Consider the following 121,987-nt stretch of genomic DNA (forward strand, 5'->3'; position numbering starts at 1 on the left):
TGCTTATCTGTATTTTCTGGTTTTCTATTAATCTTAAATTCATAATTAAAGAATTTATTTACTGAAGAAAATTTTCTGGAATATATTAAAGTATACTCAAAAATAAATAAAAATCACCCAATATTCTCCACCCTGAGCTAAACATTGCTGGCACATTTCCTTTCCATTTTTGCTTTTTATGTCTTTTCAACAAAATTGGATTCATATATTTCTCACTTAACATTACACGATAAACATTTTCTTATTACATTACAGATACTTCTAAAATAGAATATTATTTACTTCTTGATATTCCATTAAATACACGGATATATGACCAGATTCTAAATTCTAACAAATCACTACTAAAACATACCAGCTTTTCATAACATTCATTTCAAGCAAGATTAATTTAAACTTTTTCAGAGAAATGCAACCACCATGAATGGTTTAAAACCAAAATGGAGTACAGGGATGTGATGTTAGAGAAGTATAGGAACCTGCTCTCTGTGGGTGAGGATACCTTCCTTCCAGAATTCCTTATCCAACCACAGGGTTTAGAGTCCTTCATTTGTAGAATGTCTCCTGGAATCTTCTGCTTCCTACAATAGGGTTTCAGTTTGCAACGTTTCAGGAAAGATTGGGAGTTGGTGGATATAATTTTTTTTTTTTTTGCCTCTCGCTGTTGTGGCTTCTCCCATTGCGGAGCACAGGCTCCGGACGCGCAGGCTTAGTGGCCATGGCTCACGGGACCAGCTGCTCCGCGGCATGTGGGATCTTCCCGGACCGGGGTACGAACCCGTGTCCGCTGTATTGGCAGGCGGACTCTCAACCACTGCACCACCAGGGAAGCCCCTTGTGGGTATAATTTATCTTATTCTTTTAAAATTGCAGCCTCCCTTTTAATATACTTGGTAACTGCTTGGGATGTGTCTATATGAACTGTGTACTATATGCTTCTGTTATAGTCCTTACAATATTTTATTGTCTTATTTTCTGTAACAATTTTCCATGGATTCTTTGGGCTTAAGGTACATTAAAAGGGAGACTGCGATTCTGGGACTTCCCTAGTTAAGAATTCGCCTGCCAAGGCAGGGGACACGGGTGCGATCCACGGTCCGGGAAGATCCCACGTGCCACGGAGCAACTAAGCCAATGGGCCACAATTACTGAGCCTGCAAGCCACAACTACTGAAGCCAGTGCGCCTTGAGCCCGTGCGCCATTTATTTTTCTGGAGAATAAAACCACCTCTGAGGGCTTCCCTGGTGGCGCAGTGGTTGAGAGTCCGCCTGCCGATGCAGGGGACACGGGTTTGTGCCCCGGTCCGGGAGGATCCCACATGCCGCGAAGCGGCTGGGCCCGTGAGCCATGGCCGCTGAGCCTACAAGTCCGAAGCCTGTGCTCCACAACGGGAGAGGCCACAACAGTGAGAGGCCCGCGTACCGCAAAAAAAAAACAAACAAACCAACCTCTGAGTGATTAAAATTTAGACCAGCTAGTCAAAATGCTTTATCACCTGTTCTTCTAAAACACTGATCAACGGAACAAGTTTTACTAGGGATAACAGTGTAATTGTATTCTGGAGTTCATATCGGCAATATGGTTTATGACCTTGATGCTGGATCACGACATGTCAATTGTATAACTGCTATTAATTGTCTGTTCAATGATTAAAGTATCACGTGATCTGAAAAAAAATGGGGACACGTAGCTGCTGTAATCTGATGTTTTTAGATAAATGGAAGAATCAAAAGAAAATAAATCCTCCTGTTTAGTAATAACAAAGAGCCAGTCTTTTTAAAAAGTAGAATTACACTTATTTTCATGATTTTAATATCTAAAAATTACTTATGGTAGTTTTTTTTTTAACTTTCTGTACTCGTTTATTATGTAAGAAATACTTGCCTTTGAGAGGGGAAAAAAATCAAATAATACAGAAGAATGTAAAAGTTTTCAAGTCAAAATTACCCTCACCCCAAGAAAGATTTCTGTAGGTCTCACTTTTTTAGGCATATGCAAACTTTATATCCTTTACCTCCCTACTCCTCCCCAACACAAACACACACAAATGGCATGGTGCTTCGCAACTTGCTTTTTTACACTTAGTGTATTTCAAAGATTTTTCTATACCATCACATACAGATACACTTCATGCTTTCAAATGATGGCATAGTATTTCATTGCATAGATGTAGTAGCATTTTTTTATTGAGCTCACTTAGGTTGTATATACAAGATTTGTTATTAAAAAACAATACAAAAATTTAGTCAAAATTGATCATAGGCCTAAAACAGAAAATTAAAACTATAAAATTTCTGTAAAATATGTGTGATTGTGGGCTAGCAAAGATGTCTTAGATACAACATCAAAAGTATGATTCATAAAAGAAAATACTGATAAATTGGAATGCATCAAAATTTAAAACTTCCACTCTTCAAAAGACACAGTTGAAAAGGAAAACACAGACCAAATATTGGGAGAAAATATTTGCAAAACACACAGCTGACAAAGGACTTACATCCCGAATATATAAAGAAGTATCAAGACTCAATAATAAGAAAGATTTGAGCAGACTCATCACCAAAGATGTATGGATGGCAAACTAGCACCAGAAGATGTTCAACATCATTAGTCATTGGAGAAATTTAAAACCACAATGAGATACTGCTACACATTCAAATGTGAAAATTATTTTTTTAAAAAACTAACAATACCAAGTGCTGACAAAGTTGGAGCAACTGGAACTTTCATATATTGCCGATGAGAATGCAAAATGGGACAGCCGTGTTGCAAAACTGCCTGGCACCTTCTTACAATGTAAACATACACTTACCATACGAGTCCATAATCTCACTCCTGGATATTCACCCAAGAAATGAACATTTATATTCACATAAAAACCTGTACGTATAGCAGCTACATTAATAACTGCCAAAAACTGGGAACAATCCAAATGTCTCTCAACTAGACAATGGATAAGCAACTGTGGTACATCTATACAATGGAATGTTACTCAGCAATATAAGGGAACAAATTACTGATACAAAACATAGACAAATCTCAACTGCATAATGCTAAGTTGAAAGAAGCCAGATTCAAAAGGCTCCATAGTATTTGTTTCCAATTATATGACTTCTAGAAGACAAAACTATAGGGACAGGAAACTGATGACCGTTACCAGGGCTGGGGGTAGGGAAGGGTTAACTACAAAAACAGTACTAGGGGATTTCAGGGGGAATGATGCAACTGTTCTGTATCCTGATTGTGATGGTAATTACATAACTGTATGCATCTGTCAAAGCTCATAGAACTGTAATATTAAAAGGGTAAATTTTACTGTATGTAAAGAATACCTCAATTTTAAGTTAACCTCTTTGTACAAATCTTTGCTTAGTTATGTTTATATGCCCAGAAGATAAATTAGAATTTCTAAGTGAAAAAAAATAGAGTTGCCATATGATCCAGCAATCCCACTGCTGGGCATATACCCAGACAAAACTATAATTCAAAAAGATACATGCACCTCTATGTTCATAGCAGCACTATTTACAATAGCCAAGACATGGAAACAACCTAGATGAATGGATAAAGAAGATGTGGTACATATATACAATGGAATACTACTCAGCCATTAAAAAGAATGAAATAATGCCATTTGCACCAACATGGATCGACCCAGAAATTATCTTACTAAGCGAAGTCAGAAAGAGAAAGACCATGTATCACCTACATGTGGAATCTAAAATACAACACAAAAGAACATATCTACAAAACAGAAAGAGACTCACAGACATAAAGAACAGACTTGCAGTTGCCAAATGGGAAGGGGAGATAGGGGAGGAAAGGAATGGGAGTTTGGCATTAACAGAGGCAAACTATTATACATAGGATGGATAAGCAACAATGTCCTACTGTATAGCACAGGGAACTATATTCGATATCCTGTGACAAACCATAATGGAAAAAAATACAGAAAAGAATATATATACGTATAACTGAGTCACTCTGCCGTGCAGAAGAAATTAACACAACACTGTAAATCAACTCTATTTCAATAAAATTTTTTTTTAATTGCTGAGTCAAAGAACACTGTCTTTCAAATTATGGTAGTCTGCCAACTGTCCTCCAAAAAGGTTGTACCAAACTATATTACTAACAACAGGGTACGCTGAGATGAAAGTGCCTGTTTCCCCACCCAGGCCAATCTGCTTATGTCAAAGCTTTTCATCTTTGTCAGTCTGAGAAGTGTCAAAAGGTATCTGTGAGTGTGATCTACATTTCTTTAATTATGAGAGAAGTTGAGTCTCTAGTCATATGTTTACTGCCCACCTTTTATTTTTTCTGTGAAATGCCTATTTGCATCCTTTGTCACTTAAATGACGGGTGATTAATTTGTAATACAAATTCTAGATCTTAGGGGCTAGAAGGGCAGTGAGAGTCCTTGGTACTTGGTCTTACGGTCAGGAACGTTTACCGCTGTGTCCAGGAAATCCTGGCGACACACAGCCTTCAAGGAGACGGAAGCCTCTCCGGGGTCAGACCGGCGTGTCTCTCCCAGGCCTGGCCAGCCTCCGCTGAGCCCGCCGCCCTGCTTGAGCCCGCCGCCCAGCTTGAGCCCGCCGCCCTCTTATTGGCCCTGCCCCCTCTCCGGGCCCAGCACCCTGACACGACTCCGCCCCGCCCTCTCATTGGCTTGTCGCGCGGCGATAGAGTTCGCTCCTAACCTGTGCGGTCCCTCACCTTCCGGACGGAAACTGGGGGCTAGTGTCCAGTCGTCAGAGCATTGACACTCTCAGCGTCACCTCACTGTCCCCCAAAGGGGAGGGATCTTTCCCGCCACCGCAGCTTCTCTGGAGGTGGAAGAAGCCGCGGGTCAGAAGCCCTCCTGCCTCCCAGAACGCCGTTCCCTTGGTAACCAGAAGCACGACGCTGCCAGTCTCGCGATAGGGGACAAGGGCTATACCATCCAGAAACGAGACGTGGGGGCCCAGGAGCGGCAGAGGACCCAGCACTGTCGGAAACCGGAGACCTCGGGCAACCCTGCTGTCTCCTCCGCCTTCCCGGCGGACGGTGGAGAGTGTGGAATGGTTTGTTCGTATTTAGGTTGAACTTGAAAAGAGGATGTCTGGATGCTTGTGTGGCTCTGTCCTTCACTATTAACACGATGCCCTGCAGGTCCGCTAATCCTCTCTGAACTCAGTTTCCTCCTCCGTAAAATGGGGTGATAACAATTGCTTCCTCACAACACTGTTGTGCAGCTCAAAACATAATGTTATGTGAAGTTCTTAGTAAATGCTGGGTGCCATGTAAATAAAAAAATAGTAGCTTTGCCCAGATAGGCCTACAGTCCAAAAAAGGTAATAATTGCTATTTGCGCTTTCTTTCTTTTGTGGTTTTTGTAATTCTCAGCACGTGAAGACTATTTCCCTGGGTCCCTGAATTGATTTTCTTCATCCCCAGTACCATCAACTGTCTGCTTCTTCCAGTTTGAACAGAACCTTACAGTTTACAAGGCATTTTCACGTACATGGACCCTGTAGCCTCATTGTTTTAGGTGGTAAGCTGTGTATTCTTTAAGTGTTTTTCAGCAGAGCAAATAGACAAAGGTTAAGTGAGTTGCTCAAAGAACCACAGCTACAATCTCGGTCAGTGGTGGGTGTAAAAACCTAGCTGTAAATGCCATCCATATACTGCTAAATCCTGCCTTTCTATCTCCAGCTCAGAACTCCACACTCTTTTATCTAACTGACTACGTGACATCTTCACTTAGACATCTCCACTTCAATGTAAGAAGCACCTTAAACTTAAGATGTAAAAAAACAAACTTCTCCACAGTCCCCCCTCCACCCCTCCTTCTTATCCATCTCAGTAAATGGTAACTGCATCCTGCCTGCCAGTCTCAGGCCAAAACCTTGAAGTCATCCTCAATTCCCTTCTTGTCACAGTTTACAATCAGCTTATTATAAATCCTATCAGCTTTACATTCAAAATATATCCAGAATCCAACCACTTCTCACCACCATCCGTGCTTCCATTAAGGTCTGCTCTGACATCATCTCTTGCCCAGATTTTTGCAATAATCTCCTAACTGTTGACTTCCTTGGCCCTACTACTTTCAATCAGCAACCTGAATGATGTTTTCAAAACCTAAGTCAAACAATGCCACTCCTCTGCTCAGGACTCTCCATGACTTCCCATTTCATGCAGAATCCTTACAATGCCCACAGGTCCTCGATAACCATACCCTCCATTTTCTTCCAGACCTGCAGTCCTACCACCCTCTCCCTGGCATACTTTGCTGCAGCCTCACTGTCCTCCTTGTGTTTCTATGCAGGAATTCTTCCCAGCATTTCTCAGGAAATGTACATGTTTTTCCAAATTTAGAAAAAAAAATCAGTTAAGAAATCAGGAAAATTGGAGAAAGTATTCTGATTCTCCTGTGAAAGTTAAACCATAGCAATCAACGTAGAGATGTAACTGAAGAAATCCACTGATGTCAAGATAAGTCGAGAGCAAGAGCAGGAAATGCTGACACTCTGAGTCAGAAGTTGAGATCAACATTCCAGGAACCAGGACAGGAGCACCTGGGAGAGAGGCGATCACAGTCTGATAGGTCAATCTTGCTTGGAGCTGGTGCCATGTTATAAGTGTGCATCCCCGGCCCAGTCTGCTGCTAACAGTGAGTCATTCTAGCAAGTAAAATAAGTATTAGTAAGTTGATACTCATTGTATACTTTACACAAATTCTATGAGTGATATTCCAAGGAGCAACAAGTTTTTATTCAGAATAAGCCCTTAAATTGGCAATTTCCAACCCATGATTCTGTGAAGGGCTGTTGGCCTTGCTTGGAGATTTGTATGTTACATTATTCAAATGGTACCCAGTAATGTTCTCTGTGTTCTCCAGTATTTGAATATTTGCTGTAGGCTACATCTCTTATAAATACTTCTAAATTTAATAGTCCTTATTTTTTAAACAAATGCTTCAGATAGCATGGTAATGAATAAAGAATATGAAGAAGGTTGGAAGTATTTTAAAAATAACAAGATTTAGGGGCTTCCCTGGTGGCACAGTGGTTGAGGGTCCGCCTGCCGATGCGGGGGACACAGGTTCGAGCCCCAGTCCAGGAAGATCCCACATGCCGTGGAGCGGCTGGGCCCGTGAGCCATGGCCACTGAGCCTGCGCGTCCGGAGCCTGTGCTCCACAACGGGAGAGGCCACAACAGTGAGAGGCCCACGTACCGCAAAAAATAAAAATAAGATTTGGAGAACTCCTGGCAGTTCTGATTTCTTGTTTCTGCATGCCAAAGATTAGTATCTGTTGGAAATTTGGAAACACTACTCCTTGTTCTTCTTCCAGTGTGAGTAAACACACACATACGCACACACATGCACACACACACACACACTGCCTGGAACACAGTTCCTCACCAATCCACATGGCTTGTTTCCTCTCTTCCCTCAGGTGTCTGCTTCCTCAGGTGGGTCTTTCCTGACCACCCAATATTAAATAATAATTCCCATCTCTGAACTCCCTACCCTGTTCCCTTGACTCTATTTTTTTTATGAGGAGAGATGCCACTGTTTGGATTCCGATACGAAATAGCTGGGTGACCTTGGGTAAATCCATAAACTTTTGTGGGCCATAATATCCTCATTTGAAAAATGAAGGTTGACTAGTTTTGCAGTTCTTAAACTCTACTGTATTAGGATAACCTGAGGAGATTAAAAAAAAATACTGATCCCAGACCTATATCTAAGATTAAATAAACCTGAAACTCTCCTCAAAATTTAATGTGCAGATAAATCACTGGAGGATCTTGTTAAAACGCTGATTCTATGTCAGGTGGGACCAAAGACTCTAACAGGCTCCCTGGTGATGTCAAAGCTTCTGGTCCACAGACTACTCTTTGAGTAGCTAGAGACTAGGTAATGTCCAAATGACTGCACAATTCTAATATTCCATGAATAAAGGCCATTCTTTCCATTTTAATTTTTGGCGAAAACTGATGCTCATTAAGAAAACAACACATTTCAGATTTCTTGGGGATGTGAGGGGAAAAAAATAACTAAGAAGTCAGGGCTGTGACAGGTGCCCGTGATTAACTGGTGTTCTCATTTTTTTTGAAACTTGCTTATACAACATAAGATACATATAAAGTGAAAAGAAAGTTCAGGTTCAATAGAAACTTAGTGTCTCTTTACTGTTTGTAACCTTTCCAGACTAAGTCCCTATTGATTACATTTTTCATGAAACTCACCTCATCTTGAATTATTTTCTGTCATTCTCATTTCGTTTATTTACCTTCTGCTGCTTCCGTTTTGCAAACTGCTGAGAGGCTGTATCTGCCTTGAGGGCAAATTTAATAAACTGTATTTGTTGCATGTTAGTACACAATAAATTGTGCCTTTGTTTTTAGTTCCTTAAATTCTTCTACGTCAGCTATTGCAATTACACCCTCAAAGCAATTCACATTCAGATATGTTGGAGAGCACCATATTTTTCTCTGCTGTGTTTTCTGAACTGCTGTGTTCAAACCCCCCCCAAAAATATTCTAGAAAGTATTATGCCTTTCAAAATAATTCATAAAGATTTCATCTAGAGTCAAGATATTTTAAGCTAAAATTTCCCTGGTCGCATTCCAGGTTGGTGACATATGGCAGCATTGGTTTCAAAGTTGGTTTTTGTTTTTGTTTTCAATCTCTCTCTGCTCTTGACGTTCTCCTTCTGAGTGGAGTCAGGTTTGAATGAATGAGAGAGCCCACGCTGTATGCCATCTGGGCTCCAACTATCATTCCAGCCTTGTTGCCGCAATTTCCCTTTTCTCACCATAAGCTTCAGCCAAATACAGCAACTTACTAGGAGAGGAAGCTCACTAAGCCTCGTATCACAGATGCTACAAACTAGATTAAATAGCCACTTCTTTTGAAGGGTAGTCAAAAGCGTGTGCTACTGGACAGTTCCCAACTCGTGTGAGTCTGTGGCTTAGAGTTATTAAAAAGTAACATTTACTGAGTGTTTAGGACATGCCTTAGGTGGCTCATTCCATGTCACTTCCTAACATCCTATGAAGTGACACTGTTATTACCCAGATTTGCAGTTGAGAAGCAGAGCATGGTAGGTTGAGTGGTTTTTCCGAGTTCATTCAGAAAATAAATGGTACTGGGATTCCAACCGAGTTCCACACCCTGTTTGTTCTGTTCACCTCCTCGCTGGACTCAATTCAGGAAAAGAGGTTATTTGTATCCACTAGATGGTGCTGATTGCCTTCTCTTCAAAACAAAACTATAAACCTGCTTTCAGCACCTCTCAATTTCCTTGGATTTTAGGTATGATCCAAGAAACCACTGAACTGAAATATCCTGTTTGTTTGAACTGTGCTTGGGTACATCTTTAAATAGCCATCCCAATAGGAAAAGTGAAAACTAGATCCCAAAAAAATCAGAGTGGATTTTTAAAAATATCTTAGTACATATTATAAGTATCTCATATCCAATAACCATTGGTAACTTTGAGTGACTAAGGTTCTCATACATTTGTAGTCCTATAAAATCTGCAGGCTATTTTTAAAAGTCCATGTTTTATTTCATATACCCCTTTTACCCTAACTATACTCCCTCCCGTGCCACCCGGTCCTGCTTGGCCACAGTGCTGCCATGTAATCAGGAGACATGACCAGGGAAGTAAATCAAGTCTTAAAAGAACAAAAAGCAAGTTCCGGAACAGGTAATCCTACTTTTTTTTTTTTTTTTTTCAGTACGCGGGCCTCTCACTGCTGTGGCCTCTCCCGTTGCGGAGCACAGGCTCCGTACGCGCAGGCTCAGCGGCCATGGCTCACGGGCCCAGCCGCCCCGCGGCACATGGGATCCTCCCGGACCGGGGCACGAACCCGTGTCCCCTGCATCAGCAGGCGGACTCCCAACCACAATCCTACTTTTATTCACAGTAAAATGCACTTTAAGTTTAGTATGTGTTTAGTTCTTTTTTAGTACAATCTTTAGTACTTAAAAGCTATTAACTAAATCTGCTAAAAATGGGTTCTCAGATTTTGTCGTTCATAAGGATCATTTCAGATGTTATTTATTTTAAATATTTTTTAATTTATTTATTTTATTTAGTTTTAGCTGCGTTGGGTCTTCGTTCCTGCACGTGGGCTTTCCCTAATTGTGGCGAGTGGGGGCCGCTCCTTGTTGCGGTGCACGGGTCTCCCATTGCGGGGGCTTCTCCCGTGGCAAAGCACGGGCTCCAGGCGCATGGGCCCAGTAGTTGTGGCACACACAGGCTCTAGAGCACAGGCTCCACAGCAGGTGGGATCTTCCTGGACCAAGGCTCAAACCCCTGTTCCCTGCATTGGCAGGCGGATTCTCAACCACTGCACCACCAGAGAAGCCCCTCAGGTGTTATTTAAAATGTTGACTTTAGTCCCTATTCCCTGATTTAGTAAGCCTGGGGTCCAGCCCAGGAATCTGCATTTTAACAAACACCCCGGTGATTTTGGTGCAGTACGACCAAGAGAATGCTTTGAAAAACACTGACTTCAAGTTTGCATTTGAAAGGGTAAATAGCACTGAGGTCGATGCTCGGAGAGGCACCATGGAGACGCCTGGAGCTGTGCAACCCAGGGGCTCTGAACAGAGAAGTCCAGTACTTCCTTTGTAAATAGTAAGCTAGAAAACTGAAAAATGTTCTCCCTTCCCACTTCCTTGATTCTGAACCCTTTTCTTCCTCTGCCTGTCTATTAGGGAGTGCTATAGAGAATCAAGTGTTAGTCAGAAGATATCCCCATTTTTTTTTCTTGCGGTACGCGGCCCTCTCACTGTTGTGGCCTCTCCCGTTGCGGAGCACAGGCTTCGGACGCGCAGGCTCAGCGGCCATGGCTCATGGGCCTAGCCGCTCCGCGGCCTGTGGGATCTTCCCAGACCTGGGCACGAACCCGTGTCCCCTGCATCGGCAGGCGGACTCTCAACCACTGCGCCACCAGGGAAGCCCGGATATCCCCATTTTAAAAATGGGTGGGGGGTGACGGGAAGCTTGCTATGTCACAGTATCTGGTAGCCCAAACACACGATACCCTTTGAATTTTTAAGTGAAAGGAGGTAGCCCAGGCATTGTCACGTGACCATGTTTAGCTTGTCCAAGTGATATGAGTGACAGCATGGGGGGAAAAACCTGTGCCAGGATATTGTGGCGATTCCTAAAAATCAACACACACACACTGTGCAGCTGTGCATGTATGGCCCAGAAAGCTAATAGAGGCTTGTTTTTTAAAAGGTAGTAAAATAAATCAAAGAGGATAAAGATACCTTCTGAAATACAGAATATTTTGGGGGGGGTGGAGGGGTGCATCTCAATTCTGCCCTCAAGAAATCAGCTCTGCTAAGTGAGTCATTCTCACCAGAAAGGGAGAAATCGGTTTCTCTTCTTTTCTTGGAGAATTCCCTCACAGTAACAGACTGTTTTACTCTCCGGTTATACTGCTGGCTCCACACATTTGTCGCCTGCGGCAGTTCTGTTACCTGTAAAGAATTATAGAGTAGCCAGAAGTTTCCCGAGGCCAGCTGCATTCTCCTTTGCTGGATGCCAGTTGAGATTACACGGTTTTGCTCTTGGCATTTGGCCCCTGCCAGGAAAATGAACGGGACACTGCTTGTGGGTTATGGCTAAAGAGAAGTTTAGTAATTTCACGGCAGCAAGTAATCCTGGGCAGAAACTCACTGTTTCAGAACACTGTCCATGCATTGAGTGTCATACTTCACGCTTGTCTGATTCCAAACCATAACTTTTGAGTTGAGCTAGGTCTCTGATCCCATAGGGTATTTTGTTTGTTTCTTCATTTTTTGTTTTAAATTGGGTCTCCTGATCTATATACTAAAATGCATTTTTAGAATAAAAATTATATAAATCTTTATTGTTATGGAAACCTTGCAATTTATTTTAACTTAAAGGAAGTTAAAAGAAATTCGCATAGCATATTTGAAATATATTCAGATCAAACTTTCAGGGTCTTAAGTAACAATGTAGAAAAATTATTTTCCTCAGAGTTAACATCTAAGAGATAAAGAAGAAGTAGGTAAACAACCAAAGGGGATGTTTAATAGTCAGCTGTCAGGCTGCCATTCTGGCTTTCTTAGCATCTCACTCCTTACATATATTTTTTCTTAGTTCAAATTCAAACTAATGTTTCTATCTGAACATACAATATGTTTATTAGACTAGAAGCTAGTCATCATTTTGATGACTGTAGGCTTTCTTGTGTAAATCTTTTTCTTATTTGATCATTCAATTCCTTATTTAACCAAGATTGGTTTATTTTCTCTTCATTTTATCATCACAGACAAATTGGAATTAATATACTAATTTGGCTCAAAATTTGTTATGTAACCCATACACTGACACACAAAACCATTTTAAATTACACATCCCTGGTTTCTCAGCCAGCATCTGCAAAGAGCTGACCTGGGCCTGGTCTCTTAACTTCTCTCAATCTGTTTCTTCATCTAGTAAAATAAGGGGCAGGATAAAGATTTCTAAGCTTACTTTCAGCTCTGAGACTCTGTGAATATCTGACCTAAGCAGACTTGGCCCTCTTTGGAAACCACTGCTCATGTGTTCCAGCCTGAACTGCGACAGTATTCACACCAGCATAAAAAACACGTGTTCAATAAGCAGGGCAGTAAGAATTGCCTGTTTAGAAACACCTGGGCAGTGGTAACAGCCATCGGTCTTGTCCTCGGCAATCCATAAAGAATTAAACAAAGCAAAACCACAATCAGTGCACCCTATTTTTACAGCACAACACAATACAGTGAATTGAAAAATGGTTTAGGTTTTGAGATTTGGGTTTACATCTCCCTCTGTTGTTGATTCTAGAAGGACAAGCTTCTTCACATTTCCAGGCTTCAGTTTACCAGCCCATCTATTAAATTTTGGAAAGTAAACTCCTGAATACTTTTGCTTACTTTGTAGAAATAGAGAAGTTAAATTGTTCTTAAGATTCTACACTGAATGTTTCACTGCAACTGTAAATAAAATGAGTACTTTTACTTCACATAAAAGCAGCCTTCTAATCTATGCTGAAGAATGAAAAAAGGTGAATTATCCGGTTCAATTCACACCTGTCATCCATTAAATGCTCATTTATCTTGTATGTTTTGTTACAGATGACTTGGTATTTTTGTGAAATCTGCCAACTATTTTTTTGTTATGAATCTAAAGATCATTACCTTGGTCCAAATTTATGGAAATTTTGTATTCAGGTGGCATACTTGCATTCATGCATCCATTTGTCTACCTTTTCTTGGTCACTTTCGCTGAGTCAAATCCTCTAGTGAGCTATTGCTGAGCAAGTAAGCTTTTCAGCCTTTCTCTAATCATACCTAATTGCTCAAAGATCCTGACAGAGGCAGGAGCTAGATGGTCATATTAATCCCCACCAACTCCTCACCACCACTGATTTTAGGTAGCAAGTGTCAGGAGTAAGGGGGATTTCTGAGTGCCAATATGTAGTAGTTACCTATCCGCGATAAGAGCAGGAAGAAAATGGAAGGCATTAGTCAGAGAAATATTTCCCCTTCTCAATGTCATGAAAAAGACATTTTAAAGCACTGGTTTCCCCTCCGCACATTTTGCTTATGGATTAGGCGTTTTTAAAAATCAGGACTTCTGGTCCGAGGTCTTGAAAAAAATCATTTAACCTCCTGGGCCTCCATTTCTTCTTATTAAATTATAGAGGTGGTATATAACTAGGCTAAGATCTTCCAAATTCTAAGTGCTATGACTATATGAAGTAAATGGTCATTTTATGGAGGAAGAAACTTCTCGGATTTAAAGAAAAATTTGCCATCCAACAAACAAAATCATTGAGGAAGATGCACACTCTCAGTGAAGGATAATTTTCACTTTCCCTCAGAACTTGTCAGCACGTGATCATTCATTGTTCTCTTGTCTCTTGTGGGGGGTTTTCTTTTCTTTCTCCCTTAAGCTGTCCAGAGAGCAGGGACCATATCTCGAACACTTTATACTCCATTATAATAGTGTGTATTAAATGCAATAATACTTACTGTTATGAATGAATGAATCTTGTTAACATTTCGTATATCTGCATGGAAGAGTACTCGCTCCTTGGGGGAGTGTGGGCAATGGATGAGAGTGATGTGAGGGCAATGACTCTTAAATTAAACTAAGGGTCAACTCGATGCAGAATTAACAGGGAAGACCTGAGGCAGAAGATGACGCCTGTGAGTACTCTCAGCTGAGCAATCTCAATCTTGGCCTTCTGCTAAGAGTTTAACATTTACTCTGAACTGAATGCCTCTGCCATGAAACAGGGAATCATGAAGCAGAAGGAACTTTAGGAAATAACATTGAGAAAAACAGCTGTCGGGCATGAAGTCTTTTAATACAGTCCCCAGTATAGTTTAATAACGTGTGCCGAGTGGGTATTCAAAATATAGTCATAAGGGCTTCCCTGGTGGCAGAGTGGTTGAGAGTCTGCCTGCCGATGCAGGGGACACGGGTTCGTGCCCTGTTCTGGGAAGATCCCACATGCCGCGGAGCGGCTGGGCCCGTGAGCCATGGCCGCTGAGCCTTCGCATCCGGAGCCTGTGCTCGGCAACGGGAGAGGCCACAACAGTGAGAGGCCCGCATACCGCAAAAAAAAAAAACAAAAAAAAGTCATAATAAGGAGAGATGATAATGATCATCAGTACTTTGGAGGGTGCAGTGGAAGAATTGGTCCTTAATGCCTTCTGTACTGTTTTTAGCTCTGTCTCTAACTTGTTTCATCTCTTAGGGCCATCTGTGCCTCTAGTTTCCCCATCTGCAAAAGAGAGATCATATCATTTCCTGCAGAAGTCTGTGGACTGTGCTTTAATATCCTCCAGTAAATCGTATATAAATACAAAGCAGGCAAAGAGAAGCCAAGTGCTACCAAGAGAATAAACTTTAAGGCAGAGAGTATTATAAATTAAAATCAATTAAGACCTTCTAAGTATTCTAACGATTTGAAGTAGTTAATGCAAAGGTAGTTGTTACATTCACTTTAGATTTTTTCTAAGTAAATGGGAACGTTGATTGTAAATAAATTCCAGGATAGTTTAATCTATTAAACTCTCTATTTTGTACATATTTATCTATAATATGATGAGGGTTTTAAATTAATTTCTGAAGCAAACTAGCATTATTTAAATTAAACTTACTCTTAAAAAGGAGCAATAGGGACTTCCCTGGTGGTGCAGTGGTTAAGACTCCGTGCTCCCCATGCAGGGGGCCCAGGTTCAATCCCTGGTCAGGGAACTAGATCCCACGTGCATGCTGCAACTAAGAGTTCACATGCCACAACTAAGGAGCCAGCCTGCCACAACTAAGACCAGGCACAACCAAATAAGTAAATAAAAATATTTTTTAAAAAGGAGCAGTAATTCTTAAAAGTGCTTTAATAAATACACCCCCCAAAAAAAGAAATATTTCTTCTTGTTTATTGAGACTATATAGGGAAAAAGTAAAATTCAGAACATCCTACAATTGCCTAGTTCATAAAGCCAAACTGAAGGAATTACCTGAGTAAATTGACACCCTTTGAGCATATCAGCAAAGAGCCGTTGGTCACTCTCACCCTGAAAGCCTAAATTGCCTTATTTTCTCAATTCCCTTTACTGATCCACGTGGTTTCTTGTTTTTTCTTTTGTTCAGTCAGGTGGTGCATTGCAAAATTCAGAAGCTTAATAGACTTTTGTAGGTCTCCTTTTTTAAAGTCAATATGTATCTTTATCTATACACATGGATTATTCTTAAATATAGCAAAAAAGTCTCCTCTAATCATTATCTCCCCTGGAGCTGGGATGGGGTCGACACTATGAGGAAGAAGGAAGGAAGGTGGATGTTTAGGAGGTGAGTAACGGCATCTGCTCCAGCTTATGAGGTGTACATGTGGATCACTCTAGTATGTTCAGAATTGTCTTCACAGGGACAGAATGGATTCACTTTTCTTTCTCAAAATCAACTTCCAGTAAACCACTGAAAGACTCAAACAAAATTTTAGGTACATTTTCCTTTTCAATGTGATTTCTATTTTCTTAGTTTCTCTAGATCTGCAGTCATTATTTCATCTATATTTAAAAGTGGCCAGAGTTCTAGTATTATCTTTCAAGAGTTGGGTTTGGAAAGAGAAGTATCCCTTGTATCATTTGCTTTTTAAATAATAATGGATTTAATTAAATGCTTCTCTCAGAGAAACAACCCAGAGACAGAAGGCCAGCGTTTAATTCTGTGTGGACCTTCGGGTAGTAGTATATAAAATCTGTTTACACCAAATTTCCTCCATGAAAATTACAAAGAAGGAAATGCAAAAGGGAATGAGAATTTTGGCCGAGGGAAGCCAAAATAAACTAGAAAAGATTTTTATAAGCATGTATTTGTATGTAGAATAATAGACTATAGAAACATAAAATTTCAGAGTTGAAAAGAAACTTAAAGTCTCATTTTCCCTTCAAGGTTGAAATACAAATTAATTGCTTCAGTCTCAAAAAAGTGTGGGACAATACATAATTTTCTTTATTGTTTTACTATAGCTTTATTTTCATCGTGAGATCCTGGGATAATAGATATAATCGCACATTCAAGGTTTCCTTCCCTCTCATGTGACACCATGGGCTCTGTGGAGTGTGAAACGACATCTGTCCCCTGTGTCATTGCCTACATGGTCATCCCTTGCCCCATTTGGTCTTGTGATCCATCCTTCCCGGCCACCTGCTCCTTTGGGCTTGAAGCTCTCTCTTTCTTTCAAGACACTTATGTAGATATCTGAGTGAGGCCCTGGCTCCTGGACTCACTACCAAACTCTCCACAGGGATCCACACCCTGGGGAGCAGGGCACACACTGGTTCCCTTTGCAATTGCCCAAATCTTTCTTTGTTTTGCTGTTTCTTTGTTTGCTTTCTTGGAGCTTTGCCTAGGAGGCAGCATTAGGCCCCTTATCCAGAAGGTACAGATGTCTACATTATCACTTACCCCTGACTTCTCTTCTCTACTATCCTCACGTCCAGGGAAGCTTTTTCCACTGAGGGGGGATGGTTCCCCTTCCTCAAACCATCTCAAACCTTTGGCTAACCCAGTGTTTCTCAGTGCGTGGCTAACCCAAGATTTCTCAACATTGGCATTATTGGTATTTTGGACCAGATATGTCTTTGTTGTATGGGCTGTCCTGTGCTTTATAGGGCGTTTAGCAGCATCCCTGGCCTTGACTCACTAGGTGCCAGTTGCATCCCCCAATTCTTGAAAATCATTACCAAATATCCAGTGGGCTCATGCCAAGAGTCCCTTCTGTTCTCCTAAAACCTAGGCTTTGATACACAAAAACTGGAAAGAGACTCACAGTCTATTTGCTTTCCTTTGAGGCAGTGAACGCCTTCCCCGCACCTTCCCAGAGGCAATACATGTGAATGTATCAAGCAAGGAAAAGGAGGGAAGAGAAATTAGATGCATCAGGTAATATGGTTAATATCTCAAAAGCGTTATCCCATCTGTGCTGTACTTTCTCACCTGTTGCCTTAAAAGGTACACCACATGTCATTCTAGCACCTCCTTTGTGTGTGTATTACCTTTTGTATATGGACTGCAGTGAATACGCATATAAAAAGAAACTTAAGAGGGGGCAGAAACGATTTAACCACTAAATTCTGATCAATACAGCTGACAAAAGGATTATTGTTCACGCCCAACACATACGCCTAGAGCTGTGCTTCTCCGTATTGAACTTCCCTTCCAGATTTAGAACTTACACTCCCTCTAGTGAATTACAGAGAGGCTTGGGTGATGAAGAGAGCAGTAGATCAAAGACCTTGCATTTGATGCCTTTAACCCTTGTATGAGTCATTCCAAGGAGACTGATGAGAACCAGCAATAACTCTCCTGACAGCAAATCTTACCCCAGCTCGTCCTCAATAGAGATTTAGCCACGTCTCCAGACGCCATATCTCTTATTTACTCATTCATTTATCATTCACTCATTTAAGTTTGGAAATAAGGGCTCCTAAGTCCCCAGGACATAAACAGCCATCAGAGGTTCACAGAAAACAATGCTGGAGATTAGTCTGAGGTCTATGAAGGTCTCCAGGCCTTTATTCTGCCTATTAACTAACTTATCTCCTTGGCACAAATGGGGATAAACACTGGTTGAACCTGAGGCTAACAGGCAAGATATTTTAGCTTCTAAAACCTCATATAATGGAGAATCTTAGATCATTTCAATTTATTTTAAAAGCCTTGCACTCACACAAAAAGGCTTTTGATGCTACCCTGGGCATTAGTATTGATTTCAATTCCTGTTTTATTCACATACTCTCAGGTCATTAACCATGATTCATTTTTCTTTTGACTACAGAACTCTAATATAGCAGCAATTGGTCGTGATATAAACCTGCTAAATGTTTACAACTATTTGGGGAAGTTAATCACTTTGCTATAAACTTAGTTACATCGTATATTGCTACATTGGTAGACTACAATATAAAAGCACTAATCCTTCCCCTCCACAGAAATTCAGCCTAAAATAAGCTCTTTTTCCCTGAGCATCTCAGATCTGGTATGCGGCAGCCGCTGTGAGCCACCCAACCCCGTCAGGGCTGCCAAGAGCACAGCAACGCCCAGAGCTGGCCTGGAGCTGCAGCTTTTCTCTCCAGCCCAATCAGACTTGTGCTTGAACTCCAATATTAGCTTAACACACCACGTGACTGCCTTAATAGTTCCTTTTCAACGGCTGAGTCCACTTTGGGTTTGTCTATCTTCCCTTAGTTACCTACATATTCTGCTGTACTCTGCATCAGTATATTATGCTCATTCTTTTTTTTTTAACATCTATTGGAGTATAATTGCTTTACAATGTTGTGTTAGTTTCTGCTGTATAACAAAGTGAATCAGCTCTACGTATACATATATCCCCATAACCCCTTCCTCTCGCGTCTCCCTCCCACCCTCCCTATCCCACCCCTCTAGGTGGTCACAAAGCACCGAGCTGATCTCCCTGTGCTATGCGGCTGCTTCCCACTATATGCTCTTTCTTATTCAGGATCTGGCTTATAGATTTACAGCAAAGTCAAACATTCTTTCAACATCCCTTTTTTTTTTGAACCTGAGAATTGTTTGGTGAAGAACGATTCCAGCTTACACAGTTATTTTTTTCTTCAGGGATTCAAACAGTACTTTGGCACTGTGTACTGCCTCAAAGTATCATCATTATGAATACTAATAATTGTTGGGGTAACTGGTAAAAACATCAATTTAATATTGTTTTCTGAATAACATTGCAAAAATGCCTCCACGACTTTTTTTTTTAATGTAGCATGTAAGCACTAATATGGATATAGTTTTACTGTTTGCCACACTTTGTGTTAAACAGACCATGCCATTTAATCCTCACAACTGCCTCATGAGGTATACTATTGTCTCACTTGGATTCCCCTGAAAACAGAGCTCGAGACAAGGGCTTTGTGCAGTTGGTTTTGGGGAGGTGATCCTTGAGGGCATGAATGAGGGTAGAGAAAGCCAGACAGGGAAGGAGGAAGAAGAGTCAATAAAAGGATGCAGTATTTGGACAACGTGGTGGGCAACAGGGACTCAATTTGCTGGACTTCCTGAGAAGTGGAAAGATGCCTCCCACAATTGTCCAGCAGAAGGACAGGGGCATTTATCCACTGGTTCCCATGTCCCACTGATCCAGGGTTACCCCCCAGAGTGAGGGAGCTCTCCCAGGGCAGACAGCAGAGAAACTAGGCCTTGATGGCTCTCAGGGAAGTGAGTAGATGCAGCCAACAATGGCCCACTGCAGACATGGCTAAAATCAGAGGTGAAACATGTGAGTCAGGGCAACAGAAGCCTCTGACAGTTATTACCTCCCCATTTTATAGAGAGGAAACCAAGATACATGGAGATTACCTCACATGCTCAAGGTCACAAGGTGGGTCAGTGGTAGAGTCAGGACTCAAACATGGGCCATCTGACCTCAAGGCCATGGCCCCAACCATAAGGGGTAATGACGGCTGCACTACACTCTTCCCCGTGTAGCTCCACCTACAGGTTTGAACAGACCATCCACCGATTCCATTTGGAACCCAGGTTTGGGACATTTATTCAAACATTGCAGTTTCTTCTTTGGGAATTCATTTTTCAAGTTGCCACAACATAAGAAAATGCTATTAGAATGCTGCATCTGCATGTTGGGAGGAAAATAAACACCTTTCTTTTGAGATCACACAGGAGGAGAGAGGTTCAGATAGTATACCACTTGAGAGGGGGGAAAAAAGAAAACAAACAAACAAAAAAATCACTCAGACAACCATTTTTGAGTTCAGAAACTGCTTTTCAGTTTTTTATTAAAACATAATTCTTCAAAGAGTATAGAAATACACCTGGCCATGACCTGTTAGAAGTCAACCAACTGCTTCAAACATACATAAGTAACATCTATCAAATTCCGGCTCACCAGAATTTATTAAGTTGTACATATATGTTATCAGAATGACACCAACATGGCTACATTTGACCGATTCTTCTAAAGTGGACACAAGTTTCTGACAGGTTATGTTTCCCCTTGATGAACGCTGTAACAACTGTGACGGTTTGAAAGATACGCTTGAAGGGCCACAACGGGAAGCATGAGGGCAAGGAGCTCCAGAGCGCACACAGGGGCCCCGGGAGAGGGGGTGGTGGGCCCCTGTTTCCGCTGTGAACACACAATGCTTCAAAGAAACGAACACAGAGGAGGAACAAGAGGAAGGCACTCCCTCCTCTGGACAAGGGTCTTTGGGTTCACATTCGGGAATCACAAGACAGCACACCCAGGAAAGGACAGGAAAAGGAAACTCCCTACACATAGTCTGACCTTCCTACGAGGGACAAGGGCCTGTGTGGTTCAAGGAGAAGATCCGTGAGGACCCCTTCCGTTGGGATGTGTTCTTTGCCGCTGAGGATGCCCCCTCCCCTGAGGCTTGCTCAAGGCACTGGATTGGCTCCCTTCCATACTATGAACAAGAACAAAACGCCCTCCAGAGAAGAGCAGACCTGGCACTTGATTTGCTCTCCTTAAGAGTGAAGTTTCCTTTGTGGTTTGAATTCAACCTGGTGAAGCCCACCCCAACGTAGACTCGAATTGCTGTGAGAGCCCCCAGGCGGCTGATCAATTGAGGAGACTGTCCTCCCTCTTCTGTCCTGTCTGGCTCCTGCTACAACTTCACTGGGAAGGAGTAAGTGGAGAGCTCACCTGGGCTAGGTATTGCCTTGGCATTGTACAGTGATGAATTCCTTCTCCATGTTCTGTTCCTCCTTCGTGCCCAAAATGAAGGGAGAACCACAGTCGTACAAACAGACTGAAAATGAGACTGGCGATGCATGGGGTCTGCAGTCCTCCTTGGAAGGGAACCAACTTTTCCCACTCTTTTGGGCAGACTCACTTTTCCTAATCAAGTATTTTTAGCTTGACGTTTCCAGAGGACCCCGTTTACCCTAACTTTGCCTTTTTAAATGACCTTTAATTCCAGAAGTTGGCACAAACCTTTTTCAATACACTTTACCCCTGCTGATTGCTGCATAAAATCTTTCACATGAGACCATGTGGGAAGAGAAAACTCTACAGAGTGTGGATATTTCTCAGTCTTTCTTCTCCACTTCTAAGCTTCTCTCTCATTTGTTGACAAAAACAGCTTAAGGGGGAAAGACATGATTAAAGCTTGCAGTGTTTTCCAATCAACACTGCGGACTTCTCTTTCTGAGGCCTTAGTGATGCCCGGAGATGGTCAGGATAATCAAGGACAGAATATCTTCCTAATCCCTGGGCACATCTATTGCCATGTCTGTCAGATGGGGCTGCAATATTCATTCATCCCTCACCTACATCCCAGCAAAGGAGATGAAGGGCATCGGGAGAAACTGTGAGTCATGTGATCAGGCTGTCCAGAAAAAAGGTATCAAATGCCAAGGTTCTATCTTCCCTAAAGATACAGATCAATATAAACCATTTTGAATATTTGTCATTTTAAAATCGATCAAATAGGCATTTTCTTGTGGCCGCACGGTTCCATAATTATCTTGGGCTTCTCTTAGAGTGCCCCTGCTTCCTTTGAACTCACAGACATTCTTCTCTCCGTGTATTCTTTGCAGGGCCCGGAACTGAGATATCCCCAGAAAATGCACACAGAGAACCCACCCAAGACCTGTTTCCCGCTACCCAGCTTTCGTCTCCACAGAGAGAAATGTGGACTTTACTGAGGATCACTGAGATAAATATATATATATGTATAAATATATATATACGCCCTCAATAAAGAGGACATCCGATTTTATATAGATTTCCCTCTCATTCAAAAGCATCTGGCCCATAGAGGAGGAATCAACCCATACTGGGTTGCAAGGAGATCAGACAAATCACAGGCCCAGTGAAGGGAGGGCAGGAATGTGGAAGGTCTGTTGCTTCCAGGGATTTACAAGACTTGCTAGGAATCCACCTTTGGGAAGATGCTCACTTTATTGTTTCTGCTCATCTTCCGTTCCACCCTGCCTACCTTGGGCATCTTTGTCTGGATCAGCTCTTCCGGGGTGTTGCCCAAGGGGGGAAGCAGCCTCTTCTTGCTATTTCGGGTCTCCGAGAGCCACTGTGGAGGCAACTCAAATGGCCCAAAGCCGAATTGCAGGGAGTACCTGTCAGGGAATGTCTCAGGTTCCACAGGGACTGCTGGTGCCACCTGGGATATAGAGTCCACGGTGCCCGGGGGTGGTGCAGGGGTAGCAAACCGCGGCCCCTGCTCTGCCTCCAGGCAGGTGGGAAGTAGCTCCCTGGCCTGGAGGTCAGCTGAGCCGGCATACTTGGCTTCACTCTCTTCCTCGTCATCTGTGGGCTTAAAGATCTGCTGCTGCCCAATGTGGAACATCTCCAGGAGCTGGCTGCCCGAGCGCATGCTGGGCTCCAGGCTGGCATCGGCCACCCCGCTCCCTGTGCCCACCACATTCCGGCGACTGTAGCGGTGGTGCAGTTGTACCAAGGTCCCTACCAAGCACTTGCGGATAGATTTGTTCACAGTAAGAAAGAGCACAGGGTTCGCCAGCAGAGAGACTTTGGGCAGCCAAATGGCCGTGAGCAACAAGAAGACAGAAGTGTTGGGAACATTGAGCACAGTCTGGTAGACGACCAGTGTGGCATAGGGCACGCTGCATAAGATGAAGACCATCACCATGGACAGCAGGGTGGCGTGCAGCTCGGCCTCCCGCTGGGAGGCATAGGGGATAGAGATGGTGTTCTGCGGGGTCCGCAGCGCTGCTATGATGACCTTCTTCTTCTGGCTGGCACTCAGGGCCCGGCGGATCAGTATCAAGAAGAGGAATACCACGGCCACAGGCACGATGACCGTGGTGATGTTGTAGACCAGAACGTACACCAGGTGGCCCAACGAGTTGCTCCAGACTTCCGTGCAGGTGGACATGGCATAGATGTCAGCCACGTTGGTCACCGCAAACACAGGGACGCTGGCCACCACGGCATGGGCCCAGATGTATATCACTAGTTCTCGGGACTTTGCATCAGATATTTTTCTCTCCAGAGGATAGAGGACTGAGTAGTACCTGCCAAACGCACAGCAAAATTCGTTTCACAGAAGATACACTTTAATTAGGGGAATCTATATTACTAACAGTAGGAGAGAGGAAAGAAAGGGTCACTTTCTTCTATTCTGCCTAACACAGAGGAAACCACTGGGGGAATTAGGAAGCTAGACCTTAAGTTTTGAGGATTTTGCTGTACAATTCACAGTTAGCTTTATAATTATTGCCACCAGGACTAAATCCAAAAGAGTGCCCTCAATATAAAGGATATCTCCCTCTGCTGGAAAGACACCTCTTTTTCAATTTAAGGGTGAAGGGTAATTTGTAAAAAAATTTTTTACCTGGGCTAGAGGAGCTTGAGGGCAATTTTCAAAGCCACTAAGAGAAAGGAAATGTGTCTGCACACAAATCCAAAGGAGACTCGTGCCACAGTGGATATGCACGGATATCACTAGCATTTACAGCCACCTGGGGCAGAAGAAGCCAGTGTGAGGGAGGGACTCTGACAAAATCCTTCCACAAGATCAACCTGACTGAAAACAATCATGCCTGCTCCATCGCCATTGTTCCCATGATAATCGCTCAGTACCCCTAAGAGCAATTAATAGACTTAAAATGCCTGCATGATTAGATTTTTGTTAAAATCAGGGAAGACTTTTTTCCTTCAAGCTTGACTTGATTATTCTATAACCACCTAATCAGAATTCCAAATGCACCTTGTTTCAATATCACCTTGTTTCAATATCACCTATGACTGGGGGAAACGGAGTAATGTGTTAGACTCTAGAACCACATCTGTCATGAAAGGGCAGCCAGCAGCCCTCAGAGATATGGCGAGTTTCTTCACCTTAGCTCGGCCCACGTCTGTGCAGTCAGCTAATGCTGGAGTCGACCTTCCAACCCTATTAACATGCATTCCCTCATGGGGCCAGCTGAGCAGGCGTGCCTTCTGTCACAAGGATTTCTGAGCACTACCTATCTGCTAGGTATTGTGCCAGGCACTAGAGTGCAAAGATGGAAGGACGCACGGGAATGTTTCTTAACTAAATGGGGAAAGGCGGCATGTAAACAAACAATTATAACCGAGCAGATGATGGCTCTACTGGAGGGACGCACAAAGGAGGTGGGGAAAGGGAGCACCTGGGAAAATGTCAAGAGCAAGCAGCCCTGTGGTGGAGTCTGGCAGGGGACAAGCTGTGGGAGAGACGATGCAAACACAACACAACCACGGATGACCAGAGATGGATGGAGTGCAGTAAAATGTGTTCTAGATCACCTTCTGGGAAGGGAAAAAAAAAGAGAAAGAAATGTATAAGTTATGCACGCTCTCAGTTGTTTTTCTCTGAACACGGAGAAGCTTTTCTAACCACCGCTCAGTAAATCCAGTGTGGTGGCCCCACGCCCACGCATGAATACATGTCCACTGTCTCTGATTCCCATTTGCTAAGTGACAGGTGACAAACCCAGGCTTCCCGTCATTTTTGATTCCATTCTAGGTTGGGAAATAGACCGCAGCACAAGCACACAGGCTCACTATACATCATTTTGTTAGTATGTGCGTCTCTAGAGGATGATGCAGGAAGTGTAGGTGGCCTCCCAATTCACTTGCTGACTTGGTGCCACGAAACAAATATCTGGGCAAGAAGTGAGAGAAAGAACTGTTTTCCCTTTGTCTTCGTGCACAACAAACCTATACTTTCCAGTAATCTGCATCTCTGAATAATGAAATAGGAATTTACCAAACTTGCTTTTCTACTAAAAGAACTTATCTTTTTTAAAAAATTAGGAATTTTGGATTAATACAATATATAAAATAGATAAAATAGATAAACAACAAGGACCTACTGTGTAGCACAGGGAACTATATTCAATATCTTATAATAATCTATAATGGAAAAGAATCTAAAAAAGAATATACACACACACACACACACACACACACACACACACACACATATATAACTGAATCACTTCGCTGTACACCTGAAACATTGTAAATCAACTATACTTCAATTAAAAAAAATAAGAATAAAAGACACACTGAAAAAAATGATGGCAAAAATACAGTAGATTTTTTGCTGGAAAGAAAATAAGGATTTCTTATTATTTGCATATTTTCTTGCCTAAAACCAAAGGCTCAAAATAACCCACAGGGATTATTGCATTGCTTCCAGGTAGTATAGCAACCTGTCCAGAATAATGTGTTCCCACTCTTGTTGAATCCTATTCTTAAAAAACCTTCAGGATTCATAGCAGCATTATTTATAATAGCCAAAAAGTGGAAACAACCCAAATGTCCATCAACTAGTAAATGGATAAACAAAATGCGGTATATGCATACAATGGGAATATTATTCGGCAATAAAAAGGAATGAAGTAAGTTAAGAGAGTAGATCATGAGTTCTCATTACAAGGAAAATAAACATTTTTTGGTATCTATATGAGATGATGGATGTTAACTAAATTTACAGTGAATCATTTCACAATATGTGTAAGAGAAGTCATTATGCCATATACCTTAAACTTGTACAGTGCTGTATGTCAACTATAACTCAATAAAGCTGGAAAGAGAAAAAAAGAAGCACTGATACCTGCTATAACATGGATGAACCTTGAAAACATTATGCTGAGTAAAAGAAGCCAGGCACAAAAGAACACATATTGTATGATTCCACTTATATGAAATGTCCCCCCATACAGAGACAGAAAGTAGATTAGTGGTGGCCTCGGTCTGGGGGTGGGAATGGGGAATAACTGTAAATGAACACAAGGTTTCTTTTTAGGGTGACAGAAATATTCTAAAGTTCAATTGTGGTCATGGCTGCACAACTGTACATATACTAAAATTCATTGACTTGTACATTTTAAATGAATTTTATGATATGTAAATTATATCTCAATAAAACTATTAAAAAAAAAAAACCTTCAGGAAAGAAAAGCCCACCATGTGGACTGCAGACATAAGACCTCACCAAGCAGGTAATAAGGGGCCTCCAGAAAGACACACCTGCCGTGAACACAGAATGGATCAACACAAAAAGCATTAGGAGGGGCTTCCCTGGTGGCGCAGTGGTTGAGAGTCCGCCTGCCGATGCAGGGGACACGGGTTCGTGCCCCAGTCCAGGAGGATCCCGCACGCCGTGGAGCGGCTGGGCCCCTGAGCCATGGCCGCTGGGCCTGCGCGTCCGGAGCCTGTGCTCCGCAACGGGAAGGATGGGAAGAGAAAACAAACACCATCACAATATAAAACCTTGGAAGTAAATGCTCCAAAGGAATTCTGGTGCTATCTGGCCAGGTCCAACAGGACTGTCTAATCATTTGTTAAATAGCCACTGAATTGTTCTCTTGTTCTTCCAGAAATGTTTTCATCCTGCATCAAAAGGCCCTAATTGCAGAGTTAGCAATCTGATGAGCAATCTACTGCAAATTGCAATGCAAATACCACTAATTCCAACCAAGCTGAAACTATATCATGATCCAGCTCTGCCCCAGCATCGTCATGATGTAACCTCCCCAATGCTGTCTTCTGTGAGGCATCTGTTTCAGCAATCGATTCTCTTTCTGTTGACAACAAGCAGACAAAAAAGCAGTATTTGGAACACTGACTATTCACTATTTGCTTCGTGATGCTAATTTTTCAATACACTTAAAAAAAAAAAAAAAAGTTGCACCCCTGGCTACCTGATCTTACCTGTCCAAGGCAATGGCAGGGAAGCTGAGGATAGTCACAGAGCAGAAGACTTTGTGCAAAAACTTAACGACCTTGCAGAAGAGCATGGTATAGATCCACCAGCAACAGTGAGGACTGGTACTGAGGATGATGTCGAAGGGCACGCAGACCAGGCTGGCACAAATCCCCGAGCAGGCCAGGTTTTTAATGAACCTGTTGGTGACAGATTTGAACACGGTTGTGCGGCAAGTCGACCATAACACCATGAAGTTTCCTGGCCAGATAGGCAAAAATAAAAACAAGCAAAAAAAATGTTTAAATAAAAAGAAAGAAGACAAAAAAGAAAGAAAGAAAATACAGGTTAAAAAAAAGATTGAAAAACCATAGTTAAGAGATCATTTCAAAGAACTTTAAAGGCATAGGATATTGTCAATTTATGTGAAATTATTAAATCACTTTCATAAGTATCAAAAAGTCTAGAAGAATTTTTTAGCCATGAGTTTTATTTAATTTTAGGCATAATCGTATTATGATGATGATTCTGTCTCACCTGAGTATAAACAGTCAGCTAGGGATTACTTAACCTCAGCCAGTCTACTCTAACCAAGTTTGCAAATGACCTCGCCTTACCAAACTCTGTAACAGAAACAGGACGAAAGCCACACATGTGGCTTAAAATTTCCTAGTAGTGATATTTTTAAAAAGTAAAAAGAAGCAGGTGAAATTTTAATAGCGTATATTATTGAACCCAATCTATACCAAACATTATCATTTCAAAGTCATCATTACTTTAAAAAGTATTAAAGTAATATATTCATTCTTATTTTTGTGCTACATCTTTGAAATGTGGCGTGCGTTTTTTTTGTTGTTGTTGTTATTTATTTATTTATTTTTGGCTACGCTGGGTCTTCATTGCTGCGCTCGGACTTTCTCCAGTTGCAGTGAGTGGGGGCTACTCTTCGTTGTGGTGCACGGGCTTCTCATTGCAGTGGCTTCTCTTGTTGCGGACCACAGGCTCTAGAGTGCAGGCTCAGTAGTTGTGGCGCACGGGCCTAGTTGCTCCGCGGTACGTGGGATCTTCCTGGACCAGGGATCGAACCCATGTGCCCTGCATTGGCAGGCAGATTCTCAACCACTGCACCACCAGGGAAGCCCCTGGTGTGCGCTTTTTAAATTGAAATATAATTAATATATAACAGTGTATTCTTTTTAGGTGTGCATGATGTATGTTTTATTTTACACTTACAACACATTTTCAGTTCACATTCGTCACATTTCAAGGGCTCCATAGCCACATGAAGCTGGCGGCCACTGGACAGGCCTGCACTGTTCTAGACCTTTAGTGTCAATAACACACTTGCCTGTCCGTCTCTGAGCATCTTCCTCCTGTGGCTTCCACAGGCCTACAGCCTCCTGGTGTTCCTCCCACCTCTCCCAGGCCCTGGCTGCCCCAAGTCTTCTTCACCAGGTCCTTCCCCATCCTCTCTCTCCAGCTTCTCCCTAGGTTAAATCACCCATTCAGGTGGTTCTCCACTGAAATGCTGGTGACTCCCACATTCATGGCCCAGACTAGGCCTCTCCTCTCAACTCCGGACTCCTGTCCCACTGAACATCTGATTCTCCACCCCTTCTCGGTCTGCTCTGCCCACCCATTGTCCTCCAGAGCCTACACAATCCAGGGCCTACCTGCCTAATCTCACGCCACGCTGCCCCTGGCTTGAAGGGCACTGGCTACGCTGCCCTTTTTTTCTGTTCTTGAAACACAACGAGGCTGATCCGGTCTCCACGCCTGTGCACAAATTTTTTATACTGCCTAGCATGGTCCTCGTGTGTCGGATTCCTTTTAATCCAGGTCTTAGTATAATTGCTGCCTCCTCAAAGAGGCCTCCGCAAACCATATTTTTATTTTAAATACTCACTGCTCCTCCCTCCAGCATACTCTCTTATAATATCCTCTTGTGGCCTTCTTAGCTCTTATCATAATTATTAATTTGTTTACTCATTTTCCCTTCAGTTCATGAGGATAAAAAAAATGTCAATCTTGTTCACTATTATAACTCCACTGCCTAGTTCAGTATCTGGCACAGAACAAGCATTCAGTAACTATTTAGATGAATGAATTTGAAAGAGGACAAACAGTAATCAAAAGTCCCTGCAGCAAGATAACCCGTTTCGTAGTAGGAATGTCATGAGAGGCTATTCTGAGTCAATAGTTCCCAAACCTCACTATGCATCAGAAGTACTATACCAGACATCCTGAATCATAGTTATAGGTATAGAACTGGGAACCTGCATTTGTAACAAGCACTTAAGATAGAGTTGGCTCCCAGACTGAAGTTACAGAAATGCCACATCTAGACAGAGACTGTAGCCTTTCATCTCCAGAGTCTCACAGGGCCCAAGTCGTCAGGTATGCCGGGCAGCCTACGTTACCAGGGGAGATTTTACCTGGTGAAAGATCCAGGTCCACATGGCCAGTCAGTCATGACCCAAGGACACTGCTCTCTCCTGGGCACAGGCACACAGAATGCCCTCTAATGACTGAGGCAACAGCTCAGCCTCATGCAGAAGGACAGCATGGTGCCAGGGGAGGGGAGCACAGGGCTCAGGGCTGCAGCCGAAGCCACTACCAGGAGCTGCCTCGCTGCCTCAGATGCTGACATAACTTACTGTCAAGAGTCTCTTTGCAGACACAGTAGTCTACAGCTACTTCTTATCTGCCAGAAAAAAAATGGGCACTGCATTTAGGTAAGTAGGCCAGCTGCCTCCAGGAAATTCTCTACCAAACTTTCCTTACATAAATATGCTGACTCAGTGAGATGAAATTCACAGTGTGAATATATACACACGTTTGTTCAATAGAAAAGCTGTTTATACTAATGTTACCACCTCAGGCCCCCTCAAGCTTTCCTGTCACCAAGGTTACAGACAGCAATAATGATATATTTGAAGCTCCATCTATATGGGGATTTTTTTTTCCTGGCCTTTCCCACTGAAATACAGATTAGGATCTGGCTGAAGCATCTTTCCTCACTTAAGTTTTACAGATAGGACTGAAAATCTGGTAACCATCTAATAATGAAATTGTCCACTTAAAGAAATCTGCCATAGGGCTTCCCTGGTGGTGCAGTGGTTAAGAATCTGCCTGCCAATGCAAGGGACACGGGTTCAAGCCCTGACCCGGGAAGATCCCACATGCCGTGGAGCAGCTAAGCCCGTGCACCACAACTACTGAGCCTGCACTCTAGAGCCCACAAGCCACAACTACTGAGCCCACATGCCACAACTACTGAAGCCTGAGCGCCTAGAGCCCGTGCTCCGCAACAAGAGAAGCCACGACGATGAGAAGCCCGCGCACCGCAACAAAGAGTAGCCCCCGTTCACCACAACTAGAGAAAGCCCGCGCACAGCAACGAAGACCCAACACAGCCATACATAAATAAATAAATAAATAAATTTTTTTTAAAAAAAGAAACCTGCCGTGAGGAGAGTGTCATAGTATCTTCAGTTGTTAATATCGGGGCTGTCTCCAGTCCACTAGGGGACTTCCTATAAAGACCATCCTTCTGCTTTATAAAACAAGACCCACAGGATTTTATATTTCTCTATCACTGTTAATCTTTGTCGCTTGGTAGGTTACACTGAATAAAACATTTTGTATAACAAACAGGAAAATTCATTGCAAAGGAGAGGACAGGCTGTGTGCCAAGGTCTCTCATGCATACAGCAGATTTCTTTGAAACTAATGTCCATCATTACCCTCATAGTCTAACTCTCTTATCTTTCTCTCTCCCTCCCAATTATGTCAGGCACACTTTTTTATTGTTTTTTTCTTAAATCATACATTTTATTAGTATGTCCATGCTTGCGAATGAGGAAACTTGTTTTCAATGAGTTATTACTGAAAAACCCGAGATGGCTATAATCACATTGTATCTCCACTTACTTATAAAACTCTACGAGGCATCTGAAGCCTAATCCCTTTTCCTAAGAACCTGAAGCTAAAGAAGCCTCTACGTTCTTTCCCTTCTTTAAACCACCTCTCTCTGTCTTCACTTAAAAACTGACTCATTTGGCTCTAAGAACCCAAATTAGAAAAAAGTATCAGAAGAGGAGCACCCACACTCAAGATCTGACTGGCCACACATTAAAAAGAAAAGTGTGTGTGTGTACACATGTGTGTGTGTGTATACACACAACAAAATAATTACAGACTTGATCATTTAATCTCATGAGCACTTTAGATTCTTCTTAGCTTTACAAGGTACATCAAGGATAACTCAGCATATATTTTAAATAACACAGTATTCAACCTTGAGATACTTTTTAGTTTAGACATCATGGTCTAAATCACCCAACCCCCTTTAGAAATGATTCAAGTTCTGTACCCATTCTTCCTCCCTACATATTCCCATGACATTTTCTAATGCTGGATTCCATGACAACATTCAGTGCCAGGGCTGTGGGCACAGCAACACAATTAGTACACACTCACAGCACACACAACCAAAAGGGGAAGAAGAAGTAGAGCATGATGGCGCTGGTAATACAAACCTACTCTCCCTGGGACTGCTATTACTCTATCATTACTCCTCATCTAAAATACAAATCAAGGTTTCTCTTTACACAGTATAATCTGATATCAGACAATGCATAAAAGGACAAAAAAGAAAGTAAAAATTACCCACCCAGTGATAACTAATTGTAAACTTTAAGTATTTATCCTTCCAAACTTCTTTTTATATATACGGACTTTTTGATTATGCCAGTGGGACCAACTACTCACACTGCTTTTTTAGATCTTTTTCCGTAACAACCACCTTTCTATACAATAAATAAAAATAGATCTATATCATCATTTTAGCAGCTTCATAAAAGCAATAGTGCTTCTCTGGTTATACCCTAATGTATTTTGTCTATTGCACATTGATGATTTTTTTTTAAAGCTGTTTTCAATACATCTCTATTATACAATGTTGAGATCAACATCCTTATATATTTAAGTTCGGAGGAAGTAAACTGATTATTTACTGAAGATAAATTTCTAGAAGCAGAAGTTCCGGGTCAAAGAGCTTACACATTTTTTATATATATTGCAAAATGACCCTCCACAAAAGTCATATGAGAGAGGTGGTTTCCCCATATGCTAAAAGTTCTGCTGTCTCACTAAAATATTTGGAATTTTGCATACTTCCTCAATCCTACGATTCATATTTTCCTTATTTCCAGAAAAATTTCATCCATTGCCTCTGAATCTTGCCCTATCCTTTCTCCTTATTATCTTCTTCTGGAATTCTTATTAGATTTACGTTAGACCTCATTCTAGTCTCTTAACCTCTCATTCATATTTTCCATTTTCCATCAATTTATTGTCTTCTGCAAACTGAATGCTATTTCTCATGTCTTCCTTCCATTTTATCAATTCTCAATTCATCTGGAAGTAATCAAACCATCATTCTTTCTTTCTTTCTTTCTTTTAGCTTCTTGGGTAGTAAACTTTTGGAAATTTGTATTTGGGTCCACTTCAAACTGCTTACTCTTTATTCCTAGTGTCTAGTTATTTTACTATGGCTCTTTTCCTTCTTTAATCTGTAATCACGTTTGTTTTTTGGCTGTGTTGGCTCTTTGTTGCTGCGCGCGGCTTTCTCTAGTTGGTGGTGAGCGGGGGCTACTCTTCGTTGCGGTGCGCAGGCTTCTCACTGTGGTGGCTTCTCTTGCTGCGGAGCACGGGCTCTAGGGTGCCCAGGCTTCAGTAGCTGTAGCTCATGGGCTGTAGAGCGCAGGCTCAGTAGTTGTGGCACACGGGCTTAGCTGCTCCATGGCATGTGGGATCTTCCTGGACCAGGGCTAGAACTGGTGTCCCCTGCATTGGCAGGCAGATTCTTAACCACTGTGCCACCAGGGAAGCCCCTATAATCATGTTTTTTAAATGCTTGTACTTTCTTTTAGATTATTCTATTGTTTCTAGTTCTAGATGTGTTAATTTTGCCATTTGTTGATTCTCCTGGCCCTCCTTTTATGGTTTTCCTCACATGGTTTTTAATGTTCAGTTATGAGCTCATAGTATATGGGGGTTGTTTTTCTGTGGCAGGCTACAGACCCTGGTTGTGGAAATGTTTCAAGTGGCTAGCCAAGCACATACTAGTACTTTGTTGCACTTTCATGTGCAAATCAAAGATAATGCAGTTGAAAGATCATTCTGAGAAAGGTTTAGTGTGTGGGGAAATTTTTACCCTAGGGAGACGCAGGATATTTTAATGACTAAGAGCACAGACCCTGAAGCCTTACTCCCAGATTCAAGTCCCAGCTCCACCACTTACTAGCTGTGTGATCATGGGTGAATTAACTTCTCTGTGCCTCAGTTTCACCATCTGTAAAGTGGACATAATAACAATGCCTATGTCCCAGGGGCATTGTGAGGATTTAATGAGCCCATACAAGTAATATAAGCACAGCACTTAGAACAGCTTCTTGTGCCTAATACATGCTACGTAAGTAGATATGTCACTGTTATTATTAGTTGCAAAAGTTTCCAAGGAAAGGTCTGACAGAGAGAGAAACAGTGAGAGGCTGGGCCAGAGGAAATGAAACCTGGAGCTGTATATAGAGAAGATAGAAGAGGACAGGTCCCTAGAAGGACTTGGAAGCAATCAGGAAGAAGAGACAAGGTAGGACTGACTGGCCTGCAGGTTCCACATGGAACACTGGGGTCTGACAAGGAAGAAACTCCTAGGTTTACCCTGCGGAGGTCCCTTGGGTGGTGCTGGCAAACTCACAGCAGACTGTCCCATGGGGTCATGATGGGTGCCTGGGACTATCGTGTTTGAGTAGTTGTGACAACTTCAGAGCTCCGTCCTCAGGCCTGTGGCACACACACAACTTGTCTCTCTCCCTCTCACTGTTGTCTGGATTCAGTGACTTCACTAAAGCCTTGTCTCCCTGGCAGGGGGGGCAGGGGCCGTTGCAAGATCTGCTCCCTCCTAGAATGTCCAGCCTCCATTTGAATTGCACGTGACAGGTCTCAGACCAAGGACATCTCTTCTCCAGATGGAGTCCTGCTCCTAGAATCCATCAAGCCTATCATAAGATATTCCAAACACCTTACAAGAATCTTGCAGCAGCACACAAACATGATACACCTTAATAAAGCCCCAGAGTGAATTAAAAACCCAAAGGGTCAAAAAAAAATCAAAAAAGGAATCAATGATCTTGACATCGTTTCATTAAGAAAAATGAAAAATCTCAAAGTGATGATGACTTCCTAATGTTTTCAATTCAATAATCTAAACAGCTTGAAACCATCAAGAGATTATTTGTATCATTACGGGAAAAGTTTTAAAAATGCTATCTGGCCAACGATAATGGTACAAGTAATGAAACAATGATTATAACTATACTTTATCATTTGCTTTAAAAACTTTTTAAAACATTAATAATTACCCACCATCTTCCCAATAGGTAGCCACTAAGCACTCTTGTGCATTTAGACACACAGGTTGAGCAATTAAGAATTTTAATCAGAATTTAAATTTTGAAAAAGTCTATTCAAAATTATTTGAAAAAAAAAAACTTCAATTGGCCCTTGAACAAAGCATGGGTTGATCTGCATATAACTTATAGTCAGCCCTCCACAGTTCCTCCACATCCACGGATTCAACCAACCATGGAATGTGTAGTACTGTAGTAAATATTTACTATTGAAAAATATCTGCATATAAGTGGACCCACGCAGTTCAAACCCATGTTGTTCAAGGGTCAGCTGTATTCAGTTTCTTACCACCTTTCTAGAAAGTAAAGGTGTCCCTGAATATCTGAGGGCATTTCTCCATTTTATTTAGGTATGGTTCAGAGGTAGTTTCATTATGACACTGATTTTTGCAAAGAGTTAGTTTTAAGAGAATGCCAGGGCTTCTCTGGTGGCGCAGTGGTTAAGAATCTGCCTGCCAATGCAGGGGACATGGGTTTGAGCCCTGGTCCGGGAAGATCCTACATGCTGTGCAGCAGCTAAGCCTGTGCACCACAGCTACTGAGCTCTAGAGCCCGCAAGCCACAACTACTGAGCCTGCATGCCACAACTACTGAAGCCCACATGCTGCATCTACTGAAGCCTGCGTGCCTAGAGCCTGTGCTCTACAACAAGAGAAGCCACTGCAATGAGAAGCCCGTGCACCACAACGAAGAGTAGCCCCCGCTCGCCGCAACTAGAGAAAGCCCGCACGCAGCAACGAAGACCCAGGGCAGCCAAAAATAAATAAATAAATTTATTAAAAAAAAGGCCAGAGGGCGAAAAATGCGAGATTGACTAATTAAACCCATTTTGAAGAAGAGCAGAGGTACAACAGTAACTTGATTAATATTACCAAAGCATTCAGTAGTTTCCTACTGCCACTAGGAAAAAAACAAATGCAAACTTCTCAACATCATATAATACCCTTTAAGATACGACCCCTGGCTGCTCCCAAGCTTACTACCCAAAGTTACAGCATTATGATAGAATGAAATAACCCTGGAAATCTAAAGGGCAAATCCACATTTTTCTCTGAACCCTTAAACCTGCTGCCTAAGCAAAACCCTCAAAGGAAACTCCCTTTCATTAGCAAGAGTGCGAGAGAGAGAGAGAGAGAGAGAGAGAGAGAGAGAGAGAGAGAAAGAGAGAGAGAAAGAGAGAGAGAGAGAGAGAGAGAGAGAGAGAGAGAGAGAGAGAAAGCAAAGGTAAGACAAGATAGGAATAAAGAACTCCTCAGTGTAGAGAAGGCAAATGGTACCTGACAAGTTCAAAAAAAAAAAGACACTGTTAAGCTCTGTGAACCTGGGGACACAAATATTCAAACTGAGTTACAAAGTTCACACTTTCAAAGGAAAGCTTAAATAGTTCTAAAAATGATTCTATTTTATTCTGATTTTTAAAAAATCTTTCTCCCGTTAATCTATGTGGGTAAATTTCCCAGCTACCCAGAGAGTCAGCACTGGCAAGGTGATAAGTAGCTTTTTGCCACTGGTATTATTATGAATTATGGCCGCAGCAAGAACGGGGAGGAAAACAAGCTTGTAGCCAGAGCACTGTGCCTGGTGGTTTTCAATACAATTTGCTCTTCCTCTGAGTCTAAAGGTTTGAGCCTTTCCCTCACTAATGAAGTGTCAATTTGCTGTAACTTGTGATTAAACTATCTAATATCTGCCCAACTCTTTTTAAACTGATCATTATTAGCGTGAGAAAACTGTTACTTTAGTTACAATTAATCTGATTCCAGAGGTTGTTCTGAAATGACACAGAAGGTTCCAATTAAGCAGGAATTGGATTAGCAGGAAGAAGCTATGTAGTAAGCTTATTAAAATTCATGGTGAATTTCAAATAATTGCTTTGAATGAAAAACATCTTATGAAATACATATCCCCAATCTAACCTTGGATGGTTTCCCCTTAGACTATGTGTTCCCAATGAATAATTCAGATAAAATATTAACAGGATTCAGTTTTGTAATACATAAGAATATAGAAAGAGACTCCAACAATAGCCTCTTCCACTCAGCTCCTGTGAGGTTGCACAAAGAATTTTAGGTGAGTCTGCAACAAATGTGCATATGTTTTAGCAACAATGGTATCCCCAAAGGTAAGACAGACCATATAACTCAATCAAGACAAAGAGATCCCAGTGACCATAGCCACTGGGCTTCTCTCATAGAAGTCGCAATGCCCCTGAAACTAGCTCAATCTCTCACATCTCTCAACACACAGCAAGATACACACAGATCTAAAAGGTAAGAAGAAAGACTCACAAAATCTTAAGTTGATAACTGTCCCTTTCTTTTTCTTTTTCTTTCTTTCTTTTTTTTTTTTTTTGTGGTACGCGGGCCTCTCACTGCTGTGGCCTCTCCCGTTGCGGAGCACAGGCTCCGGACGCGCAGGCTCAGCGGCCATGGCTCACGGGCCCAGCCGCTCCGCGGCATGTGGGATCTTTCCGGACCGGGGCGCGAACCTGTGTCCCCTGCATCGGCAGGCGGACCCTCAACCACTGCGCCACCAGGGAAGCCCCTGTCCCTTTCTTTGACTACTGAAATTTTTTCCATATAAACTAACCAGAAAATTTTCATAACTTCACAGGATTCCTTGCTCTCCGATCTCTCACATTAAATAGGTTAACCTCCCTGAAAGGTATATTATTCCCTGAAAAAAAAATATGGCAAGAGTCTCAGTATCATTGGCCCCATCTAACTGTGACAGCTTCGAACCTTTAATAACCACAAGCTCCATTTCCCCTTCAGTAGGTGTATAGAGAAAGCTTCCAGGGAAAAGGAGGAAACCAGTTATCAAACTCTCTCTCTCTTTACACAAGCTCCCCCTGGATCTGCATGCTAACAAGATATTCCTGATTAAGTGGAGGTGAAGTAGTTCACTGCTTTAAATGTCTACGCCACAGGCCATCCTACTAAGAGGTTCTTGTCTATATTAAATTGCTTATGTAGTCTTTGAAGGCAGGGTCTGCATCTTCTGCAGCATTCATATAGCATTAGCCTAGAGGGGTTATTTCTCCCATAAAATAGTGTGAGATTACGAAGCCTGAGAAGAACCTTATCTGGAAATTCTGTTGACCCTCATGAGCACAACCCACGGTTTTGTATCTAGGAGTTGCTTCATAAATACCCAGATAAATGAATGAATAAAAGCTTGAAGTTCAATGTGACTCTATCAGAATTATCAGAATGTTTTTTCTGTGTACTCAGTTTTTCAGGTACATCTATTGATGTCAACTGCCTCTGATCAACAAGCTGAATGTTTACTATCTCCCGATCGCCAGCACACAGTGTCAGATCAGCTTGAGAGTGATGTATTCAACGATATATCACACTATACTATAATTAGTCTAGTGAACGTGCACAGAATACACATGCATTCTATTCTCCTACGCCCTCAGTTCCAGTAACTACAATTATGCAGTCTGAAAGGGAAAATTATGTTGGAACTATTTCCGAAGAACACAAGGGTAAGATAATTAGAGGGCTAAGAAAGGAAAGTGAGCCCAATCCTGCTTCAGTCCACGGGGACCCAGCGTGGCTGATGTGAGGTGGAGGAATAAGATTTTGGAAATGAGCATCCCTTATGATCTGGCACAATCTGACAATGGCATTAATTCAGAGTTGAAAGCTCCATTGCTTTTTTTTTTTTTAGCTGAGTTTGGAAGGAGAAGGGGAGAGGCTGGAGGGTGAGGGGCAAGAAATGGCAATTCTAAACCTTCCCCTAACAGATTTCGGGCCACTCCCTCACTAGTGGGGAGGTTCCATCTGCTCTAGAATAGACTTTCCCATGCCTCCTTCACCACTTTCTCCAATTCCTGCAAGGAAAGAGGAGGCCAGCAGCAGAGGGGTGTTTGTAGAGTGAGGAGCTGGGATCAGGAGAGCCAGAGCAGCAGATGGTATAAGATCTGGAGGAAGCCAGACCCAGGCCAGGGCCAGAGACACATGGTCAAGGCAGGGAAGGCTCTGGAAGGAAGTGATGGATCTGAAAGTCAGAGCTCGGTGGGGAATAGAACACAAGAGACATTGAAAAGATGACTTACAGCACACAGCCCATCAAGGCCCACCAACAACATAAGAAAATGAAATAAATGTTCAGATAAAATACTAGGAGCCAAGAGCTCTGTAAGAAGCGGGGATTGGCACATGGGTAACATGGAAGGAGCTTGATAAGTGAGACAGCCTCAGTCTAGACTCTGAACTTGGATATGACTCTTTGTGAGGCAAGAACTGAACCAATAAGATGTATTTAGGGGCCTTGCAGGTGTAACACGATTTTGGAAATACCTGTAATGAAGGGCACGTGGATGGGCAGCAATAACACCTTTCAGAAAGCAGATTCTTAACATTTCTCTTTCTCTCTTTTCCCCTTTTTCTCCTTCAAGTAGTAGCAGAGGATGGAGAGAGAAGAGAAGATGACAAAAATTGAGAGCAAAATAATAGGGAGAATAATTGCAATTCCATTTATCTCCACGCCAAGACCTAGCTTGTACGTGCATTTCCCAGTGACTATTTAAGGCAACCAAGGCCTTCTGTGCCTGAATATTCATTAGTCACATTGCTGAAAACTGGACAAAAGGTTTCTTTTCTTTGTATCACGTTCCAAGAATCCAGGATTCATGATTATGGTAACCACAGTGATACAGATAAACAGAGAAGGAGAATTCTCCTTTAGCATTTCATGAATAAGCAGCTTCCAATTCCTGTATTTTTCCTCTAATATTTGCTGATTTGAATAACACTGAGTCATTTACCATGTAATTTTCCTGCTGGTTCAAAATAAAATCAGCATGAAATACTATTAGCTTGTGTAAAGCACTAAGATCAATGAAGAGATGTGACCTCTTAATTCCCCATTATGAAACAAAAGGCCAGGGGAAGCATTTCTTTTTTTTCGCGGTATGCGGGCCTCTCACTGTTGTGGCCTCTCCCGTTGCGGAGCACAGGCTCCGGGGCCATGGCCCACGGGCCCAGCCGCCCCGCGGCACGTGGGATCCTCCCGGACCGGGGCACGAACCCGTGTCCCATGCATCGGCAGGTGGACTCCCAACCACTGCGCCACCAGGGAAGCCCCAGGGGAAGCATTTTTTATCTTGTGAGATACTGATTTTCCTCTTTGTGTGTTTGTAAATTACTGGCTTTCAGAGTGTAGTCAATGTCACTGATTCAATGTGAATGAAGTAAATAAGATAAAATATAAAATCTGTTCACTTTCATTAAGCTCCAGTTTCCATTAGTCTTGCCTCTGACATTATTCTTATAAAGGTTTAAGCATGCAAACACCATGGCCGAAGGCAGAACATTGGCTAATAAATATTAGCCAACAAATTTTAATATTACCCCAAGGAAATAAAAGTGAGCATATATACAATGGTCAAGGAAACAGTGACCAGCTACAACATTTTAAATTGTCATTTTTCCAATTAGAAACTCTACAATGCTTTAATAGGAATAAGAAAGTAATCTACAACATTTAATTGACTTTATATACTCACATGAATGGAAGGAACCTGGAAGAGTCATCTATACCTCCTTGTTTCCACATAAGACTATGTAAATCTTGTGCAGAGAAAAGATATTTTTGCTAACTGTTAAGACTTCTGGGAAAAACAATACCTTCAGGCCCCCCTATGGTAATCAGCTTCCAAGATGGCCAGTGATCCTTGCCTCCTGGTATTCCTGTCCCCATGTAGGCTTCTCCCACAACTGAATAGGTAAACAATAGGATGTAGCAAAACGACAGTGAGACTTCCAAGGTCATAAAAGACATTACCATAAAAGACATTGTCTTAATCTCTTGAATCACGTGCCTTGGGAAAAGCCAGAAGATTCTGGCTACTCATTACAACCTCTGCGTCTCCTTCCTCTACCTCTCAGCTTTTTCACAATGAAAATAGCTTTAGTTTATTTCTTTTTTTTTAAGATTTATTTCTCTTTTTTTTAATTTTACTTTATTATCTTTGGCTGCAACCAGTCTTAGTTGCGGCACACGGGATCTTTGTTGAGGCATGCAGGATCTTTTGTTGCAGCGTGCAGGCTCTTCGTTGTGGCGCGTGGGCTTCTTGCTAGTTGTGGCGTGTGGGTTTTCTCTTCACTAGTTGTGACGTGCAAGCTCCAGAGTGCATGGGCTCTGTAGTTTGCGGCACACAGGCTCTCCAGTTGAGGCGCATGAGCTCAGCAGTTGTGGCACGCGGGTTTAGTTGCCCTGTGGCATGTGAGATCTTAGTTCCCAGACCAGGGATTGAACCTGCATCCCCTGCACTGCAAGGTGGATTCTTTACCACTGGACCACCAGGGAAGTCCCAGCTTTAGTTTATTTCTGAGTGTTTTTTTTTAAACTAACACATGTTTACTATTATAAATTCAAATGGTTCAGAAAAGTATAGGAAGAAAGAAAAATCACCTGGAATCCCACCACCTTAAGATAAACGTGAAACATGATTACTATTCTGGTCATCATCTTTTAATACACCTCTATATGTGTATAAACACAATTTTATGTAAACGGTATACCATTTGTACATACTGTTCTTCTTTGTGGACACTAGTGTGATTTTCTCACTATTTATTTGTAAATTTATATGCTGTATTTAGACATATATGAATATATCACAGTTTATTATTCACCCTTTGTCCTCTAGATGGGCATTCACTTTGTTTATGAGTTTTTGCCATTATAAATAATATTACAATAAATACTGTACATATATGCTTATTTTCTGGTGTTTATATTTCTGTGACATTGATTTCTCCTTTCCACCAGCAATGTGTACAGAACCTTTTCCTCCAAAATTTTTGCCTATAGCAGGCGCAATCACTTCTCATGGAGTTTTGCTAATCAGTGGGTGAGCAGTTATATGAAGATCCAGAAGGGGTAGTCCCTGTGCCCAGTGCCCTAGGCTTCATGGATGAGGCATCACTGGTAGGGCATATACTTTTCAGAATGGATTACTGTTAACATTTCTGGAAAGCACTTCAGCCAGTTTGGGGTTGAACACTGCTCTAGTCCACCATAAGCTCAGTAACAGGTCTACTTGGGTCAGGCAGACCTTCGTACATCATGCTCTGTCTCCTAGATTACATACACTGCCTCTGTGGGGGGCAAGCACCCCCAAGAGTGTTAGCATGAATTGCGCTGGGGTGCCTACTTCACCAGCCAGATAAGGAGGACAGAGTGGCAGAAGAGGGAAAAAGAGAAAAACCTTAGGCCTCAGAGGAGAGCTGCAACCCACAACAAATCAGTCCCCAGAATTGTGGTACAAATCTGATCCAAGAAACATCCAGTCTGAGCAAGCCAGAGCAGAACAAGGAATGAGGAATTAAGGGTACCGGCTAGAAGCAGAAGTGGGAAGTCACTTCTAGAAAAACTTACTATTCAGCAAAGGACATTGAGAGGGTGTATACTTCTGGAAAAAACTTCCATAGCTGGAGTAAAGACAGGACCCAGGGATGTTTGCAAACTAGAAAAACCTCAGGAAAGGGGGACCACACAGGAAGGTGGACCTAGTTTTAGCAAGGAAGGTGCAAGAAAGGCTCAGAAGCTGCTGGGCCCTAGGAGTCCTTAACTCTCCAGGTGCTCCTCTCTCTAAGCCCGACATGCTGGCCACTGGAAGGTCCTCCCCTTCTGCAGGGGGCTTCTACAGGTTCTGCAGAGAGCAGGGTAGAGCAAGGCAGCACGCCCACAGCGTGACCACTGCAGAGCTGGGGCAAAGCCAGAACACCCACAGCACCTGTGCACACACATTGTTTCCTTCTTGTTCCTGTAACCTTTCCAAATGGCATTTACATGAAATCCCTCTCTTCGATGGTTTTTAGTTCATACGGTGCAATGAGCTTCTATGATTAAAAGCCATCATGCTCATTAAAGCTGCTTCTTCAGCTCTTGCCTGGAGAAAACTGAAGCCTGTGGAGGCCTGAAAGCAGCTGCAAATGTGCCAGCAGGGTCAGCGTCCAAGAAAGACCACTGACCACTGACACAGGGTATCCTCAGAGAATGGCAAAAATTAAAATTAAAAGGAGAAAACATTTCCCACCACTAGTTAGCGAAAATGAAATTTATAAGATCAAGTATTAAAGGCTATGGGGATATAAACATTTTATGTTTTTGGTGGGCAAGTAGATCGCTATAGTGAATGAAAAGTAACCTGGCAGTATCTACTAAACGCATGTTCCTTGACCAGTCCTACTTTTGTGAAACTATCCTACAAATAAAAGAATCAATATATAAGGCTGTACATTGAGCTATGTTTGCTGAAGGACTGCTGACCATGACCTCAAGATTGAGAACAACCTGAATGCCCATCATTAGGATAAACTGTGGCATGTCCCTACAGGAAGGTAGAGAAATATATAGAAAGATACACCCCAGGCTGTCAACATTGATTACTTGAAGCAAAGTGGAATGGGCGGATGGCATAATACACGTGTGTAACTTAATTTGTTTCTAAGCTAAAGAAGTGAAAGGGAAAATATGTTTGCTCACACACACCTCTCTATGTCTATCCAGCCTGGTATGATGCTGAAGACAGTCTTCAGCTGACTGAAGACAGTCAGCTTTAGGGGTTAATTTTTCTATTTCCAAAAGTCTACTGTTAAAATACAGATATTTCTGGGTTTTTTGGCCCTTACCACCTGGGGAAATGATGTTTTGCTCGCTTTCCGGCAGTGATAGCAGGCTGAGGGGAACTTCCTTTCCTAGGACAGGTAGGAACCTATGTGGGGAAGAGAGGGGCAAAGGCACTCCCTGGCTCCTAGCCTGACAGACATGCGCGTTGCTGACACTGAGGGAGAGACACTGAGAGGAGAGGTGGATGGGGCCAGCGTTTCCCACCTTTGCCTGAGGCCACTGTGACTTTGGACGCTGCTCAGGCTTCCTTCTCGGTTCACTGAGGGTGGAGTTGGCCCTCTGCCAGCTAGAAGGGCAGCGGACAGACGGGGACCTTGAGGGGGTCTGGGGACGCACAGACTAAGCATCGCCTGAGACAGTAACAGGGATCAAAGGTGCCAGACATGGTTTCTTGCAATCAATTCGGGGAGCAGGACAAGTAATCATAAAAGTGTGATTTTTCCTCAGCTCCAATAAAATGAAAATGCCTGCCTTTGTTGTGAAGAGCCAGCAGACTCAAAAAAAAGGAGTTAGAGGAGACATCGGCATGCCCCACGGGCAAACCAACCACTGCTTCCAGCCTGATGCGAAACTGAGGACAGAGGCGCTTCAGCCTATACGAGAATATAGCAAAACTGCCCTCCCACCACATCGCCTGTGGGCCTGTTCGTCCAGGCTGGAGTAACTGGAATGGAAGCAGAGGGTGCTGATGTTGGGAAGAACGACGGCTCACCAGCATTCAGCGAGCACTTACTCCCTAAGGCTTTGCATGCACCATGCGTACTTTATAAGAACCCCATGAGATAGGTTCTATTTAATCCCACTTTACAGATAAAGAACCTAAGGCACTGAGAGGTTATGTCATTTGCCCGAGTTTATAGAAATAAGAAGTGGTAGAGCTGGAATTTAGTCCCAAGCAGTCAGACTCCGAAGTCAGGATGAAACCACCGCACCAAACTGCCTCCGTAGGAAGAGACAACACCTGATACTGCTACCTGGATGCTAAGAACAAGGACCGAAGGTTCATTCCCAGAAATTACCTCACCTCTGGTGGAATGGATTTATGAAAAACCGTGGCTTAACGAAGGAAGCTATGAGATGAGAAAAAAATCCCAAAATTCCAGGTGAGATGTGCGTGCAGGAAACAGGGAGTTCACAAGCATAACCAATGTTCTGGGGTGGAATCTAGGAAGGTCCTATAGAGTGAGGTTGCAGCTGTCTGCGGGGAAAAGTAACTCACCCTGGGATGGCAGGGTGAGCTTAGGACACACCCAGAAGGGACTTGAAAGTATAAGTTGCTTGACGGGCTGGTCAAAAATTAAAATGAGAATAGCTGCTAGTAAGCCAAACCTATATGGTAGAATTTGTTTAGACTACTTTCTCTGTTATACTGCGTAGTCACTTACTGCTTTGACTTTATTGGCACTGCCCTCACCTCACCTGAAAACTTGGCAACCTGGTTTTACAGCTCCAACGCACAGACTTTAAACATCTCCCTCAAGGACAAAGTTGGCCCCTTTCTGAGTCCCCATCTCTTCTCTCTGAGCAGGAACCACTCTGCTGCCTACCACATCCAGCAACTCTACTCCTAAGCATAGACCCAAGAGAAATGAAATCACAGGTCCACAGAAAAATTTGTACACAAATGTTCATAGCAGCACTATTCATAACAGCCCCAAAGTGGAAACAACCCAAATGTTCATCAACTGACGAACAAAGACAATGTGGTATATCCATACAAAGGAGTATTATTCAGCCATAAAAAGGAATAAAGTTCTGATACATGCTACAACACGCATGAACTCAAAAACATATGCTAAGTGAAAAAGCCAGTCACAAAAGACCACATATTATATGAATCTATCTGTATGATATGTCCACAATAGGCAAGTTCATAGAGACAGAAAGTAGATTAGTGGTTGCCTAAGGCTGGGGGTTAAGGGGCAATGGGGAGTGACTGCTAATGAGTATGGGGTTTCTTTTCGGGCTGAAGAAAATGTTCCAAAACTGATTGTGGTGATGGTTGCCCAACTCTGTGAATATGCTAAAAACCATTGACTTGTACACTCTAAAGGTGAATTGTCTGGTAAGTGAATTATGTCTCAATAAAGCTGTTATTGAAAAAGAAAAAAAAAAGGCTCAGTCAGTGTGTGCCTGAAGGTGTGGGGCACAGAAATGAGGGAAGACTTTTTTTTGTGTGTGTGGTACGCGGGCCTCTCACCGTCTTGGCCTCTCCCGTTGCGGAGCACAGGCTCCAGACGCGCAGGCTCAGTGGCCACGGCTCACGGGCCCGGCCGCTCTGTGGCATGTGGGATCTTCCCGGACCGGGGCATGAACCCGCGTCCCCTGCCTCGGCAGGTGGACTCTCAACCACTGCGCCACCAGGGAAGCCCGGAAGTTTTAATATGTATTTAATTACACGTCCCTTAAAGGTTGCGTTGAGTGACTGTTTTGCAGGGAATGTGGTCTCCTGAATCAGTCAGAATATAAAGACAGCTGGCACAGAAATGTGTCTGGCATCTCAGACATGGGCTCCAATTTCATGCACCCGAGGAATGTGACATTGCTCCTTCACTGGGTGAGCCTCCTGCTCCTCGGGAAGCCACAAAACAGGGCAGCAATTAAACATACGAAGTGTTTTGCTTTGAAGATATTCTCTCTCTCTCTCTCTCTCTCTCTCTCTCTCTCTCTCTCTCTCTCTCTCTCTCTCGCTCTCGCTCTCGCTCTCGCTCTCGCTCTCACTCCCGCTCTCCCTCCCTCCCTCTCTTTCTCTCTCTCTCTCTCTCTCTCTCTCTCTCTCTCTCTCTCGCTCTCGCTCTCGCTCTCGCTCTCGCTCTCACTCCCGCTCTCCCTCCCTCCCTCTCTTTCTCTCTCTCTCTCTCTCTCTCTCTGTCCCTCACTAACCCGCTCACACGCATACATAGGGAAAGCCCATTTTCTACTACTTCTCCCCAGATGTTATAGTAGAAGTACCCTCTCTCTGTCTCCTCCTTTCATAGTTCAGCAAACAGCTTATTCATTTCATAAGAGCAAACCTGTTGCAACCCACTAATAACAAATCACAGGCACAATTACAACCCCAAGTCTAGCATAGCTAATTCTCTTACTAAAAAAAGAGTCTGGTTGTGAATATTTTTCATAAAATTAAAGGATAATTACTTAGAGTTCTAGATCCACTGATGGGCAAAAAGCTATAAAATTAAGGTGAAAACAAAAACCTTACGTTCCACAAAGATTTATTATGGGGAAGAACTCAACCAACTGTTCTCCATTCTCAGAGGCTTGAACAAGAGAAAACAGGAATCGATTGCATCAAAGATACTTTTTTAAAAATAAAAAGTAATATTTTGTCCTTAAGGATGCTTAAGTCCTTGAATAAACTTCATGGAAAGGCTATGAAATCTCCCTTCCTTTAGGGTTGTATCATTGTTATCACTTAAGGTTAGATTTGGCTAAACAAGAAATAGTAGCATAAGCAAGGCAAAAAAGTGTTTCTGTCTCATATAAAAATCCAGAGACTGTCCAGGGCTGCTTACAGAGGTTCTGCCCAACAAAATCTTCAACATCTTTCCAGTTCACCATTCGACCATCCCAAATAGGGGGGCCCCATTTCTCATAGTCCAAGGTAGCAACTAAAACTCCTTGAAACACATCAGTATTTCGGGCAGCAGGGTGGAAGAAGGGATGAAGCTGGGAAAATGATAGCATGTGTCAACTGTCTTCAAGGAAAATTTCAGGAAGCTATCATGTGATGCTTTGCACTGGTTACAGGACCACACTGGTTGCCATGGAGCCCGTCTTTACTCTGAGCAGCCTGTGCCTATCTAAAAATCAGGGTTTCCATTGTTATGGAAAGAGCAGGAAAGGCTGCTAGAGAACAATGCTGTCTCTGCCACTGTCTTCAACACTCATCTCTTTTACTTTGGGCAGTTACTTCAAAAGGCTCTTCTTTTTATAAAAAGTCTAGAGAGAGAGAGAGAAAGGAATTTTTCACACTTTGTATACTCAGAGACATTTAAGTACCTCCCTATTGCTACACTTTGGGATAAATTTTTACCTTTGTTCTTCTGCTTTAGGTTTGAGAAGGGATGCAATTATCCTAGCCCCAAAATAGTCAGAATATTATCAAGTAAGTACAGGATAATCAATAAATAAAACTATAAAAATTAAATAAATAAGCAAAAAAATGAACAAACCAAAAAATCCTTACTGTCAAGACCTTACACTTAATGCACACCTGAGGCAGTCCACGTGTGACATCAAACAACCACTTAAATGGGCTACACTGCTGAATCTGGTAGGTTCCAGCTGAACTCCTTGGGCAGAACCAGCTCTTAGAGAGGATGTTTTTATTTGCAGTAACTCATGTAGGTCCAGACTATCAATCTCCAGGACAGTGGAGAAAGTGGACTGTTCATGACCTCTGTCGGTTTTAGATGAGTAAACTTTGGTTTAAATTACGCTGTTTTAAATCATGTATAAAATGCTTTATATATATGTGTATATATATATATAATTATAAATACAGATATATAATTATTGTCTTAACAGATAGATTTTATTTATTAATAATTAATAACAATAATAAGGATGTAATAAATACTTGGCCCTAGAGACATATACAGATTTTCTTTTTAGAAAGTACACACTACTTTAAACAATGATATATCGTGATACCTAGACAGTCATTGTGGAATTATTTTTATCTGAGAAGATTAGCATTTAGTTTATTACTAAAGTCAATTAAAGCAAATATCTGTGAAGTCATCCTAATTGCACAGGCTAATTATGACAAGGCACACTCATCTGCCATTCTGTGCTGGAAGGGAGATAATCAGAGCTGTCAGATCCCCCACCAGATCATAATACTTCCACAACACATTTTTACCTCTCTGTGTTATCTCTTCCTTTGCTATGTGTAAGTTCACACTCTTATCATCTGATTGAAATATGGTGTTCCTGACTCACCATATAATATAGGACCTTGGACCACTCTGTACCAGGAGGACTCTGGTCCCACAGCCCCTCCCCGACCCCCTTTGTTCAAGAAAGAAGAATTCGGAGACTTTATGAGAAACTTTAGCCAGTGCCTTGAACCCAAGGAGATGAAAAGAGACAAATTTCTGGGAATTTGGGGGAAGAAGGAGATAATCTCAAGACACTGTCAGATGTGCAATCAGAGCCTGATGGTTGAAATGGAAAAGGAAATAAGAGTGGCTCTCACATGGGCATCCAGACTTTGGAAAGCACATGTGAAATGTCTCATTTGAGTCTGAAGAGGGCTGGTGCCCTGCAGGTAGGGGACGAAAACCAGCACAAAATTGCCCCACTGGTATGTATTTAAAAGGTAATTTATAAACAAGAAAAAAATTTATACTTCTAGATCATTACTTTTATTATCTTTAGTTTGGGGCATTGTTAGACTAACTAGGCATTCAATTTAATCCTGAATATTAAGAGGCCCTACTGTCCAGCCACTCCCACCACCATAACCACCACCACCACCATGAAAACTGCTGCCAACTGAAGCAGAGCTCCAGGTCAGCCCCAGTGACAGTGAATCAAACCAGCACTCCCAGAATCACATTTTGCATGTTAGCCCACATCTGGAGTTTGAACTTACCAGCCGACTGACAGAGCAGTAGCACTCTCTGCTTGTGCAAAAGATCATTATATAAGCGTAGCTCTGCCTGAGGTGGGAAAAAAGCCTAATCCCCAGCTAAGATGTCATCTGGATTTAAAATGCAATAAATCTCTTTCTAGAGTAGATATGATTTTTAAAATACCAGACATCTGATGGCAGCAGGTGCCGTTAACAGGAAAGAAAATGCTGACTTCAACAACAACAACAAAATAGCTTACAGATCTGGGAATTTAGCCCTGTTTCAGAATATAGGGTAGCAAGTACTCTCTTCTATGTGATTTTGACTCACTTCCCTCATTTAATTTTCCCTTCAATCCTAGGGGAGGCCTGTAAAGCTGAGAGCAAAGGCTGTTAAACTGCTATGAAGATATTATTCTGTCATTTTCCACTCAAGTTCTCCTTCCACTGCTGAAAGTGGAAAGAATAGCATCAGTAAAGTGTCCGGGGGATGGCTACTATTGCTCTTCTAAATTTTACCCAAACCTTAACGTCACACAATTAACAGAATGACAATATATGATAAAGCCCTTCAAAGTTCCAAATATTTTTTTCACGGCCCTTCCAACTAGAAGTAAAATCGGATACAGATTTCCCCCCGATATCCTCTGGACATCACCTAAATAGTATAGACCAAGTGAAAAGTGGTCCTCTAATGTCAGGATTCGTGAATACGACATGGGGTGCTTGTCAAAAGGTACTTTCCTGGTCCTCTCCCCGAACCTGCTGATTCATAGTCTATGGCGTTGCGCCTAGGAATCTGTATTTAATAAGCCCCCAGGTGATCTTGGAAAGGTAATTTCAGACTACCCTTTGGGAAATCCTGCTATAAAATGTGTATTTCACCTCAACCCACATTATATAGCTGTCAGTTTAGCTGTTCACCTACCCTAGTATCTAAATCACAACTAGACAGTGTTCATGGTTCTACCACTGACACAGGGTCAGATAAGGCGGGTGGGGGCAGGGGGCGATGAACAGAGATCAAGGAATCTTCTTTCAAACTGGTCCTAGTAACCCAATGGGAGCTCCTCCACCTCACCCACCCCTGACTGAAAAAAAAATAGATTGGGTGAGAATTTGGAGCAAGAACCAATAGGACACATAGATCCTGGCCCAGGGAGTACCCATCTTTTTCCTTGGTTTGCTGCCTTAAGGAGAACATACATTAGCAAGCCCTCAACTGTACAAGGCTTTGAAGAATCAAACTTGGACAGCCCAGCAATGATCTCAAACCACTCCAATGCCCTCTCAACCTCTTCCCTCCCCGGATCCAACCAGAAAACGTGCTGAGATAACTCAGATTCTCCAAGGGTGACCAACCATTCTCGTTTTCTTAGGACAGAGGGAATTTGCAGGATGCAGGACTTCCCCTGCTGAAACTAGGAAAATCCAGGGCAAACTGAGATGAGATATCTGACTTCAGTTGTAAACAGGGGTCACAACTTGTCACCAGTCATGCTGACCTGCCCCTACTTGACACAGATAATTTCTCCATCCTCACCTGGTTTGGAACTACTTTAAACATAACTCATTCTCTGGCTGGAAGCCAATTATTGGAAACAGAACTGGATCTCTATACCACTTCAGGGTGGTCCTCATGTAACAAATTCAATAAAAACATTAAAAATGGGCCCCATCAAAAAATAATAAAATAACAGGGAGATCAGCTCGGTGCTTTGTGACCACCTGGAGGGGTGGGATAGGGAGGGTGGGAGGGAGGGAGACACAAGAGGGAAGAGATATGGGAACATATGCGTATGTATAACTGCTTCACTTTGTTATAAAGCAGAAACTAACACACCATTGTAAAGCAATTATACTCCAATAAAGATGTAAAATAATAATAATAAAATAAAATAACATAAAATAGAAAATACCCAATCTGTCATAAGAGAGAAAGTAGATTGAAAAAAGTGATCCAAGGCTCAGGGATCTGTGTAACTATAATAAAAGATCTAACATTCATGTCATTGGAATTCTGGAAGCAGAGGCAAATGATAGTGAGGCTGAAATAGTACTTGAAAAAATAATGGCTAAAAATTTCCTATATTTTGCAAAAGACATAAATATACAGATTCAAGTAGAGTAAACCCAAAAGAAGATAATCTCAAGGAAGTCCACACCAACACACATCATAGTCAAATTTCTGAAAATTAAAGACAGGGACAAAAATCTTGGAAACAGTAAACAAGAGAAAAATGAAACCTTATTACCTATAGTGAAAAAACAATTAGAATAATAGCGGATTTTTTCACCACAAATCATGGAGGCCAGAAACAAGTGGCACAACACTTTCCAGTGCTGAAAGAAAAGAACTGTCAAACCAGAATCATATATCTAGAGAAAATATCCTTTAAGAATAAACGGCAGGCAGACCTACTTTAAAAGGATGACTAAAGAAATTTCTCTTAAATAGAAAGAAAATGATAAAGGGTGGAATCTTGGATTTTCAAGAAGAAAGAAAAAAATGGAAACAGTAAAATATAGGAAAATACAATACATTTTTCTTCTCAAGATTTCAAAATTGTGTTTGATGGTTGAAATAAAAAATTATAACACTAATGTGGTTCTAAGTGTATATAGAGGAAATATTCACAAGGATTATACTATAAATGGGGAAGGGCAAAGGAGATAAAGTTTCTATACCATGAACTGGTAAAATGATGGCACCAATAGACTGTGATAAGTTATATGTATGTAATATAATGCCTACAGCAACCACTAAAAAAGCTACACAAAGAGATACATTCAAAAACACTATAGATAAATATAAATGGAATTCTAAAAAATGACCAAGAAATCCACAGGAAAGCAGGAAAAAGAGAGAAACAAAAGACTGAGAGAACAAAAAGAAAACAAAAAAATAAAATGTCAGACTTAAGCCCTAACATATCAATAATTACATTAAATGCAAATGGTCCAAATAAACCAATTAAAAGACAGAGACTGGCAAACAGAATAAAAAAATATGACCCAACTACACACTATCTTCAAGAAACTCATTTCAAATATAATGATATACATGGGTTGAAAGTAAAAGGAAGGGAAAATACATATCATGCAAACATCGAAGAATACAGGAGTGGCTATATTAATATCATATAAAGTAGACTTCAGAACTACAACAACAAAAATTACCAGAGACAGAGAGGAACACCATATAATGATGAAAGAGTAAATCCAGCAAGAAGACATAGTGATCTTAAATGAATATGCATCAAAGAACAAAATATGTGAATCAAAAACTTCCAGAGCTGAAAGCAGAAATGGACAAATCCACAGTTATAGTTGGAGACTTCAACACCTCTCTTTCAAGCAAGTGATAGAACAACTAGACAGAAAAATCTGTGAGGATATAGAAGAATTCAATACTACCATTGATCAACAGGATCTAATCAACATTTATAGAACACTCTGTCCAACAATAGCAGAATACACATTCTTTTCAAGTGCTAATGGAACATATATCAAGATAGACCATAGCCATAACCATAAAAAAAAAATCCTCAATAATTCTTTAAAAATTGAAATTATAGGGACTTCCCTGGTGGTCCAGTGGTTAAGAATCCACCTTCCAATGCAGTGGACACGGGTTCGATCCCTGGTTGGGGAGCCAGGATCCCACATGCCACAGGGCAACTAAGCCTACGTGCTGCAACTATTGAGCCCACGTGCTCTGGCGCCCATGCGCTACAGCTAGAGAGAAGCCCACGCGCTGCAACAAAGAGCACACGCACCACCATGAAAGATCCCGCATGCCACGAAAAAGAGCCCTGCATGCTACAACTAAGACCCAACACAACCAAATCAATTTAAAAACTAAATTAAAAAGTTATTTTTAAATTGTAGAGTGTATTCTCTGACCACAATGGAATCAAACTAGAAATTGATAAGAGAAATAAAACAAAAATCTCCAAACACCTGCAAACTCAATAATACATTTCTGAATAATCCCTGGGTCAAAGAGGGAGTCCCAAGGTAAATCAAAGGATATGCTGAACTAAATGAAAATGAAAATACAACATATTAAAAAAAATACAACATTTCCAAAGTTGTAGGACACAGCTAAAGCAGTGCTGAGACAGAAATTTATAGCACTAAGAGCTTACATTAGAGCTATTTGTAATGAGGTGGATAGACCTAGAGTCTGCCATACAGAGTGAAGTAAGTCAGAAAGAGAGAGACAAATACCATATGCTAACACATATATATGGAGTTTAAGAAAAAAAATGTCATGAAGAACCTAGGGGTAAGACAGGAATAAAGACACAGACCTACTAGAGAATGGACTTGAGGATATGGGGAGGGGGGAAGGGTAAGCTGTGACAAAGCGACAGAGAGGCATGGACATATATACACTACCAAACGTAAGGTAGATAGCTAGTGGGAAGCAGCCGCATAGCACAGGGAGATCAGCTCCATGCTTTGTGACCGCCTGGAGGGGTGGGATAGGGAGGGTGGGAGGGAGGGAGATGCAAGAGGGAAGAGATATGGGTACATATGTATATGTATAACTGATTCATTTTGTTGTAAAGCAGAAACTAACACACCATTGTAAAGCAATTATACTCCAATAAAGATGTTAAAAAAAAAAAAAAGAAAGAAAAGATGAAAAGTCTCAGATTGGTAATCTTAGCTCCCAACTCAAGAACCTACAAAAAGAGGAGCAAAATGAACACAAAACAAGAAGAAGAAAGGAAATAAAGATGAGTAGCAATCAGCGACATTTAAAACAGAAAAACAACACAGAAAATCAATGAAATGAAGAGCTGGTTCTTTGAAAAGATCAATAAAATTGACAAACCTCTAACAAGAATAACAAGGGAGGGACTTCCCTGGTGGCGCAGTGGTTAAGAATCCGCCTGCCACCCAGCAATCCCACTACTGGGCATATACCCTGAGAAAACCATAATTCAAAAAGAGTCATGTACCACAATGTTCATTGCAGCTCTATTTACAATAGCCAGGACATGGAAGCAACCTAAGTGTCCATAGACAGATGAATGGATAAAGAAGATGTGGCACATATATACAGTGGAATATTACTCAGCCATAAAAAGAAGTGAAATTGAGTTATTTGTAGTTAGGTGGATGGACCTAGAGACTGTCATACAGAGTAAAGTAAGTCAGAAAGAGAAAAACAAATACCGTATGCTAACACATATATATGGAATCTAAAAAAAAAAAAACACACAAAAAACTGGTTCTAATGAACCTAGGGGCAGGACAGGAATAAAGATGCAGACATAGAGAATGGACTTGAGGACATGGGGAGGGGGAAGGGTAAGCTGGGACGAAATGAGAGAGTGGCATGGACATACATACACTACCAAACGTAAAGTAGATAGCTAGTGGGAAGCAGCTGCATAGCACAGGGAGATCAGCTCAGTGCTTTGTGTCTACCTAGAGGGGTGGGATAGGGAGGGTGGGAGGGAGATGCAAGAGGAAGGAGATATGGGGATGTATGTATATGTATAGCTGAATCACTTTGTTTTACAGCAGAAACTAACACATCATTGTAAAGCAATTATACTCCAATAAAGATGTTAAAAAATAAAAGACCCAAGGCAGCTAAAAATAAATTTTAAAAAATAATTAAAAAAAAGAATAACAAAGGAAAAAGAGAAGACACACATTACCAATATCAGGAATGAAACAGGGGATATCAATACAGACTGTGCAGACATCAAAAGCATAGTAAGGAAATTTCTCCATACACATAAAACTGACAACTTAGATGGAATGGGCCAACTCCTCAAGAAACAAAAATTACAACAGTTATACAATATGGAACAGATCATCTGAACAGTCTTATAACCAATAAGGAAATTTAGCTTGTACTTTAAAAACATCCCCAAAAAGAAATCTCCAGGCCCAGTCAGTGTCACTGGAGAATTTTACCAAATTCTTAAAATTTAACATAAATTCTACACAATCTCTTGTAGAATCTTCAATAGAAGAGGAAGGAACACTTCCCAATTCATTTTGCGAAGCTAGTGTTATCCTGATATCAAAAACCAAAGAATGTACAAAAAGAAAGAAAGGAAGGAAGGGAGAGAGGGAGGAAGGGAGGGGAAGAGAGACAGAGACAGAGAGAATTACAGAGCAACATCCCTCATGAATATATACACAAAAATCCTTAACAAATATTAGCAAACAGAATTCAGCAATATATAAAAATAATTATGCATCATTCCCAAGACTACTTCAACATTTGAAAATCAATGTAATCTCCTAGATTAACACACTAAAGAAGAAAGATCATGATTATATCAGTCAGTGAAGAAAAGGCATGTAACAACTTTCAACACCCATTAAAGATAACAAGTCTCACAAAAATAGGAATAGAGAGGAACTTTCTCAACTTGAGAAAGAACACTTACCAAAAATCTACAGCTTACATTACAGTTAATGGTGAAAGACTCAACGCTTTCCCCCTAAGATCAGAAGCAATTAAAGCATGTCCACTATTACCACTCTTCAAAATAATGCTAAAAGTTCTAGACATACATACTATATATCAATAGTATGATTCCATCTATATAACGTCTTTGAAAAGACAAAAATTATGGAAATGAAGACTAGATTAGTTGTTGCTAGGGGCTAAGGTGAGGCCTGTGGTGGAAGGGAAGTAGTTGTCATTATAAAAGTCCTTGTGGGGCTTCCCTGGTGGCGCAGTGGTTGGGTGTCTGCCTGCCGATGCAGGGGACGCGGGTTCGTGCCCCGGTCCGGGAAGATCCCACATGCCGCGGAGCGGCTGGGCCCGTGGGCCATGGCCGCTGAGCCTGCGCGTCCAGAGCCTGTGCTCTGCAACGGGAGAGGCCACAGCAGTGAGAGGCCCGCATACTGAAAAAAAAAAAAAAAAAAAGTCCTTGTGGTGATGAAAATGTCCTGTATCTTGATGTAGAGATGTCAATATCCTAGTTGTGATATTATACTAAAATCATGAAACATGTGACCATTTGGGAAAACTGGGTACGTGGGATCTCTGTATTATTTCTTAGAACTACATGTCAATAACAGTTATCTCAAAATAAAATGTTTAATTTCAAATATATATCTCATCCTGTCAGCTGTGGGGAGAATGAATGGTAAAAAGCAGGAGTAGCGAGAGTGAGCCCAGTTAGGAGAACATGAAGTCATCCAGGCAGGAGATGACTGTCCTAAAACTACCATGGTGGGAGTTGAAACAGAGAAACAGAGATTTGGGATGTATTGTGGAGGTATAATCAATAGTATTTGCTGATGAGTTACCTGTGGAGCGTGAAAGAAAGAGAAAAGTGAAAAATGACTCCTAGATTTCCTACTTGAACAACTGACTAGATAATGGTGTCACAAACTGAGATGCGGAAGAGTCTGTTCACAGACATTTGGGATTTGAGACTATTGTTCAGTTAGTTTATCCTCCTCTTGAACAACATTCACATTTTGGATGTAAATATTTGCCCCTACAAGAGCTTCCAAGGTTCAACACAGGTTATGTTGCTTTGAATGAAACCAATGAAGAAAACATAAGCCTGAAAAGACCAGAAACAAGAAAGCACTGCTGAGTCAGAAACCCTTGTTTCCACCATTTCTTCAAGAATTGGAATACCAGAGCAAGAGAGAGTAAGACAGGGTTCCTCACTCTGAAGTTGTAAATCAACTATTTCAGGTGAACTGTCTACTTAAAATTTTATTTTTTTCCACTCAAACTGATGTTCTAGTTGAGGTGTTTTCTTCCCGATGCTTCACCTAGTTAAAGATAATTGGCGGGCCTAACGCAAAAGGCAGATGATCATGGAGCATCAGAGAACTTATTTCCTCCAAGGCACAAGATGAAGACCTGGCACTTAAACACATGCTGGGCTCCCTCTTTCTCTAAGGCAGTGCTGGATTCTCATCCATAAACATCAACTCTTGTTTTCCTTAGGAACACGGGTCAGTGGGCTGCAGCCCCTGGTTGTCATAGCAACTGCAATTTCACACACGGAAATGTTTTGCTCAGAACACAGACTCAGAGTAGCACTTATTTTTTTTTTTTTGAGCATGTATTTTAGCACAGGAAGGATTTGATGCCATTTCCAGTCATCTCTTCCATCTCGAATATGTTTCTCTTCTAAAATGTCACAGTGACTGAAGACCAAGACCAAAAAAGGATTTCCAGATTTCTCCCTTAATTAGACTTTTGATCGTAATTGCTCCCTTGGCTGTATCTGCCCTTGAACAGTCTCCTTTTGGTATTGTGGTCCAAGGGTATCATAAGGCCACATAATCAGATTCAGCCTGCCGGGCAACCATAAACTACTGATATATTCTCAAGGAAAGGACCTACTTACTCCTTTATTTCATGCTGTTCTTATTCTTCTGGTCTAATATTTCCTGCCAGCCCAGAAAAGAAAAAAGAACGATGTGGTTGCTCAACTTTAACATTATGATAAATAGGGAAAAGAATCCTGAAGGCAATGGTTTCTTGTTCGAGAACAGTTTCCAAATGGCCCTAGAGTACATATAAAGCACATATACTACCACTCCCCCACTCTCACCATAGTAAACACTGAAAAGCTACCACAGCCCTCTTTACCTCTGAGCCCAGTACAAGGCCTCAGAATCCTTCTCAACACTGCATTCCAGGCAGCTGCTACCAATCAACTGGAAATGGTAAGAGCACTGACACCTACTTGCTAGCTGGGACTAGAATCTTAGCCAATGTTTCAAAAATGAAGTCCAGCACACTGACTGTAGCCGTCAAAAACTAATCCTAAGATTTTGCAAAACAAGCTGAAAACTAGTCTGTTACTTGCTTGCAAAGTCACTCACTTGCAAAGTCAACCAGTCAGTTATCAATTCAGGCAGTTAAAAATCAAACATATTTTTTGATTTATCTTGAGCCTCCATCTTTGCCCTATGGATGTTTTAGAAATGTGTTTGCTAATGCAAACAAGGTCATAGGGGAATACCAGAGAGCATGTTAGCTTTTTCCTCTTGCCCAGACAGGGGTTATGTCCTTAACTCTAAATAGCTATGCTACAAGTATATACACAGGAGAGTTAGATGGCCTGTTTGAAACATACACAGGGTCAAATGTTCCCAATGTGGTGTGTTTTCCTACAGATTTCACCCCCTTTGGGATCTGTAATTTTGGAATGTTCATTAGAAAATGACTTAATTTACCATCTTTTTCCAGGCATTGGCTACACCTCCTGTAGTTGGCTAAAGCTGGGCAATAGAGAAGAAAGGGATCTAAGCGATCAGAGGGCTCAGAACACAGGCTGGCCCCAGCATGGACGAGAGAAGCCGACTTCCACCGGCTTGCTGACAGGGATTTCAGGATGATGCTCCTCTGTGTCAGGAGATCCCTGGCTGACTCTACTCTCCTGTATGTATTTACATTTCCCAATGCTAAAGCCCATGTGAAAATGAAACATTCTGTTCTTAATTATTACGATGCTGGGCACTCTGGAATATCCAGAAACTGGTTCCATTTAGAAAGCAGGAACCAGGTGGACCAACTAAGGGAATTAGCACCAATTCATTACTCTGAAGAAGAGAAACTCTCCTAAGGAGGTCCTGATTGTGAGCATTCTGTTCATCATGGCCCCAATAAATCCCTGACATGTCCCAGGATTTCAGTGTTTTGGCAAACTGTGACAGAATGAAGTTAATAACCTCTAGATGGCAAGCCTCCAAACACCCTCCTTATCTAAGAAAAAAAAAATTTCACACAATCGTGATAGCTTGCAAAGCTTATCAACCATGATAAAATGTAGCGATGGCAGTAAATATTTTCAGGGATTATATAGTATAAGTTACTTTCCCTGTAGTATGAAAAGTGTTTGAATAATTTAATTATAAAACTCTATTTTAGTATCAACATGACTAAGAAACTGTACCTTTACCAAGGCTTTGAAAAAGAAATCTTTTTTTAAAAAGATTGTGACAGGGACTTCCCTGGTGGCACAGTGGTTAAGAATCTGCCTGCCAATGCAGGGGACACGGGTTAGAGCCCTGGTCCGGGAAGATCCCACATGCCGCAGAGCAACTAAGCTCATGTGTCACATCTACTGAGCCTGCATGCCACAACTACTGAAGCCTGCATGCCTAGAGCCCGTGCTCTGCAACAAAGAGAAGCCACCGTAATGAGAAGCCTGCGCACTGTGATGAAGAGTAGCCCCCACTCACCGCAACTAGAGAAAGCCTGCACCCAGCAACGAAGACCCAATGCAGCCAAAAATAAATAAATAAGTAAATTTATTTATTTTAAAAAGATTGTGACAATCCCCATTTAACACTCTACACCCTTTATGAGTGAGATAAACAGTGCACCCAGCAGGAAACCTGACATCAGTTCACATCAGAGAGACATCAGTTAGCTGTCAACTGGAGAGCTTCTAGGATTTCAGTTCAAATTTTTTTCATAAAAAATGTTAAAGTCATGTTTCACAAAGGAAGTGGTAACTTCATGTCACACCTTAACTAGATGACTATTTCAGACCTTTAGATTGAATGTTGAACTATCAGCCCAAACCCTGTGCCTTTTAACATGTTTATTCTCCCTCTGTTCCATGCAATTATTTAGGACCCTTTTCTTCCTTGGGGGCCCTTTAGGAACTTCCATTCCAGTGGCAGTTCTACAGAATGAATGTTTGTGTCCCCCACTGAAATTTCACATGTTGAAACCTAATCCCTACTGTGATAGTAATCGGAAGTGGGGCCTTTGGGGTGATTAGGTTATGAGGGTGGAGCCCTCATGAATGGGATTAGGGCCCTTATAGAAGAGACTCTGAGAGCTACCTGGGCCCTTCCACAGTGTGAGGATGCAGCAAGGATGTCTGTGAACAAGGAAGTGGGTTCTCACCAGACGCCAAATCTGCCAGTGCTTTGATCTTGGACTTCCCAGCCTCCAGAACTGTAAGAAATAAATTCTCGTTGTTTAGAAGTCACGCAGTCTATGGTATTCTGTTATAGTGGCCTAAATAGACTAAAACAGGCTATCTGATTGACTGCTGACCCTCTTGGTTTAGTCCCCATTTCTGACCCTGCCTCCTCCCTTGGAGTGAGAATTTACTTCTCCTGGTTTGATTTTCAGTGTTTGCATTGTCCTTGTCCCCTGGCTTCAGCATGCATTGCCCCTAGTTCTTTGGGAACACACTCCTGTTCTTAGAAATAGAGAAGCTAACCTACTCCAAACACATACACACACACAAAATCTGAAACTAAACTTACTTCCAAATTTCCATATTGTTTTTTGTGCTTGGTTGGGGGGTTTTGTTCCATATTGTTTGAACATAAATTTTCACTAGCACAATCTAAAACCAGAGCTCAAAAAACTAAAAATAAAAAACTCAGAATTGGTCAAAACGTCATGTTTTACCAGTCATTTCACTAAAATGTACAAAGCTTTCCTATGGAAATAAAAGGTAAGAAATTTTCAACATGATATCCTACCTGATGAAATACGTGACAAGATTCTCCCTGTTAGGAAAAGCAAGCTCACTGGTGAGTTTGCTGGCCTGTGAGCTGGTTCATATAAATAAAAAACCACAGCGTTGAAAATCATACAGATTCTAAGAATCCTTTCCAAAAGTCAATGGACCACTACAATTAGTCGCAAGTCACGTATTTGCAACAATTCTATAAATAACCTATCTAATCCTCAAGTAGATGTAGCAGCTCTTGTGGGAAAATCATTCACATTTGTTTACATTTATTTGGTGCAAATTAAGGCTCTGAAATCATTTAGTGATCATCAAATGAGAAATGATGTTTTGCCATATTTTAATAAGATTTCTGATATCTACGTCTGCTTTTGAAATAATATGAACAGTCTCAACTGCCAAAATGTATCTTTAACCACTGAAAATGCTGCCACTCTGTTTAAACTTCCAAAGAGCCCCCAAAATTTGAAACCAAAACTTTAGCAAATGAAGAGACACTGCTTGATCTTACCTAAGACTATTCAACATTATGAATATATCAAATTTCTCCAGTTAACGTATAACTTTAATATGAATCCAATAATAAAACCAGCAAGTTTATTTTACTCTGGAATTTGATACATTGATTTTAAATTTCGTATAAAAAATGATCAATCTAAAACAATTAGGAAAACCCTGAAAAAGAAGAGCAATGTGGAGGAAATAGTTCTATTGCTCTTAAAACAACCCACGATGCTTCTTTGATTAAAGCAGTGGTACTAAGCATGAACAGATGAAAAAAATGGAACAGAATAGAAAAAACACACCAAGTACATCTGGAAATTTAGAATATGATAAAGATGGCATCACAACTCACTGGGCAAAAAAAAGAGAGATTTTATAATAATAAGGCTGGATCAACTAGATAACATTTAGAAAAGATCATTTTAGTTCCAAACTTCATAACATACACTAGAATAATTCTAATCATTCAGAATTATTCAGATTTAAATGTAAAAAATAAAAGCATACAAATACTAGAAGAAAAGATAGTGAGTTCTTTCATAATCTAGAAGTAGGAAACAGTTTTCTAACTATGACTTAAAATCCAGAAGCAATTAAAGATAAGACTGATAAATTTGACAACTTAAAATAATTTTCTTAAAGAAACATCTTTATGACAAAAAGAAAAACTGTAAGTAAAGTCAAAAGACAAATCACAAATTGGGAGAAAATATCTGCAATTTATACAAAAGACTAATCTCCCTAATGTATAAAGCGCTCTAAAACACTGAGAAGGAGAAAGACCAAAACCCAATAGAAAATAATGCACTCTCCCTCTTCCCCCAAAAAGGGGCAGACAGTTCATAGAATAAGAAAGGCAAATAGCCCTTAAAAATATGGGGAAAATGCTTACTCTCACAATAAGAAATTAAACTACATTTGGGGACTTCCCTGGTGGCACAGTGGTTAAGAATCTGCCTGCCAATGCAGGGGACACGGGTTCGAGCCCTGGTCCGGGAAGATCCCACATGCCGCAGAGCAACTAACCCCGCGCGCCACAACTACTGAGCCTGTACTCTAGAGCCCGCGAGCCACAATTACTGAGCCCGTGTGCCACAACTACTGAAGCCCACATGCGTAGAGGCCGTGCTCCGCAACAAGAGAAGCCTTTGCAGTGAGAAGCCTGTGCACCGCAACAAAGTATCCCCCGCTCGCCACAACTAGAGAAAAGCCCGCATGCAGAAACAAAGACCCAATGCAGCCTAAAACAAATAAATAAATTTATAAAAACAAAAACAAAAAACAACTACATTTGGATGCTATCATATTGACAACACATTGTGTTGGCAAGGCTTTGGAGAAATAGGTAATTTTGTACATTGCTGGTGGGAATGTAAAATGCTTTAAACGCTATGGAAGGAATATGTAACAAATTTCCATATGCATTGGCAACATCTAACAAAATTATATATGCTTTACTTTTTGACCCAGCAATTCCACTTCTATGAATCCATTTAGAAGATTTCCTTCCACTAATACAAAACAACATATAATACAGTTATTCATTGCAGCATTATTTGTAAAAGACTGGAAACAAAACAAATGTCCACCAATAAGGGACCAACCGAATAAACTATCTATGTCCATACCATGGAGTACTGTAAATCATAAAAAAGGACGAGAAAGATTTATATGATATGGAAGGACGTTTTCCAAGATATTTTGTTAAATGAAAATGCAAAGTGTAGAACAGTATATAGGGTATGCTACCTTTTGTATAAGAAAGGGTGGGAAATAAGATATTTGCTTCTTTTTGCAAAAGCAATACCAGAAGGATAAACCTAAAGCTTATGAAAATGCATACCTATAAAATGGAAGGGGATGATTGTAAAGGACAGGGCTGGGACTTTCTAGTTACCCCTTTCTATATGGTTCTCAATTCTGAACACGGTAAATGTTTTACGTATTTAACAGATAATCTTAAAAGGGGAAAAGCAAATGCTACAATTGAACAAAACATAAATGACCGAACATAATTTTATCTCAAATTAATACCATAACCACACAGAGAAAAGAATAATTTCAAGCAGTGTTTGAACGCACTACTCTGTATATCCTGGGCAGTATATAGTCTGAGGACAAAAAGAACCGCCAGAAAATCTTAAACTTCACTGGCATATTTATTGTCTGTGCCATGTATGAAGCTAATTTAAGTATATTCTAGAATGAAGAAAATAAATAAACGTATTAATGTCATAAGAGAAAGAGATAAAAATATAAAAATACAAAATCAGAACTTTGATTCTGATTCTTATTCTGAAAAATGTGTTTTCTTTTTCTAAAATGTACTTTTTCAAGGATACCATAAATGTGTCAAGAAACAAAACACGGAAACATTTGAGGAAGGTAAGGTTAGTCTGGAAATCAGACTGTAAAGCGGCATGAGAAGGGGGTGGGGTAGGGTGAGAGTAGAAAGAGTAGGATTACCCATATTCTAAAACTGAGGAAACAGAAGGAACAGCAGGATCAGGCAAAGGAGACAGGATGTGTTTTAGGACTGAAGGGAAGGAAAGAATGGAAACCTGAGAAAGACAGAAACAGAGAAGAAAGAGAGAACAAATACGAATATAAACAACCTACAGAACAGGGTCACGAAGAGCCCGGAATCCAGGTACGCGATTAATTTTAGAAAGATGGTTCTCACTCTGAGAATGGAGAGCAAGGTGGCGGGTGATATCCTAAGGTAAAGATGGAAAGTACAGAACTTATCTGAAGGTGCTCGTGCCCACTGACCCCAGTTAGTTCCATAATATAAGGGCTAGAAGCCTAGTGGGGCCAAAGCCACACGAACCTACCCCCAGCACGCTGAGTGGGGCTCAGGGCTCTGCTGGAAGGTGCGATAGCACCACGGAACAGGGGCAGCAGACTCAAGCTGGGGTTCAGGCTCCAGATTTTGAGGATGAGAATGAGGCAGAGAAGGATGGGGAGAATTGACACCATGTGCCCAGACATGGAGTCTGGAAATGCATGACTTGTCGGGAAACAGCTGTTCAGAGGGGCGGCCAGGGGTGGACCAGATGTGAAAGCAGCTTAGGAGTTTGAACTTCACCCTGAGGCTATGGAAGGCCACTGAAGGATATCACACAGCTGAGTGAAATGAGCAGATACGGATTTTAGAACAATTGGAGGACAGCGAGACAGACACATACACAGCACAGAAACTCTTCTCAGCGGAGAGAGATAAAATTCTAAAGGAATAAGCATGAGGTCAGACTGACAGAGGGTTAAGATTCAGAGTGAGGAGTGGAAGCAGGGCTAAGGCAGAGGGAGGAGCGTGGCGTTTCCTGACCACCCTTTACAATGAGTGATTAGAACTGCGGCATCCTTGCTCAAGTAGTTCGGGAATAAGAGACAATTTGGGTACCTGGGGGGCAAGATTTTATAGAAGCTTTGAAGTCTCTTCCAATCTGAATGTTAACTGGATTCTAGCTATTTGCTCAGGCTGACCCAACCAAACGTAGGTCATGATGCTCCCCTCAGAGTCAATAAGTGACATATCGCTAGAGAAGTGGGTTGGGCTGTGAGGACCTTCTACCATCGCCTATAACTGCTACGTGAGAAGGGAAGCAGAAATGAATGAATTGAAGTTTATGCTGGCCCAAGGAGAAAGCAGGAGAGGGAAGATATGAACAGAAAGTAAGTCTAGGATAATGAACAGCTACCCACCAATTGATTTCTTCAGACTCTTGGAGTCTTTATCACTTTTTGGACACATCTGGCTGTTGGTTAGGAGAAAGTGATCGATGAGGTGACCAGAACACAGGCTGTAGGAAAATGCAGGTTTTTCTCAGCAAAACCAATCTGTACACCAGGCTAAGAACAAACAGGCCCCAGTGCCAACTGTGGGTGTAGGGGAGCTTCTAAATGAAAGCAGTGGGGCAGGTAGGGTCAGAGGATTTTAGTAGAACATACAATGAGACACAAAATAGGAATTAACAACTTGGGCACTTCTTCACCAGGATGGGCACATTGCTAAGTGCTGCTGACTAAATGTTTGTGTCCCCCCAAATTCATATGTTGAATCCCTAACCCCAGTGTGATGCTATTAAGAGGTGGGGCCTTTGGGAGGTAATTAGCTTTAGATCAGATCATGAGGGTGGAACCCTCGTGATGGAATTAGTGCCCTTATAAGAAGAGGAAGAGGGATTCCCTGGTGGTGCAGTGGTTGAGAGTCCGCCTGCCGATGCAGGGGACACGGGTTCGTGCCCCAGTCCGGGAAGATCCCACATGCCGCGGAACGGCTAGGCCCGTGAGCCATGGCCACCGAGCCTGCGCGTCCGGAGCCTGTGCTCCGCAACGGGAGAGGCCACAGCAGTGAGAGGCCCACGTACCACAAAAAAAAAAAAAAAGAAGAGGAAGAGAGAGAAGTCTCTTCCCATGTGCACACCCTGAGGAAAGGCCATGTGAGCACCCAGCAAGAAAGTGGCTGTCTGCAAACCAGGAAGGATCCTCACAAGGAATCGAATCTGCTGGCACCCTGATCTTGGATTTCTCAGCCTCCATAACTGTGAGAAATAAATAGTTGTTGTTTTAGACACCCAGTACGTGGTCTTTTTGTTATAACCAAATAAGAGCTGACTAAATAGGCACCTTACATGGGGCAGTCAAGGAGGTCACCCCAAGACAGAGTAATGCTTTATGCTTACAGCCCATTTTAAAAACTACTTTTCCAAAGGCTTGCTGTGCTTTTATGGGCTCTCAAGACAGAGGCTTTATCTAGGACATATCTCTTTAATTAGTGCTAATATAAGCACATTAACCCAGTGGTTACAATTAAATGTGGGACTACACCAAAATTTCAGTAACCAATCAGCTTGACAGTCTTCTGTGCAGCCCGTTAAATGCAGGGGCTGCCTGGAGGGTGTTTGCGCCCACAGGAAGAAGCAAGAGGGGCCAGCCCAGGGTCTCTCCCTCTTCGGACACTTGACCTTCACCTGAGTGACCTGTCTTCAGCAACGTAGCAGGCTCAGCTTCATAAGAGGGCCTAACGACACTGGGAAAAGGAATAGGCTTGAGGAAATAAGTGTTCCTCAAGTCAGCACCTTAGCCCTACAGAAATTCCCTGAGACATCTAAGGTTCCAAAAACACTGTACATACACTCCCCTCTTCATTTCATTCAAGTGGCAGCACTGCCCTTCACTTCACACATCTGTTTGTTTTTGCAAGTTAAAAAAAAAATGTAGAGAACCGTTTGGTGAGCTTTTTGTTTTGCAATTTTACAGCCCATAATTTTACAAGAGTCCCTGTGTAGGACTCTATTGTAGATATTTTGAAAACTAATTAGGTTTGGTGAAATTAAAAGTTCTCAATACTTTTTCCTCCATAAAACTGATTAAAGGGAAAGTAGGGATCCTTAGATCTGGGGTTCCAGACGCCCAGCAGGTGAAGCCATGGGAAGCTGTGGCAAGTTGCTCCTGTGACATCCCCACTGAGCCCTGGAGAAGGGCTCTTCATGATGCTGACCTCGGGCAGGTCTCTTGGCTCCCAGAGGTCCAGTCTTGAGCCACCAGTCCTCCAGATGGAGGCCACGTGTCACAGCTATTTACAAAGCGAGTCTCCGCGGCCAAACTGTACTTCTCAGTCACTTCTTTCCTCTTTTCTCTTTTCCCCTCATCTTCATCTCCTCTTTTTAATCTTTTATTCTCTTTTTAATCCCTTCCTGCTTTCATTTTCCTTTCGATTATCATGACCAATTCTTGTTCAAAGGCCTACTGCCTCCTTGCAATAGCACAATATTAATCCTTCACCCCAGTCATGTTTGATTCTTAGAGCTATCCCCCATCTCTTCCAGCTGTGTCTCCAAATAGTCTCAGTGCATTGTGAGAAAAAAAAGTAGACATCATAGCTGTCTCATTAACAAACATGTGGGGTGACACCGTATCTAGAATTTTGTGGAGTTATTAGGGGGCATATTAGCCTCGTAGGACTGCTGTAACAAATGACCACAAACTTAGTGGCTTAAAACAATACAAATTTATTTTCTTACAGTTCTGGAGGTCAGAGGTCCAAAATCAGTTTCCCTGGGCTAAAGTTAAGGTGTTTGTAGGGATGGTTCCTTTAGAAACTCAAGGGGAGAATCTGTCTCCCTGCCTCTCTAGCTTCTGGAGGTTACCTACATTCTACAGCTCATGACCCCTTCCTCTGGTCACTCCAACCTCCTGCTTGTCACACCTCCTTCTGCAGTTAAATCTCCCTCTGGCTTCCTACATTGTTGATTACACTTAAATCCCACCCAGCTAATCCTAGAAAATCTCATCTTAAAATCCTAACTTAATCACATCTGCAAAATCCCTTTTGTCATATAAGGTAATAGTCATAGGCTCCAAGGATTAGGATGTGGATATCTTGAGAGGCCATTATTCAGCCTACCACAGGGGACTTAAGTAACTCCATCCATTTCTGTTTCTTTCAGGAGAGCCAGTGAAAGGGAGTGACATCATTCAGGGATAACCATAAATCTGCTCCTTTTAGGAGAAAATGGTAAATTCCAGTACTTTATCAATAACATATTATTTGTGACATCTCACAACTTAACAGTATGTCCTAACATCATAATTAGGAAAAGTAATAAAGTGGAGAGTTGGTGTGGTAGGCAGAATTCTAAAATGACCCCAACATGCCCTACCCTGGTGTATGCACGCTATATAATCTTCTGCCCTTGAGTGTGGGTGGGACCTGTGATTATGATGAAATGTCACTCTCTTGATGCACTACGTGATTTTTTTTTTGGCTTTCACATTACAACCTCACTCTATGAGAAACTAACTAGTCATGCACTAAAGTTCTTCTCATTAATGGATATTTAATGGAAGGTCTGCCTCTAAGTAGACCAACCAAGTGGAATGGAACATCTATTGGCTCTTCGCACCTGCCCCACTATCACCAGCCAGCCAACCACCACAATTGCTATTCAGGTCATTAGATCATGTACTTTTCATCTTATTCTCTTCTTGGTCCTCCTTTTGGCCAATATATTCATTAACCATGTCTTTATCACCATGTCTTTATTTGCAGAAATGTGCAAAGCCAGATGATGAAATTCAGACTAATACAGTTTACCCCCATTAATTGTTCTGATTAAAGATTTTCCAGGCTAACTGTGGAGAACAGTATGGAGGTTCCTTAAAAAACTACAAATAGAACTACCATATGACCCAGCAATCCCACTACTGGGCATATACCCTGAGAAAACCATAATTCAAAGAGTCATGTACCAAAATGTTCATTGCAGCTCTATTTACAATAGCCCAGAGATGGAAACAACCTAAGTGTCCATCATCGGATGAATGGATAAAGAAGATGTGGCACATATATACAATGGAATATTACTCAGCCATAAAAAGAAACGAAATTGAGCTATTTGTAATGAGGTGGATAGACCTAGAGTCTGTCATACAGAGTGAAGGAAGTCAGAAAGAGAGAGACAAATACCATATGTTAACACATATATATGGAATTTAAGAAAAAAAATGTCATGAAAAACCTAGGGGTGAAACAGGAATAAAGACACAGACTTACTAGAGAATGAACTTGAGGCTATGGGGAGGGGGAAGGGTAAACGGTGACAAAGCAAGAGAGAGGCATGGACATATATACACTACCAAACGTAAGGTAGATAGCTAGTGGGAAGCAGCCGCATAGCACAGGGAGATCAGCTCGGTGCTTTGTGACCGCCTGGAGGGGTGGGATAGGGAGGGTGGGAGGCAAATGCAAGAGGGAGGAGATATCGGGATATACGTATATGTATAGCTGGTTCACTTTGTTTTACAGCAGAAACTAACACACCATTGTAAATCAATTATACTCCAATAAAGATGTTAAAAAAAAAGAATTAGCGTAATGGAATGCACCTTCTCATCACTTTCATAGACATTATATGAGGTTAATGATGTTCATGAAACCCTCAAAATTAGGTACAAGGCCAGCAAACATGAGTCCAGCATAGACTAATAGAAAAGGGAAGCCAGTCCACAACCAATACCACATGTGTTGCTGGCAGGCAGAGTTGATTCCCCTTTTCTAGGGAAGGTTGCTTTGTTTCTAACTATCCAAGCTGGGTTGTTTTTTTTTTGTGTTTTTGAATTCCTAAATATAGGAGGTGCTATCTTGTTTTCTGAGCATGGTAAAAGTACAAGCAACCATTTCTGAAAACATCTTAGATTATTATGACAATACGAATGTCAATGTCTATTGTTTATTTAACTACAAAGGTATCATAATTTGTTTGGTAAAATTTGTTTTCAGAGAAATATTTGTCTTTGCAGAATCTGCACTAGATGGACAAATATTTGCATATCACTCTTAGAGCTGACATTTTAAAGGCATTCCTGGATAAACACATATGTTCGTACACAAGCAAAGTTGACTCATTCATAAATATTGAGTTTTTCAATGCTATGTTTGTAGCCAGTTTAAAGTATTAGGAAGACCACTAGATTGAGAGTCAACAGCCAGATTCTCATCCAATCTGCCACTCTAAAAGCTTGGTCAAATCTATGAGCTTGATTCTAGGAGGTTGGTCAAATCCTCTCAATTTCTTCACATATAAAATGGGATTAAAATGCCAATCCTCTTTACCTGTCAAAAAAATGAAAAAATATATATGAAAATGTTTTGAAAACTACAAAGTATGATAAACATTTAAAATAGTCTCATCATTTTGCTTAACTCAAAGAAGTTTCTCACACATACACATATGCTCATCATCAACTTCAACTGATTTATCTGGTGTGTATTTTTTGCAGATATTTGAATCTATTCTATATTCCTCCCAAAGTTTACTGTTTTTAAAAGAATATTTTTAAAAAGAAGAAGAGTATTGGGCAGTAGAATTTTAAAAATTGCTTCAGCATTCATACACCCGTAACCCCTTTCAAGGTCCTAGTAACATGCATTTAAAATTGATATTAAACAAATAAAACAAATAACAGACGCCACACTCCATTAAGTGGGAATTGCAGGAATCTCTTTTCCCTTTGCACTTAGGAAATCTCATTGCTACCATCCTCTTGTACACAAGGAATTCAGGCCCAATAAGACTGGATTTCCCATACCTTCTCTCTCATCTTCTAGAATCCTAGATCAGTGTGGGCTGCCGTTCTCAAACTGGTGTCCTACCAGTTTGCATGTTTTAATGCAAGAGGTATGTTAAGAATGTTTATGCTTATATTAATGATTTTTATACGTTAATTTCTATTGCTGTTATTAGGGGATGGCCTATTCAATATCTCATGAAAACTAGCATTTTTCTTAGCTTATATTCTGGTGGGAAATTTTCACAGTGGCCAGGTAGATGCTCTAAGAACATGTGGTCTACAATATCTTTTGTTCCTTCGAGGTGGTCTTAGAATCAGGGGGAAAGATGGTTACTTATTCAACTTACAAATAGGGTCATCTCTCCATTTCCAGAGCTTGGCTGCCTTATCTGTTTAATTTTATTTTATCCTATTTTTCTTAATAAATCAATTAAAAGCCTCACACAAAAAAATCCAATTACTGAGTCTAGCAGCTCTGAAAACACCTAACGGAAATCCATGTTGATCCCCAGTGCTATTTATATTCTCTCCTCTTTCATTCTTTAGTTTGTTGCCTCTTTAGGCTTGGAGAGATCTCTTTTATCAAAGTTACTGTTGCCAGGAAACATAATAACAAGATGGAGAACAAAAGCTACGAGCACAATAGGTTTACCTTCTCCCCTCCCTATCCACACAAATATGTTCAAGTAGACATCCCTGAACACACACTCATCTACAATCACGTTCACCCAGAGCCATCCATATCCAAATGTAAGCTGTAAACACAACAGATGCCCCCATCAAGTTCGAGCAAACACTGTTCTAAATATCATTACCCTTAATACAATTAGCATCCACCTCTGAACTAGGTCACAAGTACATTAAACCCAGGCCTCCCGGTCCCGAACTCCATGCTCTTTCTACTACACATGCAATATTTCCTGATAGGAGTGTTCAAAAAAATGAGGCACGTGCATTTTCCTTCACTACAAATATTTCTTGCTTTTAGTTATGAAACTACTTTAAAGCCCTTTGGATAATAAAGCTCATCATTACACAAAAGAAGAAAATGAGACAAAAAGAAATGGCCAGAATGACAGTCAGGGAGGGCTGGCTGGCTGGCTGAAGGGCCGTCCTTTGAAGTCAGGTGGGCAGAACACTCAAAAATCCCTATGTGTTTAGGCTCTGAGGACACAGTCCTTCCTGAATGTCATAGGCGATAGGCCGTACTTGATGCACATGTGGGTGGCTTTGCCTGAAAGGTGGTACATCCCAGTGGAGATTACAGTGAAAGGTTATTGAGTGCTGTAATGGTACCACAATGGTACCAAAACCACAACATCTAGTGGAAGAAAACCAGAGAACAAATGGGATCAACCTACCATTTCAGAAACTCTTCACCCTTCACTAAAATGAAGACAGTAAGGTCTTAAAAGGGTAGGTGATTTGCCCAAGACCACAAAGGAAGTCAAAGGCAGAGCTAGGACTAAAACCCAATTTTTAACTCTCTGTCCGATGCTAAAATCTTGAACAATTATGGTGTTGCTTCATGGAAAAGCCCACCTAACCTCATTCTGTCATGCTGGAAGAATATGGTCACGGGAGCCACACATCCCTGACTGGAACCAGCCAGTGGTTATCAGTTGATTTTTTAGGTGCCTGTGGAACACCTAAAGCAACTTTATCCCAAAGATCTACTGAAATCTTGAGGCCAGTGAATTCCACCACACTTCACATCCTTGTCATATACCCAAAATTATACTCTCTTTTACATTCTAATCCCCACATTGCCCAGGGCTTCCTCTCCCTGCCCTTGCTTTTCCTCTACTACTTTTCTTATCTTACCACTCAGGGTACCCTCTGGAACTTCTATTCCATGATTAAGACCAACACTTGACAATATCCTGCCTACTTTGCAGAGTATGCCCTGTAGCCTTGGGCCTTAACTAATCCAAGTATCCTGCTTCCCCACTGGGTACTATTATCACTCTCCTGCACACTCCACCTCGGGGCTGGGCATTGGGTCATCAGATTCCTCACTCCCTATTCCTACGTCTAGAACACTGTTCTTCCATATTCATGTAAACCATGAATGAGCTCCTGTAAAGCTCATGCCATCTGGCTATGTCTCCTACTTCCTCTTTGTTTCTGTAACCTGCAAGCTTCCAGGTTACTCCTTATTTGCTGAAGATTTTAGCCCCTGATTCATAGCCTCTGTCCTCCCCAGGCCTCACCTTTATCTAGGATAATTTCAAAGTCCCATGTAGGTGACCAGACCCACAATTCCTGTACCTGTCAACTCCAATGAACTTGACCTCTCTTCGCTTCACTCACTCACACAGTGAATACGCTCAAACTTGTTATCTCTCAACTTCTGTGCCTAGGAAATCTAATAGTGACCACTATGGCTTAAGGGAGAAACTCTCTCTCTACTTTTTCCTCTCCACTTACTTCTAGAACCACAGTAATCTACCCCCAGCACTCTTCTGAAACTATTCTGTCACAAGGTCATCATGCATTCATCTTTGTCAATCCAAAGGACATTGTCTAGTTTTTCTCTGCTGGGTTTGATGCCATCGATCACTCTCTCCTGGAAACTATCTGCTCCCTTTGTTTCTGGAGCACTTCACTACCACAGTCCTCACCCCACCTCTGGGACCATCCCTTCACTGTCTCCTTCACAGGACTCCTCTTCTTTAACTTGCTTTTTAAAATGCCCTTTCAACATCCTCTCATTAGGTGAACTCATCCACACTCTCATGGTTTAGTCATCTACTCTGCTGACTTCTACATTTATACCCTCAAGCTTTGATTCTTATATCTAACTAGGTATTTCCACAGGCACTCAAATTCAACTTGTACCAAACTTAAAACCTTTTCTCCTCACACCCTACTCTGTCCCACCTGCTCCTCCCCATGAACTCAATCCCTCTCTTTATTGATGGTACCACCACAGATAGTCAATCTAGAAAACTAATCAACACACTCAACTCTGCCTTAACCCAACCTTCACCCCCATATCTGCTCAGTCACCAAACCCTGATAATCTTAACTCCTATATTTCTTGAATTTGTCACCAGCTCGTCACACTTAATTGCCATGCCCTGGTCTAAGCATTCATTATATCTTACCTCCTAATTGGTCTCCCTGCTTCTAAGCTTGTCTCCATCAAGTCCATCCTTCACACAACCAACAGAATTATCTTCCTAAAATATAAACCTGACCTTGTCCTGCCCTGTTTAAAACCACTCTGTGGATCCCTGAGGCTCAAAGGACAAATTCCAAGCTTCCTCACCAGCCATGTTCAGCCTTGTGGGATCTGGTTTCTGCCCACTCCTCCAGTCTCACCTTTCACCACTCTCTGCCTTATAATTTATGCTCCAGCCACTCTGAAGTGCTTATGATTTCCATGGACCATAGTGTGCTCTCACTGGGTATCTCTAGCACTGCACTTAGCACAATGAATTATAACTATTTGTTTATATTTCTGTCTTCTCCGGTAGACTGTGAGCTGATTCCTTAAGGGGAGGGACTGTACCTTGTTCATCTTCATATCTCCAGCATCTAACAAAGTGGTTGGCATGTGGTTAGTACTCAATGTTAAAGAATGAATCTTTAAAATCTTCCATTTAAAAGGCACAACATAACCTACGATGTCATTAAAGGACCTAATAGTATTGGGTTTTTAGGCAATCAATCAGTCAAGTGGTCCAGTGGTGATGTAGCAGTTTGGGAGAAATAGTTTTATACCCATATACCTTACAAATTTGAAATGCAAAACCAATTTGGACTTTTTACAACAATCCTATTATATTCTATTTTGTTGTTATTATTACTATTTTTATTATTATCATCATCATATGTTAAAAACAATTCACTGTTAGATTCAAACTGTTATGAACATTCAAAGGGACTTAATTAAATTTTCTAATTGAACTATATATCATTAACAAAGGCAACTGGTCTAGTACAGACTATCATCTTAACTGTTTCCTATCCAGTACTTAATAACTTAATAGTGCTATGTTCCACACTATTAAAGGCAGTACTTGGTGCAGATGGTCCCTGCTAATGTATTTTAACACCTTTGTGTGTTGCTGTTTGTTAATAAAATTTACATTTTTCACTATTACTAATGTGTTGTGTTTTATCCCCAGTTCATACAAATGAATAGATGGTTCAAAAGTGCTCATTTAGAAGATGTGGAAAAAGGGAGCCCTCCTACACTGTTGGTGGGAATTCAAATTGGTGCAACCACTATTGAAAACACTATGGAGGTTCCTTAAAAAACTAAAAATAGAGTTACCATATGGTCCAGCAAGCCCACTTCTGGACATATATACAGAAAAGCCAAAAACTCTAATTAGAAAAGATACATGCACCCCAATGTACACAGCAGCACTATTCACAATAGCCAAAACATGCAAACAACCTAAATGTCTATCAACAGATGAATGGATAAAGAAGATGTGGTACATATAAACAATTAAATACTACTCGGGCATTAAAAAGAATGAAATAATGCCATTTACAGCAACATGGATGGACCTAGAGATTATCATACTAAGTGAAGTAAGTCAGAAAGAGAAAGACAAATACCATATGATATCACTTATATGTGGAATTTAAAATGTGACACACATGAACTTATCTACGAAACAGAAACAGACTCACAGACATAGAGAACAGGCTTCTGATCGCCAAAGTGGGGAAGAGGGATGGATTGGGAGTTTGGGGATTAGCAGATGCAAACTATTATATATAGAATGAATAAACAACAAGGTCCTACTGTACAGCACAGGGAACTATATTCAATATCCTGTGGTAAACCATAATGGAAAAGGATATAAAAAAGATTGTATATACATATAACTGAATCACTTTGCTGTACAGCAGAAATTAACACAACATTGTTAATTAACTATGCTTCATTAAAATAAATATTTTAAAAATTTACTGTGTAACAGAGGGAACATTTGTGTCCACCTAGAGGGGTGGGATAGGGAGGGTGGGAGGCAGATGCAAGAGGGAGGAGATACGGGGATATATGTATATGTATAGCTGATTCACTTTGTTATACAGCAGAAACTAACATACCATTATAAAGCAATTATACTCCAATAAAGATGTTAAGAAAGAAAACACAGGGAACAATACTCAAGGTCTTGTAATAACCTATAATGGAAAAAAATCTGAACAAAAATTATCACTGTGCTGTACACCTGAAACTAACACAATATTGTAAATCAACTATACTTCAATTGTTTAAAAAGTGCTCATTAAGTCATAAATGTGTAATGAAAACAGCAACAAAAATACTAGAATTCACAATAATATTTTAAATATAAACAGTGAACCTCATTCTACTATAGAAATATGAATATACAATGAGGATGATTTCACACAAGTGAAGGAGGTCCAGTCAACTGCCAAGGAATATCTAAGAATTAGATTATATTGGACAATTATTCCATTTCTAAGTGTGTTCTTGTCATAAACCCTTATCAAAGAGTGGCTTGAAGTAGTCAAAGCTTTCACATCATTTCAAATTGAATTTCAAAAATTGCACAGCAACCTCCCTACTAAACATCCTAAATTTTTCCAAAACAAGTACAAAATAATGCTTTCCAGTATGAAATTGGCTCATTCTGTCACTAAGGACAGAAAATAGCCCAAAACTACAGAAGCATTACTCCAAGTTGCATTCCTCATACAAAACAAATGAAGATTACTCTATTTTCAAAAAACCCATAAACCAGCCACCAGGTTAATGACAAATAAAATGTTCAGAGGAAATTGGACTATGCAAGTATTGGCAAATTTATTAATGCCTCTGTTGGGCATCACACATCAATGGCATGCAACATGGAAGAATAATTTTAATCACAGGCCACTAGTATGTATTTTGTTTCACTGGTCAAATCAATGATGCACAGAGTAGGCGTATCAATTAGCACATGAGTAGAACATATTTGAGAAAGAAGTACTTAAAAACTCTTGGTTCTGTCTCTTACCAAAAACCCCATCAATAAAAGAGTTTTCCATTTAATTAACATTTATTTTTGCAAGCTGTTATGAACATTGGAAAAGGTGCCTTAGGATCAGTACTGATAGAATAAACAGCTATGTTTCCACTGAGGGACATAAATAAAAGTGCTACACAAATAGAAGTAGTTTCACCTTTATGCCAAAACACCCACAGCTTTATTCACTACAAAGGATGACACACAACAATATGCCTCCTCATCTTAACCCAGGGTTGTAGGAAATAACAATAGTTTAAAATGTGAGTATAATCAAATGACAGTCCCTGTGCATTTGTCTTCTCAGCATGTTCTGCAAAGAAATGGGCAAAGAAATGGGCAAAGAAATGGGCAGCATGTTCTGCAAAGAAGTAGACTAGTTGTCCCCCCCAGAAATACTCTGGCTGTCAAGGGCACTCACACCACCTTGTGAACTGAGGAACGAAACTAAAGCATTCCTGTTCCATGCAGATAACGTAAGCAAGGAGCAGCTCCATGGTTTCAAGTGGCAAATGTCAGCAGTGTAGTTAGTTATTTGATTTTCCTGATCCTCTCATTCAGTAACAAAACATGTTTATTTTGAATACTGAGAATAAACTTTAGAGATTCTTTGAGAAGACTGAAGGGCAAATTTGAGGAAAATGTCCTCATAGAGTTGTAGACTTAGCACCTGATGAAACACTGGCTCTATTCTTCAGGTGAAAAATCACACCATCGTTTCTGGACATAGGTTCAATTTGAATCATCCAACTTTCTGAACTAACAGAGTTATCACACGCTTGCTGCCACTCCTGACAAACTCTAATTATGAAGTATTTTCTATTTTAGTAAAATAAGGAGAAAGAACAAAAATCACTGGATATGAAACCAATCATCTTGCTAAATATTAGATATTAAATTGCAAATAATATCTTTCACTGATATAAGGAAAACATTTACTATTAATTTTTCAAGCTTTTTCGGTCAGCTTAACAGACATTTATTACTTATCTGCTAAGAAGCACGGGATTTTGTTGTTGTTGTTCTTTGGGGATTATTTTAAGTTAAAAGTTTGTTAATTGAAGTATAGTTGATGTACAATATTATATGAGTTACAGATGTACAACATAGTGATTCACAATTTTAAAGATTATACTACATTTATAGTTATTATAAAATATTGGCTATATTCCCTGTGTTGTACAATATATCCTCATAGCTTATTTATTTTCTACATAATAGTCTGTACCTCATAATCCTCTACCCCTGCCTTGCCCCTCCCCCTTCCCTCTCCCCACTGGTAACCACTAGCTTGTTCTCTGTACCTGTGAGTCTGTTTCTTTTTTGTTATATTCACTAGTTTGTTTTATTTTTTAGAGTCCACATATAAGTGATATCATACAGTAATTATCTTTCTCTGTCTGACTTATTTCACTTAGCATAATAACTTCCAACTCCATCCACGTTGGTCCAAATGGCAATATTTCATTCTTTTCTATGGCGGAGTAATATTCCATATATATATATATATATATATATATGGCACATCTTCTTTGTCCATTCATCTGTTGATGGACACTTAGGCTGCTTCCCTATCTTGGCAATGGTAAATGATGCTGCTATGAACGCTGGGGTACATGTATCTTTTCAAGTTAGTGTTTTCATTTTTTTCGGATATATACCCAGCAGTGGAATTGTTGGATCATATGGTAGCTCTATTTTTAGTTTTGTGAGGAACCTCCATACTGTTTCCCAAGTGGCTGCACCAGTTTACATTACCACCAACAGTGTAGGAGGGTTCCCTTTTCTCCACATCCTTGCCAACATTTGTTATTTGTGTTCTTTTTCATGAGAGCCTTTCTGACAGGTGTGAGGCAATATCTCATTGTGGTTTTAATTTACATTTCTCTGATGATTAATGACGTTGAGCATATTTTCACATGCCTATTGGTCATCTGAATGTTCTCTTTGGGAAAATGTCTATTCAGGTCTTCTGCCCTTTTTTTTTTTTTTTTGGCTGTGCCCTGTGGCTCGTGGGATCTTAGTTCCCCGACCAGGGATCGAACCCAAGCCCTCGGCCATGAAAGCATGGAGTCCTAACCACTGGACTGCCAGGGAATTCCCTTCTGCCCATTTTTTAATTGGGTTGCATTTTTTTTTATGTTGAGTTGTATGAGCTGTTTATATATTTTGGATATTAACCCCTTATCTTTTGGTCATATAATTTGCGAATATTTTCTCCCATTTAGTAGGTTGTCTTTTGGTTTTGTTGATGGTTTCCTTGGATGTCAAAAGCTTCTAAGTTTAATTAGGTCCCATTTGTTTATTTTTGCTTTTATTTACTTTAGGAGACAGATCAAAAAAGTACTGCTATGATTTAAGTCCAAGAGTGTTCTGCCAATGTTTTCCTCTAGGAATTTTATGGTTTCTGGTCTTGCATTTAGGCCTTTAATCCATTTTTAGTTTATTTTTGTATATGGTGTTAGGGAGTGTTCTAATTTCATTTATATATAGCTGTCCAGTTCTCCCAGCACTGCTTTGAAGAGACTGTCTTTTCTCCAATATGTATTCTTGCCTCCTTTGTCATAGATTCATCAATCACAAGCGCATGGGTTTATTTCTGGGGTCTCTAGTCTCTTCTATGGATCTATGTGTCTGTTTTTGTGAAACAGTTTTTATTATTAAATTTTTTTGAACTTTTTTTTTCAATTTACCTCAAATTATGGTGCACTCATTCTCAAAGCACCCTCTGTCTGTAGTTGCTAAAAGTTTGAGAAATATCACGTTGGCATATAAATAAATACCATGGACAACATTTTTTGTGATTCTTGGGAAATTTTGCTCTTCATAAGCCTAAAGGTCTTGAAACATTCACCATGTAATTATTTTTTTTAATTAACTTATTTATTTATTTATTTTTGGCTGCGTTGGGTCTTTGTTGCTGCTCGCGGGCTTTCTCTAGCTGTGGTGAGCGGGGGCTACTCTTTGTTGTGGTGCACAGGCTTCTCACTGCGGTGGCTTGTCTTGTTGCGGAGCACAGGCTTTAGGCGTGCGGGCTTCAGTAGTTGTGGCACGCGGGCTCAGTAGTTGTGGCGCACGGGCTTAGTTGCTCCGTGGCATGTGGGATCTTCCCGGACCAGGGCTCGAACCCATGTCCCCTACGTTGGCAGGTGGATTCCACTGAGCCACCAGGGAAGTCCCTCACCATGTAATTATTTTCCTTTCTTGTTCTAAACAAATGGAATTAGCAATCTATAATTCTCATTTATTTTTCTTATGTAAATAACAGTAAGATCCAGAAGATATATTATACAAATAATGACAAGAAAAGAGAATGTATCATGGCTGAAAAGTTCCTATGATAAATCTTTGTTAACAAATATTGTTATTTACTATTTAATGGGTCCATTAGAGACAACCTGCTCATTGGAACTGCCTCAAATAAGGTATCAGATCTGTGCTCAAATACCCTCCTGGACCACCTTCTGAGCCCCAGAGTAGGAAATAAGAGGTCCAAATACCTCCCACTCTTGGAAGCAGTCACCAGGTCATGTGCACAGAGCTTACTCGAGGGTCATAAGCAAACCCCTCATGGCCCACCCCCTTAAGACAAGGAAGTCACACTAAGTGTTGGTTCCTGACTGCTCTGACTTTGATGTAATCCTCCTTCAGCAAAGAGCTGTAAACAGTGTGGATAACACCTGACTGTTGCTAGGCACTGCCTTAGGTAGAGCAACATTTGATAAGTTTTTGTATCTTGGTGCCCTGCAAGTTCCACCAAAGTAACCCTAGCAGAGATTGCAGTCTCTCCACATCTAAAATTTCCAACTGTACGTAATAAGGTGAACTGTCCATTAGCTTAGACCATAATTACAAATACCATGTATAGTGGAAATTCCCCGGTGGTCCAGTGGTTAGGACTCCATGCTTCCATTGTAGGGGTCACAGGTCCGATCCCTGGCTGGGGAACTAAGATCCCACAAGCCACGTGGCATGGCCTAAATAAATAAATAAACCCTGATTTCCTTGGCCCCATCTGTAATTTTTAAAAATATATATATATATAAATACCGTGTATAAGGACCAACTAACCAGCAGTTTCCCAAAGTTTTACAGGACTTTATGTAACATAAATCCAACCACAACAGCTTAAACTAAGAAAGCGTTGTTTTTCCCATGTAACCCAAAGCCCAGGAGAGGATGGGGTGGCTGCTCAAAGAAGTCATCAAGGCAAGGGCCCAGCTTCTAACTTCCTACTCTGTCATACTTAGCATGTGGCTTATGTCACCAGAGCTGTAAGACGACTATTGCCTCCCCAGGTGTGGGACTCATACTCTAGATAGAAAGGGAGAAAGGCCTAGGCCAAGGGCAAAGGTATGTCCCAGCTTAACCTGTCCCTTTTCATCAGAAGAAAAAAAAAAATTCCCAGAGCTCCATCCAGTAAACATCCATTCGCTGGTCAGACCTAGGTTACCTGGGCACCCCTACCTGCAAGGGAATCTGGAAGGTATTTTTATCTGGGCACTCTGTTGCCCTAAACAAAATCAGGGTCTTTTAAGAAAGGAATAAATAATAACAGCATAGATACTGAATAGGGAACAGGCAGTGGCTGCCATCTGATCAAGAACACTTTATGTTTTGCTCATTTCACAGGTCAAAAGCCATTGACTCAAACCTCAAACTGACTATTAACTACAGACATTTTTCTCCTCCAAGAAACAGCTCTAAGTTCCTGATCCTTTACTATCAAATTTACTCTTCATGACTGATTTATGTTACCGTGCTCCCCCAAAGAGATTGGCCACACTCTAGAATACATCACATTAGTAACAATCACAAAGATTCACTAGCTCGGGGGCTTCCCTGGTGGCGCAGTGGTTGAGAGTCTGCCTGCCGATGCAGGGGACACGGGTTCGTGCCCCGTTTGGGAGGATCCCACGTGCTGCGGAGCAGCTGGGCCCGTGAGCCATGGCCGCTGAGCCTGCGCGTCCGGAGCCTGTGCTCCGCAACGGGAGAGGCCACAACAGTGAGAGGCCACAACAGTGAGAGGCCCGTGTACTGCAAGAAAAAAAAAAAAAAATTCACTGGCTCATCAGCACCCTCTGAAGGAACTGAGCAAACCCTCTAGCGTTGCTCTGTTTGTTGTATGTTCTTCCTTGCTGATTCCACGGTAAGAATGGGTCTGTGCCCTTTTTTAAAGCCAGGATGTCTCCAAAGCAAATCAGGTAACGAGGAGTAAGGAGAGGAATGGGAATGCAAAAAAAAAAACAAGGTCATGAAGAACCTAGGGGCAGGACAGGAATAAAGACGCAGACCTACTAGAGAATGGACTTGAGGATACGGAGAGGGAGAAGGGTAAGCTGGGACAAAGTGAGAGAGTGGCATGGACTTATATACAATACTAAACATAAAATAGATAGCTAGTGGGAAGCAACCGCATAGCACAGGGAGATCAGCTCGGTGCTTTTTGACCACCTAGAGGGGTGGGATAGGGAGGGTGGGAGGGAGACGCAAGAGGAAAGAGATATGGGGACATATGTATATGTATAACTGATTCTCTTTGTTATAAAGCATAAACACACCACTGTAAAGCAATTATACTCCAATAAAGATGTTAAAAAAAAAAAAGCAAAGCTGCCCCCACCTCCTTGCTCCAAGGCAGCTGCTCCTGCCCATTAATTGAATCACCTGTCGGCATCCAAAGTAAATTAGAGACAAGGCTTCCAATTCATTAACTACAGCACAACTATCACAGGACTTGGTAATTACTACACACCTGCCCTCCCAGGCACTGAGGGTGGTCCCCTGGCCTACATTATCAGCCAAGCACTGTCCCTGCCTTCTAGGAAACGAGTGCTCAGTGATATAGAACAAGACGCTAGGAGGAAGACACAATTTCTCCAAGTCTCAGACTGAGTACATAATTCAACACAACGCCCCTGCTTTCACGGGGGAATGCTAAATAATGTGTCTTTAGAAATGGGAATCTTGTCTGCCAAGAACTGTGAGACAGCACAGAACTTGACAGGAACACTTCCCTCCTGCTGGGAAGCAGCCCAGTGAAGGAAAGAACACTCACCTAGAAGTGGCAAGACCTGGGGGCTTGCTGCAGCCCGACACGCCTGGATAAGTCACCTCATCTCCCCACATCTTGATTTTCACATCTATAAAATGATGGCATTGGACACAATTAAAGATATCTGTGTTGTTTTCCCTCAGCAGTGGGGCACAGGGTCAGAAACATCGAAGCATGGGGATGAATGATTTTTTAAATGTTACTGAGTTGAGAGAAGCTATACTTGGCACACAAACATTAGAATGACAGAGCATGGGTCAAGGGCACAAAATGTCTTTACTCACACTGATCTCCTTTTTGTCAACCATCATGCAAATGTCCATAACATAATGTTAGCAGAATTAAACTTTAGCAGCTGAAAACAAGATAATTATGGTCACCTTCCGCTGTAATGGCTAATTGACCTGGGCCTGCTAGTAGCAGCATGTCACATAATGGTGATCCTTGGGAAGGGGCTTTGTCCCTACTGGCCCACCAAATGATGTGTGTATCCTAATTTAAACAGAAAAATGAGGCTCCAAACCTTTCCCAGGCTTACCTGCAGCTTTTGTTCCAATGGGATACAGGTTGGACGCCAGGGAAACTCTGAGGTTATTTCCTAACACTCTCTGAGTCTAAACCAGTGGTTCTCAAACTTTAGTGTACCTATGAGTCACCAGAGAAACTTATTAAAAATGAAAATTCCTAAGTCCCACTCCAGAGACTCTGGTTCAGTAGATTTGGGGCACATCATCACAGGAATGGGTATTTTAGAGAAGCACCAGAAGGCAACTGTGATATAGGTAATCCAAAACCCATAGTTGAAGACACGCTGGTCATTCCAAAACAGCTGGGAGGGGTCCTTGTACTAGAAAAGGGCCTGAGTTTCTTTTGTTTGGCTAAAAATCGCACAGTCAAGAATTAAATTCCAAACCAGCATGAAGAATATGTAGGTCCTTGCTTCTAAGGAAGATGGACATGGCCTGGCCAAGAACGGAACAATGCATATTCCAGACAAACACAGAGAGGTGACTGGTCCACAACCTACATTTGCTGGAATGATGACGTTAAGACAGCAGCATCATTAGACACTGTGTGTGAGTGAATCATTCATTCACCAGGTGAAAAACAGCATGGGCAGAAGTCCTGGAGAGCCCTGCAACCCGAGCAGGACTTACACAGCATCATACAGTTAATTTCCTAAAAAGTTTGTCTCTTTTCTTTCTGCTTTTGCTTATCACAAGTTTTGAGTTTCCCGAGGACCTATCTTCCTAGATAAAAATCTCACTCCCTCAAATTTCGGCGCCTATTAGTAAGCCTGGCTCAATGATTCTCAATAGGAAAGATTTGAGGTTCTTCACCAAGAATCCTAACTCCTTTTCCAAAGGAGCATGTATGTCATGCTTCTCTCTGAGCTCTGCCATCAGTAGCTTCTCCAATGCCTTTCTTACCTCTCTTGAGGATGTAGAGCTTTGCAATTCTTTGACAAGATTTCGGTTGCCAGAATCCTGTCCACTGTATAAGCTTCCAGCTCATTACCTTTTTTTTTTTTTCCTTTGGCCACGCCATGTGGCATGTGGGATCTTAGTTCCCTGACCAGGGATCAAACCCATGCTCCCTGCACTGGAAGCACAGAGTCCTAACCACTGGACCACCAGGGAAATCCCCCGAGCTCATTAATTTTGAATGAGGGAGGTAATGGCTTGTAATTACGTCACCTCCTCTGGATTAGTTAGGGAACTGGAACTCTAAGCAAGACCCTTACCTTCTCTGCCCTTTAATTCCCACCCCTTGTGGTACACTGCTAACGCTCCTGGCGTTGCGATATTTAGGGTCTCCCACTCCAAGGAAGAGACGATTCAGAGAGCAATTCTACCTCCTTCCCAATCCCTGCCTCACACCCAGGAAAAATAAAATGAGCCCATTCTATTTTCCTCATTTAATAAATAAGTGTTATGGGACCTTGACTCAAATTGTCCCCAAATATGAAAATGCTAGGGTCTCAAAAAGTTGAAATTGGAAACTTCTGAAAACATTTCACTGGGACATAAGTTCCATAAAGGCAGGGACTTCATTTGGTTCATTCTTACGTTCCCAGTACCTAGAGCACCGCATGCCATACAGCAGGTGGACAAATAACACTCAAAAGAGCTGCCCTCAATATCTCCATAGACCTTCCATGCGCTGGACCTAAGGCACATCCCCTCAGTCCTGTATTTACCGTGGCAAGCAGGAGCCTGCTCCCAGCTCAGGAGAGCTGAAAGTACACATTTCTTCCCAGTTCCACTTCAGTGAGGTTACATTGGTAGCCTGAAACTCAACCGTGGTGGGAATATCTACATCATGAAAATTGGCAAATACAACAAATCAAGGCTTTTTTCCTAGAGACAGCTGGTTGTTAAACATTTACCAGCATACCACTGCCCTTAAGACCTACAACGTCTCTTATCGGTGAATATAAAGGCCAGAAAAAATGAAGCTCAGTTTTTGGCAGCTCCAGTCTAGAAAATAAAGCAGTATTTGTCAACTTATTTTGTAAAAGAATCAATTCACACCAGTCCCTGATTCGGGTTCCTTGCGGGTCTCTATAGAAGAGACTGCACTGAAAACTGAAGGGGCTCCTCTGTGAGGCCGTTTCCCATCTGCAGAAGGTTACAGTTAATGAGAGTTAATTGAGCAAAGAAAAATTCTGACAACAGGAGTGAAGGGAAGACAGGAGATGAGCCTCGGGCCCAGCCCACTGAGAACCTATGGAGACGCCGAACATAAAGCTCTTCTGAGCTGAGCAGTATGGAATCACAGACACTGATTTTGACTCTAAATTATGCTTTCTATTATATTTTCAAACATGTTTATAGCATTTACTATGTGCGCCAGGCACTAGTCAGTTTGCTTAGCAAATGTTTACTCATGATTTTAGCTGCAAGTACCACACATAAGTGTTCACTATCACCCAGACAAAAGAAACCCTTCTGACTCCCCCCGGCTTTAGCTCATGAAAAAGCAGAAACACACATCTACTCACCACCCACTTAATGGCTCTGGGCTTGTTCATGGTAAGAAACCTGGAGCTGAGGTCCACCTGACCATGGATGAGTTGGGTTTGAATGGATTTCCTCAGGGGTCACAGATTAAATTTGGCACCATGGTATATGTCCCTTCAATTTTACAACTGTGTAGTTTAGTGGAAAATGGCAGAAGCCAAGGAGGAGGAAGCAGCCAGTGTTGCCATAGGCCTTCTCCTTTTCTGAAGAGGTAGAAGACTATATTAGGAAGCCTCTTAAATCTTTTCCAGCTATGTAACAATGATGATGATAAAGATAAAACGAACTACAAGGACTTCCCTGGTGGCACAGTGGTTAAGAATCTGCCTGCCAATGCAGGGGACACGGGTTAGATCCCTGTTCCGGGAAGATCCCACATGCCGCAGAGCAACTAAGCCTGTGCACCACAACTACTGAGCCCGCGCTCTAGAGCCTGCGAGCCACACTGAAGCCCGTGTGCCACAACTACTTAAGCCCGCACACCTAGAGCCTGTGCTCTGCAACAAGAGAAGCCACCGCAGTGAGAAGCCCGCGCACTGAAACGAAGAGTAGCCCCCACTCGCCGCAACTAGAGAAAGCCCGTGCGCAGCAGTGAAGACCCAATGCAGCCAAAAATAAATAAATAAAATTTTTTAAAAATTTAAAAAAAGAAAACATCTCAGGGACACTGGTGGACTGAGAAGTCCAGACTGGTGACAGGTGGGTGGAATTTCAAGGCCTTAATTATTGAGGTATCAAATAAGAAGTCCCAGAAAAAGGTGGAGCCCAGCATGAATGAAAGGTCTGAAAGCAAAAGAAGCCCAAAATACTAGGCATGGCATGTGACACATCCCCATAAGATGGTACATATTGTCTAAATTTTTTATTTCAATCTCAAAGTTTTGTGATTTTTTTAAAATTCTGCATAGTACAAACAGGAGGATGATTTAGTGTTTTCCAGTTTAGGTGACTTCAGACAGTTCTATCATATTTCCGACTGCCAACTATTCCAGCTGAACCTCCATATGTACATATTAGGTTAAGAGACAGAGAAGGAGCAACTAAAGATAAGGGGAAGTACTCACATAACCCCACCACTACTTTTATAAAAAGATACCTCAAAAGGCAACCAACCTCTTGCCTTTTTGAATAAAACATTTAGTTATTACTTATAGGATATGGATTGAGATGGAGATGCAGGGGCAGAATTAGGAAATTAGACTATCTCATTCATAAAATTTTCAGGTAAGTTTCTTTATCTATGTCAAATTTGAGAAGGGGCCCTGCCTATTCATATCTAGAGTATCTATTTTTTCCATATTACCCTCAGACCTTAAGCAACACTAGCTATTAAAAGATGGATAGAACTGGTACCAATAACTCCAAAGTTAAATTCCTACTTCCTCCCCATCCCAACCACTCTCTTTGCAAGAATAAGTTGGCTGAAGGCAATGCTACTTACCCCCCTAGGAGGAGAAAAACAAGTCTTCTAATGACCCAAGCACTTACTTTAAATAACCAGTCTTCCCCCTTCATCCTCCTAACACCTACTCTCATTGGTCAGCTCCCGAGGCTATAACCTGGGAGTTAACCTGCATGATGCCCTGTCATGATGCCCTGTCATCCCCACAGACACTAAGAAGTTGGCTGGGCATCCCCTAGATGAATGTTAAAGTGTGAAGCACCTGCATCAAAATCATATAGAGCACTTAGTAAAAATATAGACTCTAAGACCCCAGGCCAAACCCACTGAAACAGAATTTCTGATGGTGGAACTCAGGAACGTGCATTTTTTAACAAGTGATTTTTATACATACTAGGTTTAAGAATCTCTGCCTCACTATGACAATCACAAAGAGAGGCAAAGTGATTTACCAAGTCAACCCATCGCTCAACAGCAGGGCCAGGCTAGAACCCACCCTTCCTGAGCACCTGGTGTGAGCCTCACCAACTAGAGCCCACTGACTTGTTACTAACAAGAAAAACGATTTGGCGCTCTACAGAGAAAGTCCCATCCAATCTTAACAATAACAGCATCCCACAGAGAAATAGCCCTCTAGTCCTTAATTCTGCCTTTCACGTAGCAGAGGCAGAAAGCTTCATTTTAGGGCTTCTGATAATTTGTAGAATCATCGCTGCTAAAGATTTGCAGCCTTGGGAGAAGGCCACGGAAACAACAGGACAAATACAAAAGGTGCTATTTTCATCAATCAGTGAGAGGGTCTGGAAACTGAAATTTGATTATTTTGTCTCTTCTTGAGTCTCTCTTGAACTCTGTGTTCCTGGAAATTACATTCACACTCAGGTTGACTTCAGAGAGTTGTTCTTTCCTTTCCATTTATCAGGTTTCGGAAGTGTTTTTTGTCCTAAGACACTGCACAGGAAGCCCCCACAAAAAGTAGCTGTAATTAAAGGTGTAAATGAGCACACACAGGGATGCTCAGGGAGCCAGGGAGTAAATATCACAAACCCTCTAATACGAGGCAGAGGTGTCCTCAAACATTCTCGCTCAGAAAATACGAAGTCACTCGTGATACAAGGCACATTCTCAATTACTTTATTTGGAACAAGTAATACATTATTTTATTTGGACTTTCATAATGACCTGAAATTACCCCAGTCAATGTTACTTTAGGCTTCTTGTAAAGGTCATCTGATGAAATAATTTTTAAAGGAGACAACGGTATCATTCATCATTCCTGGGAGTATGAACACACAACTGCAAGTTTTATAAGCTCTCATTAAAAAGCCACATGTCTATGTCATGGAGTTTGTGAATGGCAACCAGACAAATAGGGAGAAAAAAATGCCCGAAAGAAATCAGAATGGGGCTTCCCTGGTGGCGCAGTTGTTAAGAATCCACCTGCCAATGCAAGGGACATGGGTTCGAGCCCTGGTCCGGGAAGATCCCACATGCTGCGGAGCAACTAAGCCCGTGCGTCACAACTACTGAGCCTATGTTCTAGAGCCCACAGGCCACAACTACTGAGCCCGAGTACCACAACTACTGAAACGCACACACCTAGAGCCTGTGCTTCACAACAAGAGAAGCCACCACAACGAGAAGCCCGTGCACTGCAATGAAGAGTGGCCCCTGCTCGCCGCAACTAGAGAAAGCCTGTACGCAGCATTGAAGACCCAAAGCAGCCATAAATAAATAAATAAATAAATAAGAATGGTTACTTGTGGCTTACGTTGAAATTTCAGTGTAAAACAAAAACAAAAAAAAACAATGAGGCTGTGTCTCTCTTACACAGCTTGGAAGTGATGATGGGCCCTGAAAAACTGTATGAGGTGGCTCTAAAATGCTTCCCGCAAAAGCAGTTGCTGATATCAAAGAGGTATGTGGAGAATTTGAACAAAGTTGCTTCATGAATTTTAAGAAGGAAAAACAGCATTTCTAAATTAACATACTATTTTCTCATTGGAATTGGAAAATTCTATCAAGGCATCAAGATACAATAGATAGAGAATACCAAAGTAAGGTGTCAGATCAAGATGCAATTTTTCAAAGTTATGGTCAAGTGGTTATAATACTGGAATCCTCACCCACCTGGAGGATATAAAAGAATAGAAGGGGCTTCCCTGGTGGTGCAGTGGTTGGGAGTCCGCCTGCCGATGCAGGGGACGCGGGTTCGTGCCCCGGTCCGGGAGGATCCCACGTGCCGCAGAGCAGCTGGGCCCGTGAGCCATGGCCGCTGAGACTGCGCGTCCGGAGCCTGTGCTCCGCGGCGGGAGAGGCCACAACAGTGAGGCCCGCGTACCACACACAAAAAAAAGAATAGACGGAGAGCTGTGGGCGGGCACTGAGTCCTATCCACCCAGGCAAGAAGCAGAGGGGTAACCATCTCTCCCCTCAACCCTAGTAAGGGGCTTCAACAAGCCCATGCAGACAGCTTGATGTGTGTCCCCTGCAACTGAGGTTCACAGAGAATTGTGACTGGCTCCTGTCTGAAAAACCTATAGCGCAAGAGATGGGCTGATGAGTGGCTCAAAGAAGAGGCTAGAGCAGGCAGCCTGCACTTCCAGAATTTGCTGGGGCCAAGAATCCATGTATGTTCCATTGGATCAGATGTGGGCCACAGTGTACGAGCAATGGCATAGGGTCAGGTCATGGTTTGTCCAAGAGGGTCACCTGCAGCGGCAAACAGCCCTCAGCAAAAAGAAGCTGGAGGTCCAGCAGCATTCACAGGGGCTGAGGACAGAGTAACCTACCAACCAAGAATACGGGAGGGTATCACAATCATCAAGGGACAGGTGAAGCCACTTACAACAGGATTAGTCTTTCTGGTCTTTTCTGTCCCTGCTACATCTCCCCCCTCTACCTTTATACCACCAAGCCCCACCTCAGCTTCAGTCCTGGAAGGTCAAGAAACCTTGGCCCAGAAGCTCAAGATGGGGAAGGAAGCCAACCAGACTCCTTTACTCAACTTCAAGTTTCTCCCAGGCAACAGGCCTGGACTGGGCATCGCGGAAGGGGGGAGTTTTTCATTTTCAATCAAGTTTTGTGTTTTACGTCTTTCATCAGACTTTCGCACATTATGTACTAAATTGAGAGTGTTTGGGGACTTAAGAATAACCAGAAACGTTGCAGAGTTGCCCATGCTTTCATTTAAGAAGTCATATAAATGGAATTGAAATTAAAAGGAACAAACCATTGACACACACAATTTAGATCAGTCTTCAGGGGATTATATGGAGTGAAGAAACCAATCCCAAAGGGTTATACACTATATTATTGCATTTATATAATGCTCTTGAAATGACAAAATTATAGAAATTGAGATCAAATTAGTGGTTGCCGAGTAAGAAGGGGTGGGAGTGGGAGGAAAGTGGATGTGGTTACAAAAGGGCAACAAGAGGAATCCTTGCTGTGATGGAAATGTTCTGTATCTTGACTGTATTGACATCAACATCCTGGTTATGATATTGTACCCACCATACACACGGGCCACACAGGTACTACTGGGGGAAACTGGGTAACAGGTACCTAGCTTCTCTCTGTATTATTTCTTAAACTGCATGTGAATCTACAATTACCTCAAAATAAAAGGTTTAATTTTTAAAAAGGTGCTGAAAGCTGTGTGTACACCAGTTGAAGAGGTGATGACCAGCCTTTATTACACTGATTCAATTCTGATAGCTGAAGATACTTGGTCTGACTCATTTATAAAACCCGCTGCTTTTAGTTGTGCAAAAATCAGGGTTTTCAACTTAATATTCACTGGTTGCCTTGGTGTATTAGTTTACTATGGCTGCCAAAATACAGTACCACAGACCGGGTGGCTTAAAACAACAGAAATTTATTGTCTCACACTTATGGAAGCTAGAACTCTGAAATCAAGGTGTTAGCTGGGCCATGCTCCCTCTGAAACCGGTAGGGGAATCCTTCCTTGCCTCTTCCTAGCTTCCGATGGCTTGCCAGCAACCTCTGGTGTTCCCTGGCTTACAGATGCGTAACTCAATCTCTGCCTTCACCCCTTTCTCTGTTCCCCCATGTGTCTGTCTTCACTTTGCCTTCTTTTAAGGACACCAGTCATGTTGGATTAAAGGCCCACCCTACTCCAGTATGACCCCATTGAAAGTGCTTACATCTGCAATGACCCTACTGCCACATAAGGCCACACCCTGAGGTACCGTGGGTCAGGACTCCTACATATCTTTTTGGGGGGATAGGGGTGCACAACCCATAACACTTGGCTAGAGTCAAAATATTCTGTTTGCTGTTTTCAGACCTTATTCACATCCCCATTCCCACCACGGAGCTTCCCAGATGGACAGGTGGAAGGATGGATGGTAGTTCCCTAACAGTTGATAGAAACTCCAGCGTACCACTCTGATCTCACACACCTAGGAGCCACCTGTCTCAGTATAGGCAGCCAAATGCCACCTGTAGCTCCCTGATGGCAACACTGCCTCTTAGCCACTCTCCCACAGGGAGCATCATGGCCCCAGGCTGCTTCAGCAATCACTCTTTGTCTAGGATCCAAAAGCCTCTGAAAGCTATAGTGACATCCTCCTACACATTATGCTGCCAGGTTCAAAACGCTGCCTGTCTTATTTCACAGGCTTGCTCTAAATTAAATCAGGCTATAACGTATTTGCTCTAAATTAAATCAGGCTATAACGTATGTCCTTGTGGATTTCCTATCAAGAGACCTGCTGTCCCTCCAGATATCTGCCTTTTATGAGCACCGCTCCCAGCCACTGGATATGACTGTGTGTATCTGAGTCCTGGCTGCGGGCAAAATTCAAGGTCAGAAAGCTCCTACGCATGTAAATCAAGATAGTAGCTATTCAATTAATTGTTCTGTTTAATTGTCCCCAAGCATCTCGTTTAATAAACACTTACTGAGCACCAACTATATGCCAGGCACTCTTCTTGATGCTGGAGACACAGCAGTGCATTAAACAAATTCTGTATCCTCATGGCTCTGCATTCTAATGGAGAGAGATAGAACACTGAACAAGCAAGACAATCTCTAAGGTTGTAACTGCTGTAAAGGAAATAAACAGGATGATGTGATAGAAGTAGAGAGGGGACATCTGAGCTGCAATTTAAAGGATGAGCACAAGCCAGCCACAGGATATGTCTACGGAAGAACATTCCAGGGCAGAGAGAACAGCAAGGACAATGGCCTTTACAAGTACTGAACTTGGCATGTTCAACTGAAAGGTGATTCACAAACTATGTGGGACCTCTCTGCTTTGCTTCTTTCCACCTTCTGCCACTTTCTGTGTGCCTTCTGCCTTTGTACTGTCTTTTTTTTTAATTTTTATTTATATTGGATCATAGTTGATTAACAATGTTGTGTTAGTTTCAGGCGTACAGCAAAGTGATTCAGTTATACATATACATATTCTTTTTCAAATTCTTTTCCCACTTAGGTTATTACAGAATATTGAGCGGAGTTCCCTGTAGTATACAGTAGGTCCTTGTTGGTTATCTATTTAAAATATAGTAGTGTTTATATGTCAATCCCAAACTCCCAGTCTATCCCTCCCCCCCCACCCTGTAACCATGAAAAGATGCTCAACATTGCTAATTATTAGAGAAATGAAAATCAAAACTACAATATCACCTCACATCTGTCAAAATATCTACAAACAATAAATGCTGGAGAGGGTGTAGAGAAAAGGAAACCTTTCTACACTGTTGGTGGGAATATAAATTTGTACAGCCACTATGGAGAACAGTATGGAGGTTCCTTTAAAAACTAAAAATAGAGCTACCATATGATCCAGCAATCCCACTCCTGGGCGTATTTCTGGGGAAAAAACATGATTTGAAAGGATACATGCACCCCAATGTTCACTGCAGCACTGTTTACAATAGCCAAGACATGGAAGCAACCTAAATGTCCATCAACAGATGAATGGATAAAGAAGATGTGGTACATACATACAATGGAATATTACTCAGCCATTAAAAAGAATGAAATAGGGCTTCCCTGGTGGTGCAGTGGTTGAGAATCTGCCTGCCAATGCAGGGGACACGGGTTCGAGCCCTGGTCCAGGAGGGTCCTACATGCTTCAGAGTAGCTGAGCCCATGTGCCGCAGCTGCTGAGACTGTGCTCTGGATCCCAGAAGCCACAGCTGCTGGGGCCCGCATGCCTGGAGCCCGTGCTCCGCGGCGGGAGAGGGCGCCGCAGTGAGAGGCCCGTGCTCCACAACGAAAAGTAGCCCCCACTCGCCACAACTAGAGAAAGCCCATGTGCAGCAACAAAGACCCAACACAGCCATAAATAAATAAATAAATAAATTATTTATTTATTTATTTAAAAAAAGAATGAAATAATGCCATTTGCAATGACACGGATAGACCTGGAGATTATCATACGAAGTGAAGTAAGGCAGACAAAGACAAAAATCATATGATATAGCTTACATACAGAGTCTAAAAAAATGATACTAATGAGCTTATTTACAAAACAGAAACAGACTCACAGACTTCCAGAACGAACTTATGAATTGTTTGTTTAACTTGACAATGCCCACATGAGTCTGGCCCAGGTTCTTCCCTGCACTTGAACGCCTGGACTTTGTGCTGACAAATCTCCTGCTGTCCCACCCATGCCCTGGGCTTGGATCAACTGAGGATATGCATTTCACCCCTCACAGAAGTGATCTGCTTCAACCATCCTGAGAGCTGGACACTGGCCATGGTGAAATTCAAAGCAGAAAACGGGGAGCAGCTCATTTCCCCAACCATATACCTGCCAGGCGTCTGTGGACGTCATCCCCGCCCCACAACTGACTGTGATAAGGGTTGTGTTTCCCAGGACTCAGCCACAGCCTTGCCTGCTGACCTCCCCAGAAGCTCTATAAACACTCTGGAAACAGAAGCCAGCTTATGACCCAGAGCCTGGTGAGCTCATCATCTCCTGGGACGCTGCATCTAACAATGGCAGTTTTCCCCTTTTCTAACACAGATAGATTTTTTTTTTCTGGTCCCTAAATTTTTATATTAATTAACTGTTAATAACTATTTATGTGTAAGTAACTTCATTTTTTTTAAACAATGTTTAACTGAGAGAAAAAGCATCAGAAGCTCTGTGCTGATTCAGGACCAATGTCACTGATTTCCTGGTCCAGTAGAGTCTCCTCTGGGCTTCTGCCCCTGCACGTGCACATGCAGCTTCCAGCCTCCTCTACGTTCCTGGACGACTTTCCACTCCTGACCTCTTGCACTGCCAGACTTATAGTCACCCTCAGTGTCCATGAGCATCTCTCCAGCTGCCAGCCCGTCTCTGGTTCCTGGTCAACTCAGGGCTCTGGGTTTCGGCCACTCTTCTTTCCTGGGGATCACACGTTCATGGCATCAGGCCCTGCCTGGCTGTGGGAGTGTGCTCACGAGCAAGTCACTCCCCCTCTGAACATGTTTACACAAACGCAGGATATGGTGACAACAATACTATAGAAATCAGTCAGGATATTTCTGCTGTGCGTGACAGGAAGCCAACTCATGAAAGTTTAAGCAAAAAGGGAGATGTTGGGTTTTTTTCCTTCATGTAATTGGAGAACACAGGTTCAGGACCTCGAGGGACTCACACAGTATCATCAGAATACTTTCTCTGTCTCCCTCCACCCTTCACCCTCCTCTCACCCTCACCTCTGCCCTCATTCTCTACTGACCAGATGGTTCTGGGCTTCCTTTATCCCTGCTTAGCAGCCCCTTTGAAAAAGAGGGCTTCTCTACCAGCATCTCTATATCAAGGGCTTTGACCAAGCTTAGATTCCCACGACCCATTCCTGGACTAATCACTGAAAACAGGTAAATAGGATCCTGGGACCAGCAAGGCCTGGGTCATGTGCCCACCACTACCTCCCAGGGTAGGTGTGGGGCTAAGCAGAGTATTGTGAGGGGCAGTCATATAAGGAACCACACAAAGTAGAAAGCAGTAAATACTACAGTTTGGTTCACTAAATATTCATTCCATAATCCTCCAACCATCTGCTACCCTCTGCTACAAAGGCTAGAAAGCTAAAATTACTACTTCGCAGACTGTCTTGCAGTTAGAGCGCAGGCTTATATCCAAGTTCTGCCCAGCACATGTTCCCGAGAAAAGCAGGCATGATTAATGTGAGGTGGTGGCTGGTGCAGTCATCAAGTTTTCTCGTAAGTACAGGAGGATTACAGATAGCTTTTGTTCTTCGGGGCCAGCTATGTCGTAGGGTTCTAGAGTGTAATCCCTACATCACTGGTGGTACATGACAACAGCTTCATTTCTGCTAGAACTAGTGGTATGGCTGTGCATATTTCCTAACTGTGCCCCTAGCTCTGTAGCATCCAGGCTTGGTTCCCTGAATCCCATAAATTCTGTAAGCAACCTAATACCCTGAAAGAAATTTCTTTCTTCATCAACTGGCTAGTTTGGTGTAGAAGTAAAGCACCTTGCCCTGCTACATTATGCAAAAACATGCACTTTAGGTTCCCTGGTCAGGAGAAAACAAACATACACCTGCTCCCTGAGCCCCACCCCTCCCCCAAAATAAAAACAGTAAAAAGACACAGGATCACACTATCTAGCTCTGGTCCCCAAAATAACTGAAATAATGAACCTTTCCTGTAACTTACTGACTCCTGATAAAAACAACTTTATTGTATTGCAACTTTGACTTTTACAGTGCTGCCATCCAAACACATGACACTATCTTTGAGGTTACAACACTCACGTGAGATAACTGCTTTTTTCCCCAACACTGAACATAGGAACTGTAAATGTGGTCATCTTGTGGTTGCTTTCTTTTAAAATAACTGTTTGTTGTATATTTCATTTGTCAAGCCGCTCCTTCAAAAACCTGAACTCCCTTGCAATCCGTCTTTGTAAATAAAATGTTTTCCTTTCCTGAATGCTTTTATAGCTGTCTTCTTTTGACAATAGGCTCTGTTGTTTGCAATTAAGAGCCCTGATAAATACTGGAAGGGAGGCTCCCCAGTGTATGAACATGAGTTGTTGAGGGAGGGCAGTGCTGTTAAGAGGGAAAGGATGCGTTGAGAAAATAAAAACGCAAAATTTGTGCCTACATTATTTCATAATTCATATTATGATTGACCGGAATAATGTGGTATTGTTATAAACTACAAAACCCAGTGTAAAGGTAAGGCTAAAGCAGTATTCTGATTGGTAGTTACCATTTGGCAGGTGAGTCAAGGGTACCTGCATTGCACAGGAAGCATCCATCTCCCATTAGCAAAACCCTCCTTGTCTTTCCCTATTAAAGACCCTCTATGAAGGTCCTAAACTGCCCACATATATTGTCTTCCTAGATAAGGTAACCATTACTTGGAAATCAACAATGCACACGGAGTCATCTATCCCTGCCACAGGTGCCGACTAAGCATCAACTGGCAAAAACCTGATTGCAGGCCAGCATCAGGCAGCACCACCAGGACACAGACAGGGAGGAAGTTTACACTAGATACCCAATTCAGTGTAGCCATCAGCGCTGGAAGAGAAGGAGGCAACTGGACTAGGGAGAGGCACGAGGGGAGATTCAAATGCACCTATAACATTTTATTTTTATAAAATAAAAAATATAGGAAACAAATATGACAAAATGTTGCCATTTGTTATTTCTGAAGGTGGGCTTGTAATTTGTTAATATTTTTTCTGCATTTTTAAGACCTCTCAAAAAAAAAAAAAAAAAAGAAGAAAGAGAAGCCCAAAAGAGAAACCTTATAGGTTTCATGCTTTGCCTCTACCTCTGTAATTTTGCCCCTCAGGAGAAACCTTTCATCAGAAATAATAATTTTTTTTAAAAAAATGAGTTCTAAAACTGATGTTAAACCATTACTAGAAATTTATTTTAAGTGCTAAGGTGCCTAGACATTAGTGGTTCAAATTAACCTGAAAGTTTTTCAGGTGTCTCAGATTTGGTGAAGCAAGTTTTCAACGTAGGCCCAAAAGAAGTTTCCAAGATTCCTCAGAATCAAGTGTGGCCACCAATGAAAATATTGCTTGAGTCCATTTGAAGGCATTTCCCTGGAAACTGCTTGTAAATGCAAAAGCAAAAGAAAACAACAAAATTCCTGAGCAGGAACAGTCAAGAGTTTTTGGTTCTAGAGGCCTCCTGAAAGAAATCGTGTGTGTGTGTGTGTGTGTGTGTGTGTGTGTGTGTGTGTGTGTGTGTGTGTGTGTGTGTGTGTGTGTGTGTGTGTGTGTGTGTGTGTGTGTGTGTGTGTGTACACATATTGGAGGGAGGGGGATGTTAATTAAGAGGGTTCAGGGCTACACCCTTGGCTTATTCAGTCTTGTCCATGCTTTACAGTGTGTTAAAGGAAGCTTTATTTTGCTTATTTTCCCGTTTTCAGTAATCCTTTATAATGCCCTAGCCTCATGGTAGAATTTTAGTAGAATTAAACTAACACAAATCAAAACTGCATAATTGGGCTTCCCTGGTGGCGCAGTGGTTGAGAGTCCGCCTGCCAATGTAGGGGACACGGGTTCGTGCCCCGGTCCGGGAAGATGCCACATGCCGCGGAGCGGCTGGGCCCGTGAGCCATGGCTGCTGAGCCTGAGCGTCCGGAGCCTGTGCGCCACAATGGGAGAAGCCACACAGTGAGAGGCCCGCGTACCGCAAAAACAAAACAAAAAAGACTGCATAATTAATTAAGTCCTGCAATTACTAATTGACCTAAGTCTAGGAAAAGGAGTCATCCAGGACATAGTCAGTTACACAACAGGTATAGCACTAGTCCAAGTATAATGGTTAAAACTAGGTTTAAGACTATTTTGGTTAAAAATCCCAAGTGTGCCCCCAACCTCTATCCTATTAACCCTCAAAGTTGTGGGTTCTGCATTTAACCTAGGAGCTACATTCTCAGACACCCAGGAACTATGGGATTACAAGGAAAGAGAAAAAATTTTAATGTTTTATGAGTGTAAAGTAACAAAAACACAAATTTTACTCACTCATCCATTCAATAAAAATTTACGGAAGTCCCACACTGTTTATCAGAAACAGGTATTTTAATATACATGGGTTTCAACACTCTTCTTTCAAAATCTCCCACTTAACTTTAGACTGCTTTACACTCCCCAGGTAACCCCCCGCCCGCAAAACAGGGATTCCATTCTTCATATCCAACTTGAATTTGTATATCATAAATGTTCTATTCTAATATTTTGTAATCAGGTAGCTCTTCCATAAATAAATTTTTAAAAATATGCTATTAACCCTAATTTATGTTGACCCAAATGTTTAAAAAAAAAAAACTCAGTTTGAACCATATGAAGTTGTAGTAAAAAAAAGGGTCAAATGTTTGAAATGGTCAAATATCAGCAATATATAAACAAATATACATATTCTTAATGTTCTTATTTTTTACATACATTATCTCATTTTATTTTTTATTATGAATATGAATATAGTACATGTTCATTTACCCATAAAGCCCATCCACATTATTAATATTTTGTTATATTTTTCTCTAGTCTATCTTACTTGCATTTTTTTGAATTTTATTTATTTTTTTTATACAGCAGGTTTTTATTATCTATTTTATACATATTATTGTATATATGTCAATCCCAATCTCACAATTCATCCCACCACTACCTCCCCCTGCCACTTTCCCCCCTTGGTAGCCATACGTTTGTTCTCTACATCTGTGTCTCTATTTCTGCCCTGCAAACTGGTTCATCTGTACCATTTTTCTAGGTTCCACATATATGCGTTAATATACGATATTTGTTTTTCTCTTTCTGACTTACTTCACTCTGTATGACAGTCTCTAGATCCATCCACGTCTCTACAAATGACCCAATTTCATTCCTTTTTATGGCTGACATACTCAATGTTCATTAGTCTAGATTCCTAAACCTACTTGAGCTCACTTCCCTCATCCACTTTCTAACTTATTTTCCTTAATCTTTCAAGGTATTCTTATTCTGACCTGATGCCACCACCCCATTTGATGGTGACATATCTCCTAGAATCAAATCTAGCAATCATCCCACCTTCTTTTTAATATGTTTTGCTTATTCGCCAACTTCCGATTCTGGCAACGTGGCAGAACTTAGAACACTGCTACAAACAACTAGAAGTGCTGGATAAAACAAAAGACATCTTTAAGTTCATAGCTGAGTTTATAAGAAATAAAAGGAAATCCCCAGTTGCCTAAAAGAGAGACCCGAGAGCTTGCACTGAGGAGTGATTTTCAGACCAGGAACTAGGCCCTCACAGCTAACTTTGGGTTTCAACACCCACACACAGACTGAATGAGCCTGGACCTCCCTGAAGCAGGTAGCTGGAATGGAAAGCCCTGCATAAATCCAGAATCCTCAAAGAGTGGCCACCTCAGTGAAAGAGAGAGTGAAAACTGTATCCTCTACCTCAGAGAGATGGCAAGGAAATGTGCCTGTTCCTGTGGTTGAGATCTTGGGCTAGTGACAACCCTGTAACACCTGGCAGGAGCAAACGTGAGACTGTTCTGGAGGCCACTTCTGCAGCCAAGACCTCACAGTCCCTTTCAGAAAAAGGAGATGGACTCACAATCAAAAACTTACAAACATTCAAGGAAATGATCCACCATAAGAGAGAATCAGCAGACACAATAAGCATCCCAAGATAACGATCTGAAATAATACATTTTAAATTATAAAAGAGGGAATTAAAACTATAAAAAAAAGAATAAGACACTAGTATCAACTGATACCCTCCTGCTCCTTTACATGCCAGGTGTATGCTTATACCCTCAACTTTTCTAAATGCCCTACATGCAATAACAGGCTTGCCTATATGATGATGTCACTAGAGGCTCCAAAAAGATCCACTCCACCCATTTCTCCTCAACACCTGTCAAATATATGAAATGCTCAACTTAGTCACCCTTTTTGCTTAAGATAGCAAACTTCTTTTTTTTAAAGTACCCTTTATAGTCAATGTATTAATGCAATAACATCTGTTAACATGTACATCGAAAGTGGTTTATTTATTTAGCATGCCACCATGAAGGAATGGAATTCAATTTCTGTTAAGTTTGGAAGAGAGAGGACAAGTAAGTAATTCAGGACAAGGTCACTGGGCACCCACAAGGACAAGAAGAAACCAAGAGGTATCTGAAAAGAGATGGAGTGAATACGAGAACATAAAAACTCTGAAAATGGGTGTTGATTCTCCGAAGATAGTTTTCTTACTTTTTAGTTTTGCCTAGGGTAAATCCTTACTTCTAAATTTCACCTAGAGTCACTCATGCCTTTCAGCCTAGCCAAAAATTCCTCTAAGTTTTTACACTTTATGACTGATAAAGACTTTCCGCCCAGCCAATCTGGAAGTTCCTCGACAATAAAATGGTTTTCACAATAGCTTCCAGTCACAACCAATCTAAATGGCGTGTTCAGAAAAATGACATGTAGAGAAACTCTTTGGCAAACTCTGCAGAAGAGATAATTTCAGAGACTTGGACACCCGAGAAAAACAAAGCCACATCTGTTTGTTCCCATTTTGAAACAAATTTCCTCCCTTCCTAAAAAATTCCACCCAGTAAAAAGGATATTTCTTGTAGAACCGTGAATATTTGGAGTTGAGACTTTAGGACCAAAAAAAAAAAAAAATTTAATTAAAGATGAAAATTCCAAACAATAAATTAGTTGCTTTGTCTACCAGCATCAAAAATGTTCTACTATACCTTAACTGTCAACATATGCAGACATACCCCAGAGATACTGTGGGTTCAGTTCTGGGCCAATGCAATCAAGGGAATACTGCAGTAAAGCGAGTCACATGGATTTTTTGGTTTCCCAGTACATATAAAAGTTATGTTTATACTATACTGTAGACTATGAAGTGTGCAATAGCGTGTCTAGAAAAACAATGTACATACCTTAATTTAAAAAATACTTTATTGCCATATTTCAAAATTTTTCAATGGGTACATTTTATTCCAAACTCTTTAAAAATATCTACAAACTTTATTGTTCATACTACTTTACTAATTATACCTAATGGTGTTTGTAAAATAGTGTCTAAAAGAGAAAATCTATTTAATAGGTGTTCAGATATATTAAAAAAATACTTTATTGCTAAAAAATTCTAACCATCACCTGAGCCTTCAGCAAGCCATAATCTTTTTGCTGGTGAGGGTCTTGCCTCCACGTCGATGGCTGCTGACTGATCAGGGTGGTGGTTGCTGAAGGCTGGGGGGGCTACAGCAGTTTCTTAAAACAAGACAACAGTGAAGTTGGCCACATCGATTGACTCTTCCTTTCATGAATGAGTTCTCTGTAGCACATAATAATACCGTTTGATAGGATTTTACCCACAGAACTTCTTTCAAAACTGGAATCAATCCTCCCAAACCCTGCCACTGCTTTATCAACTAAATTTGTGTGATATTCTAAATCCTTTGTTGTCATTTCAAAAGTCTTCCTAGAATCTTCACCAGGAGTAACTTCCATCTCAGGTAACCACTTCCTTTGCTCATACATAAGAAGCAACTCTTCATTCATTAAAGTTTTATCATGAGATTGCAGCAATTCAATCACATCTTCAGGCTCCACTTCTAATTCTAGTTCTCTTGCTATTTCCACCACAAATGTGATCACTTCCTCCACTGAAGTCTTGAACCCCTCAAAGCCATCCATGAGGCTTGGAATCAACTCCTTCTAAACTTCTGTTAATTGTTGTTATTTTGACTTCTCATTAATCACAAATGTTCTTAATGGCATCTAGAATGGTGAATCCTTTCCAGGAGGTTTCAATTTATTTTGCCCAGAGCCATCAGAGGAATCACAATCCATGGCAGCTATAACACTACAAAATGTATTTCTTAAAGAATAAGACTTGAAAGTCTAAAGTACTTCTTGATCCATGGGCTGCAGAATGGATGTTGTGTTTGCAGGCATGAAAACAACATGAATCTCATTGTACATCTCCAACAGAGCTCTTGGGCGACTAGGTGCCCAAGAGCTCACTGTCAATGAGCAGTAATATTTTAAAAGGAATCTTTTCTTCTGAGCAGTAGATCTCAACAGTGGGCTTAAACTATTCAGTAAATTATAGCTGCTTCACTTTATTGTACAGCAGAAACTAACACAACATTGTAAACCAATTATACTCCAATAAAAATTTAAAAAATAAAATAAAAAGATAGCTCCCCCCCAAAATCAAATATTCAGTAAACCATGTTGTAAATAGATGTGCTGTCATTCAGGATTTGTTGTTCCATTTACAGAGCACAGGTAGAATAGATTTGGCCTAATTCCTAAGGGCTCTAGGATTTTCAGAATGGTAAATGAGTATTGGCTTCAACTTCAAGTCATCAGCTGTATGAACCCCTAACAAGAGAGTCAGCCTGTTCTTTGAAGCCTGAAGCCAGGCATTGACTTCTCTCTAGCTGTGAAACTCCTAGATGGCATCTTCTTCCAACCAAAGGCTGTTTTTTCTACATTGAAAATCTGTAGTTTAGTGTAGCCACTTTCATTCATTATCTTAGCTAGATTTTCTGCATAACTTACTGCAGCTTCTACATCAGCACTTGCTGCTTCGCCTTGCACTTTTATGTTATAGAGATGGCTTCTTTCCTTAAACCTCATGAACCAACCTCTGCTGGCTTCAAACTTTTCTTCTGCAGCTACCTTACCTCTCTCAGCCTTCACAGAATTGAATAAAGTTAGGGTCTTGCTCTGGCTTAGGCTTTGGCTTAAGAGAATGTTGTGGCTGGTAAGATCGTCTATCCAAACAAAACTTTCTCCATATCAGCAACAAGGCTGCTTCTCTTTCTTATCATTTGTGTGTTCACTGGAGTAGCACTTCTAATTTCCTTCAAAAACTTTTCCTTTGCATTTACAACTTGGCTAACTGTTTGGCACAGAGCCTTTTTTTTTTTTTTTGGCCTATTTCAACATTCGGCATGCCTTCCTCACTGAGCTTAATCATCTAGCTTTTGATTTAAAGTGAGACACATGCAACTCTTCCTTTCACTGGAGCACTTCGAGGCCAATGCAGGATTATTAACTGGCCTAATTTCAGTATTGCTGTGTCTCAGGGAATAGGGAGGCCCGAGGAGAGGCGGGGGAGACGGGAATGGCCAGGCAGTATATTGGTCAGGACACACACAACATTATGGATTAAGTTTGCAGACTTACATGGGCACAGTTCGTAGCATCTGCAAACAATTAAAACAGTAACATCAAAGATCACTGATCACCATAACAAATATTATAATAATAATGAGAAAGTTTGAAATATTGTAAGAATTACCAAAATGTAACACACAAACACAAAGTGAACAAATGCAATTGGAAAAATGGAACCAAAAGACTTGCTCAACACAGGGTTACCACAACCTTCAGTTTGTTAAAAAAACTCTATTATCTTTGAAGCATAATAAAGTGAAGCACAATAAAACAAGGTATACCTGTAAAAGAATATTATAACATTATATAAACACTGCTCTGATTGGAGAGGGTTACATTTCTAATCCTAAACAAAGGAGTTCTGTATTTCCTTAGCATGTGACCACAGACTGAGGTCCAGAACAAAACAGGATCAGATAAAAGAAAAAACAGTGGACCAAACTTTAGTCTTTCTGCTCCAATGAGCTCATTGCTGTAGAAACCTTTGTAAAGGTGAAATTGTTGCAATTATTCTTGGAGTTAGATGCTTTAGATGACAGCAGTGTAGCAGAGTTATGATGTAGCCAGATCATTTACTAACATCCTAGCAGTTACAAATGACTGAGCCCTAACAGAGACAAGGCACATTAGCACACATGAAAAGGGGTCTAATTGATAGACTAGGTAGAAGAATCCAGGAAACACAGAAAAAAGCAATTAACTGATTATATTTAAGTATGCCTCTATTAATACACTGGATAGGTCATTCATCTCCCTGCCTCTGGGAAAGTCTGTTTCTAGATTTTGGTTTTGTTTTTTTTTTCTTTTTTTGGCCACGCTGCATGGCATGTGGGATCTCAGTTCCCTGAACAGGGATGCCACCCGTGCCCCCTGCATTGGAAGCACGGAGTCTTAACCACTGGACCACCAGAGAAGTCTCTAGATCATGTTTTTACAGCACATAAAGTAAATTGCCAGTGGGGGAAAATATTTATTTTCCTCTTACTTATTCCTTGTCAAAGGTTTATGAAAATCCTTCAGTGGGACAATGGTAACAAAAGTTTTCACAGGATCAACAAGAGTGCCAAGACAATTCGATGGGAAAAGAAGCGTCTTTTCAACAAATGGTGCTGGGACACCTAGTTCACAGTATGTACAAAAATTAATGTACATGGACCAAAGACCTAAATGTAAGAGCTAAAACTGTAAATCACTTAGAAGAAAGCATAAGAGTAAATATTCATGACTTTTGATTAGGCAATGGTGTCTTAGAAATGAAACCAAAAGCACAAGCAACAGCAAAAAATTTTAGATAAACTGGACTTCATCAGAATTTAAAACTTTTGTGCCTCAAAGGATACCAGTGAGAAAATGAAAAGACAACCCACAAAATGGGAGAAAATACTTGCAAATCATGTATCAATAAGGGTCTAGTACCCAGAATACACAGCTGACCCTTGAACAACACAGGTGTGAACTACGTGGGCCCACTTATATGCAGATTTTTTTTTACACTAAATACGTACTACAGTACTACATGATCCATGGTTGGTTAATTCTACGGATGCTGGAACCATGAATACAGAGGGCTGACTAAAGTTATGCTTGGATTTTTGACTGCCCAAAGGTCGATGGCCCTATCCCCCGCATTGCTGAAGGGTCAGCTGTAGAAGGAACTCTTACAACTCACTGACAGGAAGACAACCCAAGTTAAAAATGGGCAAAAGATCTAAACAAACATTTTTCCAAAGAAGATATGCAAATGGCCAATAAGAGCATGAAAAGATGCTCAACATCATTAGTCACTAGGAAAATGCAAATCAAAACCACAATGAGACACCACTTAACACCCACTAAGATGGCTATAACCAAAAAGACAAATAATAACAAACGTTGGCAAGGATGTGGAGAAACTAGAACCCTGATACAGTGTTGGTAGCAATAGAAAATGACACAGCCACTTTGGAAAGCAGTCTGGCAGTTCCTAAAAAAGGATAAACTTACAGTTACCATATGACCCAGAAGTTTCACTCTTGCTAAATACCCAAGAGAACTGAAAATATTATGTCCACACAAAAACTACACAAATGTTCAGAGCAGCATTATTAATAACAGCCAAAAACTGGAAACAACCCAAATGTCCATCAATTGGTGAATGGATAAAGAAAAGGTGGTATATCCATACAATGGAATATTATTCAGCCTCAGAAAAGGAATGAAGTATCTGCTACAACATGAATGAACCTTGAAAACATTATGCTAAGTGAAAGAAGCCAATTACAAAGAACCACTGATTTTATGACTCCATACATAAGAAATGTCCAGTAGAGGCAAATCCACTGAGACAGAAAGTAGATTAGTGGTTGGCTGGGGCTCAGGGTACTTAGGGAAAATGAGAAGCAACTACTAATGCGAATGTGATTTCTTTGGAGGGGGTGATAAAAATTTCCTGGGATTCCATAGTGGTGATGGTTACATAATTCTGTGAATATATTAAAAACTATTGACCTGTATACTATAATTGGCTGAAATGTGTAATATATGAATTTTAATCTTGATAAAGTTTTTTAAGTTTTCATAGAATTTAATTTCCAGAAGAATTGGAAAGTAGAAGCTGTCCATTGAAGGCCTAGAAAGGAGAAGCAAAGGGTTACCAAAAGTATTTCATTCACATGGAGGCCAGACTGCTTTCCTGTGCTTAACGTATTACATTACAAAACAGTGTGGTGGCAGAATGCATACAGCATATGGAAATCAATGGCAACATGAGGCAGTTTGAGTCAGTATATTAGGAGTTCATCTACTCAGGCTGATAACTATTGACCTCACCATTTCAAACTCCTTAGGTCAATTCAGGACACCTTATTCTTGATGTAGTCTACTACATTTCTAGGCACACCAGAAACAGAAAAAGCAGGTATAATAAGGCTGTTGATAGTTACATTATCATTGGCTATAATTATGGCCAATATATTTGTTATCATATATTGTTTTATATATATATATATATAGACTGTTGACATTACATTACTATTGGCTATAATTATAGCTAACATATTATTTATATAATTATGAAAAACATCCTAGTAATTATGCATTATGAGCACAAACTGGTAGTAACATTGTTTCTATCAAACATTTAACTAAGGAACTCCAAGAATTATCCAGCTGTTATCTGGTTAATTTCAACTAGTATCAAAAGCACAAGTATATTTCTGTCAAACAAGTACCATGAACACTGCTGGTGCCCAATATAACTTAGTTGAAATATTATAGACTACCATGAGCAAAAACAGTGTTTCTCCATATCACCTGTGAAATCAATTCAACAAGTAACCGCCCCCCCCCCTTTCCTTTGAAATGATTACTTCAATAACCACCTCAAGGAATCAGACAACAGACAACTTGGACCTTTACTTGGGGTCATCAACTTCCCAAAGGTTCACTACAGACTATTGCTAAGGAAAAGGGACACAGGTTAAACACAGAGACCATACATACAGTGGTTTGGCAAGAGGAAGGCAGGCCGATTTCTCTATTTTAAAATAAATTTCAGGGTAGGAGACATACTTCTTGGCTGTTGTCTACGTGCTGATTTTCTTTAAATAAGAGCAAATGCATTTATAAAAATCTCCTAAATGCCTCCAATAATGATAACAACAGATAACAGGCAATTTGTCCAGAAGGAGCTTAGAGGTAACAGACTAGGTCACAACCACTGACCTTTTTCAAGTCAAAGCACCAGAGAGGGGTCCAGCTTTCCAGGCACTTGGATTGTGAATCCAAAGACAGTGGGGAAAAAGAAAGAGAAAGATCAACTCTGAGGAGTAAAATGCAAAACATTTATTGGAAATGATGGTTCCAATTCTTTCTGAGTCCTTGATTTCACACTGGTCACTACTAAAAGTGGTGTGCGCCATACATTTATCAAAGGGCAATCTAAATTATTTGACTCTCTTTCAAAATCTATGGTATATCTGAAGATATTCCAAGATGTTGCATAAAGAAGGCTGAGACACTAGCTCACACAAACCTTCAAAAGGCATTATTTGAACAATATTATATATAATTCTCGAGTTCATTTTCAACACAGCAAATAACATCCCCTATGGTTGGATATATTATAGTTATTAAAAGTTGTTGGGGATTTTCCCTCATACAGGGCACTAAAACACTTTTCAAAAAGAGCTGTAAGATGTCAACCGTACAAAGAAACTATTTTCACATAATAGTAGGCCTCTGGTAATCCCAATGAAAAATTCTATGTAGAGAATATGGGAAGTATGTTTGAATTTATGTAAAGGGAAAAAACTCATTTGTCCATGTTTGGGCACAGAGGAAACAAGTAGATTAAACCAGTGTCATATGCTATTCTAGACACTATTCCATCCTCCATTTACTTTTCAGCCTTCTAGATTCTTCTGGGATAATTTTTCTCTATTTTTGGGCTTCATGAAACTAGGCTTCCCAAGTTTATTTGCCTTGCAACTGACTGCACATGGCTTTGGAACTTAAGCTCTGAGCCTCAACTGGCATTACCAGGATTTGATGACATAGATATGTCTGCATGGGTCAAATTCTCAGAGAACAATGAATCAAGAATACCAGAACAAGTGCACAGTGCAATGTTACGTAGTTAAGCTTTTAAGAAAACCAGACATGCCTTTCAATTTTGCACAAGTTCTCTGACTTTTGATTTCTAGAAATTTAACCATATTTATACTTTTTCTGAAAATAAAAAGGAGCAAATGAAAGTCTCTTAGGAGGGCCTAAGTCATGGGTAAGGGGGAATCCTCGCTAGGCCAAGTCAAGCATAACCAAAGATCACGGGCAAAAATCAGTCTCCTCTTTGAAGACATCCACAGAAGCAGTTTTTGCATGTCAAGTAAAGTGCTGTGTGGAAAAAGAGTTGAATTAAGGGCAGATTTACCTAGGAATTCCTGTATCCAATGCAAGTTACCAGAATTGAAAGTACATGGGGGGCTACCCTGGCATCGCAGTGGTTGAGAGTCCGCCTGCCGATGCACGGGACGCGGATTCGTGCCCCGGTCCGGGAGGATCCCACATGCCGCGGAGCAGCTAGGCCCGTGAGCCATGGCCGCTGAGCCTGAGCGTCCGGAGCGGAGCCTGTGCTCCGCAACGAGAGAGGCCACAGCAGTGGGAGGCCCGCGTACCACAAAAGAAAGTACATGGGAAGCAGAACATTTGTTAAATGTGCACTATTTACTCCGCCCTGTATACACATGCTGTTCTATTTCAATAGTATTCAAATTTTTAGTCAAACTATGAGAAAATTTCTCCTGGCACCATTGTTCTTCAGGGTTAAAGTTACCAATGGGAGAAACAAAACAAAACAACCAAACTCTCTCTCTCTCTCTCTCTCTCTCTCTATATATATATATATGCAGAACAAATGCAGACATAAAAATGCAGCCACTTCTACTGCCTCCCCAATAACCTACTCTTTAAGTAAATGTGACAATACTAGAATTTAACGCTCAAAAATCTACCGTGCAGGGCTACCCTGGTGGCACAGTGGTTGAGAGTCCGCCTGCAGATGCAGGGGGCATGGGTTCGTGCCCTGGTCTGGGAGGATCCCGCATGCCGTGGAGCGGCTGGGCCCGTGGGCCATGGCCGCTGGGCCTGTGCGTCCGGAGCCTGTGCTCCGCAGCGGGAGAGGCCACAATAGTGAGAGGCCCGCATACCGCAAAAAAAGAAAAAAAAAAAAATCTACGGTGCACTGTGCCTGGTACCCAGTAGGCGTTCAGTGTTTGCTTGTTAAATGAATACTGAAAATATCTGGGACACAAGCTTTCGCTTTGTTTATGTGCATTTACATTCCACTCATAAAAACACACTGTAACATACACACACAAGTCTACACATAGCCCCACTGATGTCAACTCCTGAAAATGCCCTCATGACAAAAAATGGAAGATAAATATTACGCTAGAGTGGGACAGGATGATGACAATTAGAGAAGCTGCGAAAGTAAAATTCTAAACACAATTCTTCCATAGTCTTTTTTGTATTACATTGTGTTATTTATTCTTTCTTTTTCTCTTTCTTAAAATTGAAGTATAGTTGATGTTTTATAGTCTTTTTGATGTCGGGTATCTTCGTTTCCATGATAATTCACAGGTGTCTACAAAAAAGTAATCTATTCCTACTGTGAAACTTTAGGACTGCTCTTGGCCATAATATCGCACATAATTACGAACAATCTTTTTACATCCTTATAAACGGCACATCAGAGAATTCATATTTTAAAGGAAGCCACATATTTACAAGTAATATGCAACATGTTCAACAAATGTCAACAAGAATTTATATTCATTGTATCATTTATCATATAAAGAGTAGCTACCAGAAGTACAAGTAATTCTCACACTAGTGGACATTTTTACTAACCACTCATTTCAGTTCGTTGATCTTTTCTTTCCCTAACAAGTATTCCTAAATTTCTTGTGTGTGGCATTTTGTGTTTTTTATCCTGTCTTTATGCTGTACTTCAGAATAAACAAAAAATAGGGAAAGAAGTAGATTGGGATTTGTTTTGTTTACGGGTTTAAAAATATCTAAGGCAACATAGAGTTTAACTCCACAGGTTTGTTTACCAGCAGGTTGCTGTTCCAAAGAAGCCAGCCATTTAAAAAACGCGCAAAATAAGGCTCGCAAAAAAAAAAAATTATATACAGGGAATAGATGGAGCGCAAAACACATCAGTCACCAGCAACAAAACAGAAACTTCATTGCTCGCTATCTGTAAACAAGAGGTCGGGCCAGAGCTCCGTCCTGGCACCCGGGAGGTAAGCCATGTGATAGGCACAACCCCGTGCCCATCCCTAAGCGTTCCGCAAGGGCCGCCTGGGGCCCAGGACCAGGCAACCCACCCTCCAGCCGGGACCAAGCCCTACCGGAATTCTGCTTCCAGCTTGGGGGCTGGAGTCGACCCTCCCTGCTTAACTTCCCTGCAGATACCCTGACGTTCTTAAACCTCCTTCAACTCTCTGCACTTTTGCCACGCACCCCGAAACCCACGGCGGCTCTGGCGACCCCCGATCCCGGCTCTCCGAACCTGCGCCCTCGGGGAAGCCCACCCGGGAGGCGCCCCTGCGGGCGGCTTACCGAGCAGCGAGCCTATGAAGATGACGACCTGCACGGTGGTGGTGAACTGACGGTACAGCTGCGCCTCGCCGAACTCCCCGAGCGCGCTGCGGTTGGCGCCCTCAGCCCCGGCGCCCGACGCGTTGCGCGGCTCGCTGGCGTTTCGGGAAATCCAGCTGCCGTTCTGCCCCATGGCGAGGCCGGAGCTCCAGCTCCGTCTTAGCCCGCCCGTGCGCCCGCCGTGCGCCACTCTCCTGCCTCGAGCGCGGAGGAACACGCGGGCGCCTGGTGGATATCTGGAGAGCCCGGAGCAGCCGCGGGTCCCCTCACGTCTCCACATCGCCAGCCCCGGCGCCCGGGAGGCGGGGAGCGGAGAGGGCGAGGCTTCGCCCCATGCCCGTTCCCTCCGGGGTCCCCGTCAGCAGCCACATGAAGGCGGCACGGTCACAGCCCGCCGAGCGTCGTCCGTCCCTCCTCCCGCGTGGTCAGCGCGTCCAAGCCCACTTAGCAGACAGAGAAACACGAGAGGCATTTGATGGTCAAGGAGGGCGCTCTCCGCTCCCGCCGCCCTCTTCAACCTCTGCTTCTGGCCACCCCCGGGTCAGCCCTCTCGAGTCCCCTCCGGCGGATGGGCTCAGCCCCGCTCCTCAGAGGGAAGAGAACATTGGACTGCAGCCTTTTTTTCAGTCCTGCTGGCTTCGAGGCTACGTGGCGATGGGAAACCCGGAAAATGCCCAAGTCAAATGCTCGGAGCCCCGAAGGGACCTGCTGGTCCCCACGCCGCCCATGGCCACGGTGGAATGCCCCGAACCTCCCCCAATAGCCTCGCCGTCAGCGCCCGATAGTCCCCCAAGACGCCCGCGAGGGCTTCTCCGGCCCAGCCCCTCGCTAGGGGTTCCGACCTCCTGCCTCGGCGAGGGATGCAGGGACCTCGTTCCGCAGACCCTTTGCCTCTGCACGGCCCAGTGCCTCCTTTCCTGGCCCCGCTCCGGCCCTCGGTTGCAGGGAGAGAGCCTCCAGACTTTGCGGGGACACAAGAAGACACCCCTAGAAGGGAAGAGGCACTATCTGCGGTATCGCCAAACAGCCTGCGCGCGCTTGAGGCGGCTGAGGGCGCGCGGCCCGCGGGGCGATCACGTGACACACGTGGCCCCGCCCCTACGCCCAGGCTGCCGTGGGCGGGGAGGGACGGCGCCATCTTGCTCCCCTCCCACCACGATCGTGATAGCCAGGGCGGAGAGCGTGGGAGGGGCGGAGGAGTCACGTCTGGCTGCGGTGCAGAAGCTCGCGGCTCCTCCGGGGCTTCACCTCGTTTACTGCTGTCATTACTGCTCCTTATCTCGTCAGCTGGGGCTGCCTGAGGCTGATAATTCCACATCGTTGGCACCTGGGCAAGGAGCCCAGTCTCCTCCATCGGGCCTTGGGTGTAGCTGAAGCATTTAAGAAAGATGGGATTTAGAAATACAGTGCCCGGTTTCCTGGGCCTTTTCATTGAGTCTCATTTCTAAAATGTACACGATACAACCCGGTTGGGTGGATTCTGGGAATGAAGAGTTGGGGAGGGAGCAACTTCCTGCGGGCTGATGCAAACGGTTGGGAGGCCGGGATGAGCGAGTAAACAAGAAAAAATGGTAAAGAGAAGCCGAATGGGAAAAGGAACAGGTATGGATGGCATCCAGAGAGAGAATCAGGGGAAAAGAGAACAAGAGAAATTAGAAGAAAAGACAACTAAAATTTTGCCTGGTTTGACCTTATGAGAACTGTTTCTTTTTAATGAGTGAAGGACACGGTAGAGGGCTTTGACAAATGGACTGGTAGGACTAGGTCCCACCGCAATAGCTCTTACGAATTGATTAAAATTACAGTTATTTCTTGGTTATCTCAAGGCTGATCGTGCTACCATAGGGCTACTTCACTTTCCCTATTAACCCTTATTACTTATTCTTCTTGAAAGGGCGAAGGTCCATGTCTTGTACATCTTTGGATTCTCAAAATACCTGCACGTAATTCTCTATGTAAGCAGGTATTTTGAACATTTTGGAGACAAAAAGAAAAAGAAAAAGAGGGCTTCCCTGGTGGTGCAGTTGTTGAGAGTCCACCTGCCGATTTAGGGTACATGGGTTCGTGTCCCGGTCTGGGAAGATCCCACATGCCGCAGAGAGGCTGGGCCCGTGAGCCATGGCCGCTGAGCCTGCGCGTCCGGAGCCTGTGCTCCACAACGGGAGAGGCCGCAACGGTGAGAGGCCCGCGTACCGCAAAAAAAAAAAAAAAAAAAAAAAAATCATTTCCAGCAGTTAAAATTTGTTCTGGGAGTACAAACATATTTTTCAAGATGAAACCCCTTACACTGTAGTCACTACAAAACATAATTTATAATAATTCAGCAATATCCAGCACACTCCTTAGGAAAGGTTAGGGAAGATATGTAAATGAGTTGTGTAGTGACAGTTGTAAAAATACCCCTTTACCCACCGTCACCTGCCATCCCTATTCAAAACTACTAAAAAGGATTGGGATAAATGTGTAGAAAACATTTTTCAATTTTTCAGATGTAAAGAGTATTTAATAAAGCAAGAAACCTCTCATTTTGTATTCCGAGAAGATACCAGTAAATTCTCTCCAGCCCCTAAACTGGTGTTAGGGTTTGGGGTTAGTTGAGTCAAGAAATAACCTGATAGGAGCTTCTCTGGTGGCACAGTGGTTAAGAATCTGCCTGCCAATGCAGGGGACACGGGTTCAGACCCTGGTCCTGGAAGATACCACATGCCACAGAGCAGCTAAGCCTGTGCGCCTGAACTACTGAGCCTGCGCTCTGCAGCCCATGAGCCACAACTAGTGAGCCTGAGAGCCACAACTATTGAACCTGTGCACCTGGAGCCTACGCACCACAGCGAGAAGCAGCCCCAGCTCCCTGCAACTGGAGAGGGCCCACACGCAGCTATGAAGACCCAATCGCAGCCAAAAAAAAAAAAGAACCTGATAAACTGAGGGGTCACCGTGATCCTCAGACTTGAGGAAGGATTGCCTTGTGACAATATAGGACCAAGGATGAGATCAGAGTGGTATACTTCTTATGGCCATGGGCTATATGAAATTTTCACTGATTACGAGATAATTTAATATTGATATAAGAAGGGGGAAAGGGGGGGCGGTGGGATGAATTGGGAGATTGGAATTGACATAAGTACACTATTGGTACTATGTATAAAGTAGATAACTAATGAGAACCTACTGTATAGCACACAGAACTCTACTCAGTGCTCTGTAGTAACCAAAATGAGAAGGAAATCCAAAATTGAGGGGATATATGTATACGTATAGCTGATTCACTTGGCTGTACAGTATAAACTAACACAATATTGTAAAGCAACTATATTCTAATAAAAAAGTAAGATTGATGTAAGCGATTGGACATGATTTAAATATATGTCAAATGTCTATAGTAGTGTTATTTATACCTGTCTGCTCATCACAAACTTAGTGGCCTAAATTACAACAGCAATCACTTATTCTGTTCACAAATATGCAATTCTGGCAAGACCCATTGGGACTGCTTATCTCTGCTCCACATGATATCAACTGCGCCAGCTCAAAGTCACAGCCAGGGTATGGAAGCTGAAGGCTTGTTAACTAACATGTCTGGCAGCTGATGCTGGCTGTTGTTGGGACCTCAGCTGGGCCTGTCAGCTGGAATGCTTATATGTGGCCTCTTCCTGTGGCTGCTTGGCTTTCTTACAGCGTGGCAGCTATGTTCCAAAAGTGAGCATTTCAAGATAAGAGTCCCAAGAGGACAAGGCAGGAAGGTGGCCGACTTTTATGACTCATCTCAGAAGTCACAGAACATCACTTCCACTGTACTCTATTTGTTGAAGCAGTCAAAAGCTGCCACATATAAGGGGAAAGGACAGAGACTACACCTCTCAGTGGAGGCAGTGTCCATCATATTGTAAGAACAGCAGGTGGAATGAGATTGTTGCAGTCATTTAAGGAAAATAAAATCTGCCATAACATCTGTTTTCCTTTTATCAAAAAAATCCTTCCAAAGGTCTCGTTTTTAGATATTTTTTTTTGGAATGAAACCAGAAGAGGTCAAAAACCACATAAATTAATTACAGTCCTCTTCAGTTACTGACCGTGTACAGGTATTACAGGGATATGAGCTAGCCAATATTAACACCTGGCAGCAAACTGGTACACAGCCATAGCTGAAGGCAGGTGATTAGGACCACCAGCCCACATATTTATGTGCTAGCTAATTTTTATCCAAAACTTTCTGGAGCTACACTAAAAGCAAATAATAGAAAATGGAATAAAAAAATGGGCAACCTCTGGCTCTTAGATAGTGCTTAGTAATTTTTCCTTACATTTTTCTCCCATAATGAATAGTATAAGAAGGCATTCTCCCAGCTTAAAAACACTTTGCGTTCCCAGAGTTTTAAAGTTAGTTGTGTAGTGCTCAGGATCCATTTCCCTATAGAAATAATAAACAGGATGATAGGGTTCCCAGGCAGAGTGGGGCAAAAAGAAGGAAAGGCTCTGGGGATTAAGGACTCCCAGGGAGGTCCTACTCAGTCTGTAGGTCTACCTAGCTCTCCAAAGGTCTACTTTCTTCACAGTGTTTAAAAGAATTACTCTTCTCCTTGTGCCAGCAGTCCACTCATTTAACTAATGTTAATGCCCTGTGTTGGGAAGGCAGGAATACAGAAATGTGGAATAGAACAGATTCTCGAAGCTTCCTCCAATCACCTGTTCCTTAATCATATACCTCCTGGGATTTGCTTAGGGATTTTACCTCTTATAACCATGGGAAAATAGGTATGATGGTTAATTTAATGTGTCAACTTGATAGGGCCACGGTTGCCCAGATATTTGGCCAAACATTATTCTGGGTGTGTCTATGAGGATATTTCTGGATGAGATTAACATTTGAATCTGTAGACTGAGTAAAAGGATTGCCTTCCTTATTGTGGGTGAGCCTCATCTAATCAGTTGAAGATCTGGCTAGAACATAAAAGCTGAGTAAGAGAGGATTTCCTCTGCCTGACAACCTTCAAGCTGGTATATAAGCTTTTCCCTGCCTTCAAACTTGAAACATTGGCTTTTCTGAGTGTTAAGCCTGGTGGCCTTCAGACTGGAAGGACACCATCAGCTCTCTTGGTTCTCAGGCCTTTAGACGGGACTAGAACAACACCATCTACAATCCTGGGTCTCCAGCTTGCCAACTGCCGATCTTGGGACTTAGCCTCCAAAACTGCATGATGATAAATCTCTGTGGTAACTTTTAAAAGCCTATTTCCGGGCTTCCCTAGTGGTACAGTGGTTAAGAATCCGCCTGCCAATGCAGGGGACACGGGTTCAAGCCCTGGTCTGGGAAGTTCCCACATGCCGCGGAGCAGCTAAGCCCTGCGCCACAACTACTGAGCCTGTGCTCTAGAGCCCGCGAGCCACAACTACTGAGCCCACGCACCACGTCTACTGAAGCCTGCGCACTCTAGAGCCCGTGCTCTGCAACAAGAGAAGCCACCACAGCGAGAAGCCCGTGCACCGCAACAAAGAGTAGCCCCTGCTTGTGGCAACTAGAGAAAGCCCGCGCACAGCAACGAAGACCCAACACAGCCAAAACTAATAAATAAATAAACAAAAATTTTAAAAATTAAAAAAAAAAGCCTACTTCCTTCTCTGTTTTTTCTCTTACACTCCCATGGTGTGGTGATAGGCAAAATTTACGTGTAGGTGCTAACAACATCTTTCCAAACCTATAGAATGAAATAGGATCCATTTATGTTCCAAAGAATTCCTGGATTCCAACTTTCTTGGGCATTTATTGAAGAGCAGGAAGGGAGCTGAGTAGGGGACAGAAGAGATGGAATAGGACTTGGGATAATTGCAAAGCCCAAGGGGAAGGTGGGGGGAAGTAAGGAGGAGCCTATGGGTTTATTTCCCCTTCCTTCTTCCTTTTCATCATGGAAGGTCTCTTCCTCCTGCCTCCTGTCCCCAACACTACACTCACATGTCCCTGCATGGCCTCTCACTAAAGATGGAGAGAAGAGAAAAGCTGGAAGTGTTTTGAGTTGGTAAGCCAAAGCAGCAGTGTGCTGAGGAAAGAGGGATCCTTATGGCCCCAGGCTACGCATCTGGAATAAGTAGTTCTATTTCCAAATGGCTAATTCTATACCTATACAAAAGACACAGACAATGCAGGTTATTATGTAAACATTACTAGTGTTCAATGGTATCTCATTCTCCTCTTTTTCCGGGCACACAGAAGACTATTTTTCTTGGCTGTCCTTGCAAATGGGAAGGGCTATGTGACTATAATGACTAATGATATGTGATCAGAAGTGACGAGTCATTTCTGAGCTGTGGCAGTGAAAAGCTTGTTGTGATTTTCAAGTCTCTCTGCTGCCCTGCCATTGTGATTGTGGAAGGGGACTTGTGTTGAAGAGTTGAAATATTGAAGCAGCCTGTGTTTCTGAGCTACCATATTGTGGCGGGGGGGGGGGGTTGCGGATGCCCTAGAGACCACCCAGACATAACAACAAATTTTATATAAGCAAGGAATAAATCTTTATTATACTAAACAACCAAGATTTTTGGAGCTGCTCATTATCACAGTATAACCCAGCCTATCCTGGCAGATAGAGTCATGAAAACTGGGGCCTGCAATATTTAAGACAGCATAGACTTTATTTCCTGGGAATGGAAGATATTGAGTTAGGGCTTAAAAAAAAATCTCTGTGTATATTGGTGGCAATAAGGATATCCTAGGTCCTTGTAAAATGAAAGTGGTAGCTGATAATAAAGTCTCTGGGCATCTTTGAATTGAACTACTGGAATATTTCATGTCCAAAAACATACTGGTCTCCAATAAATTTATGTTACTTAAATAACTTTTTGGGGGGAGTACTTAAGCTTAGTATACTCAGATTGTCTCTTTACACAGGCAAACCTACCAACTCCCTCAAGATAAAGAGTCTAGTATCCGGGGCACAGGGAAGGTGGGCAGTATGATGTTGGTGTCAGTTTGACCTGGGTTTGAATGCCTGCTCCCCTATTTCCACTTGTGACACTGGGCAGTTACATGACCTCTCTAAGCTCAGTTTCCTCCTCTACCAAATAGTGATAAAAACGCCTATATTGCAAGGCTGTTTAGAGGACAATAAAATACCAAATTAATGAAAATCTCTAACAGTACCTGGCACATCATAGGAAATCAATGAAACGTAACTATATAAGATTGATTCCAGTTTATTGATGCTTAAAGACAACAAATATCAAAAGGGAAAAAAAGCATCATCTTTCAACATTTTAAAGAATTCTCTCTTTGTAGATATAAATAAAGCACTGCCTAACAAGTCCTGTATTTCAAAAAATGGAAGAACCACTTACTTTGCAATTAACAAAGGACAAAATGGCTTTTGGTTAAAGATTTAGAAGTCTACAATTTAGCCTTTACACTATTGGGCTAAATACGTTTATTTTATGGTTCTTAGTTTGGGGTATGTTAAATTACCATCAAAGAAATTATCTGTTGGGCTTCCCTGGTGGCGCAGTGGTTGAGAGTCCGCCTGCCGATGCAGGGGACACGGGTTCGTGCCCCGGTCCGGGAAGATCCCACATGCCGCGGAGCAGCTAGGCCCGTGAGCCGTGGCCACTGAGCCTGCGCGTCCGGAGCCTATGCTCCGCAACAGGAGAGGCCACAACAGTGAGAGGTCCATGTACCGCAAAAAGACAAAAAACAAAACAAAAAAAACAAACAACAAAAAAAGAAATTATCTGTTTAAAAAAGCTAATACTAATAATTTACTAATTATCATAAGTAATGTAATTAGTATAATAATTTACTAATTATATTTACTAATAATTTGCATATTCCAAATTATCTCAATATGTGGACTGGGAAATGGTTTTCTACTGATATGAATCTATAACTCCTAATGCAGTTTCCTAATTTGTAATAGTCCTTGCACCTATAGATTGCTATTAAATTCATCAAAAATATCTGGAAGGTGAGAGATTGAATACCCCTTCCCCCAGAAAGCCTCAGTAATTTCATATACACAGACACATAGACACATGCACACACACATCTACACATAGGGATTATAAAGCAACCTGACTAATTTTTTAATAGCAAGTATGCCAAAACTAAAATATCCATGAATATTATCACCTTTAAAGGAGTCACCTTGGGAAGTGTTTAACTGTTGAAGAATATCTTAACACTTACTTGGGACTCTCTTTTATAACTAACTTCAGAAGTTGGAATATTCTTTCCTGTATCATAAAAGGAAACATTCTTTTGCTGATGGTAACAAATACGTCCTTTAAGAATAAATTTGAATTTTCTGATAGAGCCAAAAGTTATCTAGGACCAATTCTGGTGAATTAAGTGATCAAGACAGTATCTTCTTTGCTAAAAGATGAGATATGACTATAAAATACTACGACTCACAGTCTGACTTGTAAGTAATGGCACAGCTTCGGAATAAAAATATATGCTTAACTTATTCCAGAATTTAAAGGACAAGACTCATTTGGATATATAAATATGTAAATGCATACAAATACCCACAAATTGATGCAAAATAAAAAAAGCAATTTTTATTTCATAATTTCTTGAGCAGCAGGAGCCACCTTGCCTCTCCTACTCCTGCCAGGCCACAGAGAGCTGTAAGAATAATTAAGTGCTTTTACCTGCTACAAGGAGACAGGAGAGAGGGCAGGGCCCAAAAAGTATTCAAAGAAGTAATGGCTGAAAATTTCCCATATTTGGCAAAAATCATAAGCCTACAGATTCAAGAAGCTGAGTGAGCGCTAAACATGATAAACCCAAAGAAATCTATACCAAGACACGTCATAATCAAACTTCTGGACACTGACAAAGAAAAAAATCTTTAAAAGTAGCCATAGAGAAATGCCACTTTACCTATAGGGGAAAAACAATGTGACTGATAGCAGAGCTCTAATTGAAACCACAAAGGCCAGAAAGAAGTGGCATAACATTTTCAAGGGCTGAAAAAAAAGAACCACTGACCCCAAATTCTATATCCAGTGAAAATATCCTTCAGGAATGAAAGGGAATATAGTTTTAAAATTTGGGCACAACGACCAACAGTCTGGAAGTTTTTCTTTGGGAAGTTGAGGGTAAACAGCAAGACCAGGAGATGTACTTTTGGGGAGCAGGGAGGTCATGAGGAAGTAGAGTCTCTTCCTTGGAGAACTGATAAGGGTTTAGGGAGGGCCTGGAGAATAAGGAAATCTTGGAGTGTCCTGACAAATTGTTTGTGAACCCCAGTTACACAAAAACAATCTTACCAGTCTGGATGCTCCAAGAGTTTAGAGGTTATCTGCCGGAAGCCAGGCAAGTACCAGTCTTTACTTTCGAATGATCCAAGACTGCTGAGTTATTTCATGTAGGGCAACCAAATGCAATGTGTGGACCTTGTTTGGATCCTAATGCAAACAAAGCACTGTAAAACAAAACAAAACAACAACAACAACCTTTTCCTTTTAACAGATTATTAGAGTATAATTGACATACAATAAATTGCATATATTCTACAGTTTGATCAGTTTTGATATATGCAAACACCTGTGAAACTATCACCACAATCAAGATAATGAATATATCCATCACTCCCAGGAGTTTCTTCTTGTCCCACTGGAATCCCTCCAGAATCCCTCCCTGTGGCTCATCTCTGTTATCCTGATACCAGGCAATGGCTTATCTTCTATTACTAAGTTTGTATTTTCAGAGTTTTATATAAATGGAATCATACAATATGTACTCTTTTGTCTGGCTTCTCTCACTCAGCATAGTTATTTTGAGATTCATCCATGTTATTATTATATAGATAGCATATTTCTTTGTATTGCTGAATAGTGTTCCATTGATTGTATTGATACATCTCAATTTGTTTTTACCAAGAAACAAGTTTGTCCATCACTTTTGATGAGCATTTGTGTTGTTTTCAGTTTGGTGATTAAGGGCTTATGAACATTCATTTACAAGTCTGTTTATGGACATATGCTTTCATTTCTCTTGGGTAAATAAATACCTAGCAGTGAACAGCTGTGTCATATGGTAGGTATGTGTTTAACTTTTTAACTAAAACTCATGATAGGCCTAAATGTAAAACTGAAAACTATAAAACTTCTAGATGAAAACATGGAGGAAAATCTTTGTGACTTTGAGTTAGGCAAAAATTTCTTGGATAGGATGACAAAACACGATTCATAACAGATAAAAACTGATAAATTGAACTCCCTCAAAAGTAAGAACTATGCTCTTTGTAAAACACTGTTAAGAGGGCTTCCCTGGTGGCGCAGTGGTTGAGAGTCCCCCTGCTGATGCTAGGGGACATGGGTTTGTGCCCCCGGTCCGGGAAAAGCCCACATGCTGTGGAGCAGCTAGGCCCGTGAGCATGGCTGCTGAGCCTGCGCTCCGCAACGGGAGAGGCCACAACAGTGAGAGGCCCACGTACCGTAAAAAAAAAGAGAATGAAAAGGCAAGCCACAGACTGGGAGAAAATTTTTGCAAATTACATATCTGATAAAGGACTTACTTCAGAATATAAAGAATTCTCAAAACTCAATATAATAAAAAAATACAATTTTTAAAATGAGCAAAAGATATGAAAAGACAGAAGATATATGAATGACAAATAAGCACATGAAAAGCTAATTAACATTATTAATCATTAGGGAAATGTAAATTAAGGCACAGTGAGATACTACTACACACCAATTACAATGTTTAAAATTTTAAAAATTGACAATAACAATTACTGACAAAGATGCAGAGTAACTAGAACTCTCCTAAACTGGTGGGAATATAATATAGTACAACACTTTGGAGAACAGTTTGCCAGGGTTTTTGTTGTGAAATTTTGACTTTGAAATAACTTCAAACTTACATAAAAGTTGTAAGAATTATCCAAAGAACTCTCACATATCCTTCACCTAAATTCCCCCCAATGGTCGACATCTATGTTTGACTTATCATCTCTCTCTTTATTTTCTGAATCACTTGGGAGCTAATTGTATATGTAATACCCTATTACCCCTTACGGTTTGAGTGGAAATTTCCTAATAGCAAGGATACTTTCTATTTGACCACAGTACAATCATTAAACTCAGGAAGTTAACACTGATATAATAATGCTGTCTAATCCACAAGACCCCCTTCAAATTTTGCTGATTGTTTTCATTATATCCTTTATAGGTCCAGCATACACTACAGATTCTAATTTTAGACAGATGGAGAATTTTGAACATAATTTGGGTATTAAATAATGTTAAGCAACTGTTATATTTTTAAGGTATAAGGACAGTATTATGTTAATAAAATGTCCTTATCTGTTAGAGATATGTACTTAAGTGTTTATAAAAAGAATATGATGTCTTAGATTTTCTTTAAGATTCACTCCTAAGGAGGTGTGTGTGTGCGTGTGTGTGTCTGTGTTGAGGGGTGGGGAGAGGGGAGAAATGAAATAAGATTGAATAAGATTCTAAATTTGTTGAAGCTAAGTGATGAGTACAGGGGGGTATTGTAATATTTCCCCTACTTTTAATGTATGTGTGAAATTTTTCCATAACTACAGTATTTTAATTTAAAAAAATGGAGAAATGGAAGGATTTTAAGAACTGGGGTGATATGATCATATTTTAAATTTAGAAACATTACTCTGGCTGCAATAGGAAGAATGGCTTAAAGTGGGGCAAGAATGAAAGCAGTGACTAGTTTCCCAGCTGTTGAAGTCATCCAGGGAAGAGATGATGGTGACCTGAACCAAGTTAGTGGCAGTGGGATGGAGTGAAGTGGATGAATGGAAGAAATGGTAACTATCTGGATGTGAGAGATGAGAGAGAGGGAATCCAGGATTACTCTTAGTTGGCTTGGGCCAATGGGGAGGGGGGGCTGCCATTTACCTAGACAGGCATCACTGGAAAAAGAACAGGTCCCTAGGGGAGGGAAAGAGGAGATGGTTTGAAGGGGCCTTGGGTCAAACTAGTGCCTTTGTGTTATCTGGCCACAACTGAGTAGATAGATGACGGCAAGATACTTAAATAATCATTATTTAGCAAATAGTATAAATAATCACTATTAAGCAAATAGTATAGGGGTAAGCAAGGCAGACAGAAGGAAATGCCACTTAAACTTAACTTGAGATAATACGATATGATTATTCTAAATCAACATGCAGCATTAGTAGCCAACTGAAAATGAAATGTAATGACAATGTCTGGGTAGATAGGTTATTTT

At 41.5% G+C, this 121,987-nt stretch overlaps 1 protein-coding gene across 1 annotated transcript; it reads right to left on the reverse strand.

Annotated features, from left to right (window-relative positions):
- Positions 1 to 20,330: 20,330 nt before the first annotated feature.
- GPR176 (G protein-coupled receptor 176) lies at positions 20,331 to 110,793 on the reverse strand. The gene is made up of 3 exons (XM_060147036.1): positions 109,741 to 110,793; positions 27,257 to 27,509; positions 20,331 to 23,586 (listed from the first exon to the last, which is right to left on the reverse strand). Exons 1-3 carry the CDS (start codon positions 110,057 to 110,059, stop codon positions 22,464 to 22,466), a joined length of 1,695 nt encoding a protein of 564 aa, XP_060003019.1. The 5' UTR covers positions 110,060 to 110,793; the 3' UTR covers positions 20,331 to 22,463.
- Between the last annotated feature and the right edge of the window lie 11,194 nt (positions 110,794 to 121,987).

This window comes from Lagenorhynchus albirostris, chromosome 1 (genome assembly GCF_949774975.1).
Source record: "Lagenorhynchus albirostris chromosome 1, mLagAlb1.1, whole genome shotgun sequence".
In the NCBI taxonomy this organism is placed as follows: domain Eukaryota; kingdom Metazoa; phylum Chordata; class Mammalia; order Artiodactyla; family Delphinidae; genus Lagenorhynchus; species Lagenorhynchus albirostris.

What these genes read in the sequence shown, in the direction of transcription:
- GPR176 (XM_060147036.1), bottom strand. Translation starts at nt 110,059, where the DNA reads ATGTGGAGACGTGAGGGGACCCGCGGCTGCTCCGGGCTCTCCAGATAT. An exon ending in CTTCATAGGCTCGCTGCTCG is followed by an intron (nt 27,510 to 109,740) that starts GTAAGCCGCCCG and finishes CTATCTGGCCAG; the next exon opens with GAAACTTCATGGTGTTATGG. An exon ending in CCTGCCATTGCCTTGGACAG is followed by an intron (nt 23,587 to 27,256) that starts GTAAGATCAGGT and finishes TGCGTTTGGCAG; the next exon opens with GTACTACTCAGTCCTCTATC.